This window comes from Platichthys flesus, chromosome 12 (genome assembly GCF_949316205.1).
Source record: "Platichthys flesus chromosome 12, fPlaFle2.1, whole genome shotgun sequence".
Classification (NCBI taxonomy): Eukaryota; Metazoa; Chordata; class Actinopteri; order Pleuronectiformes; family Pleuronectidae; genus Platichthys; species Platichthys flesus.
In genome coordinates this window covers 13,198,312-13,341,596 of record NC_084956.1, presented here as the reverse complement: position 1 = coordinate 13,341,596, position 143,285 = coordinate 13,198,312, and the positions used below count along the sequence as shown (strand labels likewise).

The window sequence follows — 143,285 nt, the reverse complement described above, 5'->3', positions numbered from 1 at the left end:
TTGCAGGATGAATAATGTGAGTGGTTGATTTAAGTTTCGTTTCGGCTGGTAGGATGTACAGAATGTGAAAGTGTGTGTGCAAATATGAAAACACACACCGGGATCATGGTCACTGCTGTATCACAGAGATGAAAACCAATGCGTTTGAAGGAAAGAATAAAACTGAAACTTGAAACCTCATTAAGCGTCTTGAATTATCAAACAATTGCAATTATTTGGCTCAACTGAAATAGGTACATTCAGATTTTTTTGGTTTATGAAGTAATGTTGCCTTAATAAAACATGATATCTGACTAAAGGAGATCCACTAAGTCTCCACCAGGGGGTGCTGACACTAGTATAATCACTTGTGGGAATTTAATTATGGACAGAAAACAACTGAGACTGTAAAAGAATCATTGAAACAGAACGTCCTATTGACTCTGAGAAGTGGAACCAGAGCCACTGCAGTTGTGGGCCTTCCCAGTGTTAATTAAAACCAATGACAAATAGCAGACTGACTCTGAAATGAGGGTTTGTGAAACTCGAGGAATCTTCATGTGCAACTTCGCTAAATGAAGAGAAGATCTCCACCTTTTCTCATTCTGAAAGCTGAAATTATCTTCTGAGGCAGATTTGCAGGAACATTTCAATAGAAAAAGAAAATATTTGAGGCGAACACCTCCACCAAGGCTCAACAGTCCCCTTAAGAATAACCACATTTAAATCTACTTAATCTAGTTTGATTTGGATCTGCACAAAATCGCCCACACTCATAAATATCAGTCCCTTAAACATGTCTTTTCATTAAGCTGCGTTAATTATTCCCTGAGAAATCGAGAGAAATTGAAAAGCGTAACTTCCAACCCCCCCGTTTGCTGTATATCCAGAAATAATAAGTTTAAAATAATATTTGAAGAAGCACCTGTGAACGTTTGACATTTTTTCTGTCAAAATAACTATGAAGATGAACAAATGGGTTCAGCAGTTATCAGAGAAGCTTCCGATTGATTTTCTGTCATTGGGTTTATCAGCCCCCCCTTTTTATCCCGTTAAAACAGTGAAAGCACAGATCTGCTGCACTTGCCAAACATTTATTGTTTTAAAAAGTGTATGAGGTTCACAAATACATTTTCTTTTTAAGAAGCAAAAAGTCCATCAAAGTGCAACCACATGCCGTCAACATCCACGTGTGGGCCTGTGCAGGGTTCACAGCAGCTGAGACCAGCGACTTCAGCCAAAGGCTCTGAAGCAGTGAGACCAGCCACAGCAGCCGGTCGCTGCAGTGACAAACTACAGTCTTGGGTTATAGTGGCACATGCGTGCACAACGCAGCGGCAGATTTAGGTGAAAAATTCATGTGTTCAAGAAAAGAAGAAAGTTAATTCAGTAACATTCAATTACTTTTTATAACAGACACTTTCATTGCAGAAATCTCTTGCATGTTTTCATGGCAAAGCTTATGACTGGTTCTGTAAATGTTCCACTCAAGAAAACTTGACATGTACGTCCACTGTAAAAGAGAACTACAGATTAATAACGATTCCAGATACATAAATCGGATGCTGTCCATATTCCTCTTTTGATTCACATTTTATTTGAAGCCAGGGTGAGATCGTCCAAACTCTTGTTGGGCATCTCTCTGATCAGACTGAGGGAATGGGAATCTGTTGCACTGAGGTGCTCTCAAAGTCTTGTAGTGCGTCCTGGTGAGTGTGGTAGTGCATGGCTACATACGACTTGGCAAAGGCAAAAGTCTGAGAGCTGACAGGCTGCAGGCTGGTGGGGGAGCTGGGCCCTGCAGAGGGACTGCTGTTGTATATGCTGTAGTAGGGCTCGATGCGGGTGTTGATGGGTGTGGAGGTGCTCGGCGGGCGGGGTTTGCGAGCACCTGTGGCTCTTGGACTACCGCCGCAGTCCCTGGAGTGACTGGGCCCACAGGCCTGGTCCACTAGCCTCCTCTGTGGCTTGGGAGACAGCACGTAGGCCGAGTTGGTTTCATGATGGGAGGATTTATTGCGATTGACTTCCAGGCTGCCCTTCCCCATCGCATGCAGACGAGTCTTTTGCTTGCAACAGAGAAAGCCCAGCGCCGCCCACTGGATACAGCACAGCACGCGGCGGCGGAGGCCCGCGCTGTTGCGTGAGTACACAAAGGGGTTGATGCCCGACTTGAGAAAAATTAGCACAAAGCCGCACAGTTCAAACTGGTAATGTGCAAAGCTGCTTTCTGGTGACAAAACATCCTGTGCCAGTGAAACCCCCATTGGCAAGCAGCACAACAGCACAGAGAACACTATAACAACACAGGTGACCACCGCCTTGGAGTCTTTGGCTGTGGCTGTGGCCAAGTTGACCGTAGACACCAGCTGACAGCAGGTGGCTCCTACGGCAGCACCAGGGACCAGAGGGTGGCCACTCCGGTTTGCGTACGAGTGTATCTGAACATTCTGCAGTTTGTTGTAAGTCTGGTTGCGGTACAGAGAGGGGCCTTGGACGGCACACTGCATGCTCTCGAAGCCTGCTGCAATGAGAGGCGGAGGGGGCGGAGGGCATGTGGCATCTACTGTGATGATGGGGCATTTCCTCACTTGAGCATTCTTCCTCAGGGTTTGCGCGATCATAAGATAGGATACAGACACCACGGCCACACAGAAGGCAAAGTCTGCCAGGTAGACATACAACACAACCCTCGCCTGTCCACCTCCCAGGCCGAAGTGGGGCAAGCAGGGCCCATCTCTGTGCGGGTACGCCCTCATGGTCAGGAGGGCAGCCATGGTGAAGCTGGAGGTCCACAGCAGGGCGGTGAGGACCAGCGTGCGGGGTAAGGAGGCGGTGCGGTTGGGCTGCTGCCCCAAAACCATGCGAAGCCTGTGCAGGGCGATGACAGCCACCGTCTCCAGGGACATGATGATGAAGCCCGAGCTGGTCAGGTGGAAGGCAAAGCAGAAGCTCCTCGACACGCCGTCCCCGCCGCCCGCGTCCAGGAAGAGCACCAGGGCAAACATGGGAGCCGTCACGCAGCAAATGAACAAGTCGCAGAAGGACAGGTTGAGGATCATGAAGTCGAAGTTGGTGCGGAACTTACGGAACGCCGGGTCGAAGAAGGACAGGAACACCACAAGGTTCCCGTAGGAGCCCAGGCAGAAGATGAAGACCAGGAGCAGGGAGCAGAAGGTCAGGGTGGCCGTGTGGATCACGGCCCAGCCGGACGGCATGTGGTGGCCCAGGGTGCCATTGACGGACTGATGTCTCGGCACATCCACCAGGTCTGACGGCGTGACAGTGGTGTTCATGGTATTGTTGGCGGTTTATAGGAGTCCCACAGTCATCGGCTTCAACACTATTCCTTTATGTGGAAGGAGAACATGATGATCAGAGGATCTGCTGCCTCCGTCACTGCTGCTGCTGCTGCTGCCACCTCGGCCGAGCGCTGCAAAGGATACAGAGTCGTACATTAGCTCTTACACCGTGCAGCAGATCGTAGCTGGTCATCTGGAGCAGTGACTTAACGTTGAGTGCAAGCCGGTGCATATTGAAAAATAAAGCCGAGGTACACAACACAGCTTCTGTAGCTATGCACCACCGCATCTGGCCAATTATGCCTGGTACCCACCTCCCCAGCCCCCTCCTCCTTCCTCCTGCAGAAAGCCACAGGAATCATGCACATCGCCGTGATTTCTAACCCATGCACACGATGTTTCCACGTGAAGGATGAAACGTACCTCCTGGGATCAGTCGTGTGTCCGTCATCGTGGTCAAAGCAGTGAGTGCTCGCACTGTGGTTTACGGGAAGCGGAGGGAGAAGCCCACATGCAGCAGCTCATCCAGAAACGCAGAGAGACAACATGTCTACCCACATGTCAGCGTCGTTCTCACAGCACAGCCTCGAACAGATGATAGCCTCATACTCGGTCTTTTTTTTTCTCTCCCTCTCTCGGCTGGCGGTGCGTCCGCTCGTCCACAGGAGCCGCTGGACCCGCACCGAGCAGGAGGAGGGTGAAGTCACCGCCTACGTGTGTGTGAGCGGCGGTTTGGCGCTAGAGCATCGGTGTGTGGCGGCTGACGCCTCCGCGAACACTCGGGATTAAAACGAGCGTTAAAAGGACATTTTGCCCTCGGTTCGTTCTTCACGGTAAAACGATGAGAAACAGACCATAATCACAGCGTCTCTGTCACACGTCACACGCCGCAGCCGATCAGTTGCCTCACCATGGCAACACGAGCCACTTCAGCCTCTCTCCATCAGTCTCGATATTTCAGTTCGATAAGGAATCGAACACAAGTTCTGATATTGTTACTGTAAAGGTGGTGAGATTTAATCTGCTGAAATACACAATTATTTGTTTCTATTTGTATTACTTAGTGGATAAGAACATAAAGGATCTGTTAAATACTTTATTCTGTAATATTTAACATGTTTACATGTACACTTATAAACATTTAATATATAAATACAAACATAAATATACGTGTATGTGTGTGCAAGTGAAAGTTTAATTTCAGATAGCTAGTTTAGCAATTGAACCTGTAACTTAATCAAATATTTTACAAATATATATATATTTACATGCATAAATGTAATATATTTGTAAAAAAAATATTTGTTGCGTATACAGTTTTACATGCATATATATATATGGAAATATATATATTAATTTAGCTTGCAAGCTTAGCAGAAATCTAATTGTTTTATTAATATACTACCGATTTATTTGTACTGTGCACATATGGGTAGATATGAGTTATTTACTACAGATACAATTTTTATGTTGAATAAAAGAAAACAAATGCAATTTTTGTTAGAAACAATTTATTGTCATTTCAGTCGATAAGCAAACAGTACATCTAAAAAAAAAGAAGAATTCGCTGCAGTTTTGGCACTACACTATACATCAGTGAGGTACTAAATGCTTCAATGCTGTGACTGATTTCAAGTCATCAGGGGAAAAGATAAGCAAACCAAAACTTTGCTGGGTTTTAGAAAAAGAAAAACGGTAAATGATAAGAGGGAAGAGGTCACAATTATGGACAGGCAGTTTGGTTATATATTCTTGCACCGAGATACATGAAATGCTAATCAAACTGTGCTCAGGTCCTCACAGCAAACGTGTCACACAGCACAGCAGCGGGGAGTTAGCCCTCTCCCTTCCTTTGCACGAGTAGATGAGAACTGACTCTTGAAGTTCCACCATCTACTTGCTCTCAGAAATGATTCCCACGAAAAAAGTTAGCACTTCAAAGAAAAAAAGGTCATATAAATAAATAAATATGTTTGTGCATATTTGCTATACAATGTTATATACATACATGATGCATATAATCATATATAGATCAAACAGCCACACAAACATTGTGTGTTGCAGGTTCATGTCTCACCTTAAGAGACCATTCCTCGATAGTCAGTTATCTGTAGCTGGCTACAAATGCTTCACTATTGAACGACAGTGTCCTACACTGGACATCGTGTTGGCTCAGAGTTGATTCTTGGGATAGGATCCTGAGAAATGTGTGGGACACCAACAGATGTCTTCAAGCATCCCATAAACACGCCGCACGCATATAAACCCGTGCACATGCACACAAACAAACCAAAAAAGGGGGGGGGGGGGAACTGCTGTACAGTAATGTTACAAACTGCAGGTCACTCATCCCTGCAATGATTGATCCTTAAATATTAAGTATAGTAGAAATGTAAAGGAGCTAGATACATAAATACACATCTTATCAATCATTCTGTGCGCCACAACTCAGTCGACTCGTGTGCCAGTCTTTACCCTGGGTGCCAGTGTCTTTGTCTTCCGTCAAGAACTGGAGCCGTGGTTCCCATGCAGGCTTGAGTCTGTACGGTCAGTCGTCCCACGCTGACACAAGTGAGACACAGGCAAACAGGTACATCTTTAGAAAGGTGGCTCCAGGAGTTGTCTCCTATCCTCTCTGGGATGATCCCTTCAGCAGTGTCATTCGATGGTCTTCAGTGATGATTCAGGTTTAATATCTTTTGGGTCTGCTGGTGAAAACGTTCGGTGAATTGTATTTCTGGAGAACGGCGTCACGTGTCTATGCTTTACCGGGCTTCAGGCATAGTAACAGGGGGAGACCAGCAGGTCAGTCAGAACGAGCAGCTGGTCGTCTGTGAACTGCTGCTTATGTTGCTGCCAGTTGTCATGGTGAGTCCGTCTGAAGTTTGACAGAGTTTTCTTCACAGTCATCTGCGGAACAAAAACACGCGTTATTGTCTAATTTCTTATTCAGCGACAACACGATAAGAGCGAGCCAACTGAAAATGAGGCCCACAGCAACAATATAAGGTGATTAATAGGTGACTCTACATACTTCAATGGGTTGTGTGTCATTGAGGTGAGCGCTGAGGTCCATCAGGAGCTGCGGCATCCAGGTGGGCACATCGTATGGGCTGGACAGAATACAAGCACTCAACCCGAGAACACCAGCATGGCGCCGCACCAGGTCTACACAAATTCAACAGGAGGGATCAAACTAAAATGAGACCACAGCATAGTGAAAGTATCATTGCATATTATTGAGTAGTTCATTCTAAATTTGTTCTTTACCAGCAGAGGGTATAGTGTCCACTATAGAGCCGAGCTCCCTCTTCCTCTTCTTGGGCAGGGAAGTCTTGCAGAGGGCCTCAAAATGTGCCTGCATGGCGGCGTCCATGGACAGGAAATTGCACTGAAGGAAGCCACTGAGTGTAGTAGCGGCCATTTCTCTCACCTGGGAAACAAAGGCAGATCAATGATTTGGGGAAATTGAAGTTCACAGTGAATGGCTTTATTATGTAATAAATAAAGGAAAAGTAACTGAAAAGCTAGGGCAACCACTTCCTAAAATACTGGTATAACTTCTGCATTTGCTCAAATCAAAGTCGGGTTATGTACTCGACTAAATGACAGGACATGACTGTATGAAGCTGTGCGTCTTCAGGTCTTGCCATAACAATCAAGGCCTTGTTTAAAACAAATGAATGGATTCAGTCGAAAGAAACCTGGGAGTGCTTATATTTTGAAACGGGTACAGGAAGTATACATTTATGTCTGTGACATATTCAACAGATAAACATTGCTCACAAAATAGACAATTATCTGTCAGTATTAATGTTTATCCGTTGAATTTATGTCACAAACATAAATGTTTGCAACACATCATTTACCCGTTTCAAAATGAAAGCAGCCCAGCTTCCCCGTTGACTGAATCCGTTTATTTGTTTAAAAAAGTGTGAGCTAAGATGGTTTGTAGCACATTTCATGGTTCTCTTCTCTGTTCAATACTTTAAATGGGTTTTATCCAGATCTTTGAGAAACATTCTCCAGTGGAAAGGCCTCGAAAATATAAATACGACCACTCACGCACATGGGTTACAGCCTTTTTTTTCTTAAAAGAAACCACATTCCTCATGAGTCAAGCTCGGTTTTGTGTGATCAAGCTTCCTCAGTGATATAATAAAAAGGGACTAGTGCATGCATTAGTTTTTGTGTATTTTTTTCAATCAAGTCATAATAATAATAAGTGAATATAGCCTATAAACTAGGCTTAGGTTAATTTCAGAGGCCAAACAAAAAATGGCTACTTCCATCCATCCCCCACTTCTCCTTTGTCTCCACTCCATCCCCTCTCTCTCTCATCCTCTTTCAATCTGAACGCTATTTCCATAGCAACAGATTACTGCAGCCTGTGGTTTCCATAGCAACAGCTCGAGGACTGGAGGGGTGGGGATGAGTGTAGAGCCAAGAGGAGAGTGCTGAATCACTACAGTGAAGCTGAGAGACAGTGAGAGTGCCTGCTAGCATAAACAAGTACTGGGCCATAGCTTGGTGATTATTATATAATCAGACTAACACGTGTTTGTTCATGTCTCCAACTGTTAACCAGTGACCGTTTGTGCCAGACCGATCGAATGTTTCATCTCCTAGCGTCAACATTTCTCATGGTTTCTAACATTGAGCTGGTGTGAATGAATGCTCGCAGTTTACCTCAAGCTGCTCGTCCTCCAGCAGTTGGATCACGAGCGACCGCACGTCGTTTACCGCTTTCTGGTCAGTCATGAAGGTGAACAGGTTGTAAAAGACCATGATCTGGAGGTATGTGAGCACCGTGTAGCGAGCGTGCCAGGAGCTGCTGCCAGCAATCTGCAACAGACATACCCCACATCAATAACAGACACTGAGCAGGAATTTGACAAATGGAATAAAACAAGGCCAGGATGAGCATTTATGTGATAATAAGGTAAAAATCAGAGTTTGTGAACATAAAGCCTATAGAAAGCCTTCTCTGCATATGTCATCAATCAACAGCTTCTGTTCAGATCAGTTCTTGATCAACCTTCCATAGAATGTTGGACATGTGTCTTTATATATTGATGTGAAATTACATTTGTTATCATATTGCTACCAGTAGGGCAAAAGAAGATGTGGCCTAATGGGAATTCTCTTAAGTACTCTTACAGTTTTATTGCCCAGAGAAAATTGTATGACACAAAACTTACATTAGATAATGACACAATATTTAACGTCACTGAATAATTTAAGAATGAATCATGAGCAGGTCACACTCTTTTTGATCTCCTATCTTTTTTCTTATGATCTCAAGGGTTGAAAGATGAGGTTGTGCCCACTCCCTTGATACAGGTGAGAAGTGGAATAACAGCCCCAGTGGCCAGATGACTCACCTCCTGCAGAGCATTGAGGACCATGGGGATCTGGTCCGGGTAGAGGAGTCCCTGAGACATCAGAGACAGGCAGGTCTTTGCATCCCTCTTCAGCTCATCGTAACTGTCATCATTCTCAACTGGAGCAATCTGGAGCAGAGGAAGCAGATGGGTGAATGTGTGGGCTAGCGTCATTGTTGAGGAAACAATCTAAAGCGGGTAGTGACCATTCTAGTTGCTATGAATGAATGATTGAATGAGTGTTTCACCTTGAAAAGCAGGGGAAGCAGCCGCAGCTGTTCTGGCACAGCAGTGGAGAAGGAGCGACCAGCACTTGCAATCAGCCACTTCAGCACTGCAGAAGTTTGAAGACAGGTGTATTTTATTTTCATCTTGTTTGAAATTATTTCCTGCTTAAAAGAAAATTCCCGATTCTAACTTGTAGAATTTGTGACAGTTGAGTCAACATTGATAGGTTCTCCACCCACCTGTCTTAAGAAGCTTGATGGCTTGCGTCCTCTCATCCTGCACCCCCACGTCGTTCTCCTCCATCACATGGTTCTGGATCTCCTCGTCACCCTCATTCAGGGGCTTCAGCTGCAACAAAATCCGCTCGGTGAAGTCAGAGATGCGCGGAGACGTGGTCGGCTGGGTGTGCGGCAGGTTCACATCAATCATGAAGATGTACGTGAGCACGCTGGAAGGAGACCAAACAAGAGAGCATAAGTTGAGAAACAAAAACCACAGAAATCATTGTATAAACCTAATGATATCAAATGATGCATACGCGCTCGCTCGGGGTGTAAAAGACAATAACTCACCTTCCGATTCGCTCTCGTACATTCTTGTAGACCTGTGTGAGTTTGGGCTCCAGGTATTGCAACAACCTGTGAAGGAGCTCGGGAACGCGCCACTCCTGCTGAGCCAGGCCTCCCTGCAGCACGTACAGACGGCTGGAAAGGAAAAAGACGCAAATAATCAGCGTAAGTCAGTCACCTCAAAATCTGATTCATGCAGCATCCTTTCAACTCACCAGGCATCCACAAAGGAGCCACCCTCGCCATTTACTGGAGACTCCATTAGCAACTCAAAGAGCCAGTAAAGTTTGCGTGGGTCTCTGCTCTCCTGTTAAGGCCAGAAGAGTCAAATGGAAGAAAGCATCATGGAGACATGTTAGGGAAATGGAAGGATAAAAACAAGATGAATATAAGGGGAAAATGAGGCTTACACAGGCTGTGGCGATGCAGGTCCCCCAGTCTGCGTAGGTTTCTATCGTGATGTTTGTGAGGGCCATACGGAGAAGTGGACACAAAACCTCCCAAAGATTCTCCACCTGTTAACACAGCAGACGTGTGCGTCCTGGTTTGTTTGTTCTTATCGAGGATTGAGGGTCCAGAATGACATTGTTCATCAGCTTGCAAAAGGAGAGTTTCGAATTCATACCTTTGTGTAGCTCCAGTGCTTGCAGCCTCTGATCAGCCCAGAGATGATCTCCGCAACACAACGCTGTTTGCTCTCGTGGGTGTCTGCCACCAGGCGCACCATGTGTGGCTTCAGCACTGGCAGAAAGGCATCGTTGAAGTTGCGGAACAATCCCTGGAAGGGCAGGAGAAGGGAAGATTGTTTATTTTATTTGGCTGACTTTAGTGTTTTTAGTTACAGAAGAGTTTTGTGGGGAAATCTTACCTTGAACAAACAGAACCTGCGAGGGCTGAACTTGTCCTTGCCCTTACGGTCCTCAAGGGAAAGAAACTCAATAAACTGGTTGATGAATACTGGGTCGGAGAAATGGTCAAAGATGATCTGCTCCCTCTGTTAAAAAGGACATACATTTTTTACTATTTATAGTTAATATTATTTTCTATTACTGAAGGTGTACATTTTTTCCTAGGCGGTGTGTATGATATTAATGCACAAACCTCTGTCATTTCATCTCTGGAGAGATTCTGTTTGGGTTGTTCCTTCATTGGTGCATACATCATTAATTTTCTAGAAAACAACAATGGACCAACAATATTTTAAGGCAAATCATGGACAAATAAAGGCAATGAAATCTAGTTATGTAAAAAACATTAAGTAAGGGATGAGAAATACAGGTGTTATTAAAATGAGGACCTTGGCCAGGAGTGGTATCCCCAGTGAGTCTTTTCCACAAACACAGTCTGATCCCAGTCCTTCTGTGTGCGTGGCAGACTGCTGCTGTTATACTGGAGCCACTGGTTGTCCGCACGGTCTCCTGCTACTTTATCACTGAGCTCTTTCACTCCACCTAGCAGAGATAAGTCAAGACTTTTTAGATCTAGAATTAAAAATGAGACACAAAAGTTCACGTTTATTCACAGAAACACAAGAGAAAACAAAGTTATGATGCTTACAAAGCTCAGAGGGGCTGACAGGGACTTTCTTGTGGGGTCTCTTTATTTGTTTCATGATCCCTGCTACGGCTGATATCGCCACCTAATGGAGAGAATAGGACATTTCAAGCAAAATGTCTAAAGGAAAGCCTGGAAGGCATCCTGACACCGTTTGATAGCACCGTTATAGTGTTTCATAGCACTACTACTGCATGCATTGTAAATTGTGAATGACAGACCTTGCGGACGTAGAGGGAGTCATGGTTGAGGCTTTTGACAAAGAACATAACGGCAGGTGGTGGGAGTTGTTGGTCGTCTCTCAGCAGCAATGACAAGAAGCCAATTGTAATGTGTTCAAACTTCCAAGGCCTGGAACAATAAACAAAGCAGGTGTTAGAGGATTATATATATACACACACATACAAATGGATGTACGTGTATTAACATTATTATTATAACATGATTATATTATTACAACAATTAATTAACTTACATGTTGCTGTTGCTGAGGCAGTCCAGCAGATCACCAATGAGGTGTTTGTATTTCCTTCAAAAAAGGTATGATTATTATTTCATATTTTTGTAAGATTTATATGCCAACAATTCTATTGGTGATGCTTTATTGGCATCAAATATCAAGAGTAGGAGTATTTATTTTGCTCACATTATTCTTGAATACACATAAACACATAATCTTGACTTGGCTGTGTCAACATTTTGACACATTTTGTTTTATGCATAATGTTGAAAAAAATAATATTAATAAGAGACTCAATACATAATTTCAGGTAAAGCCTTCAAAGTAGTTGTTCAAAAGGATGAATTAGTATTCAAGTGATCTTTTTGGTCTTTGGTGAGGTGATGAGTCTTTGCTTTGTTGCTGGTGTGAACTTACTCAACAGACTCTGAGTTCTTGAGTGCCTGCCTCTTTACACCCTCGGCCGTTTCTTCCTCTGAAGGGACGGGGTCCTCAGGAAGAGGATTTCCAGTGGTCATAATTTGTTTGGCCACAACACAGCTCTCAGCAGGGATCTAAAGGAATGGTAAAGATTAAATATACATATAAGAACTGATTGTAGAAGGAAACCTAAACCAAGCATCATTGGGAGAGTGTTATTGATACAAAAATATGTAACAATGCTTTTTATCATTTTTTTTATTAAATGTGTCCTTAACAGATATGTTAACTGTCCCTTTGGAATATTGAAAACAATTTCTTTAACTCTTTTTTAAGAAACAATTTGTATTTGTGAGGTTTGTATTGTCAGTGTCAGCCAAAACTTCTTACAGCAGAGAGTTGAAGTGCTTTTATGAAATTAATGCAACACCTATATGATTAATTATTGAGATATAGTATATCATATCATAAGAAGGAAGATATCACTATTGTCTTGGATTGTATTATCGTTTTGTGTATTTTTTGTGTGTGTTATTCTCACAGAGAAGTCCATGCCGATAGTCTCATACTGGCGATGGATTTTGTCTGCAAGGTCATCAAAGAGCCGCACAATGGAGGGCTTCTCCAGAGACATGGCTGTGCTAAGGCCAGAGCGCACGATGGCGGGCCACGTCAGCGTAATGCATTCCCAGTCGTGCAGGTTGGCCAGGCACACCCCGCTGTGATTCCCCAGAAGACAGTACAAGGCACCCTGGACACAAACAAAGGAAATATGAGAAAGTTAGAAATGTAAATTCCTTAATATGAAAATGTGAATCCTTATTTGAGGGTTGTTAATGGTAAAGAGTGAGGGTACTGTCATACTTTGAACTGTTGCTGTGTTACACTGCTGTTGTCCGGGTTGAGAAACTCAAGGACGTGGGGGATTTGATCTCTGCAGCAGAAGTTATAGGTTCCAAGTGCAGTGAACAAGACGTTCTGGGCTCTGCTGCGAACCTGGAAGCAAATAAAACATCTTTGTTCAGGTGAAAGTCAAATAGTCTTTTTAATCTATAATGTCTAACAACTAATCTGGGATTTAATGCGAAAGAAATGCACAGAAAGCATATGAATAAATAAATAGGGTTGACACACTGACAATGCCTTGATAAGATGTAGACAGATGTCCAGAAGAACTCACCTGACTGTAGGTGCTTGTGGAAAGCCTCAACAGATCTCTCATCAGCTCCTGGTGGATGCTCCTGTACTGACATCCTTCCACAGTCAGCTTTCTCAGCTGAAATAAACAATACAGAGTTTAAACCGTGAAATACATTGATATCCAACAATAAAACGTATCTATTAAAGACTTACCTCATGCTGGAGCATGACTCTGTCTATTAGCAGAGCTCTGATGTGCTGCTTTCTGCCGTGAAGCTGCAAATACAAAAAGCATTACACTTTCCGTTGTCGGTCAGCTTAAACATAAGTGATAACATCAGCATCATTGATGTGCATTATCTGAGCCCTCAGGGAGACACTGAAAGGTTTCTGAATCCCTCTGAAAAAAACTAATATAACAACATCAGAATGAAATGATAGATTTCTCACTCTGTTTTCCATTGATTTCTTCACAAGGTTGAAGCTCTTCCAGCGGGAGTCAAACTCGTGTTTTTGAGAACCTTTGAAGTGCAACAGGTCGCTGATAATCTGAAAGGTAACAGACAGAAATACTTAATCATCTTAGGTGATGAGATCTATACATCATCTAATGGCAATTTGATAAGTCTAAGAATTGAGGGATTCAAGAAACCAGATGTGGGTCCAATAAAATCTGTTAAAGACTGTGGCTGCACAAGTTCCCACAGCACAGAACTTATGCACAGCTCTCTACTATGGCTTTCCAAATAGCCATTATCATGCAAGTGTAGGTTTTGCTTAAAGGATTTGTAATACACTGGTATAAATCAGCAAATGCGGGTTAAGCTTGTGATAAAGAATAACAGTTTTTCTTATGAATTTTCTATATCGGATATTATGCTGCATTCACAAACAAATAGGTGGTATTGAAGTATACAGGTCATGAGTTTACTGCTTGCCCACCTTAATGATGGAGAAAAGTGACTTGGTGTCATCCTCAGAGTGCTCCAGGATGTATTCTGAAAGAAGAGGTGAGGAGTTAAAGTTGTTTAATAGATATCAAAAAACTCAGACAGTGTATAAATGAGCCAACACTTACTCAGCAGCTGTCTCATTACACTACAGATAGCATCTCTGTAGTTCTCTCTGGATGCATCTGCAGGTGGAGATAATATTACAGTGTAAGATTATACTATAAAAAACGCAATCATTACTCAGATCTATAGTGAGCCAAACCTTTATCATCCCACCGCAATATACGTACCATAATCAATTCCTGTGTAGAGGACGGTCTCTTCTAGATTCACCATGCTGTGGACCCTGGAGAGTCAAAGCAGGTTGGAAACCAGTTTAACTACTGAACATTTGAATTTATATCTGAAAACGAACGTTGTGGACATTCAAAGCAATGAAAATATAGTTACATTAATTAAAAGTGGGAATGTTTTCTTGTTTTAATTAGAATGTGCAAATCCATTGGAGCTCAAGCTATGTGGGTGTTTCTACAGAGTATACTTTATATACCCTGGTCCTTCTCTCCGTAAAACTCAGCATAACCACTGAGTATTTTCTCTAACGGTCACATTAACTAACTTATGTTAACCCTCACTGCCTTTATCTGGTGAGGACATAGTGTGTTAATGTGAATGCAGCTGCTCACAGTTCAGGGATGGGTTCTCCTTTCAGTGGAGGCATCAGAGTTCCAGCACCCAGTATGCAGTGCTGAATAATGGTCAGACTTTGTAGGACATCATCTCTGAAAATCAAAATACAAACAACTATGAAATATACACAATAAATACATTTCAGAGCCAAACAAAAAGTCTAGAGCTTGTGGCATCATTGAGAATCAAAAATCATATTTCTGAAAAAACTCAGAACAGCAGTCAGTTGTTCCTCCTCACCTGCTCATGTCCTGTTCTCCCTGTGCAAATCTCTGAAGGCGCTGAAGTTCCGGCTGGAGGATCAGGTCCAGTAAATAAAACGCAAAAGATGTCTCCTCAACACTGGGAACGTGCCACCGGATGTCCAATTTCCACAGGTCCCCAGGCCGACCCCAGTCCTACATGGGATAAAAACAATGGACAAAACTTTATAAGAAATACTGAGTTTTGTAGAAACAAATTGGCTTAAATGACAAATTGACAGATGATATCCACTATAAATGAGTGTCAGTAAAAAACGATCTGGCTCAGGTCACATTTGTATGTGGACATATACCCAATAGGAACGGAATATCTGAAAATTCAGATGGTTCGAAGAAAAAAGCATTGGCATTTCCAGTACTTACTGAAAAGCATTCACAATTTACTGTTTATTGTTTTTTACTAAACGTTATTCAAATTAATCATTCTTTACAAAACTGGATTTCTATTGACACCAGTCTATTAGGGTGTCTACTGGCTGAAAGAGAGGGAATGAGTTCTAAAGTGGCTAGCCATACACTACATCATTTAATTGAAAATGTATAAATATACGCATACAACATCAATAACAGAACACTTAAAAGACCGACGTTACCCATAATAGATTTCCAGGGGCCTACACTACAGCTGGAAACTGAGGAAACCAAAACTGGGATCCTCATCTCATTATCAAGGAAGTCACTTAGATTCTTTCGTACTTAAACTTCAACACAATTAAATACTCATCAATCAATCAATATTTGTACCTTGATGGGGAGGTAGTCCTTGATTGGTTGGTGGAAGCCTCCTGGGATGCTGCAGTACTCGGTGGGGTAGATGAGGACAGTAGATCGAAGGATGTGGTGAAGCAGGTTGCAGGCCAGAGTGTAGCCCTGCTTACACTTGAGGTGCAGTGTCAACTGCAAAATCTGGACCAGCTCAGACCGATAGGGCAGGATCTTTTCACCGTCAACACGGGACACCTTTATAGCATACAGCAAGAAGGGGAAGACATATTGTTTCAACACAGAACTCTAGATGGGAGGTATTGGCAAATATAGAAACGTAAAAGTTAGTGTTAGTTAATCATGGGTATTCTAAATCACCTCAGACAGAAGCTGAAGATTCCACAACAACTCCTTATCGAGCTCCTCCTCATTCAACACTTCCTCGTCTGTAATCCATACAAATTTCTGTCAGGCAAATGACTCACAAATACTCACAGAATAAAAACCCCTTCGAAAACCACCTCTTATAGAAATGCTTATTCTTGTGTGGCGATCACTTACTGACAGCGATTTGGTTTATGGCATTGCAGCAGTGTGGGACAAACATCTTGAGAGACTCTGCAGGGTGACACTGAAGACAGAAACACAGCGAGGATGAAGAGAGTAAACAAATACGCTACAAGTCGTTGATGCTTGGTGTCTAGATGAAAAGTCTGAGTGGACAAGACTGACCTTTGAAGCTGCTCTGCACATGTCAGCCACCATTCTCCCAGCTACACGGGTCTCAAAGATGTTGGTGGTTGCAAAGTTGAACACTTTTACCAGAGCCACCTGTTAAAATAATGTGACAAATTTGTAAACATGGACGTGTGTTTGAGAGAATGAACATGTGAAATGAGATAAGGGCGAGAAGCTGAATCTTAACCTTGAAGATGTCCAAAGAACACTGAGTGAGGATGGTACTAAAGGTGGAGGACAGGCCGAGTTCTACCAGACTCTCCAAGTGAGTCATTTTCTCCGTTTCTGTTTCCTCTCGAGTTTGTTCCAGAGTGCTGCTGTCGATCAGGGCAAAACATCTGTATAGATACAAAAAACAAGTTACCAAAAACAATATATAAATATAAAGATTTTCTTAAATTAAAATATCAAATAGAGAAACAACTTAATGCTGTAACTCCATTCATTTCCCAACAATGCACATCAATTACTAAACTGAAAACACAATTTGAAGTAAAAAAAAACAACTTATATCCATGTGTGTTCTAAAAAGCAGCTCTAACCAGTTATCCCAGTCCTTGAACAATCACACAGAACATTCTGATAGACCTAACGATATGGCTGAGCCCACGAGAATTTATCCTACTGTTCCCAATTTCTAATATACAACTGCATGAACACACTGTCTGATCTTTGTGTTTAGAAAAGAGCCGACGCCATGGCGCCTTTTTAGAGTGGCCGCATATTTACACTGTTATATCATAGGGATTTCCAAAAGGATATGGAGCCAGTCAGTGGGAAAAACACAATACATTTAAGTATTATGATTTAGTCGCGAGGATAGCACTCTGATGTTTAACCAGCACTTATGGAAAGCTTTGCAGTATCTTCCTATATTTTTTATGTAATAAAGACGGCAGCATCTGAGATGACAATGTAAATACACGCCCTTAGCCTACATGTACACTGCAGTTTCATACAGCTGCTGGGCACACTTACTCTGGCCCCTTCACACCTCCTCCCCTCAGACCAACGTGTACACAGATCTCAAACAGGGGCTCTCTGGAATTTAATTGATTCATAGTGACTGAAAACTTTATTCCCCGTCATTGGGTTCACAACTGCTGCAGATGAGTGAAGTGTCTCTTGATGCAGACAGTGTTTTTCATCAGAACTCCACGTACCTGTCCATGAACAGAAGCACAAAGTCTTCAAACTCAGCTGAGGCCGAGCACATCTCTCTTTCCACCTGAAAATCATGAGAAAGCAAGTGTGAAGTTATATGCACAGATCAGCAAATACAAAACTAATTAGGAGAAGGGGAGGAAAATAGCAGCTGATCACCTCTGTTAAGTCAGTTCTTTCATGTAGGGCAGATGAACAGTCCACCAAAGGCACAAGAGTCACAAATGTAGCAATAAACTGGAATGTGATCTGTAGGGATATGAATAATGTTAATGTATGATGCACAAATTTTAACCATTATATCGTCACCCAAAATACGGTGGGGATTGAAAAGTGGAGCACACCATGCACTTGCTGAAATCATTCGGGTCGACGCCAGGCAGAGCCCTCATGAGCAGGGGCAGCATGTGGGTGGGCCCCTCAGGAAAGCGCTGCCCACCTGACACCAGGCTCCGTGCCACACCAATCATGCAGCTCAGAGTGGCCGTCAGCTGGTGGGGCTCCGTTAGAGTCTCCAGGGCTGGGTATGTTCTATAGCAGAAACAGGGAACAATCAGCCATTTGTCTTAACTTCAAAAAGGTGCTTCTCTCAACGAAAGCAGAAAAACTAGCGACAGAGCTCCAGATTCTTTAGAAGCAGAACTTTGAAGAAGCTTGAGTGTAGACTTACCTCTCCAGCACAGGAGGAATGACTAGCTCAGGCCTCATTAGAGCCAGGTTTTGCAGGGCCTGGGCTGCATCTAGGCTGCCCGTCTTGCTGAACATGGCCAGCAGAACCGGCTGCATCATGCTCTCCACGAAGTTTGTGATATCCTCCTCTGTGAGCTTGTGGCTCTCTGGTATCGGTGTTAACCACGAGGGCTTTCTGTAGCGCTCTCTGTGCAGCCGACGTACTACACTGGCTGGGAGACGCTGGAGCAGCCTCATAAGCTTCATCTGTACATGAGGCCAGAGGGACAGAGAGACAGATACATGACAAAGGGGTGACAGACAGGTGGACAGTGTTCGTCCATTTAGTCTGGACAAATGGAGATGTAGAGTTTGTCGTATTGCAAATATGTGGAGACACACATGACATAAACATAAAACCACCGACCAGTTAACTGTGAATACAGCTTTGTATGAACATGTATCTGCAAATCCCCTCAGTGCAGTCCAATCTCTTCATTGACATTAAATCCGACAAAGAACACTCATTTTGTGAAAGTGACTAAATTAATATGGGCACCAATAGTCTGACTATTGACCTTATTCTGAATAAGAAATTGTGTTTATGGTGTTTACATGATTTGCTAATAGAATTTGCATAGAATATGTGGCCTAGGTGGTAGAGCGGGCGTTCTCCAACACGAAGGTTGCCAGTTCAAACCCCGCTCGTCCCCACCTGCATGCTGAAGTGTCCTTGGCAAGATACTGAACCCCTAAATGGCCCCTCATAAATGTTGAGTGTACTAAAAATGTAAGTCGCTTTGGAAAAAAACGTCAGCTAAATGACATGTAATTTGTAATATTCCCTTTTACATGGTACACAACAGTCTGATTGTGACTTGTATCAAAATATAATCAACTTTTTTACATTGGAATCCAGAGCATGTGTAATCAAGCAGTTGGTAACATTGTATGTTGATATCACAAAATGCTGTGAAAACTCCAAGTTATAGGTTTATTGTGATTAAGACGTATACATGCCTACATAATGCAACTAAAGTCAGAATACTCCACGTGTCTTCATTTAATTTTTACTTATCAAGAATATGGCATGAGCCTTCTTGTTTTCCCACAGTTCATTGGGAAATAACCACAGTTTCACTATTTACTCTCAGTCGATTGCAAAACATTGTTTACATGTAACAAAAACTGGATGATGAACATCTCGCGTGTTTTGAAGCAACAGCCGAGAATACACATAATTCCGACCCCCCCTGCCAAAAATAAAGGTTGGTGGATGTGGAGAGGTTGTTGCCTGTGGTATTACAAATCTAGTACAGGAGGTTCTGCATAACAGAAAGGCATGTGGCTTGGTTCCCAGTGACCTTTTAGTGTCACAGCCTCCTCACTCACATGCCACTTTTGGACTACATACTGATGTTAACCCAGACAGCCAACAAGATACAGGAAGCTTCCAGAAAGTCACTACGCCTTCGGTCATTGATAAATGCCGCTGCCATGTGTACTGTTAAGGCACTTTAACATGATGCTGGAATTATAGTTGGAACAAGCTTGGTTAATGATGTACTGGGCTCTATCTTTTTTTATTTTAGCTGTTGATGATAATTATCATGTTCCTCATACTCAAAATGTTTATATTTAAAATATTTATATACGAGAGAAAATCATTGTTTATGTTTTTTCATTTTAGCAGTCACACATCTGAAGTAGAAAAAGACTCACCAACCAGCGACCATGGTTTGATGGGTGGAAGAATGATGTAATACTGTTGAAAAGGCCACTGAGCTGTGCTTGGGTCTGCTTGCTGGGTCCTCCCTGAAAATGACAACAGATTTTACTTAGACAAACTTTCCAAAGTTTTATGAAATTATTTAAAAACATGTTTAATGAAAAATGAACTAACTAGGAGGGATGAGACCCAAAGCACCACATGGCCGATGTCGTAGGCATTAGTGACATAACGTGAAACCATCATCTGACTGGTCCCCACAGGGAGATTAAAGCTCCTCAAAATTCTTGTGAAAATCTAAAAAGAAAAAGGGGGAAAGTTATAGTCAATGTCTTAATAATAGATGATTTTTAAAAATGAGTATACAAGCACATGACATGTTATTGCTTAACAGTTAGAAGATCCTATTTATGTTTACCTGTAACACATACTGGTGTTGTCAAATGGCAAAGATCTAAACAGTCACAAACATGATGCAAGTCACTTCCGCATTACTGACCCTGGGCAAGTTAAACAAGGAAACATGATAGTTTGTGTCTCTGACAGGCAGCAATCATCATGAAATACACACCAAGAGCCGAAATCAGGAAGGTTAAGCCCCACATGAGAGCATGTGCCACAAACCTCAAAACAAGCAAGTATGAAATTGTGTCATACATACTGGAGAGGGGGGGTGTTCAGTAAAAGGAGGACAACAAACCTTGGGGATATAAGGGTCCCAATCAATGTAGCCAATGTTGTCATAAGCCAAGCGGGCAAACAGACTGACCAGATGCTGCAAAGAAGTAGGACAACATGTCACACAGTGAGCACAGCACAATGAAGTGTACTTCAAAATATGAACAAACATTTTTGGATCTACTCACCACTTCCCAGCTTGGTAGATTTTGCACAGAAGCCCATAAACTGATCATTTCATCAAACCACAACCTGTCGACGGATTATATGGTTAGAAAAGCTGATACAGTACATGTTTCAATTCACAGACATAATTTTTTTTTTTTTTTATCATCAACACTGGTCAGTGGGATTAAGTACACATGTTTATTACAAAAACATAATTTGTAATAATTCTTTGTTGCCTTGCTCAAAGTTTATGTTTAAAAAAAAAAACAAGAGTGGCTCTGAAAATAGGTGTTTGGTCAACAATCAGCAACAGCTCTAAAGCATTATGTAAGATGTGACATTTAACAGAGGCTCTGGCAGTGTTAAGGGCCCTCACTCGCCACAAGTCTATACTGCGGTGTAACGGTGTGGGAGAACACGAAAGCCAGACAATTGTGGTAATCAGAAAAATTGAATGATGATTTTGAAGTAGTAAAAGTACAGGGATTCAGTAAAGAAATCAATGTGTGTTAGGAACTGGTTTGCGTCAGGACCCATTTATATGCGACAGACACATTTAAACCTCGTCATTAATTACATATTTGATATATCTCGTGGAGTACTGGCTTGGATCTCAATCAGACGTAAGAGGGGATGACAAGTTTCTTACTTGAACCCCTTGTCATGCTGCTCTGGCGGCAAGGTCGTGGGGAGGAAGAGCTCAAAGTAGCTGATTGCTCTCTGCATGGTGACATCAAACGGACAGAGGAGTGGTCTCCATTCATCTAGCATCTCCTGAGTGGCAGACTCTGGAAAGTATCTGCATGAACAAAGAGAGGGAATTTCTTAATTTAACCAATGGCAACGGTAAGGAAAGAGGGTTATTAATATCATTCACCAGCAATATATATGGACGCTTGAGGCATCTCAACCAGCAGAGCAGCTTAGAGAGTGCTAAGAAAATGGACAAGCCTCTTAGGTCACATACAAATCACATTCTCAGGCCTCAGAACACTCAGATGTTCAAGACTAGTGACAACACTCACTGGGAGACTTTAAGAAAAACCTAAGTTAAGTTCATGTACAGTTAATAGGTGCTAAGACCTTGAATGATGTCTTTACACCAACAGTTTCCATTCTTCAAAACAGAAAACTGAAATAAAGATGAACCAGCAGCTTCTGAAAATTAAATGCTGATTGAAATGTTCCTCAGACAGGAGATAAGTCGATAACCAGGCACATTTTTAGCTGTTTGGGTAAATCCTGTGGTTCCACCATGCTCATGTTCCCACGGGAGGATTTCACGGTTCATTAAGTGCCTTGGTAAACCCTGCAGGTTATATCAGGTCACCTAGTCTCCTCAGTAATTCCACATCCACTGGAGGCCTTGATAAAACTGTTATGTCGCCTCCTGCATGGTTGCTGATCCACATATCACTCTCCCTTCTTGCCGTAACAGGAAACTCTCACATAAGACAGAATTAGATGAGATAATAGGATTATCTGCCTAAGTGTAGAGAGAGAGGACGAGTCCGAGTGCTAGCCAAATATATATGCATGCACCACAAGGGTGAGCAGAATCAGGGACCTGCTGGTGACAGCGGAGCATTGGAATGATTAAGCACAACACTAGGCTTGGTCACCCACTACAGCATCCAACATTTAAACAAGGGGTTTTTCCTTCATGTCGGTTTAGCTATATGCGACTCTGATTTTCCATGAATCTTTCTTCATGTCAGTAAATCAAGTTAGCAGAGGTGATATTGATAATATAAATGAAATGTCTGACTCCTATGGGACAGACATTGCGAGGGATTCAAAGACAATAAATTTGAAGATGTACTTACTGACGGGAGCTTTTCACAAGTGTTTTCAACACATTTTCCACAGAGCTGGAATAAAAGAAAAAACAAACAATGTCATAAACGTGTCCAAACAGTGGATATGTACTGATGTTAGAGTGACAGGTAAACAGCCCTCACACCAATGCAACTTGACTTTGATTGCATGCACACAAAAACTTCTTTACACACCTGACTGGTAAACAGTGGACAAGCAAACTTGAATGTAGTGAGGACATTGTAATAAAACTTTTTTAACAGCTTATAATCTGTTTTCTGATAATGGTGACTGATGTCCGTAGTGGTTGACCTTCCTGGATGACCTCATGCTAATATACAGATTTATATAACATTATTAGATCGTCTAGTTCTTCCTCCAATAAGGTTCCACTTAAAACTGAAGCACAGCTCACAGTGGTGGTTTCAGGTTTACTTCTTATGATTAAATGTCTAACACATAACAAACTCCTGAAATGTTTCACAACACATACAGACTGCAAACGCAGGACTATGGTGAAATAAAGCTTGAGACCAATATAACCACAGCTTTTGAGCTCTGACTCACAATCCCACCTCTCTGCTCACATGCAAGCTCAAGCCATGCCTAGTTGGAAATGCCCTGTCAATCCCACTCAACAACAACTGGTTATAGAGCTCCACATCATTCAAGTCTTTTTGTAGCCAACACACTCCACAAATACTCCAACAATGTATGAATCATGGGTGACACTCTGCAAGCCAAAATGGAGCTAAATATAACAACATACATATAAATGCACAGTTTTACTCCGATGATTCAACAGGAACCCCACAACACACAGGCCACAGACCAGGGTCAAACTCATGCACAGCGAAATCTAGCAACAACAACAAGAGCTAGTCAAACCCGAGTGTCCCTTAAAAAACTGCTCAGGGACTCGGAAAGAAGGAACCCCAGACAACACTCTATGACCTTTGTATCTGCATTGAAGTGAACCCTCACGTTCACCTAAACACATTCTGGGAAGGGAGGAACCGTGACAAGAGACAGCCCTCTCCTCCGTGACTCCTGAAAACGCTGTGTAGCGGTGCAGGGGTATTTAACATAAGCGCGAGCAAAGAGGAGGAATATGTAACAGCAAAAATTCCCCTGAACATGAGTCAAACAGATTATAGTTGAGAGATAATTAATGTAAATACTAATGCCACTGCTAAGCTTATGGAGTTATCAATGTTACATAATGTTTTATAAATATCATGAACTGTAGCGTCTGCTAAAATGTTTGTCATGATTTGTTTTCCTATATTGCCGCCATGTAATCCACTATAGCTGAAATACAGGGAAATACACCATGAAAGATTAGAATACCCCTGAAAAATATGAAAGAACCTACACTGTGTGTATTATCACTCGCTCATATTTGAAATGGGGGGTAGGAGAAGGGTAGAAACTCTGTTAGCTGCAGTGCGACAGTCTCCAGTATGAGTGAAATGTTAACATTGCTTCAGTCTCCATTTTTTCTTCTGTCACACGCTGCGTATGGGGTGTCCAGTTTTTGTTTTTCACATGCAATGTATAAAGAAAAAGAAAGTGCCTCAAACGATGATTTCAAAGTAAAAACACAAAGAGAAGTATTGTCCTTACCACCTCTGAACCAATTTTAGAATTATGTGTTTAGAGGATGAACGAGGCCGTGGGGAACTGAATGTGAAAGGAGACAAAGGCATAAAGAACACATTCAGCATGTGATAAAGTGCCAATCACCCAAAAAATCAAACATATGATGCATCAACTTATACAATTAATTAAGTTGTCAGACTTTGGTGTGCATTGTGGTGATTCTCTGACAGAAACGAGTCATCAATCAGCCAAAGCAGCTTGTATTCATCAGCTGTAATATAAACAAGATGTGCTAACCAGGCGTTTTTGTGATGAACATACAATGTTCCCATAGCACCATATTAGAGCACCTCGCACTGCTTGCTAAGACCATCGTAGGGAATATCCAAGGGTGTTGAAAAGACTGAACCAATATTGAAACCTCAGCTAAGAGTAAAGGTCACAGCAAACATTGTACCTTCTGAAAACCAGTTTTGAAGGTTGTGTGGCAAAAAACAAATTCCACTTCTCCAACCATCTTCCCACTTTTGCCAAAGCGATCAGATTTCCTTCATTCTTAAGAAACCCTGAAGAGTAACGTACAAGAACTGACTTGAACATTTTTTTAACCGTGATTTATAAATGTGACTGAAATATTCTGTTAACAGTTCTTTTGTAAAGTCAAACAAGTTATAATTTTAAAATGAAAAGACAGCTAATCCAGGTTCAAATGGAAGGGCCTTTGTGTGTTACACTCGATCTGGACAATGGGAAAAGCTCAGCAATGTACAGGTCAATATAGTGAGCACAACAAAGTATTGATCCATTGACCAATATCTAATTTAAATATGTTATAAGTACAGCAATACCAAAATGTTTGGTCTGGTTACTACAATATCTTTCCTCTGTAATTAATTTCACTATCTATATAGAAGTTGAATTGCAGGGGCAAAAAAATAAGATATTTAACAAGACCTTGATGGCTGCTGAAAGTGGTAAGCATAGGAAAAATAAATGAAAACATCTACATTTCCAAATGTGGCTACTAAATATTTGATACGTCACAAAAATCTGCAAATTTCTATGATTTCAACGTAGAGAAAACACACTCATTCCTGAAAGTATCAAATTTTTTTCCTGATTTCTATTTTAAGTGTAAATGGAAAACGTATAACAATAGAAAACAGCAACAACAACGAACAGAGGCATACTTGGGGAACCAGTTGAGGCCCAGATGCTCTGTTTTTGAGAAAAGAATCCGGTCGTGGAGCTCGTACAGTGGTCTCCATGGCAGCTCAAGGTCCTCCCTTGACAGCAGTTCCCTTTTCCTGTTAGTTGAAATTGAATTAACATAAAGATCATGGTTCATACAACTTAACACAATGTAAAAATGCAGAACTCAACGTATAGTCTGTGGTTGGTTTTCAGGATTTGTTTTAAAACCATGTACCGTTAATCTTGAGGAAACAATGGCCACTAAATAATATATTTATCTATGAAACTTTAAGTATGAAGAAGTTACATGTATACAAGGTGTTGCTTTAAACAGATGGGGCCCATTCTTACTTGAGGAGGTTGATAAGAAGCCGAGCAAGGCCCTGCATCATGCTGATCTCCAGTCCGGGGATCGTCACTAGCTCGTAGAGCAACTTGATAAACAATACATGGTCTTCTTTGCTGAACTTCCGTCCATACAGCCTCATGTACCTAAATAAGAAATACAGATTTAGGGATCATTGGTCCAGTTTAGACAGGTATTGTAAACAGTGAGAGCATGGACATGGACAACGCAAACTCAAGGTGTTTATATTTTTTCTCGTTCAAAAGAAAAGGCAGATTATAACTAACACTGACATCGAACGATACAGAGTGAGAGCACAAGTTTGTTTATTTTACACAAAGTTCTAAAAGCTTAATTGGGACCTTTGAAATTGCCCATTATAAAAGGTCTGTATTACTTTTCAAATGTCAAATTACCAGCGAACAGAATCTGGGTCACCCCCACAGTAAACTTTCCATCTCTCTGAGCCGGCACTGACTCACTCTTGGACAGGCCAGTGTGCCAGCATTGGGGACTGAAATGGATTAAAGACAGCCCGGCAACAGAGTACAACAAAATGAAACAGCACTCTGTCATATCCCACTGTATTTCTACAGGTGGCATGTGACATGTTACTAAATTACTCAAGCAGGAGGAATATAAAGGGGGTGAAACGTAATGATGGGACGTGTTGTGTTGGGTAAGACTTGGTTCATCAGATTGTCAGTCAACTTTGCAACAGTGCATATCAGGAGTGTGGGTGTGAATGTTTGTAAAGTGCACCAACCACACCAAGGCAATTTCCTGTATGTGCAAATATGCATGGCAATAAAAATAATTCTGATTCTGATCCTCTGAAACAACTCTTCATGCGTAACTGATTCGAACGCGTTTGTTTTTCTCTGGAGAGATCCCTTGAGGGTTGTCAGCTGGCCAGAACACGAGGCGAGCAGCAATGTCAATGACCTGCTGCTGCTGCGCCTCCTGGGTCAGGTCGTGTGGTTAACAGTCTGTGGCCGCTATTACGAAACTGTCACCGTCCCTAATCAGACACACTGGGTTGTTTGTAGCCTCACAACAACACATAAGCTACGGAGCAACACATGCTTTCCCCACCGACTGATGCGATCAGGGCATTCACCATACTGAGTTCAAGCTTCAAGTGTTGCCCAACATAGAACATGAGACAGACAGAGAGGTGTTTGTATGACTGGGGGATGATACAACAAAAAATAAAGATGCTAATGTCATGCTAGCACGACAGAGATTAGTGCTACTTACGTGGAAAGTTTCCTCGTCCAGAACAGCACCCCGGGCCATATCTCTCTGAGGAGAACCGCTCGGCTCAAGTTCCCTTTGATTTTGCTCAGAATCAAATTTGATTCCGCGTCGAGCCTGTCCGCGTAAGGCAGAAGTTTGTTGTAGGCGATGTCTTTTTGAGGAGTGAAACCCAGCGTGTCCACCTCAGCCTTCTTCATGTTGCCAACCCCAGCCGACTAGCCTCGCCGAGCTAGCGCAATACTCTCCACTGTTTGACTTCGCACAGAGCTCCCGGCGCAGGGTTGTTATGCTAGCGTGACAGCTAATATAGCAGCTAGCGACTTCCGAGCTAATGGCTGAACCGGGACCGTTGCTTTGGCCCGCGCACACACTCACACAGACACACACAAACACACACACGCTAAGTTAGGAGATTCACAACTTAGGTAACACGCTAGCTAGCCGCCTAGCTTAAGTTGAGTCAGCTTCTTTTGCCGGAAAACGCCAACATTATCGGCGTCATCTTTTCAGAAATGGTGACACTGACGGAAAATGCGGGTGTTTCGGGAGAAAGCGTCGACACTCGCACTTCTCTCCTTCGGCTAACGTTATCCTAACACTCCCCCCTGGTGATCCGCTAACGGGCTAGCTACAGTTAGCACCCTACTACGAAATCACAGTCATATCCCAAGGACTGTCGACGTCGACTGATCCGTCCAACTACGGCAAAGCAGACTGCAGACGACACCCATCTACCAGCCAGAACACACACACGTCACGTCCGGGTCCACTGGCCGGTAGGGGGGGGAACTCCATTCCCCAGCATGCTCCTCTCCATTCATGCTTTTTATAAATGTTTACCCTCTGGCCACTGAACAAGGAAGACTTGAAATCCACTTAGCACGTGCCCTCGGATGTCTGTTCCACTGCTGCTCGTTCAGGTCAAAATAACAACCAGATGTGGTGTCTATTACCCTGTGAAAACAACCCATGGGGTAATACAGACAACAAGCATTGATTGACCATATTCTGTGCAATATTAATTATGTCTGTGCAATACAAAGGTTCATGTAAATATGATCACACACATGCACCTATTTTTCAAGTTTTTACACTGTATATATTAGTTTTATTACATTCTTATTATTATCTTATTCATATAACCTTGCTGCAGTAATATTAGAAATTTCCCCACTGTGGTACTAATAACGGATTTTCTTATCTTATCGTATCTTATCTTGACACTTTAAAGGACTAACTGTACTTTGCACAATCCAGTCTCTAGAGTTCACTTACAAGATATTGCCCAATCCATCACCTGCTGCTTATAGAATTTTATTTTCGATTCCTATTTTTATCTTTTTATATTTATACTTGCACAAACACACCACAGCAAATTCCTTGTATGTGTCAACCTGCTTGGCAATAAAACCCAATTCTGATCTATCTCATCTCATCTTACAAAGGCAAATATATATGTGTCCAAAAATCCCAGCGGCGTTGCACTCCCAAGCGTCTCAGTCCGCAGATCACTTTTTTCTCCAAAAAGTGAGGCAAAATGCAGGTTTTAAATTCAATGAGGACATCTAGAGGGGAACATAGAAACAGCTCACCTTCAAAGTAAAAGTTCAGGAGGACGGAGATTTGATTTGATTAGTAATGAGGGACCCTTACTCCATTTGCTAGATGATGGGAACAATATGGCATTTATTTGATCACCGAATATAAACCAGAAGGTTTTGCATGAATTTTCAGAATTATATTAAATTAAATGTGTCCCACACTGTGATTCTTGTAAGGAGTCAGAAGCCAAGGTTGGAAACTACTGGGTTATTCTGTTTTTTAAAGCATGTTAAATCATCCAGTGTGTAAAATCCAAAAGAAAATTTATAAATAAATACATAATAAATAAATGACAAGTACATTTTCCCCACTTCCTAATTTTCTGCAAACTTTGGTAAGAATTTGAGCACGTTAAAGCCCTCAAAAAGCCAATTAATTTGCCTGAATAATAATAGTAATCCTTACAATCTCAATAGGACCTCACTGCCTGTCAGTGCTCGGGTCCTAATATTCATTTTAACGGTAACCGGCCGCCATCTTGTGGTTAAAGTCACAGCTACAAGAATTAAGAACATCATTCATGTGAGAGGAGAGAGGTCCCACTCTGAACGTATTCCAAGTGCCACTGCAGGAAAACACATTACAGTCCACCAAAAAGCCTCCACGTGTTGTTTCTGCAAGTAATTATACTGTTAAAAGTAATAGATACTTTTATGACCGCGTCATTGAGAGAAAAACATTGTTCTAGAATCAGCACATACTTAAAACACGTTTCATTTTGCATTGGAGCAGGACGTCGCTCTGTCATAGACGATCTAATGAAGCGGAAGCTGATGCGGTGTCCTAGCAACCTGAAGCACCTGAAACTTCGGCGTAGATAATCGCTCCTCATGTCATTAGCTAACCCGACACGCTGCAGCGCTGACTTAAAACTGCTTTAAAACTAAAGGCACTGATGCACACACTGAAGTTAAGACTCGTTTAATATGGAAGAGTAAGCGTCTAATTTGCTGGCGGCTTCACACGCCAATGCGTTCAAACAGCGGGGCATCAGAGACTGCTGCATGCCCCCGAACAGTGTGGGATCGAACGCAATTAAACAGTTTGGATCAGAGTTTGTACAGAAGCTAAGGATGCTGATCGAAAACCTCAGTCTGACTTGGGATGGACTCGGGTCACACCGGCAGCTCGCGTGTTGTCACTGTTACTGTGGGATACCAGTGCACCAAAAGGACATATTGGTTTACAGTCATACAGACACTGACCTCAAGGTTTGTCAATATTAACAGTTTGCATAAGTGGTTTTCGTAAGGATTCTATTGATTAGCTACAGGTTGATCAAGAGTCAAACCACAGTCACTTCTGTAAATGTACTGGCTTATTATACTATATATGTGCTGGTTAGAGTATTCATTTAAAATGCTATATAGAGCTCAACTCAACATTTTAAATAGTTATACAACTGGTATTAGTCTTACTATACTTTTTTATCTTATTTGTTATATGTTTTCAAGGTTGGGAAAGTACACATGTTAGTGTTGTATGTGTTTAATTGTAATCAGAGTCCTTTGTGGCCTCCAGCTTTGTTTGGTAGTAATGGTTGATACAAGGAGCCACAGACGCGTAGGCACAGACAGCATGAATTTGTTCTAATGTATCCTTGGTTTAAGAGGAGTCTGGTTGTTTATCCGCAGCCCCTGCTGCTTACTGGGCACCATGGTGAGATAGGCGCCATGGCTTTTGGAAAAGGAAGCAGAACTGTTCTCCTCTGCTCCGCCTCTGCTGATTATATCATCGTCTGGGATGTGGAGCACTGCCAGAAGAGAGTGAATGAGGGTAAGGGAATGGTTTGTCTGTTGTTCTCAACATTTGTATAATTGGATGTTGTTTTTACTATTCATATTAAACCATGCAGGATGGGCCAGAAATCCTGTATTTGCCAAAATGCCAAATCCTCATCATCCTAATCTTCATTATATTGCCAGACTACTTTAATTCCCTTATTAGTTGAGGAGCCATGATTACTTTCCTGAGTGAAAATATGAACAAGCCTGCCATCTAGTGAAATATTACCAGATAGGTTCCTCATGTCTATTATGACCATGAGGTTATTTTGCAGGTAAACATTGATCAGAATGAATTTCTTTGCAGGTAAAGTTGCAGCTGGAGTATTAATTGGGTCTTTACTTGGTGAAGTCGTCCATCTTTCCTTCTGTTTCTCTGATGAACGAGTGGCCGCATGTTCAGGGGGCACTGTGTATATCCTCAGCTCAAAGGTACGAGCTGATGCACATTTCCATAGTTTCCCTTAGTGAACACTAACACTTGCTGGATACATTTGAGCTCTTGGTTCAGCTCAATTTTGTGCTTAATTTATATTGCTCATATGGGTTACAAATATGTCACTTCAATTCTGTACTTTATTGTACTTTACTTGGATTTTGTGATCTGTTTGATGTGTTATTATCCCTCAATTGTCATTACTTCATCTTGCTCTTCCTCACCAGAGAAATGAAGTTATTTCTACCTTGACCGGCCACTTGGGACCTTTAACATCAGCCGAGTTTTGTCCCTGGAATAAAGACATTCTCATCACCACATCAGAAGACCGCACTTTTAAAGTACTCACATATGATTCTTACATGATAGAGTAAAAGTTATCACACATTTGCTCTAGTAATGTAACAAATACATATATTGCACACTGTAAATGAATTGTAATAATCATGAAGTCCTTTTTTTTGTAGGTGTGGGATTTAAGAACTGAAGCTGTTTGCTACCAGTCTTTTGTGCTTTCAGGTAAGATATAACTTTTTTGAACGTGAGCATTGTGCAATACGGCCTTAAACCCCTCATTAAATTTGTATAGTAGAATCACAAGTAGTTGAGGAATTTGAAATTGGGATTTGCTATTGTACAGTATAATATAGCTGAGTATCCAAATAGAGGTAACATCTTTAAGCATTTTAAAACTTGGAAGTTAGGCATACCTTTTTTAAATGGCATGTTTTATTGTAATGACTGCGGCCAATCCTTGCAGAATGATTGAAAATGTCATATCCTCTGTCAACTTAATTAAAACAATACTCTACAGCCTCTCCTCTGATCAGTTCATGCTTTGTAAAGGAGACCAGGCAGCTTATCACTGGTTCAACTGATGGACAGGTTAGTGACTGACACACATACACACACAAATCATAACAGCTCAAAATCACCACCAGAGACAGAGACACAACAAGCTACAGTATACAATACAACAAACTTGTATCTGTTGGATTTAGGTTTGGAGCTTTTCCCTCAATGACGACCACAAGTGTCACCTGGTGACCAAAATGGATCTTCAGAAGATGGAAAGAAGACATCACACGCACCAAGAGACTGTGAGACAGGAAGCAGGTGAAAGTCAGAGGGTGGAGTTGTTGTACAAGAAATTCATAAAGCATACTCTATGCTTCTTTCTAGCTACCTGTACAATTTACTTTTTATACATTTTCTTTTCAGTGGGTGCAGAGCAATCAGATGAAGATAACGTGGAAACTGCAAAGCCAGTCATCAATATGGCTTCATGTGGCTCATTTACTGACACTGGTAACGAGCAGCAAAGGTAAGTAAGCACTTTACATTTATTGACAACTCAACAGTGACAGATGTGCAATTTAAAAATATTCTCAGATAAGCAATTTTATTATCATTATGGCTAAGAACTTACTTCATTCAATAATCACATGAAATCATGAGTTCCAAAATATAGTTCATACAGTCAGCAAGTCTCAAGGGCACAACATTCATCAATATACCTTATTTCTGGACCTAATCGTGAGGAAGAGCTGTTTTACTTCATTTCTGCTAAGGAATGTTTAAGTGGAAGACATGGAACTGTCAGTCCTTGGACCATGATCTTGGCCTCCGTTCAGTTCTTATTTCCATAAGACAAAAACTGTCTGTGATTCAGGAAAATATTAGAAAAGCTAATTAAACAATCGCCTCGACAGAAAACAACAAACAGCCACACATTTCCTTCCATTAAAGCTTTAGAGATCTCATACTGTCACAAAAGTGTGGAAACACTTCTTGAACTAAAAAGCCACATAGTTATTGATAATTGCTGCACGTGTCCACACAGTCACAGAAAACATCAGAGAACCCTTCACTCATCACAGGAAACTTTGCAGCCTCGTAGAATAAACAGTTTCAGGCTGTTAAAACACTTGATGTTATAACAGGAAGCAGGCACTTAAAAAAGTGACGGACCGAACTGTGTGTATTTTGTGAACCAGCAGGGTGAGACAGACTTTCCTACCTTATTTCTCTCCGCAAAGCACGTGACGCCAGTGCACGATCTGTCGTCATCATAATCATCATATTTACTCTCGACCAAAACGACTTTTGAATGAAATTCATCAACTGCATTATGTCTGCAACCACTGCTCAGGTGCATTATAAACCTTACACATCCCACGGAATCTGCCTGTTTTTACTGTTTGCATGACATTTGCATTTACTCATTTGGTAGATGCTTTTATTCAAAGCAGGCTTCTACTGGGAGACAATATGTTGTTGCCATCCACACACAATGTTGAACAGTATCAGTTGGAATATATATAAAATGCTTCTGATGTTCAGTTCAATCCTTATTTTTAAAGCAATAATTTATTTTTAATTTCCGTGCATTGTCTCTAGGTCCATATTTAAGCCTCCATGCATATGATTCTGACTTTAGTGCCCCCCCACCCCCCAGTGGGAAATTAAAAATAAGATGCCTCTGCACACAGAAACATCACTGCAATGCAATGCAGTGAACACATAAAACTTCCCCACATAATGGCCATAGTTGTCACAATTATTTTTAAAGAAGCACAAACTCAGCATGAAAGTCATGATTTACTCAAATGTCCAACTTGGCTATTAGAACATATTCATGAGCATATTCATGTAGCTCGGTGCAGGAGGTGGATGAAAACCATCCATCAGACTTAAATTCCTCTCCTTTCTTCTCTGTGTGGTTGCAGTTTCCATCTTGCAGGGTGTGCATAGTTTAGTCTGCATGAAGTCAATGGAAACTTAAATAAAAACCCTTTAGTCCTATGGTGTGCATACCTTACCACTTTCATCTCCAGCTTCATTGTGTTTCCCCATACGATGTGATGAGTTAGGGGAAATCCATAAACACTGTTCTTTCCTTATGTTTCTGTGTGGGTGCCTGCAGGGACAACAGCTTTTTATGCATTGGAAGCTCTGATGGCCTTTATGTGGTAGACCTGGCTACTTCTGAACTCCTAACAGTGCTGTATTTCAAAGGTAGGCAGGTAGTAATGTGACAATGATATATCATTGCATCAAGTATGTCTGCTTGTTTTGTGCACCATCCCTTTTGCAGATATCATCTCAACATTTCAAGAGAAAAAACCTCTAAGAGATTCTTTTTTTGGAGGTATAACCTCCACTCTCTAACTTTTGTACTGAAATATCTCGAGTTGTCTTTGCTACCTTCTTTTAATCTTTCAGGTTAATAAGTTGATAACTTTCCTTCTGTAAAACACAGGATTCCTCTTGAGCCAATCTTATGTTGAAATATTGAAAAGAAACAACTTGGGTTAGCTATCAGGCTTATGAATTAATAGGTGACACATTTTCATTATAAGCTTTACGGAGATATGATTGATTTATTTATGTCTTGCAATGATATGTATATAATGACAGCTCACAATAAATGTGGGTTTTTGCATAACGGGCTAAACTTGAAATGAACTGGTATTTGAATGCAGACAAACTAATGTTCGTTCTTCTAGATGCCCCCAACCTGAGCATCGCGCTGGCGAGGTCGTGGTCAATCTCTACGGGACAGAATAACTCTGTGAGTCATTCTAAATATAGCTTGATAAATCAGATGGAGACATTTATACTAACCTCTATCATTACACTGGTCCATGTCTTGTGTTGCGATTCCCAGTAAATCCTTTCAATTCATGATGATACATGTAAATGTAACATAGAAATGACTACTGAATAAAAAAATCTAAAAAGATTTACCACAACAGACTTAAAACAGTCCCTATTTAGTTTTATTACTCATTCATTCTGACCTTCTTAATTTCTTCCTGTGCTTTGGCATTTTCCCAACACTTCTTTTTAGCTTTTAATGTTTACACAAGCCAAATAAAGACATTTTTACAAGTTTCCGCTGTGGTTAGCTTCCTGAAGGAAATTTATGTATTTCTGTTCCTACACAGAAGCCATTACATGTTGTAGTGCATTGTAAAACCCTGACTTAGTGTTATCCTTATTTTCCTTATTGGTCGTAAACAATATTTTACAGAATTTATTCAATTGTTTGTCTATGTTAATCCACTGTGGAATTACTTGTCCCACAGATGGTGTTCTTAGTGACCTCTCTGTTTACTCCAAGTGTGGCGCTGTTGGACTTGAATCTTAGTGACCTGGAGATGATCGGGGCTCGTGGTGAAGGCTTGTCAGTGTTCCCGAGGTAAACCTGGAAATTAAAGGCAAATATCTGTTGATGCTACAGTGTGGTGACCCTGAAAAAAAAGACTGTCAACTACAGTTTGTGTTTGCTTTCTTCAAAATAAAGACTTAAATAACAAATAAGCTCCACTGGTAAGGAAGTCAGTATCTTGCTAAAGAATCCTTTGGCCTAACCTTTTATACAAGTGGGGTTCTAAAAATAATCATATGCTGTAGCTCAGCTATTTGTACTGCAAATACTCATCTGTTACTCTTATATTTGTTTACTTTGTGGCAGTATTACAGTCCACAAAAGACACAAATAAGAGAAAACAACTGCTTCTCTGTAGCTCACATATCATTTGTTTCCAGCCTGGAACTGCTCTGCTCGCTGAACAATTTGACATATAAACATTTTTTTTTATATGTGTAAGCTTTTAAATCCACGTGAGATTTAATAAAGCTGTCCGTGCTGGATGCACTTCTTAATCTAGAAATCATACTTATTGCTCTCACAATAACAAGATTATATAAATGCCAAAAATTCTGCTCTGGGGGAAGGAATGAAATTCGTTAATCAATTCAATCTCCGTAAATGATTATTTAGCAAAAACTCCAGCAGCACCAATAAACGTTTTTGTGTGTTTCTGCTTTAACGTGTTTGTCATTCAGGAACTAAAGCTTGTTAACATTTTCTGTTAGAGAATTGATTTACCTCACTCTCAGACATTGGTCACCTGAATTCACCAGCAGCAGTAGGATAAAGGAGAGTGGCCTGTTTTTCAGTTGGCCTCTTGCCTGTGTCTTCCTCTGACTCGAACGTTTCCATATTAACGCGGCCTATAACAGCCATTCCCGCCATCTGGTTTTTCATGAGTCAACAATATCACGGTACTGAGAATTAGATGGACTAATAATCCATAACAGTGGAAAAAATGCTTCGCTCCTTCATTTCCAGTAACTATTTTTCCCCCCTGTTTCACCCCTCCCTTGTTTTCAGCTCTCCGCCGCTGCCTGACTCTCCTCTGAACGCTCAGTTTAGGAAGAAGGAACCCAGTCTTCCTAAAAAGAAAGGTCAGCATCCCTCTTGTCTTTGCAGCACAACACTTAAGAGCATTGTATTGCATTGTGGTGACATTCATACTTAGATTTCCTTCTAGCTTTTATTTGCCACGTAGGCAGGTACTCGGAATTATAATAGAACAAGCTTTTTTAGACTGGCAAAATCCCCAATTAGTTTAGTTTGTTGCAAGGTAGCTCCTTGCAGCAGTGGATTCCTGCGTAAAGTGAGACTATTTGCGGTTCCACGGTGTATCACTAGGATCTGGCAGCCTGAAACTATTCTGCTGGACACGTATTCTATACTGAGGTTAACATGTTGCTCTCACAGAGTTCGTTCTGAGAAAGCCAGCATTGAAGCTGGATTCCCCATAGCTGGAGGGAAGGGGTCCTGCCAGAGCCTCAATATGTAGGAGATCTTCACAGGAGTCGAGGAGTGCTGCGTGACTGAAATGTCAGACAAAAATACCACAAAGATTTTCAGACCGATGGTACTCACCATGCTGCCCTCACACATGCCCTCATGTCTTAAAGATATCTGCAGAGTTATATACAAATTACACCGTAAACCTCTGTGACTCCCGGAAAGGAAAATGTTCTTACATTGTTAGTCAGAGACAGGTCTGAAGGAGCTTTGTGAAAAGAGTTGTGCGTGAAGATAAGATATCTGTCGTCGTGTCACAACATATATTATGAAAAGTGAGGCAGGACTGCTGGCTTATCAAAATGAGGATAATCAGGTGCTATTACTTTTTGAATGATGTCCCAAGTCTGACGTGTGAGGTTCTGAATCTTGATGCATAGCTGGATGGAGCTGTCGGATTGGCAGTCAGGGGACCACTCAACCAGCAATTAGTCTTGGATGCTTGGTTGCATCTTCATCTTTTTCAGAGCTCCTTTGCTTGTTTTGTGGAGAGTGAGATGAGACGGGGAAGTGTTGACGTTTAGATTTGTCCATGTCAGTCCATGTGTTTTTTCAGGCCACAGAGAAATATGTTATTACACACAAGCATACAATTATGAGAACAGAAATGTACACTCATTTGGGCGGTATGTACCACCAGTCAGTTTGGCCTCACTCAACAGTATAAGATAATTATATGTAAATCCCAGTTGTCTCCCTGCAGAGGCAACTGTTAGTATTGATCGTCAGCTCTTAATCAGTGTTTCTTTTCACAAAGCCACCCGACCTCTTCTTCATCGCATAATCTTTACAAAATTTGAATAATTATGTGTGTTCTAGAAATTCTGGAATCCAGGCTAAATGTGCTTGCGAGACAAAGTGTAGAGAGCCAGCAAACTCTAGGCTGCAACCTGCAATTAACCCATAGAACCACTGTTGTTAATGCACTGCTCTAGGGATCATGCTAAGTATGACTCCAGTGCATCATTGAGCCCTGATTTTGCCCCACGCATAAAAATCCTGAACACTAAAATGATGGCAAGCTAATTTCTTAGCCTCTTTTATACAGATTTTAAATAAAAAGGTAATGTGTTTCATGCTTTTAACTGTTGCTCCATTAATCACTGTTTTATAGCAACTACAGTACCTTTTTGTTGAGTTCAACTAGTCACCTCTCCAGCTTGCCAGTATATTCTGCACATGTTGTATGATTTCAGCTGTCTGTCCTTTGTAACCATACCTTTTTGCTTCTTGTTCCTCCTCTTACTGTGTGCCCCACTTTACAAAGGTCAGTAAGTCAATAACTCACACCAGACACTCTGGTTCCTCTCAGAATAATACCTTAGTGTTATATATACTTGCTATGGTTTGTACATTTTTAAAAGCTTGAATTATTTGGTCTTTTTCTTGGACCACATTCCGTCAGCTGACTCAGAGGGAGGTCTGAGTTTTGCCGTCTCCCCGTCTCTAGGACAAGTCAGTCGTTTATTTCAGCATAAACTCCTGAGCCCTTTCCCTTCTAACATAGGCAGCCCAAGCTATAAAAAACACATCGCTGTCACCTCTTAAAATTACATAATCTAAAGAAGTGATAGATTTTTTACGAGTTGTCAGTCCGAACAGCCAAGTTACCACTCATGGTTTTTAGACACAGACCTTAACACAGCATGAAGGCTCATTGACTGCAGACCAAACCGTGTTGTCACCACAACTATTTGCTGTTGCATCAGACGCTTCACATCCTATCCTGTGTTAGGCTGAATTAAAGAATTTCTATATACTGAGACCTTACTTTGCAATAATGGCCAGGGCAGCCTATGTTAAGTCTCACATAATGAGTGCTGTTAAAGGAGCGCTCAGCAAGCTGCCGTGATCTTATGCAGATGTGACCCGACGTGGAGATTTGTTGGAAACTCTCACTTTGTTTCAAATAGCATCTCAAGTCTAGTCAGCACAAATTATGAGGTTTTTACTGCCCCATAAAACTAAATGACCATTATATATCAACAGGGGGTCAATAGGGTCGTTAAGTATCGTCAAGTGATTGCATCGCCAGGTAATTTGTATTCCTGGGCTCAAATTCTTAGTTTGGTACATAGAATCTGTTTTGGATCAAAAGCTACTTCCAGCACACATTTCCTCACACACGAAACAATGGACGAGGGTGCAACATGTGAGCAACCCAGTGGCACCAGAGTAGTGGGTGCTTTTTGATATAATACAATGTACCACTTTGACCTGAGTTAAGGTTCATTAAACCTCCTACATTTGCTCTGTAAACACCTGGTAAAATGAAGGATTCTTTCATGAAATAGCAAATTAAGTTGAACTGAGGAAGACGAGAAGAATATTTCTGATATCAAAGCAACAACTCATAAATAGTATGAACAGCGCTGAGCTTCACAGACAAAATGTACCCGTGAAGCTCAAAATCCAAGGAAACGGGAACAGACTGATCGTTCTGAGACATTACATAAAAAAATATGATTCAAGCCAAAACCAGAGAATATTGGTGCTGCTCATCAAAGTTTAAAGACTCTCTCAAATAAGAGTAGTTTGACCAGATCCAGATGTGTTTTCTTTTTGACTTTAATGGGTTCGCTTGTATTAGATTTCATTACTGTGTTTGGACCATGCTGACAATGAGTTGTGTTTTTAATACTGAAACACATTATTCACACCCAGGTGAACCTGTTCAGCTGTTAACATTAAAACTGACAACATGTGGTTTGTGTGTTGCTGACTTTTACCGTAAAAATGCTGCTGTTTATGTGTTGATGTTAAGATATATTAACCATAGCTTCACTTAAATAGTGGTAACTTCAAATGCCAGCTGTCATTCTAACATTCATACAGTTAACTTGTCCATGTTTAGTTGTAGTTTATAGTTTTGTTTGTCATTTATTTATTGGTGCAATTGATTAATCACATTTTCACAGGTCTGCCACACTTGATAAACTAAGTGTTGACTTGGAGTAAAGCCTGAGAACCAAAGCAGTATATTTGTCTCTGATGCAATCGAACTCTTAAATTGCCACTCGTGTTTGACAGGAGAGCAGCTTTTGGAAAGTCTCACACATTTTAATGGCTGTGGAAAAAGTGAGCTCATTGTAATATAGTAAAGGCCTTGACAGTGAACAGGGAGCAGAATGAAACATCCCACAGTTTGGGGCTGATGCACCTAATCCCCACAGCCCAGACTGGTCACTCAATAGTATTGGATCTTCTTTTCCTATTGCATAATTTATGAAATGCCAATACTGTATAATGACTAGTTCCATCCTAATTATTATTTTTTATCTTTCTTTGTCATTTATACTTGTGTACTTTGTTGTGGTCTGTCTTATTGACCATCATATCATTTTCACAAAGGAGGAACAAAGGATCAGCCTCTGGTTTACCACACAAAAGTGAAGTCGTCTGGATACACCACTACCCCACGGTTAGTTATTAACTTGTTGCTTCATGGAAAATTGAATTACAGTTAATTGATTTGTCTAAAATAGAATGAGGGTTAAAAGTAATTTGTCAAATTGAAAGGATTAATTGAACTTTGTTTTCCTTTTTTCATTTGTTAAGGGAGTACTTGTTGATTGTGTTGACCTGATAAACATAATTTACTTAACTCCTGTAATCCATAAGGCCTTTCAGCTGATTCAGCCACACTGAGCAAGAGATTTTGAGACACAATCTTTGCAGTCAGATTCCTCAACTACACACCTACACAGACACACACACACAGACACACACAGCAAACCACACCTCTATTATATTCACCCCAGAAGCTGACCAGTTGGGTTGAACAGACCTTGTTCCTTCATGCAACGATCCAAATTCAAAATCAAACAAACTGAAAAATGAAACATCACATGAAGGTGATTATCATTTTTTTTTGTAACTGCTTTTCAGAAGGAATATGTTCTCACCTAAAACAAATATTCAGAAGAATCCTTCCTCTTATAAGGCTAAAACAAATACGTAAGTTCTCCATCATTTAAAATACAATACTAAGAATTCAGTATATAAACCCAAAAATGTTTTTTTTTAGAGGTTTACTTCTCAGAGATTATCCAGCAGACAAGGCAGCACCTACGATACCACACAGTCATCTCAGTGTTACTGACAAACCAGTCAACTGCCTCCACTATTCAGGTGAGACAATGTGTATTTGTATGTATATATTTAAATAATTGGGCATTTCCCTCTCTCTCAAATATTTCTAATCAAACCAAGTAAAGATACATTTAACACTAAGGCCAAAGTAGTAGTAAAAAGAAGTATGAGTAGACAGTGACATAAGTTTGAGTATCTGATGTTTTACAGAGTAGATTTTTCAAAACCCTAATACAGATGACCTGATGGATCATCTTTGTAAAGTCTGAACTACTTCCAGGATACTATAACATGGACGCATTTTAGATTTATTTTGTATTTCTTTAAATGACGGTTAAGGACAGAGGGTGTCACATCATTGCATTCCATACCTGTATCTGTATATATGCTCTCCGTATGTGATATATGTGATGTATGTGATTTATGTATATATGTCAGTGATGTGTTAAGTGTACAAGCTACTGGATGATCTGAATTTCCCTCGGGATTAATAAAGTATCCATCTATCTATCTATCTATCTATCTATCTATCTAAATGTACAATATTTAGCAGCGGGAAAAGCTTCAAGTATTTCTACGAAAACCATTATATTTTGCACAGGTAAAACAGTCATTTATAAGCTATGATTGGCAATAAATGTTCAATCAAAATCACATTTTAATTAAGGATTAAAGTTATTTTTCATCTCTTACCGGTTATGTTTAAAAAATTCCATTTTTATTTTTGGTGTTATGATATATAAGCTATTTATAGAAATATCCTAATAAAACAATTCCGTTTCTCCTAGGTGACGGAAAACAGATCTTGTGTGGTCTTGGCGACAGCTCAGTGCTACTGTACAAGTCATCCCTCACCGGCGATCCAGCTGTCTACACAGGTGCATGAAGCCAACACGAGGATCCACACCTTACAAACCACAAGCGTACACAGTTTATACCAGAGTCACATCAGTGTTTCTGCCAGCTGCGAGGTTATGATTACAGACTCCAGAATAATCTAAATATTGAAATGACTCAGGTCATCACTATCAAAACTGGAGATAAAGAGGTTCCATTTCCCAGGTGTAGTTTGATTACATTCCAAAGCCAGGATTTGTTATCTTTGTTTATCAGTAAATCCAAGGTGATGGTAGAAAAATAAATATTTAATAAAAGGGTACATTGTTTTTCAAGACCAACAAGGATTGAACCATTTTAGACACTTTGTAATTCATCATTGCCCCAACAGACACTGATAAACTACAGTAAACCCTGATATTCACGCATAACATCGAGCATCTGTTTGAAACTTGAAGGCTTGCGTGCAGCAGAAACACAGTCTCCACAAGGGGGAGGCAGAGAGATAAAAGGACATGTTGAGGTGACCAGTAGGTCATTGTGGTCCTCTTCTCTTCAGACTGCCTGGGGTCTGAGCAGTACCATAAAGCAGATGATGAACTCACTCACTATTTCTCCAAGTTAACAACCCTGTGTCTCTGCATGCAGGCCATGATAAACCAGTGAGCAGCGTCAGCTGGAGCCTCAGCAGACAGTGCTGGTTGAGTGCGTCAGAAGACCGGTCAATTCGAATCTGGGCCAATGGCAGCAAAGAACCTGCTATTATCATGGTAAAAGCATTCACTTACTGAAACTTGAACAGGTATATAACATGTGTAGTTTGGTTTATGGACTACATTTACTCTCTAGCACCCTAATCTTAACAATCACTTTTACAGGTTTTACCTTGAGCCTTAACCCAACTTTCACTTACTCCTTATTCGAAGCCCAAATCCAAACCATAAAAACAGTGAAATGAGGACCAGTCATAGTGACCTCACAATTTAAAAATGTCCTCCCTCTGAAGGTCTAAATACTCATATTGGTTCAGAAGTAAAACAAAATAACCACAGACACATGCCGCATGCAATTTTCACTCTCACCCTTGTCTTCAAAGACAGCTGTGATAGCTGAAAGTAATTTTTCCTCCTGTAATTTAAGTTTTGTAAATGAGGCAATTATTCCATATGTCAGTAAAACTGTGGTTGCTACTGTATCGAAAGTTTTTGGCTTCCACAGTAAAATATCTCTGGTTTATGTTCTGCGATAAAGTTGCATACCCTAGTCAAAGATTTAGGGTGAAGGAGAGGCTGCAGCCTTTGATTAAATGTGGTGATGTAGTGCAGGTAAGAGATATGAACTCACTGGTGCACCTCAATAATTTTGATAAAAAGCTTGCTCAACTCACTTTTTCTTTCTCTAATAAAAATATACTCACGGAATACAAAAACAGGAAAAGCCAAATTAACAGAGGTGATAGATGTTGTGTTTCTTGGCTAGAACAGAGTGACTTTGTCATTCAAAGCATCTGTGGACACGAAGCATCCAATAGTGTGATTATACGCAGACCCTCCTCACTTGACTGTAGTGTTACATTTAATAGGACAGACAGAAATGTGTGAACAAGTGAAAACAACGGTCTGTCCTATAAAAACTGGGGTGTCCCAGTGGCTGATGCTAACCATCACACAGATTGTTTGGAGCTTCGCCGGGGCCTGCAGCTCATTGACTGCTTGGTATTCTTGTGAAACAACCTGGCAACAAGTGCAAGTCTTTTCAGGGACCAGAGTTCTGCCAGGGTGTCCCCGCAACCTCCAGAATGTCCAAAACTAAACCACATCGTGGTCCTTCAGATTTCTTATGATTGGTAGTTTTCTGATGTCGGATGGTTGGTGGAGTGGTATAACTCCAAACCTGGACAGAGTGAAATATCTGTTGTCAATTTTCTGACAGGACAGCCCATCTATTTGGTTTACCATGACAGACTCTAATTGTGACCTGCGGGGGTTAAGAAGAACCACCATGCACTGTGTCATATGAGGACGCCTCTTCTTCAGTTGACCTCAACTTTTGTCTCAGATTTTCTTTTTCTCTTCTGTATGAACTCAACGTTGAAGAGACAAGATGTTGCCCGTTGTAAAATAGAGTCGTGAATATCTGAATGGAGCAGACATTCAAAATCAAATTAAATAACGCTTACAAGTTAAGGTTTTAGGAGACGGCAAAGACAGCAGTGTGCGCAGAATATTACAATACGGTGCTCACTATTACAGCTTTGTATTGCTTATTGCCACAAGCAATATGGAGTTAGATGGGAAACAAGGAAATCTACTTGTTTAATGTTTTAGTTTTTTACATCATCAATTATATTCCCCGTTATTAAAATAGAAGAGCTACACACTAATAAAATATATTCTTATTAATTATCCTTCTTTATTTAACTAGATTAGCTTTCAAATTGTGTCTTCTCTCTTTCAGGGTAACAACTCGATCTCCAAGCCCATACGAGGTGCTCAGTTTTACTACCTCGACAAATTCCTGCTCTTTGCATCAGGACCCTCTCTGTACCTGTACCTGTATGACGTGGACACCACGCACGACAACATAAAGAGGTAATTACAAGTGATTGCTTCATATACGGAACAGTCGAGCATATAAAGTCAATAGTGATGCATGAGATAGCTTTGGATTCGCAAATCGTTTTTTCAGATGCAAGTAAATATAATATTAAATATAATATTACTTTATCAGTTCAATCATGCGCACATCCCCTTCTTCAAATTGGGCAAAATCATTCACTGTGACTCAAGAATTAACTGAAAAGAGAATAGAAGTCAATGCTCAACATCCCTGTGACCTCAAACAACTGGTTTTCAAAATAACTCAAGCAAGCGCATTTTAATTATGATGACATACACTTAATACCCTTTATTAAATTCCTTGCATTCTTCACTGCGTAGGTCATTTGAGTCTAGACAGAGACGGATGTAAACTGCAGCTCGACTGGTTGGCAGAGAATGACAGTAGCGAGATGGTTATACAGTTTGCTTTCTGATTTAAGACTCCTTAATGGGTTATTTGATATCGGCTTGATAAAGGTTTGTTTCTCTTCTTTAGTAATTCGTGCGAAGAGAGTTATGAATGGGAAACGCTTGAAATGTCAGCAGTCAGTAAAAAGAGCAGTGCTTCCTACTTCTCTCCTTCAGTCTCACTGCTCAGAGTGATGGGTGTGTGGAGAGATCGTTTTAAAATTCTGATTCTTTTGTTTCTTCTAGATATCAGCAGCGGAGTGCCGTCAAATTGGCCAAGTGCCTTACAACGACATCATCAACAGACATCACAGCCTTCTCTACAGTCAATGATTTCCTCTCTTGTATCCTTTTTTGCTTGTTGTTGTTGTTGTTGGTGTCTGGATTGGGTTGATGTTGCGGAGGGCAGAGTGAACCTATGCCTTCTGTACTTTTACTCAAAGCATCTGGTTGGACCACTTCCACGTCAACCACAGCAATCTGTCTGTGCTTCATAAAGTCTTACATGTACATGTTGCCCCGGGCCTTCCACTGCGGATTTTTACCTGTAAATCATTTAGCCGTCTTTAATTTTTCAGGAATGTCTACATTCCTGCCCCTTGTTAGGCTTTACAATGTAATTATTTTCAAATAAATCCGCTGAATTGGGCTGCGTTTGGATGAGTGAGATCCTGTCGGGAATTACTGTGCTGCTCTGTGCATGGCTAACCATCTTTTGTTGTGAAATTATAATTGTAGTTAAACAATATAGGATATTTATTTTCATTTCACTCACATAATATTTTCTTAAACTAGAGTCAGATGTTGTGAAAACAACATATGAAGAAAATCGACTTCAGACAATGTGCTGACAACTACTGACATTTAAAAGCTCCAGTATTCACTCTTGCATCACGGCAAAGAAGGATAGAGGCTGTCTGCAAAATAGCAAACAGATTGTTGTGTTCTATTTTATATCTGATGACAGAATAAAACCAAACTCATGTACTTAGCTGCCTGCCCAGCACAGCACTAGTTTCGAGCACTGGTCCTTGAAGAACGAGAGAAAGCCGACTCTCTTTGCAAAGCAGGATAGTATTGGAGGGAACTTCTCTTAACAGCTGTCTCAGATATCGTCCTGCTGTGTGGCTCGGATCGATCCATTCAGGTGTTTGACATGAACAGGAGCACAGTTGTCTCACAGCTGCCCGACGCCCACAACAGAGCGGCCCACTGCATTACACAGAACAAGGTGAGGCCGTTTAACATTTGCCTTTGAAAGATAGACTCCAATGGAAATTTTGCGTTTCTATTTAGGCAGTAACCATGTATTAATTATCTTTTTTTACATTTGTAGTGAGGTTATATACTTTTATTTTTAATGTGAAGCATATGTGAAGTGATATACAGTACAGGATTTGTGTTTTATATCTGGTCTCTATGCATAAATTATTCAGACAACAGAAATGATAAAGCACTAGAGTAGAGCAGAGTTTTGTTTCTGAATATAAATTGTTTTAATGTCTTTTTATTAATTTTGGATGTTGGAGAGATAGCTGTAAATTACAGTGTCTCGTATATTGAAGTATAATAATTTCATCATTATTCCTCTCTATGTGACTGAAACTGGTGAGAAAATGTGAAAGTCAAAGGTTTTATTTAACAGTGTGCAGCCTCAGCTCCACATGATGCATTATTCAAAACACAACAATTTCAGTGTCAGTCTTGAAATACAAAATGATTTAATGCTTTACATTTGTCATAGTTTCCTTCTTTCATGTTTGCTTAAACCATGGGCACTAATATCCTCAAAATTTGCTTTAAAAAATACATGAATTGCTATTAAAATTGTTTCCCTCAATTGTGGTTTGACAAGAACTTCTTGATAACCTTTGACCTTTGTGAACAAAGACACCTCCCTCCACTGGAACACTGAGTGGCCCTGCCCACATGGTGAAGAATTTTATTGGCTACTCTTTGGGAGGATATAAGTGTCAGTGTTAGTTTGTGGTGCGAATGCAGACGGTCATGGTTACAAAGTATGTCACGGTTACACCAACGTTTCCATCATTAGTATCATTCATCTTCCTGAGTGTTTGAATGTAAATCCTTGTTGCATATAGGATTAGGGCTGCCAGAGGAGAAGGCAGGAGGAGATTCCATCCTGGATGATGGCCTTGGAAATACGGTTCCATGATGCTGTTTGGGGTTTCACATGGCCTCATTCCCCAATGTGGGCTCAATTTGCTAACAATTTGACTGCTCGGGCCAATGTCCACATCCATTATAATGCTACGCAAGTGATGTAATATGCATCACTCCAAATTAAATCATAAATATTAGTGATGAATTCATGCATTCAAGTTTGGGGTTCTGCATATTTCATACTTTATGCGATGAGTAGCCGACTTTCCTGATGTGTAATCACAACAAAGCCGTTTATTTTGACCCAATTTTCAGATGCTTTTTTAACTTATTGGAAAACAGAACGGTGTGCATTTGAATGAGACACTGGTTTGCACCCAGTGACCTTGAGAATTTGACCTCATTCAATTCTGCATGTTGACCTGCGCATACTTGGCACATGCAGGTTGTCCACCTAATCCGCAGCCTGGATTAGCTGGACACACCACGGATAGTTGTATGGATTAAATGCATTAACCCATTCAGCTATGATGCACAGCTGACCATACCTCTGCCCAGAGGTGCCTGTTCTTTGTCACGCCAGCTATTGTGTTCTGTACGTTGTGGAAAGCCCGCTGCGTGTTGTTTCAGCTTGGCTCTTGCGTCAGCGCGGGTTCCTCCGCCCGGGCGCCTGAGGGCCTGTGGGTGCTGCAGGGTTAATTCCTACAGATCAGAGGGACTGCCCCTGCCGGGAGACTGCACACATAGCATCACTCTTCTCCCTCGCTCCCTTGGTTTCTTGTCCCGAGGCGGACCAAACATCAGGAGCTGCGGCATGTGAAGCAGCTTTTCCCACTTCAACTTTCCATCGCCCTCCTTGGGAAAATTCACCTGGAACTCATCAGAGCAGAGAACTTCTCGGAAAATGGAACTGGAAATGCCCTCTCAGACTGCCGTTCTCACACTCTTAATGGAAATCCAAACAAAAAACACCCCAACCACTGCCCTCTCACTCTCCCTCACAAGACCTGGAATTTACGTATAGATGTGCAGTGGAACCCTTTGTTTATATAAACCTAAAGCCGGTCTCAGTGTGCCACATAAAATATAGAAGATGACAAACAAAGGCGAATTGTGCTTCCATGTCGGTTTGATTTCCAGGCAAAATCTGCCAACACTGTCTGTAATGTTGGGCTAAGGTGATGCTACCTGAAATAATGGTAATTCTAGGTTTGCCAGGGTCAATTGCAAAGCAACATAATATTCCAGTTCTGGACTAAGACAACCCTTTTTCCATAAAGCATGTGTGCTGACTCTGCGTTTTTCCCCTATACATTTCACAGGGCTCCATGTTCAGCACACAGACACCAGACTCATACAACCTCTTTCTGACCAGTGCAGTCACAGATGGCGTGAAGATTTGGGACCTCCGCTCACTCAGGTTGGTATTGATTCTGTCTGTTCTGTTGGATTTGTAATGGGTACACCTTTAATGTGAAAATCAGGCAAAGGAAAGTGTGATTGATGTTTATTGAATCATCCCATGTATGGAAAAATGTATTGATACCGAATACCTTTACTTAGGCTTGGACGTTATAAAACTTGGCTGATAGTGCTATTTGAAATGATTGACATACAATACTGAAATCTCCTCCTCATTAAGACACAATGGCGTTTTGCCACTCCTGAATTCCACCTCTTTGATAAGTTAGCATCATTGTTATCATCAATCAAAGCCATAATTGCTTTTTATTCCACTGCTGTTCCTCACAGAGCTAAATGACCTTATATTCAAACTACACCAACTTCTTTTTTTTCTTAGACAAACATTCCTCATCTGATGAGTGAATCGGCTATTGCTCAGTTTCCAAAGTGCGTAGCTGAGAATATTTTTCTTTGGCCCTCAGTAGCACATATCCATATAAGGCGGATAATTCAAGTAGGCTCTCTTGGATTTCAAAATGTTCCTTTTGGCCCAGTAGGAGACGTTATTGAGTATTTCATTCTTTCATGTCAGTGACTGCTTCCACTCCTCATCCCGGGCTCCATCAAAACTGTGGCGCTATCTGATAAATATTTGTACCAGTTTTCCAGGTCAACTTCTGCTCCTGCGAGCTGTCATCAAGCGCCCCTCAGTAGAATCAGGTCTTCTGGGTTGAAATATGGTCTGTTCATTTTGTCGGCCTTGAGACAACCCCCATTTTTTTTATTTCCCTTTTTTGATAAAACGGATGTGTCTTTGTCCACTCGTACCAAACACAAAGAGTTACAGCTCCCCTGAATTACTGTTTCTCTGTATTTCTCTTCATGTGGTCCCTGCAACAACTGGAAGTAGTGAAAATAGTTATCTGGGTTTCATGATCATAAGAAACTCCTTATGATATAATACGGTAATATAACAATTGTTGAAACAATGTTTGGCGGGAGGGAAAGTTACGCAAGGCTCTCATGTGAGAGCACTTCTTGGTAATAAGATTATTTTATGCAGGTTTCACAAAGTCTTTTCTCAGGAAGAGCATGAAGAACATTTTATTAGACGTGGAAAACAAACTCCCAGAATGCTGATCGAGGACTGGTAGATGGAATAAAAATAAGTTACAGCAGAATCTCAGAAAAAGCAGAAGTTCCAGGAGCACGCTCATGGAAACACGTGTTTTTAAAATATAATGTCTGATGTTTTGGGCCTCACAAACACAAATCTTTTTTCCTCATTGTGTAGGACTATGGCAGAAGGTTCAGAAGAAAATAACTCTGAATTTCAGCGTATAAAACCAAAGCTTTTTGCATGTTACTTGTGATTTCGCTGAACTGACCCTTGACTGACTGAGATAAGTGAAAAACAATGTTACTTATCTCTTTTTTATCTATCGAAAACTTTTCATTGGGCTCAGTTATATTAAAAATAGAGAAATTTGACTGATTAAAATGACGTTGATGTTTGACACGAGACTGTCCGATCTTTTTGGTTTATTTCAAAGGAATTCCATGCTTAGCAGTCAGAGTCAATAATGGAGTTATTTTACACTGGCTACAGCTTTGAACATTGAGAATGTATTAATTAAGGACATCATAAAAAGACATGCAAAGTCAATGGAGTTGGGTTCTTACTAGGGTTGCAAAGGGGCGGAAAATGTCTGGTTAATTTCCAGAAACTTTCCACGGGAATATTAAGCTCTGGAATTTTGGGAATTTTGAAATTCCGCAAATTAAACTCTGCGCAAAAAAAAAACATAATTAAAAACTCTATTTTAAAGATGTATGCAGCACACGCTGCTAGTTGAATTTCAACCCTCCACTGTGCATTTCTCCATCACATGCACAGATAATTCCCAGCATCCTGCACACTACAGCAGGGCTATTGGGGCCTGCTTTAGTGTGCAGGACTAGTCAGGTAAGTTGCGATTATATTACAGGGGAAAATATATTAGCATGCTGATTGAGGATTGTTCTTCTGTCCATCTAGCCTATTGCATTAGTGTTTTTTTACAAGCTTTTTTTCTCATCCTATTCTTCAGAACAATTCCACATGTACTATCTCATGTGTGGAGACATTTCATCCCAGCCAATGTAGAAGGAAAGGCTGTGTGCATTTGCAAATACTGTGCAAAGACCTATGTTAAGAATGACACAGATGCAGAAGCATATAGTCAAGTGCCCAAAGTTTCCTTAGGGCTCAAATCAGCCTATGACAAAACAAAATGTGTATATTTATGTCTGTATATGACAAGGTAAACACAGTTAGTATTAATTACCCACACAATTTCCAGTTTATTCCAGTTTATTCCCGTATATTCCCGTTAATTCCCATGGAAAGTTTCCCACTTTGAATATTCCTGGAATTTTGCAACCCTAGTTCTTACTAGACACAACATTGACAGAGGGTCTTTGTTCAGACAGAATTGGGATTATTACCGTGTCTTTGTTCAAACTGAAGAATTCCCAGAAGGAAACCACAGTGGGAAGTGTACATTTGACTGAGTGGAAGTTTCTGAAACTTCATCCTAACTTTATTTTTGCCTTGTCACCAGAGAGTCCTCAGCGCCTTCCTCTTCAGACAGGAGCCCAAACATCCATGTCCATTCCTCAAAGATCGAATATGGATAATGGTTTTTGAGAGTTTTATTAAATATGCAAACCGCTGGATTGGTTAAAGTTTATTTTTCAACCCCAAACCCTTTACTTACCCCTTGCAGTTCCAAGTGATTTGCTTAAGTGGGTCAGGTTCCTGTTGAGGGGTCTACACACCAGCAGTTAAATAGAAGTCCAACCTAGTCACATGCAGTTTCTAAAGCTTGAGAGAACAGATGGTAATCTGTTTCTCTTTAGTGAGGCTTTATTCCCCTTAAAGCTCCTGGAATTTCCATCAACTGATAAATTTGCGTTGAGTAATACATTCTATGATGAACGCATCGTTAATGTATTCATATCAAATAGGACCATAAAATGCACATTTTCACCTGATTTGCACTGATGCTGCTGGCCTGGGTGAAATGTGTTGGCTCCAAGTAATGAGCTATGATTAGCCTTATGAATACCTTGAAGACGGACCCAGAATACCCAGGTGGAATCAGTAACCGCAAAGGTTCCCACTCAAGAGGATCAGACCCTCCAGTGCCGTCTGTGTTAGTCATTAGACAAATGCCGGATACTCATCACTCACTAAACATGGAGTGTGTGTGTGTGTGTGTGGGGGATTCAGCTCAGCGTCTCCTCTCCCTCAGTCCAACATTAGATCCACATTCTGACCTAGAAAAGCAGCAGAGTGTTTACTCTAACTGTTAATCTGCTTCTTATCAGTGCGATAGGGATACGATGTGTCAGTTTTGGAGCAGACCTGTCCAGATGTCCTGATGGGGGATTTGGAAACAGATGCGTCTCATCCGTTTTGTTATGCATCTAAATTATTAGAGGTCAGAATTGTCATGAGTACTTGTCACACTTCAGCCATGACCCCATGGCTTAAGTAAATCCTTAAAAGCAGGATAACCTTTTTTCTTTTTACATAATTAAGTGTACTTTTTTCAGTTTTCATAACGGGGTCAGCCTTAGAGTCAAGGTTATGGGGGCTTTATCGTTTATTTTAATGTCTACTTTTTCTGATTGGCCGCACCAGCTGTCAATCATCTTCAGCCTGTGTTTAAAAACGAGTGGAGAATCTCACCTGGGTCTTAATAATTGTTATGACCTCTGCGCGCCACACTCTCGGCTCTTGAGTTACACACAAGAGCACGGCCCCAATCTGCAGCCAGCATGTGTGGATGGATGATGTTGCTACGTCTGACTTCAGCTCCGTTGCAGACGCACTCACTCTTGTGAGGGCTGCATGGGCAGATAGGGCCGTCAGCTGACAGTGACAGTGCACTGGAAGAATGAGAGGAAGGCTTTCAACAAAATACAGTGATTTGATTTAGGGCAACACCGCAGGAAGGAAAAAAATCTCAGTCTCAAAAAGAATTCCACATTCATATAGTTTGGGTTTTATTGCCTAGCAGTTGTGTGAACGTGCTCCCATGTGTCCCCGTTGTTCCAGGGTATGTTTCACAAACTCCCCGGTACTGGGTATATCACATTTCTTTATGGTCACCAGTGAATATGACCTACTTTCGTCCAGCTTAATGACATTAGCATGTGAATGTCAAAAGACTGGCTCTCACCACATCCCTGTCAAAGCCCTGCCTCCCCAACATGCCAGCCTGTATAGAAACCCCAGCACACTGAGCAGTTGCTTCAGTGAGGACATTGTAAAGACATTACATGCCGTTGCAAACCCAAACGAAACAACACAGAAGCAGCTCGGGGGAACTATCCGTCATCCGCTAGCTGCTCTTTTCCTGTGTTTTGCTTGAGTCACGCTCAACTCCTCTTCCCTCGGCTGATTAAGAAATGTGAAGTCTGCAGGGTGGCATTCGGCTCCTTGGTTATTCCTGCGCCGTTCAGGTCACTAAACTATAAAACGTGACAGCACTCATGTGTGAAGCACCATTCATACTCACACTGAAGGAATATCAAACGTTGCTTTTTAGATCCCATTTTTAACAACGGTGACCTTTTCAACTTTACAGTCTTTCCTTGCCCTTAAGTCCTGGTTGAAATAGTTTTTAATGGCTGAAATTAGTTCTTTTAAACCATAAATATGTATGTGCTCTTAATATGAACATTGCAGTGACACAAACCAGAAATGATAATGATTCAATCCCACGGGGCTCGGTAAAACTGTTTGTTTTATGACATCATTTGTCAAATATTCAGTCTCTCCTTCACATCGTGTTGCCTTGAGTTTATTTACCTCATCATTCCTCTCTCACCGCTGTATGTTTCACCTCCTCAGATGTGTCCGCCGTTATGAGAACCACGTGAATCGCTGCCTTCCATGCTCCTCGGCCATCTCGCCATGTGGCCGCTTCATCGCGACAGGCTCCGAGGATAACTCTGTAAGTTGTAGTACTGTAGGGTTTTTCAAATATGAAGTGTGTGTTTCATTCTTCCTTGCATATGCCTCTCTGGTTATACTGTGTCTCAGACAATCAGGTTTTGTGTAAGAACAAGTTGCAAAGAAAAACATTTGAATGGGGGGACAAAGCAGTTAAGAGGTTGTCTGTCAGAGCCACCCACAGCATACATTTGTCTGTTTTACTGTCAATTTCACACCGTGCACCCCCACATACCAAGGGGTATTTGGTTTTATGAGTTTGAACCAGTAAAATTCACAAATCTGTAAAAAATTTGATAGTGAGTTTGGCATTTTTAAAAGCTGAGAAAAAACTAGTACTTAACCACGTTTATACTGTACGTGTATATCAGTGTCTGGTTAGTTTTTGTATAGTCTTTGCAAAAAAATCCACCGAACATATTACAGTTAAAGCATGGCCTAAAATACCACAACACAAAGGTGTCAGATACGTCCTGAATGGAACTTATGATCTTTTATATCTGCAGCCATTTGTGTAGTACGATTCACCAGAAGGATTTTAAGCAAAGTGTTCCGACTCTAGTACAACAACTGCAAATTATTATATACATATAATTGACACATGCTTTATATTGTTTACATCCTACTCGACCTTGTACATATGAAAGTCATCAGGGAAACAGTAGCATAACTCTATCAGTTTCACCTCCATCTAAGGTGAGGACTGTTTGCGCTCGGCTCACAGATTTTTTATTTGGACCTGAGCCTTTTTCCATAAAATTCAAATTCAACGTTCATGTCGAAGCAAGAACTGTTTAATTGCTTTTCCAGACGGTGCCTTATACTCGCTCTCAAGAACGTTTTCAGAAGCCTGCCTCCCTTTTTCCTAATCCATCTCCCTTCTCTTCTGCTGTGTGTCTGCCTGTAGAGAGCAGTGGAATAATATATGCATGCCACTGGTTATCATTAATTATGTGGACTCGAGCACGGAGCCCGACATTTGAGAGCATCTCTGTCGACCGCCGACGTTTCCAACGTTGCAGGAAACGGGGAGAGTGTATTCGGTAAAGGGCTGCAGCGTATTTATTTGTAGCTGCCTTGAGACTCTGATAAGCCAGACACATTTATACTTGTCTTAATATATCAAAAAGCAATCATGGAAAAGAAGAACCCCCATTCTCTGCAAAGACTCCCCAGATCATGTTACACATTTTCCAAAAAACACAAGGCCAAAAACTCTAAGCAGGGTATGATTTCACCGCAGTTAGATTTTAACCTGTTATACATTCACTCACAATATGTATAATTTCTCCCTACTTTGACCTCCGCTCCTAATATCCAACACAAATCTGCTTATTTAGAATTGTATCTTTATTAATCAAGACGCCTCCGCTCTGCGTTTCACTAGCCGTTGATATAAACCGATCCATCTGTGGATCCTTGTGATATTTGAGCATTCCTGAAAGAACTCTTCTCTGCCAAGTATCTTATGCCCCGTTAGGCACCTCACACGTCATGCGCCTCAGACAGAGAGACACTCTACCCGTGGACCGTTTGACAGAGCTCACGGACATAATACAAAACAGCTGCAGGAATCTGATGAGTGGCCGTCTGGTAGCAAACATCTTCATGTCTATTTTTATCTGTGCTCATGGCACCGGAGCAAAGAAAGAAGAAGCCCTTCAAATTGACTTATTGTGCTTAAGAGTTCAGATTGTGAGAAGTGTTGTTCCTGAGATGTCGACACAAGCACTTTGCAAATGTGTTGTGTGCAGCGAAGGCCAAAGTGTGAAATCGACACCTACTTAACACCCACAAATTGAGCTTATTAACAAGGCATTTACAACCTCTAATCAGAATATAACAGTAATCGGTCGGTTTGGATCGTTAATTATTCTTAATGACCAGTTTATTTTGAAGTGCTAAGTGTTAGAGTCTGTGACAAACCTCAATAAACAAGACCTTTTATTTAAATGAAACATTACAGTATTTTGCAAAGCATTTTGGCTCAGCTGCCGTCTAAATAGATGTGACTTGATTTGACTTGACTGTGTCTTTAGGATTTGCTTCCAACTGTGTTAAATGGTTTATGGTGGTGAATTATTTTGGTTTTGTTTCATATTTCACCCTTTGAATTATTTAGCAATTTCAACTTAAAACAAGAATGAAAAAAAAGTTTTTCTTGAGCACACAGTTGACCTCCAATCATTTGGGCATAATTCAGCAGTCGAGACGACAGATTCTGGCTCAGATCTTATGTGTCTGATTACTGAGATCAACATGACCCAAGTCTCACTGATAAGCCAATCTCTGAACATTAAATCAATTTAATCAGTGAGAAAACATTTACAGGGAGTGTATTGTTTTTATTATTCGACTATTTGATCTTCACTAGGTGGGTCCACTTAACACTATCTATGTTGGTCTATTGTATAATACATCTGTATATGACTGTGTAGAACAGCTCAGTTCTCCTTCTCATGTTCATGTTTGTCCATCTCGTTCATTTCAGGCCTACGTGTATGACATCCGAAGCAGCAGCGTCCTCCACAAACTCCAAAAACACTCAGACACGGTGCTCACTGTGACGTTTAACCCGGCCAAACCAGAGGTAAGAACCTTTCTCTACCTTCTCTTCGATCCGTCAGTCAAACTTTATTGAGAAAATACTCTTTAATATAAATTGAGAGGTGTATCACTTTTTAAAGCATAAATGCAAAAATCCAATGCCTGGCTATAGAGATTTTAAGCTTGTGTTTAAAGATTTCCAATATTCCGAGCTGCTCTCAGGTCCTTAGATAGAAAAACTGCCTCACCACAGGTTTCAGTCCTGCCCTTTGGAACAGCTGACCGACTCTTCTCTTGTCCTCGACCATTTATGCTCCATCTCCCTTTGTGTTAAATGAGGCATCGGTCAGATTTCTCTACATCTCTTTAAGCTGGTGACCAGAGATAATGCTTTGTGCAGATAGCTAATATCTTACTTTCATTTGTTTTTATTGATATAGCTGTATGATGACTTTCCAGATGTCGATCTATTAGTAACTTTGCATTAACACCATGAGGGACATGCCTTTTTACAACTTAGTCAATGTCTGTTTGACCCTCAGCTCTATGCCCGATCAAACATACACATCAATACTATGATCTCTGCACTAATATAAGGCCTGTGTAGCATTAGTGTAGCTGAGTCTTTTAATATTTACCTGCCAGATTTTGATTTGGGATGTTTTGTTCTGCATCTCAGTCAACACACTGACCTTAAGTAAGGCCATTGTTTTTATCTCGAAACTGCTTCACCTCTTCAATCAGATTTTCTGAGTTTTAAAGACGACTTGCCTGTTCCTTGAACTTTGAGAATTAAACAAAAATTGGAAAAACTTATTGTAATGTTTCCCAATATTGCATAAAGTCTTCATCCAGTTTGCATCATCTCTATTTGCCCAGCGCTCCAGGCGTTTGGAAAGAAGGAATGATATCCTCAGACTGAGGTCACATAGCAGGGCTTAGCTGGGTCGCTGGATTTTATGTCAGTAACTTCACAGAATTTCTTCTAGGGGCCGCGAAAGAATTCAGTGACGGAGCCAGAAATAATAAGAAGCTCAAGTCAGCACCTCATGTGTGGGATGAGTGCAGTTGTCCTGTCTCATGTGTCAGTCTGTGTTGTCTTATACTACACGTTGTACTGAAATGGCCAGCAACACAGATTGTTCTCATCCAAAAGTATCAGGCCCAAACAAAACTGCTGTTTGTATCTATAAACACGATTGAGACAAGTACATCTTTGTGAGAGTTCAGCCCCCTGAACCAAAATCATTTCCATTTACAATGAAATCAAAAATCCACAAAATCAGTCTGCAGGGTTTTACCAGTGGTGGTCAATAAATGGTTCAATCAGATAATGAGTAGCCCTCTTCTCTTCCGCACTTTAACCCTGGTCGGATCTATAGTGGCTCTCTTTGTGCACCGTGCTGATCCGCTCCACTGTCTGACTGATTGCCTGCAGGGTTATTCCAGCCTGTGATTGGCTGCACACTTCCAGAGTGGAAATAAAAAAGAGACATATGCAGGGCTGTGTTAGTTGACTTCAGAAGCTTCTTTCCACATTTTCTGTGGACTGTTTATCATTTTTACTGGATCCCTTCTAGTTGAATGGTTTGCAGTTTGTTGCATTCTGTGGCAACTGATACAAAAGTTGTTGTTGTGATCTCTTTATTGCAGGCCGTCCCAAAAATGAATTCAATCCAGATTTCAATGCTTGGCCTCATACTATCAGTTTAAACTGAAATTGAAATTCAGGGACTGAAGCCAAAAGCTCATTAATGGTCCACGACCTTTGTTTCTTTCGAATCTCCATCACATGAAACCAAAGTTTTCAGTGCAGTTTTTCCAGAATCTGTTCAGTGTCTCAACGAAGTCTCCAGAGGGTTTCAGAGCAACAATTCCCTGTTAGACGTGTTTTTATCAATTCCAGGAAATGATTTTCCTTTGGAGTCGTTTGAATTATCTTCAAAAGAAAAAAATATCATATTATAAAATATAGTATCACAACATCTGCCGGATGTCTCATGAGAATTCTTGTTGACTGTGTTCTGGCACATGTTTTAAATCTGCATGTCCGTCAGCTTGATGGCCATTTCCAGTGGTCTGCAGAGTTTGAAGACACACTTCATCAGTTCGAGCATGATCACTTCCCATCAATACTTCTGCACCTTCTGTTTTATTTGATACAACACCCGCTCAGAGCCATAAAAAAATCTAAAAATGTTGGCACCACAGACTAAAACCCAATCGTATCCTTAACCATCTGTGTCGGCTGGAAAGGTTAAAATATATGATCAAAATAATTAAATCTTCCACATGTAAATCTGGCTATTTGTATGTTCAAATTTGTAAAACAAATCTCTAGTATGTGAAAATCTCTCTTTCTTTAGAACCCGCTCTTTGTAATTTCTATGAGGTCCTCCTTTAATGACTCCTCCTCTCAGATGTGTGTCTCTGGCCGTCTCATACTACAGATACCTGCTAAGATTTGTCCAGATCGAAGTCATAAAATTCACAAATGTGTGAAAAAAGCTGAAGGGCTCCAGAGGGTCTGCAGCTAAAAAAAGAACGGACATGACGAGTCCACCCGCCTCGGAATCAGGATGTATACACGGGAACACTCTGATTCAAAGTAATGTAGATTTTGGCACGTACAGAACAGACTGAGTGGAAGCGATGATATCAGCGTTAAATGTATCTAGGTACATTACCTGCAGGGCCTTAACCTTCAGTGGTATTTGTATTTAGAAATCTTAATTTTACCGTCAGCACTAATTTGTCTAATTTATAATTTTTTTGATTTAGACACAGAAATTGGTGCTCATAAAATAAACTTGCTTTGTATTACTAACAAATTAGTAGTAATACCTGTAGATTCTTGAATTAGACTTATTGCTTATCACATAAACTGCTCTAGTTAAGCATTTTTATCAATTTGATTATAACTCAGCCAGGGTGAGATCCCCTTCTGCTAACCCAGAGAGGAGAGAGCTGCTCCTTATCATTCGTCCTCACTGTGGCCTATTCAATGATTCAGTAGAGTTCCCTGAGGGAGTCAGACCTCTGCAGTTCTAATCAAATTGAGATAAAACTATGAAAATGAAAAATTCACATCCTGTATTCAGTAGTTTCCACAAATTCATTTCAATTTAATCTCAGGAGCTTTCAGCCATATCAGCTTGCAGAGGCAGTCACATTGGATTAAGTCCAGAGTTGGAGGAAGTAATCAAACATTTTACTTCAGTGAAAATATAAGTAAATAGACCAAATTCCTTCTTGTTATTGATGACTTTTAAAAGATTTGAAAAACAGTGTGAACATGTGACACAATGCATTGTAAAAGTGATGTGGAGTAGAAGTTACAAATATTTGCTGGAATATTAGTAATATTAGTAAAAGTGAAAAGTACCTGAAAAGTACAGATAGATGAAGAATGTACTTAGTAAGTAAATTAACTTTGTAACCATCCACCACTGATGAAGTCATTGCCTGAGAGAGTTCACTTAACTGTCACGGAGACAGATCCGTTGACTTGCGAGCTCAGTAAAGGTTGTTCATCCACAGCACTTTTATGAATTTTTGTCCACGTTAGCTGAAAGTCAAGAATCAAAGTTACTTCTCCCTTCCTCAAAACTTTCCTGTGGAAAATAAGTGGGTGGCAGAGTGAGGCACTGTCACCTCAGACCAGAAGATTCCTGGTTCGGTCTGTCAGTGCAGAGTTTACATATTCTTCCTGTGTCTGCGGGGGGGGCTTTCTCCAGCTACTCCCGCTCCGTCACACTGTCTTAACTCATGTAGTTTTAGGTTACATCTTGGGGTTAACAACACACAGGGTTACGTCTCTGTGTGTTGACCTATCGTGCTGGCAGCCTGTCAGCTGAAGATCCCCTCATGAGCATCCTCCACAACTTTATCACCTGGATTGGATTAATGCAGCTGTAAAGATCTGTTGAGATCCTGCTGATGCATAGATGCAGATTTATAACGCGGCTTGATATGTGACATGCTGATACAACTCTCAGATGTTTACATAAAACCTGTCAGCCTGTTGAGGTAGTTTGATATTGGAAACAACAGTTTGCTCTCTGGCAAAACGTGATCATTTATAATCATTACAAGCTGCAGAGGAGTCGAGCTTTGTAAAACCCAGGTACACATTTAGACTAACGGCGATCCTCTCTAACATTACTGAGTGTGTAAGTTTAATCTTCGGTACATAATGAGTTGTGTAAAGCCGCTCTTCACATTAGCTGATGTGTTTCTTTCCAATTCCTCAGACAGTAGGTGCACTGCTGATATATTGAGTGCCTGGCTCCGCTGTGTGAGGCTGTTAATCATGAAGTGGCTGCGTTAATGTCTGTCTGGAAGGGATGCCCTCTTATTAATCTTTTTTTTTCCATTTTGTTTGTATCCACAACAGAGATGTGTGAATAAAGAAATGAGCCTAACGGAGCTCTAGGAAACGAGCAAGACTCTCAGATAACATTATGGAAACTTTGCTTAATTTCATTAGCCTGCGCTTACTTAGGCAAAAAGTGTTCCAACCTGTGCTCACCTTTTGGACCGGTGGGCCAGATGTTCTCCATATTTACTGCTGTGAGAAGCTTCCGATGCGAGGCACAGACAGATAGTGCTGTGCATATTTTCCACTCATTTTTCACTCATGTTTTCCACCCTAATACTTAAAAGCCCATCAAGCAGTCAGATCTAGCTCTGGGGTCCGTTCCCTGAGGTTTGGTCCTCTACTTTATTCTGAAATGAAAGATCCCGACTTTGACTGTCACTTCGCTTTTGCTTTCTTGAAAAAACTTCAGGGACTTCACATGGTATATTTCTGTTAACTCTGTTAAGCTCGCCTTTGTTGGCCCCAGATTTTGCAACCACATAAGTTGATTTGCAAATTTTAGAGGTTATTTACTCCTTAGTAACAAGGGGGATTGTGTCTCTGCTGTTTTCCAACACATGATGATTTTCGGTTTTCTCTTCTGCGAATTGTGGGAGGCAAACAAATGATTGTCCAATTTAATCAGAGCCTAAAACACAGTGTTTCATACTTTTCTGCAGATTTATAGTATTGAATATAAATGTAACAACCAGAATAATAAGATAACCTAATGAATGACTCTCTATGTGCTTTATAATAAATAGTCAAAACATACTAAATAGACATTAGAGAAAGATCTCTACATTAGTGTTTGAGTCATTGTACGATGTGTCAGACCCCATTAAATGTGACTTGGAGGCGCAGGAGACAGACAAATCATCCACTAATCACAAGGTTGTGGGTAAGTTACTGAACCCCAAACCGACCACATATGAACGTTCGTGCGGATGGTTGAACATAAACTGTAATGTGAAGTGCTTTCAGCGGCCATTAGGACTAGAAAAGTGTTATATAATTGCGGTCCTTTTACTGTGACTCATTGGAACTGAACTGTCTTAAAAGTTGTCCCTTTTGCCAGTGGGAGAATAGAGAGACATGAAGAGGAAGGTGCAGTGGGAGACTTTTACAATCCAGAAATGAAAACAGGTTTTGAAGAATCCTAAACCAGGTGTTCTTGGTTCATGCAAAGTTTTAAACATACTGACATGGAGTTTCAATTCAGCTGCGGGTCAAGAGTTTTATCGACTGTATGTCACTAGGATTCATTTGCCTCTAGAGTGGATAAAATGACAACAAGCTCAAATTTAAAGAAGAAAGAATTGTATTGTTTGCTTTGATTTCAAATTAAGATCTGTTTTAATTAAGTCTCAAAACTCAGCTTCAAAACCACAAAATAAAATGAACGCATTTAAAAAATAATGTCCATTTCAAAACAACCAAACAATCAATTAAAAGTGTTGTTTATTGAAAAATACAACCTAAAGTCATAGCCAGCTAGATTTCCTGTTTTTTAAAAAGTCAGTGTCTTTCTGTGAACGTACACTGAACCCTCCTCCACTGCACTCTGACTTATCTGGTCATATTTTAAAAGCGCACGTTTGTGTGTTTTGGAAGGGGACAAGAAAAGAAACTCAATCCAAATCATAACTCATAAAAATGAAACTCCTCATTTCCTCTTTGCCTGACACCAGAGAGCAAAGTGTCTCTCCTGTTACTGTAGTGGCCAGACAGCAAATACAGAGGTGGACTCTGCCGTCTGGTCCAGAAAGTCACATCCGAGTGAGACACAGACTGAGCTGAGACAGCCTCTCTGACATCCACTGTGTTCAGCACAGCTGGAACCGCACTGAACAGGAAGTGAGGACATAGGAAGGTTGCCCAGTTGCAAAGTTACAAGAGGCATCTTTACATATCACGTCCTTTCACATGTAGTAGACAACATATTTGACAGAAGGGCTGTGGTGTTGTTTTTTGCGTGTAGAGTGTGTCGATTAAATGCATTAAGGCGTTTATGATGTGCACATTTAAATATATAGATAAATAGCATGTATAATGTCTAATAGCTGGAAATGGCATCAGCTGAGGATTTATGATTTAACTTGTTATTCGCACAGCTGCAAAACTTCCATTACCAAAACTATAGGATGAGAATAATTAAGGATCACACAGTTTGTAGTGTATCCGTGACCATTAGCAATAGCCTCTGTTAGGAATGGGTGATATAAGATAAATAATTATTACAAGATTAAATTGATATAATCATTTAATATCGATAGTAATCACGATAAATGTCTCATTATTATAAGTTTAAAGACTGCTTATTGCTACTGAGTGAAGGTAGTGGATTTAAAATCTCCTGACAAACACTTGACAAACAGAAAATTATATTACAAATCTTAGGTGGATCAATTATGTGTTATAGCATTATATCTAAAATTCGATTGGATTATTATTGCTCTTGTTTTATTCCGCAGCACTATAGGTTATTTTACTGATAGATCTTATGTGGATCATTCTTCCCCCTCGACATGAACACCTCAGAACATCCTGTTGGCATGTGTGAGGTTTATTTCCACGAATCTTCACAGATGGACACTCTCTGTCGTCCAGAATGCCAAAATTTGGCTCAAATGTTCAACACAAATCGAAACCACATTGGATTCTTAATCGTCATATTTTATTCCCGAATTGTTCCTTTGAACTGTTGATTTGTGGTATCTTGTCTGTGCTGTTGAAGCACCACTCCGGACAATAACTTAGATTATGTAATGTGTGTGACGCACCGTGCAAATTCTCAACCTTGTCTACGATCCCAGAGTTACTTAAAATATTTTTAAATGAGACTTGAATATTCTCAACGTAAAAATTAATAAACTTTGAGATCTTAAAAGAAGATGCAGCCCATAGTTTTCATCTATTTCTTTAAGATAAGATGTGCCTTTAGTGATCGTTCGTAGAGGAAAATTCTAAACTGACACTGCAGCACAAAAGATTAGCAGCGCAGCGAGAAAATGTAATGAAAACAAGAATAAGAACAGAATCTTGAAATTAAATAAAAATAAAATATACTGAATACATTATAAGGGTGTTTTTATAAATGTGCAATATAAAGACAAACGTTGTGTGAGTGTGCAATTGGTCCAAATTCTTTTGTTATGTACAATACATGCAAGCTGTGTCGTTTATTGACTTTGATTTGAGTTCAAACCTACACACTATCTCTTCAATGTTTTAAAATAACCAACATAGACACTTGGAAAAGTTATTACAGGCCTCTTAAGGTTTTGGTGACTGGAAAATGTCTTGTTGCCTTGGGGAATTCACCACTGACCTTTGCACCAGTATATTTACTGGACTTGAACTGCTTAAATTTCAAGAAAAACTGGAATCATGGAGTGGGTGTGTCAGAGAACATCTGACATTGCAAATAAATCTTCAAAAGAAGATCAAACCTGTGAAAACTGCATTTCTTAGAAGTGAGATGTTGAGGAAAGTCTAATAACTCACGTTTGATGGCCCAGCACGACCCCTTCTACATTTCTACAGTGAATTAGCTCGCAACACGCTCTGACTTCTGACCCTGAAGCTTGCCCAAAACCGTCGCTCCTCATCAGCTCAGCTCCCTTCAGCCTCAGTGAACAAAGATGGATGACTGCAGAGATGGAATGTGTTGGATTTCAGATGTTTGTTGCACGTGTATGAGTTTTGTGAACACTTCTTCTAGACAAATCTAGGGTTTGGTTTCGATCTCCAAACTGCGTGTTTACATGGAGGAGGGTGGTTACACAGTCTAATGGCTTTGATTGGCAGTTGATAAAGAGAGTTTTGGTTGCTAATGGAACTGCTCTCTGACCCTCTTTAAGTTTTAAATAGCTACTTTAGCAGCCCAGGGTCAGGGACCAGACAGCTTGGCTATTGTTCAGTGAGGTCTCTGAGCAGAAGGTCATGGTGAAAGACGACTCCTTGAAGATGGAGGAGCTCGTGAAATGAGCTGTCAAAAATCTTTGTTCCGTGGGAGTCTCAAACATTTTTATACACATCAGTACAACAAATGGATGTTATATATTTACTTGGCCGCCCTCTCAGACTCGTCTCCTCTATGGGCTCCATATGCACACCTGGGAATCTGGGGAGGTTGCAGGGGTCACCCATCAAAGACATTTCAAATCAACCCCAGTTTAGAAATTGCAATGTTTGAGTCATCTTCAGAACTCAGCTATTGTGACTCCTCTTCCCAGAATAGGCATCTGTTTACTGGTAAAATATGATTCCTCCTGCATGAAACAGCTTTAGTACATGGGAAAAATCTTGGGCTATTGTTATATCAAATGTGGTTTTTATCACCGCTTGGCAAATCGTTGTTTCCCAGGATTCCCACTGTTAGTACCCTTCAAAGATATATTCCATCTTTTAACGCTGACCCCAAAAGTATCTGAATTCACCATAGATGACATTGATACTCTGTTGGCCATGCGCCCAAACGTTCCTGAAGTGGTATGAAATAGATTTTAAAGGTTTGTTACTCAGTCTTTTCTTAAATGTTACTGCTTGAAAATGGAGCCGTTTCTGAGCAGTTGTCTGGAATTATGATTGTTCCATCATATTATGTCCTCTATTTGAGTAGCTATTTATCCTAAGCCTCATTCTGAACCCCTAGTTTAGTTTTTTTTATCGCTGTTGCCGCAGATTGATTGTTGAGCTAAAGCCTTGTCATTCTCGTCTGCTCTACCGACTGATAAAAAGATGGAATAATCCTTGCCTTTAAAATAAATATAGCTAGAACTTGTCTGTGTCCTCACCCACATGTTAGCTAGAGTGTGCTGTATGTTTGTCTGCACATGTGTTCGCCTAAATGGGTGTGCACCGAGTGTGTGGGTCGATGTTAGTTTTATTGATGTGGGGGCGCCTTATTAATCTGCTGCTTCCCGATGTTGAAGATGAATGTTTCTAGTGATAAATGGAGCGTATGGAAAATCCAGAATTTCAGTATAGGAAACAAAGTGTGGGTCTTGACAATGCAGCTTCTTTCTCTAGAAAGAGTGAGTTCTGACCCAATGCCTTTGAAATGTCATCAAAAAGAGTAAGAGCTGAAAGTAATGCCAAGTATGTTTCTGTCTTTCCCAGCTGCTGACTGGGACCCTGGATGGGAAGCTGAGACTGTTTCAGCCCAGTTGTGGGGCCAGTCTGTCTCATGACACCAGTGCTGCTGTGCATGGTATCCCCTACATGACTGGGTAATTACAGAAGGCTGCTGCAAGGACCATGCAGGTTTGGTTAAAGTCGGTCCAACCCCCTGGCTTGGATTTCACAGGGAAAGGAGACACACAGGACACACAGGACCTTTGTTTGTTTGCTATTTGACCAATATTAAAAAAATAGGTACAACTTTAAAAAGTCTTAAAAAAAGAGCGCCCCTCCCCCCCCTTTTCAGCTCGCTCATCTTTGTTCAACTTCCAGTGTGTGCATCATCTGAACACTTTTGACTGGGATCCGAAGGGATGTCAGTGTTTTGATTAAGTACCTTTTCACCAATTTCATTCAGCCACATTATCGTGATGAAACATTTAGTCAATTGCAGATGAATACACTTAATGTATGGTCACGAATCAGATTTAGTTTGTTCAGTATGTGGAACATATTGTACTTCTATATCACTGCATGTGAACAGTACTTAGCAGATCGGCACACAACGCAATGACATCAACTGGGTGCAACCATTTAGGCTGCCAGACACACAGACGTTACTACTGTTCACACTGACACACCCGTCCTCGTTGTTTGAGCTCTACTGTAAGTCCTCTCTGTCTTCTCTGCAAAATGTCCCCTAACTGAAAAAGAAAAAAATCAAATATAAATATTGACACTGTGAAATGAAAGATTTACATTTTAAAGTAAATCTTCATGAGTAAAGCATGAATAAACAACTGCTTCCTTCTTACAAGCATGTGATGTGTATTTTGCAGGTATTACAGATCTACCATTATTTGTTCTTTTTGTACTTTTCATACGTATGGTGACGATATTGTTATGTTTGCATGATAAATTAATTCAAGAGGCTTTGGAATCTGACTTAAACACTAAAAGTCAGTCAGTAAAACAAAGTCATGCACGAGACAGAATGTCAACTCCGAATCCATCTCACTGGTTTCAGTGTGGAACGATGGCAAATCTCCTCAGACAGTTGATAAAATGGAAGAAAGGATGGACTTTGGAAACACCTCAGTTATCATACGATACAGAAAGTGAATTCTGGTATTTTTGTTCTCTATCATTCCTTGGATTGTTTGGAATTCAATGTCAGAAAGAGATTTGCGTCATAACTTCCATTACTGATACTGGAACAAACTCTCCCAGTCGACTGTAATATTTTCTAATGATTTGTATTAGAGGGCCTGCTTTTCCTGTTTGATTTTATTTATGATCCTTTGATGCATGGCCTTATTTTAAAATGCAAGAATTACATAAAATTAATGCAAACATACATTTCCCATTTTGATGGTTCTTTTTTCCCATTGAAATCAATTGAAAGTTTATATTTAGGACTCCTATATGGAATAATTTGTCTGCACATATTCTTTCTTCTTCTTAATCTGGAAAATTGTAACATTGCTCCTAAAATGATAGAGCTCAAAGGGTTTATTGTGTTATACAGTAGATTGGAATATGTTAACAATACAATACAATACTTACACACTTACTGTTCCCTGTTTTCTATTGGACAATTTCTTAACACTTAAAATATTTAATATGTTGTCGTACGCTCATTATTAAGTTGTTCAATTTCATAAACATATCACAAAGGTTTGAAAAATGTGTTAATCCTCTGTTCTGTTATAACCAACAGTTAAATACTCAGAGAGGCTCAAGGAAAACTCTGCCTAAGAAGAATGGAATGAAATTTCAAGCACCGCTCATTTCCTGGCCTCGAGAAAAGATACTGGTGCGTGCTTAGTTGATGCATTATTTGATGCTGACGGGGATGATGATTCATCCTGATAGGCCCCCCCCGTCTTAACTCCCTCAGACAGAGGTGAATTTTCAGAAGACTCGTTTCTGCCCTTGTCCCCCGTCCAATATCCAATAATCTGTGTTTGATTTAGCGTGTCATTTTGGACTGCATGATACCAAGGCAGGCTGCCCGTGAAAGTTGTTCTCTCTGCAGCACCAGCTGCGACTGGCTCGGATGAAATATGCCGTTGAGGTTGCACAATTTCAGCTGCCAGGTTTCCTATCACAAAAACTGATGTTATATTAAAGAAAGCATGGTTGAGGATGGGATGGTACCTTTTCTTTTGACATTATTTAGTACTGAATGTGTGCGTGGGAATGTGCCTAGTACAAGTTGGCGAAGTTGAACCTGCCCTGTCATGGTGAGCTTTAGTGTTCCTGCAAGTGGCCCAGACTTTTTTTTCTGTCCTCTGGAAAAATCTATGAAGCTGTGTTATCTCTTGATTTTAAGGAGCTGGAATGTGTGTCAGGAGTCGGTATCTTCTCCCGAGTGAATTAACCTGTGAGCTCACGATCACAGAGCAGAGCGATATGTTGCCGTTCACACACATTCCTTGACTGTGTGAGGTAGTTGTGGGGGCACTCCCTGCATTGATCTCACCAGAAAAGTATGACGTGTTTATACTGAGAAGGATTTCAAGAGTAGCCACACCCGTGCATCATAATACAATCTGCTCCCAAGTTTGATCTCTCCCATTCATTTATCATTGGATATGACAGAGAGAAGACCACGTCTCCAACTTCTAATGGAGCTAGGACGCTGGAAGTGGGATGACAGCACTGAATCATCACTGAAGCATCATCCACAACAACTCAAATAAGTTCAGTGTTGGTCTGCAGCATTGCCTGTTGGATCTGCTGGTTGACTTGCTTCACAGTCCCTCACCATGTACTTTATATTAAGAAAACCAAGGTATAAATCTTGATCCCTGTGTTGTTTAACGATCCCCCGAAGACCTCTGAGGATCTTTACTCTTTTGTTTTGATAAACTCAGTGCAGCTCAAAGTCCAGGGAGGGGATATTTGTGCACAAGTCAAAAACCACTGTCATAAAGCTGTGACTCATGCAAGTCTTACGCTTTTTCTGAATCTTTAATCTCCCATGAATTATTTTACAAGAAATCAGTGGCCAGCATAATGGAGGGATGATCTTTGACATGAGTGATGCTCATTTCTGGGCTGGCCCAATTGTATCTGTGGTTTAGCTCCTGTGATCCACATGAGGATATCTTTTAACAGGGTATCAGCACGGTAATGACCTGTCATGAAAGACATTTGGCATCAGGGGAAAAATGGGCAATGGTTGCTCGTCTGTCAACAGAAGCAACATCTGGGACTCACGCAGCAGCAGTCCTTAAGACAAGGGTGGGACTGTCTTCTGCCTTCTCTCGTCGTGATTGACAGGTAGGGTGAACCTGACCCACAGGAGGACAGAGACCTAATGAAAACACCACTGAAAACAAATGCTGGATTCTACACATGTTGTGGTAACAATTGGACTTAATGAATGACTCTCAGAGACCACGTTTAATTTGGCTTGATCAGGTTTTTTATTTGGATCTGCTCCAAATTGAACCCTAATAAGATTTGTTCTGATCCCCTTTCTACATTTCGTGTGACATTTATCCAACTGACAGTGTCATTTATACGAAACATGCACTTCTTGTATAGCTGTAGTCCACCAACCAGACGGTCCGTTGTTCGATGCCCGGCTCCTCCAGTCCCCATTCCCAAAGTGTCCTCAGGTATGATACAGGGATAGCAATAGTGCTGCATATAGTAGCACTGAATGTATATTTGAATTGGGTGAATGTGACTTGTAATGTAAAGTGTGTTGAGGGGATAAGAAGACTAGAAAAGTGCAATATCAATTCAGACAAACTGAATTACCTCGGTTTTGACCAAATTCAACACTCAACCACATAATGCAGCACTTAATATAATAATAATATTATTTTATCTTTTGATACTTAAAGTCCATCTTTATCAAAACACTGCATAGAGCCTTTCACCAATTGCTCCAGCTCCAGCGGCAGTTTGCATGGAAACTAGTGGCAGTTCGCAGGAGCGGCAATAGATACTAAATCCAAACAGAGAAAAATAAAACCCACCAGCAGAAAGTGAAACTTCATCAACAGAAATCTGTCAAAGTAGCGCCCAACATAAATATTTGAAAAGCACTGTGCAAAAACACCACTCTCCAAAATTAGCCAGAAGCTGTACATTAATCCTGACCTGTGACAGGGAGATAAAAAAAACTGTTAATATGACCACACTACTCCATAAGTGTCTGCCTGTGGAACATTTCCCCTCTTATCACGCAAACGGTCATGTTACCATTCTCATGCATTTATTCGTAAATATTTAAAAAAGGGTTTTTAATGTCTCGGAGGAACGTCACAGGTGTTAGACGTCCTGCTTCTCCCTGCTGACAAGCTTGACTGAACTTGCACGCATCCCAGTGTCCAGTAACTCTTTTGAATACAGTACGCTAACTGTGGAGGATGAACATGCATGGTAAGCTGCAGAGCGCCTAGTAAGTACTTTGTGAAATATCCAGATGGAGCCAGACAAGGGAAGTCAGTGTCTTTGTACTTGACTCTGTCCCGAGCTGTCCTGGGCTGCTGTGTGCAGACGACGACGGAAATACAGATTAGCAGCAGATGGTGTCATCCAGGGTTCAAGGCATAAACATGCGAGTTCTTAACACTCCGATAAATCAACGCGAAGCCCTCGCGGAGTCAGCAGGACAAATGGGGAAAACATGAGTGCTGAGGACGCAAGGTGCCAGACCGCTGAATGAGACTTGACATCACTTCAAATAGCAACCTGTCAGAGAACAATCCGGAGCTTTAAATGTTTCTGTTTACTCCATTAATCCTTAACTCTCGTCCCTTTTTTTTATTTTTTTGCTGCAGAAAAAGGGTTATTCAGGTTTTCATTTGGGCCTTTATGAGATAAACCACTTAAAGTGCACAGTCAAGGTAAAGTTCACGGAGCTAACACACTTACTCAGCCCCATTAAGCCAAGGTGCGAGGGTGCGATTGGCTGATAGTTTGGCATCTGAGCGTAAACCATCAAGTCTCTGCACATTTCTCAGCACCATTAACTCGCCCCGATGACCTAAACGCAGGGAGATAGCATTTCAGCATCAGCCTCCACTATTAGCAAATCCCTTTGTTTTCATGACTCAATTCATTTGCTCGTGGTTTGATGTTTTTCTCTCTCATCTGGGAATTAACCGCACATTTGGATGTGATTGATGCAGATGTTCTAATATTAGATTAGGGCTGTTTTTGTGTGAAAGGGAGCCTATTTTCTTAATCTTAAATTTCGTTTCCAAAGAACGAAAGAGCCTTGAAGAGACTGATGTTATCAGAGTCGTGCTCAGGGTTTAGTGTGCTGGCACTGTTTCAATATCAGTTATATAAAAGACCTAATAAATCATCTGTGGTTCCGTACTTGAACTTGGTTTTCAGGTTGTGCGGTTGCAAACTAACCGTGGCTATCACCTGCCTGACTATCTCAGATTTTGCGGCATAGCTTCAGGTCGCGGCACGACTTCATTTCATGGTGCGCCAGGTTTTCATTCCTTCGATCGAACTCCAATTCAGCAGGTAGGAAAACGTCTAACGATTTAACTCAACGATGACAGTCGCAGGGACGTAGACAAATGTTGTCCTCTCATCGCGGCGGCATCATTGCTAATTTACACTGAGTGCTTGAAACTTCGCGGCCCACAGACAGAAGCGGGGGGCCATCGATAAAACCTGGACTCAATAACGAGCAGGAAATTCTCCTCTGGAACATTTGGAATTCTTTAAAATATCATGCTGACTGCCCCTATGTCCAATGTGTTTTCAATGATTGTGCTTTTGTATCAGCGTCCAACAATCTCTCCACAACTTGACAATACAATTCGTTTTTTTTTTTAACTCTGCCAACAGCAAAGAATCGCTCGACCTTTGAAGGATGAGTCCTTGTGGAATCCTATATTTTTTTCTTTTTGCCAACAAAACCCACAAAAGCACAACAAAGAACTGATTCTCCTTGATATCCTTCCTCTGTGGCATGAGGCTCTTAAAACTATTAAAACTATATCAATGAGCCATCTCAGTGTGTTATTTTTAAACACTCCCACATGCAAACCGCTGCTGTCACAACAAATATAAAATATGTAACAGTGCACAGCAGATGAAAGTCCCTAACAAATGCTTTATTTACTCCTGTTTCTTTGACATTTGTTTATAGCCCAGCTGCTTTGGTATTTTCCTACATATTTAAAAAAAAAAAAAGGGTTTTGGTCTTTTCATGAGAGTTCTTCACAAGAGGAAACATTCTGTATAGAAATAACACTTTCATGTAACTGTCCTACGGTTTAAGAACAGACAAAAATATGATATTGGCTTCATGAAATGTGTTAATTTAGTTAAATAAAAAAATTATGGAAAACGTGTTTTGAGTGCATTAGTGCGGCTGTTGAATAGAAATACACAGTAAAGACAATCTGCAGCTTGACAGCTTTCTCACTGTGCTTGTGTTTTCTACTGTGTCTGGTAGGTTTGTTTTCAGTGGTCATTTGTCAGCAGGATTACACAAAAAGCAGAACTTGGTGGAGGGATTGGATTTAGTCCAGTAGCCAGGGAGAGACGCCATTAAATTCTGGTTTTTGATCCAGTTTTTTTTGTTTTTTTTCATTTCCTTGTGAGATAGAGGTTTAAGAAATAATGAACAAAGGGATGAAGGAAAATATGTGAAGACAATGTCCTTGGCTTTACACCACCCAGCACATTCAGTGAGCTAATCAGACACCAGTGCCTCTACCTGCTGGGAAAAAAGGAATTGGAAGAGGAAAAAAAATATATAAAGAATTGTAGATGCTAGAAGAGAAGCTCAAAGAAACATAGAGGAGAGAAGGAAAATATCAAAGGTTTAAGTTGAAATCAAGTCATCTAATCCAGCTGAGGCAAACAAAATATTGTTGTCATTACAAAATTATTACTGTAAGTCCCAATTGTAAAATTGTGATTTGATGTAACTCTTTATTTATTTTTAAATAAATATAGAATTTTTGTATTTATATGTAAATGTACAGGGAAATCTTAACGGCTCAATATAACTTTTATTTTTATCATTGTTTTTGTTTAAGTACATTTTGAGTGATTAAAAATTCCCCCAAAAATATAACGTGAGAATTATATATTTTATTGAGATTTTAAAACATCATATGGGCAATTTGCTGCTTAGAAATTGTTTTCAAAATTGAAATGCTTAAAGTAAAATTTATCCGTAATTAATAATGGAAAAGAGTTTAAAATAAGTTGAAAAATAAAAGTCATGTTATCGAAAGTGTGCACTTTAATATAGGAAAGTGCCTTGAAGAGAACTTTAATAATAATAATTACAACACATTATTTATATTTATTTTTTCACAGCACTCAAGGTCACCTTACAAGGCAGATACAAAACAGTTAAAAAAAATGATGTACCAAAAAGACCAATAAAATGAACAGTGAATACAAATTATTCCAAAATGGAAAACAATCCAAGTGAATGTGCCAGTTTAAAAAGATGTGTTTTGATACAGGATCACAACCGAATCACAACATTGCAGGATGACTTTGTGTAGTCTGTTGAGCTTCGGCAATGCTGCAGCACCTTCTGTGCCCAGGGACCCAAGGCCAGAGCTCCTCCTTCTCCTCCTCCTCCTCCTCCTCCTCCTCCTCCTCCTCCTCCTCTCCACTACACTGAAGAAATCCCACTCTCACTAAATGCAATTGTGAGAAGGGGAAATTGTCCTAGTGTGATTTCCCCATCCGTTGACACAAATCTAGGTAAGTATGAGTCAAAGTGAATTAAGGAAAACTAGTATCGTCTCTGCTTTCTTTGATTGGATACAGTTTGCCACGTGTATTCGAAGTTTCTTGTGTGTATTTCAGAGCTGCTACTTGGGGACATTTTACTTTGTCTTCAAATCCAGCAGCTGGCTATAAATCTCAACTTACTAAACCGACTGAGGAACGATTGCATCACTTTGACGAGCAGCATTTGCCCCTCGCTCAACATGAGCAACCGGGACGTAATCAATAGTGTTCTCACAGCCTGCCATCCTCCAACAGTCCTGCAGGCAACAAAGGAAGTAAACAAGATTCATCCCTCCTCTTAGAATATTGGCTAATCACTAACAAAAAGTTGGCAGGCCCACGGTTTGAGCCGTATCATTTGATAGTACCCCTTGCGAAAGTATGAACCTCTGAGAGGAAAGCAAGTCAAACATTGGTTATCTCATTTGGCTGCAATGCCTGGTGGAAGCCAAGATATGTGAGCCACTTTTATATGAAAAGTAGAATTAGATGCTTCAAAGGCAAACATGAGGTATCCAGGAGAAAGAATACTCTCTTTAGCAAGTTATTCTTCCTAATTGCTACATACTAGACAACGTGTATCATCACATAATATTTACGATGTATAAAGAATGCCGACTTTGCTGATTCCAGTGCTAGTTTGCAGAATAATCCTCGAGGGTCTCGTGATATGAGTCCCAGCTTGCAGAAATCGTATGGGACGGCTGTTGGACGGGATCGTTATGTCAGACTCTCTTTCAGAAAAGGGAAAGTCACACTGGAAGTCCCGCTGTGCTGCGTTTTAATGATTAATGGTGTGTGCGGATCAGCCTGAATGTTTTCCACAGTTTTCTTGCTCCCCTGTTGACTTCTCAATTGCCTCACAAAACCTTTTCAACAATTCATGGAGCTCTGTTCGGTAAAAAAAAAAAAAGGAGGCCTGCTGAGTGGCTCAGATGTTTGTTGTAAATTACAACCTGTAACAATCCATCTCAGAGGGAGAGGAAGTGCTTTGTGTGTGCTGGTAAAGATCCGGACATTCTGGTGATTTGGGAAGTGGAGGGATATGAATTATGAATGTAACGTTTTATGCCTCCTGCCAGAGCTTGAGACTGAAGTTTATGGCAATGACATCAGATGAGCCAGTGAAAACACACGTTTGGTTATTTTGTTATGAAATGTAAAGTGGGTCCAAACACAAAAAATATTTATTTTGCGTGTTAAAAAACAGTTTCTGCACAAATCAATACATCAGATACAAACACAGATATCTGTCTTCAGGTCAAGTGAAAAAAGCATGGTTGGAAAAACAAACCCCAAAAAGTCTGTTAGGATTAAATGAAACTGATCTGCGTTTGTTGATCAAAACAGTTGAAAATTTTGATTGCAACAAGTTGAAGAGATCTTTTTTCTGAACAATTCACTTCAGCCATGCTAGCAGCTCTGTGGTCATCCTGAAACACAGCAGTGTTTTTAGTGAAAATACTAACATTCAGTGGTTGTTGAGTTGTTTAAGACCACAATTATCAATCCTCTACACAAAAAGTCAGATATTTCCCAAGAATAATGTATGCTTGCAACTAAAATTGATTTTTTCAAGGTTATTGCCCACGCACAATACTGACATATTTTTTTACAGAATCAATACCAACGTGGAGGGTAGTGACAATGTCAGAGTTCCACCTCCTAAGTGGGGACAGCCCAGAGACTGTGTGTATGAAGATTGACAAAACATGACACCCAAGAGTGAAGCCAAGGTCACTCAAAATCCCCCTGGTGGCTGGTTTCAGTATAGGTCATAAACCCCACTGCTCCCCTGTTGGGGCTGTCATTCACGTGTGGATGTATTAGTGATAATTGTTCTGTTAAGTTTGGTTTTAATAAGTTTTATGATGTAATGAAAATGAGATGTAACAATACAATTGACAGCTGAGACTGACCCACTTTTGGCTGATTGTCTGTATCGGCCCCATTCCATTCATTTCTGCATAGTGGGAGGAAGTTTTGATTTTGAGCAGCAAGGATTCAAAATCAGATGAGTAACGACTGTAGTTAGTGGAGAGGTAAGTAAGAGAGGACGAGCACCGCTGCAGATGTTTGAGCACATTCTGTACATTTCAGTGCAGCTGTCATGCAAACAGAGCCGTCATTCCATTTGGGAAATTGTGCAATTATACTTTACAACGCCAGCCTTTCTAGCCAGATTTGTTCCATTTGAATTACTCAGCTTTTGGCCTGATCGACTTAAATGGGCTTTTTGAAATCAATACTAACTGAAAAAGACAATTTGTACAAAAAAATCTGCATTTCCACCATTCCCCTAACGAGAGGCTGTGAGATTTGCATGTTACATTTGTCACTCTCTCCAGCTCTCAGAACTTGAAACATCTCTCGTGCCAGGTTTCCTTTTTGGATTGTGGTCCTGAGTCACACTGAACCCTTTTTTTCTTTTGTTGAAAAAAACAAAAAACACATAAGCCTCCATGGTGAAGTCACAGCCTGGAAAATTGAACTGGAAACTCCAACTGTTTATCAACCTACTTGACATCCATCACCTTCACCTCATGGCTCCTCCACGTTGCTGCTGTTTGTAGCATTAACAGTCTTCTGTGGAACTCTTGTTGCTGTGTACCAGGTATACATTCCAACGTGGTGCCGTCCAAATGACCCCGAAATTTCCAGCAGTATCTTTAAAATGACAGAAACCTGAAGTGGGAAAATTGTCTCTTCTGTATTTTTTTTGCATTATATTGGAGCACTGCATTCTTGACTGCATGTCGGACATGCGTTTGTTGACTTTTAACAATACATCACACTATCACACCCGTTGGCTTCTACTTCCTCTCCAATAGCTCAATATTTTCAATTCCTCTGGCGAAGCCTCAGTCCTCAGGATTATTGTTTATCATGTATAAGTGTAAATGTTATGGGTTAAAGCGGGTCAATGTAGATTGTAGAAAAGAGGCACATTAGTGACAGTATATGCATTCTTAATGATGATAATTGTATTAATATATATAATGATGTATATATATTTGAAATATATGATATATATAAAACTATACAGTTGATCTTCGGATTCAGCTTCAACAGTTCTTTTATACCTTGGGTGATTAATGATTTACAAGAAACAGATTCAGATGTATTAAAACTCATCTTGAGAAATTGCAGCTGACATTTGCATTACCACATTTAGTGAGAGCAAGTCTGTGGACCATTTCAACTTTTTCCATCCCTGACAGTTTAAATCCGATGTCCCTGGAAAGCTTTTGTCGTCGTTATATTGTTGTGTCTGACTAGCCGTCCACTACTGTTTCTAATTCCTATCGGGTTAGTAAGTCCGTGTTGTAGAAAGGAAATCGGCCCATTTGGTTGGAAACTGTACGCCCCCCCCCCCCCCCACACACACACACACACACACTTTTATTCCTCTAAATGGAATGCACGTTTCCAATTGACGCAAACCATCCCTGAGACGTATTCCTATTGGTACACAGAGGCCTACCCACATCCAGCCCTGGGATCCCTCTGCAGGGCTCCAGCAATAAGACGGTGTATCAGCTTCTCTTTCCCTGGCACTGCAGTTTGAGAAGCCTTGGCAGACACCTGACAATCTCCAGACGCAGGACACTGCCTGCCAGCAGAGGGGAAGCATCCAAAGTGTCTAATGTACCAGAGGTCATTTTCATGTTCTTTCTTTGTCACACACTACAGACAGAACTGGGATCCTAGGTTACTAAGGTTTTTTAGTTACAACTTTGTTTCAGTCAAAATAGTTTGTCATATTGTGCATCTCTGCTTTATGCCTGTAAAGTCTTATCTTGTTTTCAAAGGGGGTAAACCACACATTTCTCGGTATTAACTATAATTCTGCTGTCCTTGAACATAAACAACGCAGATGAAGATCTCTCACTGCTGCTGCAACTTTTTAACTTCCTTTTTGGTTGATTCATCAGCATTAACTTCTTCCATCCAGTAAAAAGCTCTCAGCCCACCCCCTCCGCCACCTCCCCCCACCTAGTGAAAGTGAATCAGCCCCAGACACAGATTTGCGGGGGATGGGGTGGGGTGCTGGGGGGTGGAGGGACAGACAGGGAGGGGATGGTGGGCATCACGGTCACAAACAGATAGGAGGGGAGGAGGGGTCGCGCTCCCCACCTCCACCCCCTCAGTGCACGCACGGATCAGAGCATTGCGCCATCGGAAGATAATTATGTAATCTGTCCCTCATAAAGAGCGATCACGAACTGGTCGTACCTCCAGCAAGAGACGTTTGATTGACAGGCTCTCCGCGAGCCTCCATATAAGAGGAGGGAGGCGCGTGCCTCAGCCACTGTTGCGCCTGGAGTCCTGCAGACTGTGGATGTAGTGAACCAAAGTGGACTTTACGCGTTTTTCGCACGAGGTTTTTTCAAAGGGAGAGACCACTTTTCATCCGTTCGATCTTCGGCTCAGGTCACCGCAGATCTGAACTTGATCTTGAAAACGAAAACAAATATTGTCGGATATCTGACTGATTAATAAAAGCTCTTTTCGTCAGGTAAGTCCCGACGACGAGGCGCAGCAGCCTATTTATAGTTGCACTCTTTCTATGTGGAGAAATGGTCAAGCTGTGGTATGGTACCAGGCAAAGTTAACGTTAAGTGTAAAAAAAATGTTTTTGTTCCTTAGCAGTCAGTGTACAAAAGACACTGTAGGCTATGTGGTGTGTGTTTTCTTTGCCGATTTTTGTTCTATTCTATCTATTATATAATATCATCCGGTGTCACTGTTTCACTGCGACGCAACATTTGAAAAGGACGAAGAGTGATTTTCACCGCCATAAAAAAAACATTTCTTCTCTGTAATCTCTGTTTTAAAGGAAACATGATACTCAGGAGAAGTCTCTTCTTGCTGCTCTTATCATTTAACTTCCTCCATGCATTGCCTGAAGGTAAGTGGCAATCTTTTAAAATCTGCAATAAGCTGCAATGCATATTAATAACTAGTTGTCATACTATTATTAATGGTTATTGATTATGTTTATTTATGAAAGTACCTCAATACTAAGTCTTCCTTACTTTAGATGCAATCCTCCATTTCAAGATGAAACTGAAAACTTAACATGCTTCCATTTGTTTGCAATTGTTTTCATTGTCTTACAATAGTGATGCTAAAAGGTTTGTGAATTCTTTTTTGCCTCTAAAATAAATGCTATTTGCATTTCCTCGTGTCTAACTTTATAGATGGTGAGCAGGAGGACGAGACATCCTTCGACTTGTTTGAAATTAGCCAGATCTCGCGCAAAACTCTGGGGGCCAAACAGTTCCGGGGCCAAAACTCAGACGTCCCTGCCTACCGCTTCATTCGCTTCGACCACATCCCCCCCGTGAGCGCCCCCATATTAAAACAAATACTACAACAGATACAAAACAACGAGGGCTTTGTGTTCGTGGCCAGCATACGCCAGGACCGGGCCTCGAGGGGCACCCTGATGGCCTTGGAGGGCCCTGATGGCCGGCGCCAGTTCGAGATCGTGTCCAACGGACGGGCCAACACTCTGGACCTGGTGTACTGGGTGGACGGTTCTCAGAACGTGGTATCGTTCGAGGACGTAGACCTGTCAGACTCGCAGTGGAAGAATATCACACTTCACGTTCACGGGGAAAACGCCAACCTGTATGTGGGCTGCAGCCTGATAGACAGCTTCATCCTGGATGAGCCGTTCTACGAGCACCTGCGGGCTGAGGGAAGCCGCATGTATGTTGCGAAGGGATCCATCAGAGAGAACCACTTCAGGGTGAGAACAGAGCTGTGGCACTTTTGGGGCTGATAATAGTGGCTGATCTGAAAGAACAGTTTCCAGTAGAAGGAATGGACTCCCTCTTCAAAGTGTGGCTCAGTGTTTCCCTTGTCTTTCTGTGGCAAAGCCTCCAAATTTAGACTCTTAATTGGCTCTTTGCGTGCAAACACGAGTGTGAATGTCACTGTATATGGAAACATTGTATATAAACTCTAAATGCAGTGACCGAGTCACCTCTTTCCTTCCCAAACAGGGCCTTCTGCAGAACGTGCGTTTCATCTTTGACACCCCAGTGGAAGACGTACTCCTGACAAGAGACTGCGAAGCCACTAAGCAAGGTGAGAGTTTCTATCTTTAATCCTCAGCTCAGTTGGAGCCATTGTTTTGTTCTTTTATTTTTGGTACTTCCATAATCCTCACGATGAGTCAATATGATGACATTTGAAAAGTGTGTTTTAGCCCGATACTTTTCAGATGTGATTGGGAAACTTGCTCACATTTGACGCTCCGAGGCACGGCATCTGTATCTGCTCTTTGTAAAGTATCAGCCGCAGCAACTTTCCAGACCAAACAGTTTAGCGCTCTTTAGCCGACTTCCCTTTTGTGTGAATGTGGGTCAAATAGCTCGAGGATTTAATACGTGGAAAAGATCTCCCACCATTACTTCATATTTACGGAAACGGCCGTGTCGATGCAGTGGCTTGAGGTCGAGTGGTGTGCGTGGTGAACAAAAGGAGATACAGATGCTTACATTTATTTCCTTTGGCAGTGGAATCAGGATAATACCCTGGGAAAGAAAATAGAGAGCAGTGAGCTTCCACTTCCAGCTGCACACACACACACACAAACACATGCACAGACACACACACACACACACACACGCACACACACACACACACACACACACACACACACACACACACACACACACACACACACACACAAACACACACACACAGTGAAGTCATATATTGGCTGATTGGATTGCTCTTCTCAGCTTAGTCTTTGCTCTCGTGAGGAATGGTATCTCATGAGCCCTCAGGGGAGCTCATGCGAAGAGCGGGTGCAACTAAAACAATATTTAAAACAAAGATAACTCGGTAAATATGTATCTGCACTGTCTCAAGAGGCACCAGATCTGGAAACGGTGTATTGGTTTTGCTGTGACAAAGCAAATCCACATGCAGTTTGTGGGTTGTTGCCTCTCCCTGTTGCCACAAGCAGTGTTGAATTCCAGCTGACTGAGTGTTTTTTGTTTTAACCAATGTCAGCACGACATGGACCTTTTCAGCACGCCGCCTGGTACCAGTCAATGTTCTGCACTGGGAGCAGTTTCAATGCCAAAAGTCACTCATAAACCCACATGTCCCACAGATAAAAGTAAAAAACCTGTCGGGTTGGACATCAATGAGCAGGGTTAAACTAATTCTGTCTATACTTAAAAAAAAAAAAAAAATCCTTTCCTCTATCTGTTAGAAATAGAGAGTGTCTATCAGGGAGAAAAGAATGTCTGAAAGCTTTCACAGACGAGCTAGCACGTGTCCGCACACGCACACAGCATGAAGCCCTCCTGAGATCTGAATGACTCCAGCAGACTGAAGGGGAAAGAAAACACAGCAGTGGCTGCAGCGGGACGTGATCGGGCAGTTTGGGTGACTTCTTGATTTGGAGCCTTCTGCGCTGCAATTAATCCTCACTGATTTACACAAGATCCAGACACAGATATGCTCTGGGACTTGGCTGAGGGACAGACATACCATGGAGCTTTGATGTGTTTGCTCTCAGTAGCACACATTCACACAGATCATCTGGGAGGATAATTTTAGGGGGTAAGCTGAGGGAATATAGAGAATAGATGCTCATGGTTTCATGTGGTTTAATGCAAACTCCAGTGCACCAACGATGGCCTGTCCCACTCTGTGATTTGTGTTCTCGCCTGTCTGAGTCGTGCAAAGTTCAAAAACGACTCTGGGCTGAACGTCCTGCTCAGAATCGTGCAAAGAAGACTCAGCATTTATTTAGCCTCATTACGCCCTCAAACAAACCTGCAGTTGGACGATTGCATTTCCTTACACATTAGGCACTTAAGGACAAGAAATTCTTTCTTTCTGCCGCATGGTATTTTCATACACTCTGGTGTTGACCTTTCCAACGAGAGCATCTCAGGTGCCTGCGCTAATGACCAGCTGTAAGGCCTGCACCATTGGCTTCACGGGCTCCTTGTAAATCCATCTGTGGGGCCACTCCAGTCTGTTAAGTTCATATTGGAAGTGTCCACTTATCTAAAAGTTCATGGAGATTTATGACAGCGGTGTGGTTTTCTCATCATACGAAGAACACCCAGATCTCTGCCTCTGGAGCTCTGCGGTGCCACCCCCTCCCACAGTCTACAGTCATCTGTTCTGGAGATTTACTGTCGCCTTTTCAAACAAATACTTATTTTCTCGACTCAAACGCTGCTGACTGAACATCTGTTTGTGGGGAAGACAATAAACACCGTAATCACAACATTTTTGTGCTCTTTTGGCCGAATACAGCAAAACAGGAAATTGAATTGTTCCCTCGTCAGGGTCCTTGAGTTTCGCTCATCGCATCTTTCAAACGTGTTTTCCATCACCAGTCTCTGTTGTTCATTCGTTTTGTTTGCTTGCTCATTCAACCTGATCTCTTGTCCCCCCCCCCCCCCCCCCTTGCCAGATGACGCTAACATTGTGAGCGAGAGCGCAGAAATTCTGGACGTGAGCCCTTCCATCACAACAAACATAATAGGTCAGAAGACGGACGAGATGGGCGCAGATATGTGCGAACGCTCTTGCGAGGAACTGAGCACCATGTTCCAGGAGCTACAAGGCCTCCGTCATGTCGTCAGTAACCTTATTGATGGCCTGCAAAAAGTGGTAAGTCGAGGACATGACAAATGTGTTAACCTTGAACACAGTTTAAATCAACTTAACCCTGACTTGTATTTGTTTAAGACAAGCCTGGTCCGTCACACTTCACACACCAGTTTGTTGCTAATGTGAAATCACTACAATCTGTCTTTGTGTGAAGGAAGGAACATTTCTTTTGAGAGAATATTTACATTTTAGGAAAATATAATTTAAATTCCTCTGTGTGGTGGCCAGGAGGTAAGAGGATTGAATTAGGTTACTAGGTAGCCTACATCCAATTGAAAGCAAAAATTAAGTGGCCGCAAGATTGTTTATAGAACCCGGCTGACTCCTACTATCTGTGGCAGCGTGAGTCAGACAGATTTTATGACATGTTACATGTGGATATAGGAAGTGTTCCCCTGGCAGCGGTAGGGTCCAGTCTAATGTCTGGTTGTGTTTAAACAGCCCATGTGTTTCCTCTGGGAGCCTCCCAGCAATAAGAACGTCTGGGCATGAACCTTGGGGGAAAAAAAACGGCTGGGATGAGAAGGGTCCCTGAGGCTCTTCCAGACCGAGTGGTGTCTTAAATTCTGGTGCTGCACACTGCTGCCTCCTTTTTCCACGAGGAAGACACGCGCACACACACACACACACACACACACACACACACACACACACACACACACACACACACACACACAAAACTTTGGCAGTACTTTATCTTCTGAGAGTTCCCAAGTGTTCAGGAGTCCAGCCAGAAATCTCTTGGTCTCCAATTGGGTTGGAGGTTACAGTTTTCAGAACTAACTTCTCAGTGGGGTATTTTCCTAAAACTAAACAAAAAAAAGCTTGAGAAAAGAGTTGAGAACCACATTTTAAAAGCAACATTTTTATATATTTTCATTTTTACAGTGGAATGGCTTTTTGGTGTGGGTGTTTAAAATGTAAACAGACAATTTTTCAATCCCCCCACACACAGTGGCTGCAAGTGGAATACCATATATAAGGTCTCAAAGACTGGATCACAACATGTCTACCACTATCATCCTGTTTTCACCGGGATGCTGAAGGCAACACCCAGTTGTATTTATAAGAGGCAGGTTGTGTTTACTGATCTAGTTGAAATAATACCAGCTGAATTTCAGTTTAGAAACATCTCATCTGCTGGGGCTCTTTCCACAGTCTGACCGGCCAATTGTGACTACTGGGACAAATCCCGGACCTGGAAAAAGAAAAAATATAATTTTTTTACCAGCCATGTTAGTCTCTTTAATGCCCCCCCCACCCCCCCCCCCACCCCTCTGTGCTAGTGTATGTCAAGTCCATTCTTCACTGTTTCCAATAATTACCAGAGAAAACAAAATCACTATCCTTTGTGCCATAAAATGAGCCTTTGCATTTCTATTGGAAGGCTCTCTTTCCTCATGAGACCTCACTGAACTTGAGAGGGACGTAAGTTAGTAGGAGTGATTCATTGTAAGGGAGACAGGATTTTACATTTGGCCCTCAATTCGCATGATATGCATGAACGTGATTGTGTTTAGATGTAATGTTCTATTTGAGTGAGCCACTCCACTTGTGCTGGAGCAGGATGAACTTTTCCTCTCTCCACCTGGTGGAAAATAACCCCACACATGACCTCCTAAAGGAATCATCTTGTCAGCAGGTGTGAGCCCTTCACAAGCTGCAGCTGAATGCCATGTACCTGCAGCACGAGTGTGTCCTAATCACCTCTGACTGATCTCCTGTCCAACTGCAAATCCCTATTTTCTTTTGTTGTGTGCTCAGACAGAGGAGAACACACTCATGAAGGAGGCCCTTGGGAGGATTAAGAACCCTAAAGAGAAAAACATGTGCTGGCAGGACGGCCGGCTGTTTGACGATGGAGAAGATTGGGTTGTGGACAGCTGCACCAAATGCACTTGCCAGGTATTGCCAAGTCAGGAGGAAAAATTTGCAGGTTCACAGTGGATATGCAGTGCCGCTGATGTATCTCTTATATTTACTGATGGCAGGAGTCCAAGATCGTGTGTCACCAAATAACCTGCCCCCCAGTGGCCTGTGCCACCCCCTCGTTTATCGACGAGGAGTGCTGCCCCGTGTGTCTGCGTAAGTAGTTGGACCGTCCTATGAGTCAATCCACCCTGCATATAAACACAATCATAACCCCACATGCAGTTTTATGTATGCATGCTAGTTTAAATTAACAGAGAAATGTGTCGTAAAAATAATATTCCACACACATAAAATTTTAATACTGCTGAATTTGGAGCTGCCCGTTTTTCTTCTTGGTGAAAAATACGTATTTATTGGTGGCAGTATGAGACACTCACAGATGCTACTGTGGGTTTTTCAGATGAGGTCATGTGATAAACAGATGGACATTAAGATTACAGCCAATGCAGTTTTTTCCAATACTTCTTTTATAATTCTGTTTATTTCCCCTGTCTTGTGCAATAAAGCAGCAAAATATTTTCTCAAGTGCTTTAACTTCTTTTAGCTAAATACAGTGAGGATGGATGGTCCCCCTGGTCAGAGTGGACCGAGTGCACGGTCACCTGCGGGACAGGAACTCAGCAGAGGGGTCGGTCATGTGATGCAACCAGCAACCCCTGCACTGGACCTTCCATCCAGACCCGCAAGTGCAGCCTGAGCAGATGTGACAGTCGTGGTGAGGATACAATTGAAACAGTATTCCTTTTTGTCTATCTAAATAGCCGACACTTACCTAAATGGTACTTAGTAGAGTGTGTACCTCCGCCAAGAACCAACAGTCCCCTTATGAAACCACATTGAAATTCAAGAGGTCTGGATTTTCATGTGGATCTGCAACTACTTGCACACACTCATAAATATCGGTTCCCCAAACATGACCGATTTGAGTTTTTCCATCAAGTTCCATGAATTATTATGTGAGAAATCAAACAAAATGTTGAAAAACTTCCATTCCCTCAATTTTTACGAAAGCAGAAACAAATTCCTGATTCCTCCCCCTGATTTACATCGACACAGTTTAATGGGTTCGTCCCTGACACATAACTACACTGACAAATCCTTAGCTCCTGGGAGGAGGTAATCAATGGATTATGTTTAAGACAGTTAAACGACTTCCAATGGGCCCCCATTGGAAAAGGCATCCTTCTGAGTGAGGCTGAATCCAAGAGCAGGGTGTGCCCACTTAAAGTTAATTCCAAAAAAGACTGTGAGGGTTTTTCACAGTGCAATGACTCACCCATAGAACATTTTTAAAAGAGCAATGAACTTGATCATTTTATGAGGAGGAGACATCTCTGGATCGGAGAAGTGTTTGGTGAACAGTGGGGTAAGCATGTGTTATTGCTTGCAGCTTACATTTCACTGCATGTGTGTGAGTGACTGAATCATTTTAACCACTGGAGGATCGATTACCCACGATGACATAAATACTGGCAGCGGCATCTTAGAACATCTTTGAAACTGAGCACTCATCACCAACATCACATCATGTTTATTCGAGAAAACGTGGTGGTCCTTTTTTTTTGGGGGGGGGGGGCTTTTGCGAATTATAAATGTCTGTAACTATTTGACTGAATGAAAGTCTCGATAATACGTGACATGTGTTTGGATGCCCCCTGCCTGATTTATTCGATGTACCAGTTCGCCAGGACGGAGGATGGAGTTTGTGGTCGCCGTGGTCGTCCTGCTCGGTGACCTGCGGAGAGGGACAGATCACCAGGATACGACACTGCAACGCCCCCATGCCGCAGCTGGGGGGCAAAGACTGCGAAGGAAGTGGACGTGAGACCCAGCGCTGCACCGCCGAGCCGTGTCCCGGTGAGTAATTCACCTCGTGGGGGGGGGACACCCGACGGCAGCGTTTCCATTACAGCAGCTAGCGTCCATGTCGAATACCCAGATTTCCTCATGCCTCATGGCTCCCTTGAGGCGACACTCCCCATGTGTTTGGGCCTCCTGTCTGTCTTTCAGGAAATGTTGACCCTAAATCAGCTCAGTATGTTTTCTCTGTTACTATCGAGTTCCAGGCTTCTGACTGTGGCTGCTTTTCAGATTGTGGACCTTGAATTTCGACTTGATTTTATTTAGAAAAAGAATGGGTGGAAATATCCGTGCAATGACGTCGACTTCTGTGCCTCTGCCTCTTTTTAGTGGACGGTGGTTGGGGTCCTTGGTCTCCATGGGCAACCTGTTCAGCCACATGTGGTGGGGGGGTCAGAAGCCGGACACGTGAGTGCAACAGCCCTCAGCCTCAGTACGGTGGCAAGAAGTGTATCGGGGAGGCGGACGACAGTGACAGCTGTATCAAAAAAGAATGTCCTATTGGTGAGCACCAGTCACTTTATTTACACAGTCACTTCACAGCAAATCTTTAGTTGAAATCCTTCTCCATCCTGATAGCCATCAATGAATTAAAAAAGGAATAAGGCCGGTGTCTGTGGCCTTCGCAGCCACTCACCACTAAAGTAGAGATTCGAAATTGGTCGCATAAATCATTCCTCTTCCTTTTTTTCCAGGTTTACAAACCCTAGCCTAGATAATAACCATCATAAATTAAAGTTGAATCATTTAGCGACACACAACTGATTAGTCCAGCATTGTTTAAATCCTTGTCGCTTGCTTGTATCCATTCTCGTCTTCTAAATCTCTTGCAGATGGCTGTCTGTCTAACCCATGCTTTGGGGGAGTGGACTGCAACAGCTCTCCAGATGGATCCTGGGAATGTGGCCCGTGCCCTGTTGGTTTGCGTGGAAATGGCACCCACTGTGAAGACATTAACGAGGTAAAAGCTCCTCATTGTTTCTTGGTGCATTAACCAGACCCGTGTTCATGCGTTCATCCATGTTATTATTTGTTTTGCGATGTACTGATGTTCTTCTTTCCCTCCTCCAGTGTGACATGGTGCCTGATGTTTGCTTCAAGATGAGTGGATCGCGACGCTGCATCAACACCAACCCGGGTTTCCACTGCCTTCCCTGTCCAAAGCGATACAAGGGCAACCAGCCCTTTGGTATAGGCGTGGAGTCTGCCAACAAGAACAAACAGGTGAGTTGAAGCTACTCTTAGTCTGTGTCAAATTATGGATTGGACGCCATTCAAACCCGGAACATAACGTTTGAACAAGCGCGAACCGAACGCTGTAAGGGTGAAGGAGATGATGTTGACCTTTAGCCCCAGGCAGATTTTCAAAAGCAGTTATGTGGATTTTTCTGTGTCAGATCCGAATTTATGAATGATGGAGGCAGCAGCTCTGGTGATTTATAAGCCTCGTTCTTGCAGTGAGCGTCTGCACAGTGCCAGAGGGGAGGCCCTGGCCATATATTAATGTGACCCAGGGTAAGCAGAAGGAGAATCGGGCAACCTGCTAAGAACAAACACCTGTTGTACCTCTCTGGTATTCTCATTGCAAGATCAGAGATGGATTAAACAGCTCTTTATGCTGTATTTTTTTTGTATAAATGTTAAAAAGATCCGGGCTTTTATTCTAGATACTACTTCATATTTCCCATTTCCACTCCTGCCCTAAATTTTATCCATGTGGTATATATCACATTACCAAAGTCAAACATACAAATTTTCTCCCATGTGATTACTAAATCCTCACAGTCCTGACAAAGCAAGCTTTGCCACCCTGACTGCACTTGCATAACGTCTCTAATGGAGAAGTCTGAAACTCTTTGGCTTCCGCAGCTGCGTGTCTCTGACCTGACGCCCTGATCCCTCTAATTGATTTAAGGAGCACGGGAATTGTCTCATCGCTGGCATTAAGGGGCTCCGCTTCACAGTTTTGATCAAAGGTCTGGTCCTGCTGTCACTTGCTGCTCCATGAGCTCATGGAGTGGCATCAAAACTGGAGTTACTCTTCATCCTCTGGTAATGAGTGGCAGCTGTGAATACCTTGTGCTGCAGCACAGGGCGTAGTGGGACGTATGTGGGATTTCGTGAAATCAGCAGTGCCCAGAAGTGCTACACAGTTTGGCTTTGCTCGAAATCTCTCGCTTAATCCTTTACTTCATTTTGGAGAAGACCTCAGTTTGGAGTTGCCTTCTAGAAGGACTTTTTTTTCACTGAGGAAAATCTTTATTTCGATTTCATGCAATTCACATTCAGTGCCCTTGAACTGCTCTTATTCAGTTCCACCTGCCCTTTATTTCCTTTAGGTATGTGAGCCAGAGAACCCATGCAAGGACAAGACCCACAACTGTCACAGATTTGCCGAGTGCATCTACATCAGCCACTTCAATGACCCCATGTACAAGTGTGAATGTCGGACCGGTTACGCTGGAGATGGCTTCATTTGTGGGGAGGACTCAGATTTGGACGGCTGGCCCAATCAGAACCTTGTGTGTGGTGCCAACGCCACTTATCACTGCAAGAAGGTATTTCATTGATATCCATCATTTTATTTTATGTAGCCTAACCCCTAACCTGTACTCAGTCTAAACAATTATATATCTGAAGACTTCTGAATGTAACGTTGCTGTTTCAGGACAACTGCCCCAGCCTTCCCAACTCGGGACAAGAAGACTTTGACAAAGATGGTCAAGGAGATGCTTGTGACAAGGATGATGACAACGATGGAATAATTGATGAGAGGGTACAAGAATCATATGGACATACTTTCTATTCAATGTTCAGATTCTTTTTAATCAAAGAATTTCCTAACTTGTTTGTGCTTTCCCCCACAGGACAACTGTGCCCTGCTTTTCAATCCTCGCCAGTTTGACTTTGACAAGGATGAAGTTGGTGACCGGTGCGACAACTGTCCCTATGAACACAACCCCGCTCAAATAGACACGGACCACAATGGAGAAGGGGATGCCTGCGCAGTGGACATTGATGGAGATGGTAAAATAGATAGTAAAAACTACTTTTATATAAATTCTTGTGAAAATCCTCTAACGTACTGCCTTTTTTCCAGAAATTCTGAATGAGAACGACAACTGCCCCTATGTGTACAACGTTGAACAGAAGGACACTGACATGGATGGAGTTGGTGACCAGTGTGACAACTGTCCAATGCTGCACAACCCCGACCAGGTACTGTCTCACACATATAAGAACAAATCCAATCTAAGACTAAACAAAATAGGCTTGCGTTAACACAGTTTACATCAACGTTTATCCACCAGACTGATGTGGACAGTGACCTGGTTGGAGATCAGTGTGACAACAACCAGGACATCGATGAAGATGGTCATCAGAACAACCTGGATAACTGTCCCTACGTGGCCAACGCCAACCAGGCCGACCATGACAAAGACGGAAAAGGAGACGCGTGTGACTATGACGATGATAATGACGATATCCCTGACGACAAGGACAACTGCAGACTAACACCGAACACAGACCAGCTGGACTCTGATGGTGAGGATATCATATTTAATGTTGCAGTAGCAGTTGATGTTACATAGAAACTACAGATTATTTGTGTTAACATTTGTCAAAGGTATCTAACTTCAGACTAGCCAAAAAATAACTGTCATAAGGACACAAAAATAGTTGCACCACAATGTTTACTCAGTAGCTTTGGAAGCTTTGGAATGTTTTGTTAGCTTCTTTAGCAGATTTCAGACATAGTATGCTCATATTCAGGATCACAATTTAAATTGTCTTATTACTTAAGAGTTTACACACACAAAACAAAAACACCCCTTTCCTCAGGCTGTCCATTGCTGCAGCTCCTCTTTCAGCCTCTGTCTGAAACATTTGGTTTTAGTTGTTGTCTCTTTAAGGACCCCCTTCCAATAAAGCCCAGTCTGCTCTGATTGGCCAGCTGGCTCCCTCTGGATATTCTGTGGTGGAGTTGATCTCTCTTTACCACAGATCTGGGTCTTTTTAACTTTCTAGAAGTTCTTTGCACTCAATGATTGTGAGTTCATTCTTGACCTCGCCAGCAGCAGTAGACAAAATAACTACCTTCAATCTCATATCAAGATCAATCTTATTTTCCTAATTTGAAAGTAGCTGGAAATGGATAATCCATAGCTTTGTATAAGGCATAGTATAACTTAGCAGTTAGCTTCACTGCTGCGGGTGTGAAATGTGGTGGCTGTCACAAAGACTCAGCGACTGTGTTGGCTTGTGTGAAGTCATTCTCGACGAGCCCTAGGAGTAAGCAGGCCCTGCCGTGAAGATTTTGTTTCCTTTAGGCTTCATTAGAGAGTAATCCACAGTGTCCTGTTTGAGCAGGGTTACCTGGAGTTTGTACAGTTGTAAGTAGAAATGCACAGTCTTCACAACTCATTAAGGATTGTTAGAATCAGTTTTGCTTGTCGTGCAACAAGAAATGATGACAGAAGCAAACTACCTCCGCACAGTGGCCTACATCAGCCGCTGGCGTCCGCTCTAATGCGAGCTCTTGGCCTGCAGCTCGGCTCTAATCGACTTCAGGCTTCAGAGAGTTACAAGTATCAGTGGAAGTTGTCAGAGCATGAGAAGATGGCTGATTTGGCTTCATAAACTTGGCCAAGATATTACAACCAGTTTTCTGGGACGAATGGCAATTTTTTTTCAATTCATTTTTAATATTCTAACTGCTGGGGGAGTATTATTACACTCACGTTAGCTGACTTCCAAATTTTCCAACCTGGGGAAAAATGCATTCATGTCTAATTTAAATTAGGTCAGACCTCCTTATTCACTGTTGTTTTTTGTTTTATTTTACAGGCGATGGAAGAGGGGACGCATGCAAAGATGACTTTGATAACGACAGCATCCCAGATTTTCTTGATGTGTGTCCAGAGAACAATGCCATTACTGCCACAGACTTTAGGAAGTTCCAGATGGTCCACCTGGATCCTAAGGGAACAACTCAGATAGATCCCAACTGGGTGGTGAGACACCAGGGCAAAGAGCTGGTCCAGACGGCCAACTCTGACCCAGGCATTGCAGTAGGTGAGAAGCACTCGTGTTTTCTCTCCAACCTTTTCTTTTTTAATTTACTTCTATGAGACCCCATTGAACAGAGTCCCAACCGTATAGGTTTCATTCACTCCATTGCAGGTTTTGATGAGTTCAACGCTGTGGACTTCAGTGGAACGATGTACGTAAACACAGACAGAGATGATGACTACGCAGGCTTTGTGTTTGGCTACCAGTCGAGTGGGCGCTTTTACGTGGTCATGTGGAAGCAGATCACACAGACTTACTGGGAGGACAAGCCTTCCAAGGCCTTTGGCATCTCTGGTGTTTCACTCAAAGTTGTCAACTCGACCACTGGCACTGGAGAAAACCTCAGGAATGCTCTGTGGCACACGGGCAACACTCCCGGACAGGTGGGCTGCAGTCGAAACACTATTTGTTCTGTTTTAGAAGCTGTAGAAGTGTTCATGTTAAACGCTGTTTGAACTATTTCACGCAGGTGCGTACTCTGTGGCATGACCCCAAAAACATTGGCTGGAAGGATTACACAGCCTACAGGTGGCATCTGATCCACAGACCAAAGACTGGGTTTATAAGGTAAGAAACTAATTTGACCCGAATGTGTTGACAACCTGTTGTTTTTCTGTTTTAATGACTTGCAGGACATCAAAGACATATAGTATTCTTGTAATTTTATGTAGTCTGTTATACATCTTGAATGTAGTATTTATATCACAGGTCTGACACACAGTGAAAAACACCATAGACACACTTGTCTGTATGTAAAGGGGATATATATACGTGTTTGGAGATGGAGGCTCTAATGGCCAGTTGCTTCCTTCCTGTATGGAATTTCCTGGTTCTCCACACGCCTGCATCGGCTTTATCCGGCTTCCTGCCACAGGCGAAAGACATGCAGATTAGGGTTCATTTTGGTCTTTAAATTGCCCTTGGGTGTAAACGTGTATGAACAAATATGTCTGCTATGCAGTACCCTGTCGACCTTTCCTTGGTGAATCCCACCCTCTTGCCCGATGCCAGCTCCCCCCCTGTGACCCCGCAAAGGATAAGCATTGTCGATAATTGATGACGGATGATCTCAACACATAAATAAGTCCATGTTTGTCCCGTGTTTTGCAGGGTCGTGGTCTACGAAGGTAAACAGATCATGGCTGACTCAGGACCAGTTTATGACAAGACGTTCGCCGGGGGAAGGTTAGGCTTGTTTGTCTTCTCGCAGGAGCTGGTGTTCTTCTCCGACCTCAAGTATGAGTGCAGAGGTTAGTACAAACACTTCCACCACTTTGAAAGTCACAACCACAAATGTTCCTGACATCTCCTGTATGTACATGTATGAGTGTGTGTGTGTGTGTGAAATTAAAAGGATTTTCCATTTCATCACGTGCATTACGGGAATTCTTGCTCAATCTAGTCAAGACCCAATTTTTCAACCACAACCTCAGGGGACAATAGCAGCCATCACCATGTTTAGATTGTGTAAAAACAATGGTGTAGTTAGTTTGGATTTGTTTGACTGCAGCTTTTCAAGTTGAGATAAATTATTTCCAAAAGGGAAAATGCACTGAATTCTTTTGATATGACTGTACGATGAAAATATTCTAAATTACTCAACTCTCTCATTAGGAATATCGGCTTATATTACATGATCACAAGGTAATTGTGTGTCTGTTTGCTGTATGTTTGTGTATGTAATGCAAGCAAAGAAACTGGAGGGGGAGGGGTTCTCCATGTTTGAGTGATGTGTGTCAAGTCTTTAAATGTTCAACATCTTTTCCAAACCTCAGATAAGCCGGAGTTGCCGACAATGTTCACAAGGTAATAATAAGAGTAGGTTTACACTTTGTGTGTCGGCTAAAGCAAAAAAAGAACAACAAAAAAAGAGTCACGCTACGTTTCTGCTTGTCAGCTTGCCCACGCACACATCACCACAGATGCATTTTGAAAGGCCTTGTGTGAGGGTCCCATGACTTTCCACGTCTCTGCAAACGCCGCACGCTTTTTGATGCGCACCGTGCACATGTTCTCGCTACACTTTGGCACTATTGACTGCGTGAAACTCTCTTTTCTTTTACGATAATAGATGTTTGATCTAACAGAAGCTGTCTCCTCAATCTTATTGCAGATAACTGAACAAAGCCAAGAACAAAACAACAAAAGACGAACAGAAGAAGGTTAAAAGAAGAGAATCTCCCAAAGCAAACTTGACACACGCCATCGCCGAATCCATCTCAACATAAATGAAACTTTCCGTGCGTTTCCATGTGACTTGATGCATTCGCTGGAGAGGAAACCAGGGCAACGGTTTCTGTTTTCCTGGTGACATATAAACTTTTCCCAAGCTGGAAAAGACAAACTTGAGCGGAGAAGTTTTTAAAGGAAAGAGGCTCTGCAGAATATTTTAGTATAGCTAGTGTAACGACATATGTCTACATGTTTAAAGGACTAATTGTACAACCACTTACATAATGTATGACCTTTCCAACCATTTCTTTCTTTCTACAATATGTAAGCGACTCACTTCTTCTATGCTTCATACGTTTACATTCAGACGAGGCTCATTCGTGGCTTCTGACAAACATAAACTGTACCCAAAGCCTGATCATTTAGCTGTCCATTACTCTTTCTCTTCATGCTTTTCATCCTGAATGTTTTTTTTTTCCTACTGGAGAACTTGAGTTAACAATCTAAATAAGCCATTTTAGTAAGTGCCAAAGATGTTTATACTTAGTCTGTATAATAATTCCTTTTGTAAATTATTTATGCCCTGCTCGTTTTGTTCTCTTGTTTCCATTTATGCTTGTAAATAATTATTTATTTGTTTACACTGACACAACACATCGACTAACACAAACATCAACACATTATAGTATTGCAAGTTTTTTTCTCTCTCTTTTTTTTGCTGTTGTCATGCACTTCCTTCCACTTGTTAGTTTTTCAAATCTTTAAGACAAACTGCAGCCTAAAGGACAAACATCAGCGGCTTTTCTAAATAATCACACTCATAAACACAGCGTGTGTTTGTGTGTGTGATCGTGGCCGCCAGAGAAAGTTCTCTCTCCTGGGATGTGTATGTTGAAGAAAAACCGCCACTGTGTTTATTGCTGTAGCCGCGCAGACAGGGCCTCATTGTCTTTGACGTTATGCATCACTTTGGTACACGTGGAAATTTTTTCTGGTCTCGTACTATAGGATCTTATAAACAATAACAATGGCTGCAGATTGGGCTACTGCCACTGCTGCAGGCACCCTTTTCTTTCATAGTATTATTCTTTATTATCTGTAAAACAGTGACAAAGAAAGAAAAAGTAGAATATATCAAGGTCATAGAATCAGTTTGAAAGGTATGGGTTCAAAAGAATTGCAGTTTAAGTGCCTCTTACCCAGTAAACCAACAGCTGTGTGGGCAGTTACAGTCACGATGTGTGATGGAGGGATGAAGATGAAACGCAGTGAAAACATTTTATTACTTTTATTTTCATATAGTCGTAAGTGTCAGTCAGGGATGTTGTGAAACGTGTGGTGACTGTGTGGTGTGGGATCGAGGACGTGTTTGTGTGCGACCTCGTTGACGAAAAAGTCTATCAGTTTCATTTTCTTCAGTCTTGTTCTCTTTGTTGAAAGTTTGCAATGCACAAAATGTAAATGTTTGTTTTGTATTCTGGGCTTGTTCGATTTACGTTTTCTACGAACATTAGTGTAAGATTGTTCTGTTTCATAAATAAATCACTTGTACACTGTTTGGTTGATTATGTATATGTGGTATCCCATTATACACATCTACTGCCATATAATGCTTTTTAACCAACATTGCTCATACAACATAAAACACTAGTTAAAATACATTTTAAAGGAATTGGCTGGTGCAACAAAAAAAAAAAACATCAGACTGTCTCCTTATACTTTCTGAATTTCCTCACACATTCATTTTGATTTCTAAAAAATTTAATTTTAAAAACCTGCCACGGAATTTGTATTACATTTTTTAAAGGCTTGTTAATTACCAGAAACGGGTGGATGCTGTCGTTGCTAGGAAATAAGAAACGACAATGTCCATCTTTATATATGGTCTATGGTTTTATATATATAGATATATATATATATAACTTTAGACCTTAGAGATTTAACCTTTAACCTTAGACCATATATAAAGATGGACAATGCGTCTCTACTTCCTCCCGCTTTCCTGAAATGAAGCCAAAAAGTCTTGGCTATGAAAGCGTATATTCCGTGCATTTTGGGCCAGAGTCTGTTTAGTAGCGATCAGTTACGCTTGACACTTTACCAATCGTGAGTCAGTCTCAACTGTCAATCATGATGTTTCACCATGTTTTTAGGACATCAAATAACTAATACAAAATCACAAAGATGAGCGCTTGAACATACATGCATTATAACTACTAGCTAAACAGACAGATACCATCTTTGACAAAAATGTATTAGACTTTTTTGTTCGGTCTATTCCTCATTGAGGAGGTACAGTTTACGACCTATACTGTGGCAATCAAGACAATTTAGCTTCACTTTTGAGCTTCTATTGTCCCTCTTTATATACACTCCGTTCCCTACAAACCTTGAAAATTTGATGATGTAGTTGAGTGTGTAGTATCTTATGGTTTTTGAGGGACTTAAAGTTTTGCTGTGTGGTTTTGCATCAAACCATCTGTCTCACAGCACAGAAACCAGGGACTGAAGGAATTTTTTAGCAAACGATGGCAAAGCCAGGAAAAAAATGCACCATTAGGAAAAAAATGGGGAAGTCAAGAGGTTGCTGTCGTAGCTCTGTGGCAGAGATATTTGGGTTAAGGGTCTGGTAACAGTCCAGGTGGCACACACCAAAGATCGGCTATGTGGGTCTGGCGCCGGTGGCTGGTCTTGAGCCCAGAGCACGTTCCAGGGTGGTTCGACCGGTTTGCCAAAGGATGTCAATGTGTCAGACGGTACAGCTGCGTTTTCTGCTGAGGTGAGTTTTCAGAAACCACCAGGATGGATATCCTCGAAGAAACTGGCTGCAACTCGCTGAAAGAACATCAAGAAAAGTTTGCTTTCCCCGAGAAGATGAGCGGTTTGGATTCATCGTCAGCAGATGAATTAAAGATCAGATGGTTTTGTGCTGATGTGCTTTTATCTGGAGGTACAACTGTGGGCTTTGGCACCAGGTTGTCATTTTTAGCAGCACATGGAGACCCACAAAGCAGCGGCAAGAGAGGGAAGCCTCTTGTTCAAATACAAGTTTGAAAAGGAGAATTGCTCTGTGTGTGGTGTTCCCCTTCAGTCACACTGGTGTGAAATACCAGCCTGTCCAATGCTGGGATAATGTAACGATAGACAATATTATACTCACAGACTCTCTCCACTACAACTCCACATCACTCGTTATGCTTTTCACAGCTTTTCAAAAGTATGACAGCTTATAGAGAATATGAAGAAACCTTTTCTAAGGCCCAACAGTCCCCTTAAAATCTTTTAAGCTGCACCAGATTTAACACACTCATTTTAGTTCCCTTAACATGCCAGATTTTTTTGAGATTGTCAAACAAAACAACGCTCTTGAAAAGTTAAGGAAAGGAACAACTATCTTGAATTTGCCCCATTGTCTGGGTTTTGCACTAAACTTTCTTCCCTGACCCATATCGTATCATTTCAACAAGTTTCGTGAAAATCTGCTCAGAAAGAAACACAAAATCTCACAGTGTTAAAGAAAGAAAAAAAAAAAAACTTGTACCAGACTATTTTTAAAGCTTTTCTTTATTGGCCCAAGTCACTTCCTTCCACTTACTTTAGTGGAAATCTCTTGGTCATTTTTTTGTATAATTCTCCTGACAAACAAAACATCCTTGGAGGAGGTGATTAACTTTGTTTATAAAAACAAGATGGAGGATTAAACTTCTTCTTCATTTTCCTTCTCTACACATATATTTTGTGTCACAGGAAGAGTTTAACATTTTTGGAAAATCCCTTCTTCGTCTCTACAGTTTGCAGCATCAACCAGACGTTCGCACGAAGCCTGGAAACAGGAACCTGGATCTGTCCAACGGTATCAAAACCCACCTTTCAAATCAGAAAATCCGCCGGCACTCAAACCTCCGCCACCCAGGCTGCTGCCCTCGCGGGAAAACACTTTTGATAAAAGACCAATTGTAACTTTGACTCCACAGTAACATGCCTTTTTTTTCTCTGCCTCCCTGAACAGAAATCAGCTTTCATCCTTCCCACCGGCTCCTTCAGGGAGTGAGCTCACAGTGTGTTGTGGCTGAACAAGTGACTGAGGGGCTGCCAAGGGCAAGGGTGCAAGGAAAGAAGTGGGCCTATCGTTTGAAATAAAGCAAGTCATTTATTTCAGGGCACAATTTCCGCTTAGTCATCGGGAAAACATCCACGGCCCCTTCTCTCTGCCAACCATGGGGGCGCACACTCGTTTCACCCAGAGAACGGAGGTGCAAGAAGTGCTGGACTGTGAGCGGAGCGGAGGTCGTGCAGCACCGGGGCTCCGCGCTGTCTCCAGCCGGGCTCTTTGATATGATCCGTGGGTTTGAGATGCTTCACTTCAGATGTTTTAAATGACTGGCATCAGGGACTGGTGAGGGGGCAAGGACTCCAAAAGAAGAAACGTTCAAGTGGAAAGCAGGAAAAGAGAAAAGGATTTTTCCCATGGTGCAGTAATTATGGGTTTTGCTGAAAACATTTGCTGAAATCCAGGCTAAAAGAGGCACTCGACTTCAGGGATGTATATTCAAGAAAAACTAACTGGAACTGCATTTTCTTTTTCTTTTTTTCCCCTTCACAGATCCACAAGACCGCTCAGGGTGACAGAGCGAGGCTTGTTTCCACTTAGGCCTTGATGGCACCGGTGTGAAACTGAGAACAGATGCATTGAGTCTCATTAAATCAGGTTGTGAAGTGTTGGCCTGGCAGTAACCTTGCACAAAATAAAGCCAGACACTGCAGTGACCTGCGACTCCCGCCTTCCCTTTTCGATTTGAGATAAATCATTGGTTTTATTGGTATCATCCAAATAGGAAGAACATCCAAGCACAACAGTGATGGCTGTGCTCGGAGATACCAATAGGCAGCCGCTGGTTTAATGTTGTGTTTCCAATGACCTGATATATTCTCAAATCCCCTGTCGTTTGAGTCAAGCTGAGCGGTGAGTCAGTCTGAACCCGAGCGAGAGAGGCGTCCTTGAGCGAGACGCAGCCTCCACCTGTTGTAGCAGTCAACGGCGCAGTTCGCCCAGAGGTCAGAGTCAAACCGAACCATTCTGACGTGAGAAATGAGTCGACGTTCCCAAAGATCACACCGTTTGCCAACACACGCGGCCGAGCGCTAACGTCGGAATGACAACTTCGGTGCTAATCAGACGTTTTATGCACTTGCTCGGTGGGAGAGTGTCAGAGCTTTTGGCTCAAGTAAACACTCTAACACAATCCAGACACCACGTTACACTGCACCTGCACCTGAAACAACACTGGAGCCGGATCAGCCCAATGTGTGTTGTTGGGTCGTCACAAAGATCTGCCTGTTTCCTGCGTGAAGCTGGAAAACACAATCACCAGCGATCAGTGAGTTTAACCAGTTCCTCTTTATTGAACTCTGTCGGTTTGTAATCAGTATAAGCACTAAATAGGGTTTGTAACATAATAAAATATTGTGATACAGTAATTTTGCATCAGATTTGATGACATCTGACTACATAGAAAAGAGCATATCAACATATTTGATAATACTATGGAAGATTCTCTAATTCTAACCTTTCTCTCACTCTCCAGGATTTATCCAGGATGATATAACATACACATATGTGCCTTACAGTGTGTTTAAAAGCATTAAATGAGCTAAATAGGCAGGGCAGCGTCCACTGACTACAATGCTACACGCCCCCCCTCCCTCCCTTCTGTTTTTTCACCAGTGGAAACAAGTGATCACTCCGTATCCTTTTACATCTCTGATGGGTTTTTCAGCCATGTTGCGCTCTGCTGTAATGGAACATCCACTCATGAAAATACACATGGCGAGCTGTTTGAAGATATCAGCCATTCTCGCCTCTCTCTTTCTCTTTTTTGTCCTTCTCTCGTTCCCCCCATTACAGCCCTAACGGAAAATCTGCCACGGTTTTCCCTTCTTTATGCCAAATAATGGATTTTGACAAATCTGGAAAGGGCTGATAAAAATATGTTGATATACATTTGACATTTTTCTTCCAATTTTATTATTTTTCTTTATCCATTTTGAACTCACCTATCAGTTTGAAGAAAATAGTTAATATCACTATGATGAGAATGTGTGGGGGTTCAGGGCCATCCTGATCAATGCTCACAGTTTGTTCTCTCATTCCCGAGCATTCAAATCCCAATTTTGGGAAGAAGAGACAGGGTTGAAGAAGAGGAAATTTAATTGCGTATCCATGGTGTGTTTTAATCTTCTTCACCCTGGCGATGCAATTCATAAAATACCATCACTCCGCCCAGTGCTTTTTGACCCAGTGCTTTTGGACCCTCGGTTCAGGCCTCATTCATGGGCCCTGCAGCTCTGATTTCATAGTAAGTTACTTTGCTCTGCTCTTGAAAGAGCTCTTAAAGGAAATGGACGAAAACTGGTAGCATGATCAATTTACTCTTTGTCTTAACAAAATCATTTACGGTTATATACATTTACTTTTTTCTCGGCAGAGTGTTCACTTGTCAATGTCAGCAGTGCCGGCTTTTCTGAGTGTTGAGTGATTGAATGAAAATCTGCGAAAATTAAGAATTATGGGGTTTTGGTGAAGCTTTCAAATGATTCATCCTAAAGAATATGTGGTGAACTGCACTGCAGCTGTGGCAGGCATACATCGCCTCCAAATTATATAATGTATATGTATATTCTGGCTGTAAAGGACATTTTTTCATATATATGTTAACAATCTTCCGACTTCTGTGAGAGGCTTTTTGGCTGCACACATGTCCAGGAGCACAGCTGTTGGCACCGTCTGAAACGCGGCAGTGTCAGAATGTGCATGCGATGGAAATCTTTCGAGGCAATCATTACCCTACCAAACAGTTGGAATAGTCTTCACAAGCTATTTGGAAAAAAAATGCGAGGACCTTTTTTATGCTTGTCGGAGCAGTAAAAACCGGCCTGATAACTTCAGTCGTTTCTAAGAATGCTGACACGGGACTGTGGGAACTCGCTCTCTGAGTCTCATGGTCCTGCAAACCTTCAGGTCGTAAACTAATCATTACGTGGTTCTGAATGAAGCCACAGTAAAGTACGTTACTATCAAGTTACGTAACTGTATTATTACTACTACTGTATTATTAATGTTTTTAATCACTGTATTTTATTTTTGTCTGGGAAGGTTAAATGTAGGTTCTCAAGCTTTTTTTCATTGGATTTGATTTTGGTGTTGACCCGATCGGGGGGTTGGAGCCGTGGTATTGTGGTCCTGCTCATACAAGCGCTCAGACAATGGTGAGTCACCCCAGTTTATATAGAATCAAATAACCAATAATAAGTAAACCTACCAACAAAAAGAAACTTGGACAAAACGTGTGATAGGAACTACCTACAGTGACAGAAACCGTACAAAAATGTATTTGATGTGTTTTTGACTTACTTTGGTCCATGTCCCGTCCACTAACATGGAGGAGGCGATGTTGATGGCCTCTACTATCAGTATACCAAGCCACCAGGGAGCCAATGAGATGCTTTTGATTCACTTTCATCCATCTCTATGTGGAGTCTACTGTTTCATGTATCAAAAGTAAAGGTAGGCCTGTTCTAATCTGCAAAGTAGTAACTGTAGCATCAGGTAAATGCAGTGGAGTAAAAGTGTGAATGATCATAAAGAAGAAATAATACAAATAATACAAACTTCTTAAATTTTACGACCGCAGCATCACATTCTACAAAAAGTCATCGGCTTGATTACAGCTGATGAGCCATTGGAAATATTAATATATTCCCGATTGGTTGCGTTAAACAAACTGCACAAACTATCTCTACCTCACATGTGCTGCGACCGGCATCCTGAGCTCTGCACATGTGACCTCACGCTGAACGTCTCTCTCATTCCTCGGCGTTCAAATCCCAATTCTGACATCTGTCAGAGGAGGCAGGGTTGAAGAAGAGGACATGTAATGCTCAACCCTGCTGTGTTTTTATCATCCTCCCCTCGGTGATGGCGTTACATCAAACACCTCCACTCGGCCCGGTGCTTTTTGGCCCTCGGTCCGGGCCTCATGCGTGGGCCCTGGAGAGCAGCGGAGCAGGTGTCTCCGGGAAACCGCCCGGTGTTTCTCTGACAGTCGCTGCTGCGTTGCCGTCTCGTGTGATGGACGAGGCTACATCGCTCGGAGGAACATGGCCCTGCGTACATCAGGATCTCATTACTGGCTTATTGCAGATATACACTATGTCAAACAAAGTTTAGACTTCGGGCCTTGCTGTCACTTTTTCTGATTTCCACTTTTTTCCTACATGTCCAAGAGCACGTCGCGTTCAGAAAATCTGAGCACATCCTCTCCTGTCAGGACAATCCAACATGCAGTCATGCAAACTTACCTAATCTGATTTGGCAACCTATTTACTGAAGCCTGAGTTCTTCCTGATTTATTTGCTACATTTGCACAAATGTAGTCATTCACAGTTTCCCAGGATTCTAACCCATGCAGCTGAATGTGATGTCGAGTGAAATCACTCAGGCTCATGGAGCGGATCCATTAAGTCTCCTTTCCCCAGCTTTTACTTCGTTCGCTGAAAAAAGAAAGTTTCATACCAAAATGACTTCAATTGGTAACACGCAAATGAATCACGTTATTTCAAATTCTACTCAATATAGCATTGACATGATGTATCTTTAAGCTAGACAAACTCAAGTTATCTGTCTGCAACCATTGGAAGTTGGTCCAACAATTTCCTTTTTCCTGTTAATATTTCTTTCCAGCCATTGTATTACAATAAGTAAATTCATTTACTACCACACGATTGGCCCACGTCAGTGGGCCAATTACTGGCCCTCAAAGATGATTACTGGCCCACATCTTTGCATATCTCTGAGGAGATATGCAAAGATGAAGAATTAATGTTAATTTGATTCTGGAAAAAAAGCCAGTCCCAGTCTAGTGACGCAGAATGGCTCATAAATCACAACAATTCCACTTTAATCCTCGGTGCATTCTTCAGACGGCATCAAACAGTTCCTCCAAACCGTCCCTGTGTTTCTGAGCCAGACGTCTGCGTTTCCCTGGCTGCACGCTGGGAGCTTCAGGCAGCTGCATCAACCTGACTGGAAGAGAGACACTGCCAGCTACAGACACTGATTTTTATGAGAACAAATATTTAAATTTGGCAAATAAATGAAAGAACAAGCACCTTTCAAATTAAAAGGATGTTCTACGTTCATAATAGGGCGATAAGAGAGAGGTTTAAAGGATTAAAGCGGATGTTATGGTACCGAGCTTTCCCACGTGTCAACGATTGTCCAGCTCTATTACATCTGGTCTCCAGTTTGATCTGGCGAGGACACTTTTTTCAAATCGTTTTTATGGCCTCCCTGCTTGATTTAATGGCGGACAATAAATAGGAGTGTAGGAGAAAGTCATGCAACAAATATCAAGAGCTGCACTCAAACTCACGACAGCGCTCTCACATGGTCTCCGGTTGCTGGCTCCACCGCTGCACGGCCCTAGAAGGGCAACGCTAACAGTGACACATAACTCATTTAATGGAAGCTGACATTTCTTGGAAAGGGGAAACTTCTTGTGGGGTGTCCCTGCAACACATTTTTGAATCCAGCAACCTCAAATCAACTGCACTTTTCCACTGGAGAGTGAATGGGAATGAGACGCCCTCCTTCCTGGCGACCCGTGGTTTGTCTCTTCAGCTTAACAACCACTTTCAAGGCGCATGTTTTCACTGTGATTTACATTTTCCATTTAAAGTTGTTTTTTCTCGTTCAGGTCTCATGCATAGCTGACGGGCTTTGGAGTGGAGCGTACAGCCGAGGCAGCTCTCAGAGTGCATTTATGAGGCAGATGATCATTTCTGCTCATTTTTATTTCACACATATATATTTCTTGGTTACATCGAAGCTGCAAACTTGTTTATGACGGTGCAGTAACACATCTCCTTAAAGAAATACAAAGGTTTTGCCACATGCCTTTAAAGTCCCTCCCTCCTGTGTTTTCTTCTTGTTTTCACTTCACTCAGAGTTCGACCTTCACTTAGCAGAATGATGCAGCTTTCACACAAAGAGTTTGACTTTAAATCTGAGTTTAACACGTGCACGAGCATGACTCATCATCGAAGAACCAATTGTAGACCGAAATGCCACTTACACTAGTGTGACAGGAAAACTCTAAACCTGCAGCTCACTGAGGCTGAGGAGGGAGTTTTAAATGAAGAAGATAACATCTTGCACCAGATCTCATTAAAAAAGGGAATCATGAGTAGATGCGATATTCGTCATTTATAAAAAAGTTGGTTCAACTTTGTGTTGAAGGATTGTCACCGCTCTGAAGGACATTGTGTTTCCACTCCTGTTTTTTGTTATTTGGCTGGTATGTACGGTGTGGATGTATGTTCGAAAGCAGCATCACACAAAAACCAGGAATGATGGGAGGATGTGGGAGGTGTCCAGGAAGAACCCATTAAACTTTGGTGCAAATCTAGTTCAGGGGGCAGATCCAGGATTTATTTTGACTTTCTTTTTCACATTGTGATGTGTTTTCATAATGTTGGGCCTTGGTGGAGTAATGTATTCTGAGTGCCATTCTGATCATAGTTTATTGACTTTGATGATTCATATGAAACAAAATGAATATACTGCACTGATTATTTCCATGTCTTTTGGTGTCATACTTTTATTTTATAGTCATGAAATTACCACTTGAGCTACTTCACTTTGCAGAAACTGCATCATCTGTCCTTTAAGATAGTTACAGCTCTGTGATTTGTATTAAAAGTATTTCAGCTAACAGTGTAAACATGCTGTTGTGTAGCTACAAAGTGTCACACACACAAACACAACTCTTTATCTTGGGTATTTGAACACAAACAGCTTCCTGGGCTGCTCCAGCGTCTGTTTGGACCACTTCAGACAGACACTTCCTCTCCTCAAGGTTAGTTGGCCGTAAAGGACACGACGGCTGAAGCATTGTGGGACTAACACAAATAAGAGAGAGAGAGAGAGAGAGAGAAAGAGAACTTGGGAACATTTCTCAGTGACCCACACAAGGTGGAACAGTCATGTGACCCCTGTCAACCTCCTGTGTGGGGTCCCTGGTTTGCAAAGAAAAATAATCTAAAACAGTGTAGGTTACTGTTAAAATAGATACCACATCATAACATGTTATGTAATGTTGTGAGCACACGCGATAAAATGAATCTCTTATTTATGGTTCATGCAAGTGGTGGTGGTATTTCCTCATCTGAAGGGGCAGCTGTGTTCAGTGCATCTGTATCTCCCTCTAGTGGTGGCATAGGCAACTTTTCTGAGATGTAGACTTCTGGATCATGTTTGAAATCACAAGATAAAATGTTAAGTGTTTTTTTTTTCCAGTGTAGCATCATCTAAAAAAAAGATGAAAGTTTACATTCTACATTGGTCTATAGAATAAAAAAAAGGTCAACAGAGGTTGATTATTACTTGATTTTACAGTTCATCAGCTGCACACATTTATTTTTACTTTATTTACGTTTATTATTAACACCTATTAATCAACTGTTCCTAGAAAAAAAAGATTTTAAGCACATGCGATTTTCCGGCTGCAGGTGGCGCTGCCCACCAAGATTGTCAGCGCACCCCTGATGAGTTATTCCACTGTATAATTATGTCGTCATCACATATATTCGGTTTCAAAAATAAAAAACAAAGTGACATGTTAAATAATGATAACATTATATGTGCGTCTTAAGGAAGTAAGACGCACATATAATGATAAGTACGTCTTTCTTCCTTTGGCCAAATATGGGCAACGCAAAGAGAAAGAACAATACTAGAGGTCTCACTGAGTAAGTAAACGACAGCATGCATCTTCGGACATTTTTTTTATATATCCCCTGCATTATTCATCCTGAGGTGAAACATGTCCTGTATCCAGATGAGACCGATCACTAGTCAATGATCTTTTCCCATCACATCTGTCACCATGGCAACAGATCGGCCCCTGCTGCCTCCCAGATGTTGACGATCTTCGCCGCCGACTCCTGTCCACAGTTTCAAGAAGGAAATGGCACAGACGTCTCCATCCCCGGCTCCAGGCCTGGTCTCAGGTGGGTTCGGTGCTCTGGGGCGTGTTTGGCTGAAGTTCCCTGAGTGTGACTGGTCAACGTGGTCTCATGCAGCAGCATCAACAGCAGCACCTGTACAGAGCACGACAGAGATGAGAAGAGCAGAGAGGAGCTGACATGCAGAGAAGAGTCAAGTGAACTCTGGTACTTGTGCGTAATCAGGGCTGTGAGTGTGTGTGTGAGAGAGAGAGAAAGAGAGAGAGGACGCTCTGATAGAGGTGAGAGTCACATCTTTTTTTCCCCCCTGTTTGTCAGAAAGAAGTTGACATATGACTCAGCGTGTCGAAATAATCCCTGTCATCTTTCAGCTGCATTCTTGTGATAGTGCTACTTCAGGTTTTAAATGGGATCGGACACTGAACTCTTTCTGACAGAACTTCAGCAGATGTATGTGCTGATTGATGATGACACACTAACCCTGTGTGTAAAATATGCCCTGCAAGAAACATGCTTTTACCCTACGATATGGGTGTGTTTGTATAAATACAGTACTTGATTATAACCAAATGTACAGTACAGAAGAAATCAAACACAGTTTTTAAGTCAAATATGAACAGCAACAATATACACATCTTCACTGCACTGTTTATTCTTTAAAATAAAATTTGTCTGATATGTGCAAATTGGCAAATGTCTATGAAAGGCCCAATGGATGAATTGATCGGGCTACAAGCCTATGATGTGTGTTGTCGCAGTGAGGCGTGTGACATGAGAAGGCTTGTTGTGTTCCAATGCTTAGAGCTGTGCAACGTTCACAGAAAGATTGGCCCCCTGCAGCTGCTGAAGTCCATGTTCTTGTGCCACCTGTTCATTTTCTACGTTTTCCTTGCGTCGGGCCTCATCGTCAACCTGTTGCAGATCTGCACTCTACCTCTGTGGCTCTGATACTAGAGCCGCTTTCAGACCTGCACTGACGCCCAGATATTTCCCTGCAATTTTCCAGAGGGGCTGTATTTAAGAACACAAATGCCTGGGTCACTGATCTGGACATTTTTCAGAACTTTTCCTGCCAACCCCCTAGTACAATGTCCGAGGGAGGGGGTTTGTTGATGACTTAAAAAATAACACATTCAAAAATGTGACATGTAACAAAGAAATACATATCTCAGGATGAGGAAGAGGTGTCATTAATGGATACCAACAAAGATTTCAACTTGAAAAGTTGTCAGTCTGTACGGTTTAGTTGAAAGGGTTCCATTGGCAAAGAAATTATAGAAAATAATCTGAGTGATGCTTCATCTAAATTGTATGAATTGTTGCTCTGTATGTCCTGCACCAGATGGGTTAAAAGCAGAGGTTAAATTTCCCTACAATTGCATGAGTGTGCCTGTGCATGTCTGTGCATGTGTTTGGGATAAATAAATGTATCTTAATGTTTTTCACAGTAGCCCAGACTGGACAAACTAAACACTTTTTGAGTGTTAATGACAACTGGGGGTTTCCAAAGGTTATTTATTGGTGTTTGGAAGGAGAGTGTGAGGTGAGGGGTTTTCAGCTGCAACATGCAACTTCAACACTAGTTGTCACTAAATTCAACACACTGAACCTTTAAGGATTAAGGGCCACCGCCGCTGTCCAAAATAAGATGTTCTTTCAACCAGACTTCTGACATCACGTCCTGCGTCTGCAGGCTCTACCATGACCCCACCCCTCATCTCAATGTTCCAGACATTTTCTTGTTGTCGTGAACACGTCTGATCCGGACAATCTCTTTCTGTGTTCTTCATATGTAAAAGGAAATCTTAAATATGTCCCATCCCATTTTTCCAGAGTTCTAGTCTGATAATAAATGGCACTGTATCGAGTTGTCTGATGCTGTTGTGTTTGTTTTGCTGCTCAGGGTAAGAGAAAGAAAAATCCTTCAGACATTTTTTATTCTTCTTTTCTTTACTATTTCAATTTCTACATTTTCCGGAGTTCAAAGGCGTTGGCCAAGAAGGAGCTGGCTTATGTTCCAGTGATTGGTTGGTTGTGGTACTTCATGGAGATGGTTTTCTGTAAGAGGAAATGGGAGGAGGACAGAAGGACGATGGCGCAGAGTCTACAGAACCTGTGGGATTACCCAGAAAAGTTTTGGGTAGGTTTCAGCCTGTGGAAAATATTGGAAAAATGATAATGGCGTAGAGTTGTAGTGATGCCACAGCGATGTTTTTCTTTTAATAACTCCACTGATGAACGCTCTCTCCCCGGGGCTCTAGTTCTTGCTGAGTCGACTCCGAGAATCTGTAAAAACCCCAGCCTGACAGCAGCTTGCTGGTCCAGCAAGTACATACTTGCTTAAAAGCACAAATACAAACAGGGTTCTCTTGTTTTTATGCTCTTGACCTCAACTTGGATAATCATGATAGTGGATTGAGGTGAGCAGCTTCCTTTAGGTTCCCTGTAAATCAGAAGGTTAAAAATGCATTTAACTCTTTGATTGACATTTTTCTGGTTGAATAAAGCATATTCTACTTAAAAAAAGAATAATACTGGTTCCTTGAGGTCCAGAGAGGCGGTGGTCTAGCGGCAGAAACTTGGACTATGGGCAGAGAAGGTCTCTGGTTCGTCTCTGGCTCAACTCCACGGAGAGACAACACAAGACAAACCTGGATTGATCTGTCCAAAAATCCAAGAGTCTCCCTACCCTGTCTAGTGCCCCTGAGCAAGGCACCTGACTCCCCCAACATCTGCTCCCCGAGTGCCGTACATGGTCGCTCACTGCTCTGTGTGTCCTGCACCAGATGGGTCAAAAATTTAAAAGAGATTAAATTTCCCTACCAGCATGAGTGTGCCTTTGCATGTCTGTGCATGTGTTTGGGACTAATAAATGCATCTTAATCTTAATCTTAAGAAGTTGTAGTGTGTCCTTTTGTCCTTATTGGTCCTAATTGTGCAAAACGTCATTTCTGAGGTCCTGGTTTAGATTAGAGAGAAGATGTGAATTGTTGTTGGGTGAGGGTGAAGCGTGAGTTGGTCATGGTTAAAGTCAGGGATCAGGATTTGGTTAGGACACCCACAATGAATGGAATACAGTGTTCTAACAAGGATGGCTGTGCTATCTCTGTCTGTGTGTGTGTACTTGTACTTTCGAGCAGAGACTTTATGGAGTGAGGACACTTTGGCAGGACCTCACGTTTTCAAAGGGCTGTTAAAGGGTTAACACTTGGTTTAAGGGTTAGAAAATGGAGTGGAATAGGGAACTAATTATGCCAATCAATGTCTTCACTAAGATAGAAGTACAAGAATGTGTGCGTTTAGAAGCAGTAGTGAGGGAGATCAGGCCCGTTTCTAATTTGTAATTAACCTCACTTGAGTAACAAGAACCGCTCCTCACCAGTAAACTGAAGGCTTTCACTTGTCATTCACTAAAAATGGCGACTAAAAAGCTGGTGTTTGTATTTGCACATTAACAAGTGATGAATAACATACTGTGTATTAGAGGTGTTGACATCAGGACTAAAGACGAGGAGAGTCACAGACTAAGGGACACCTTGATCTGGTTTTAATAAATACATGTACTGGCACATAACATAGATTCTCCACGTGGAGACGCAGCTAATGTACCAGGCATCTGGTATTGAAAGTAAACACAGAGGTAAAGCGAGCACGTGCTTCCGTTTGTCTCCTCCCTCCCTCACTGCTCATATCTCCAGTTAGCATCTCAGAGAGGAAGCAGCAGAGCTCCAGATATCTGCGGCTCTCCTGTGACCTTTGACCTTTGCTCATTAAACCTGTAAAACTGCACAAGGTCACACTGGACTTGAAGCTACAGAGACCCCTGATTGTGGTGTTCAAACGCTCCTCACCTGCAGTTCCCAGTGAGCTGTTCATCTCAGCTGTTCACTGCGAAGATGTTGTTCCTCAACCGAAATGCCTCGGCTCATTCAGGCCTGATGATGTCACTTTGTTGTTGATGTTTCTGACATTGCAAATCACAAAGCCGTGAAGAAGACATAATTTCATATCTTTGTTGATTTATTATCCTCTGTCACCAACATGCGCTGTCCCGTTCCTCCAGCCCTCTCCTGGTACCTGGACATTTCAGTAACTGCCTAATGGAAGAAACCTTTGTGTCGTTTTTGTTGGTTTGAAATCACCTAAGCCTCTAAGAGAATTGCCTACAATGCAGGGACATATTATGTTGTTATCCTCCAATAACAAACATTTTGAGTGAATAAAATTCTCAAGGTTTTATATTAAAGGCTAATTATCTAAATTGTCATGTGTCTTATTAAATCATGGTGCAATAAAAACAGATACTAAAAGGATACATGTGTTTTTCACCTATTGCATTTTTATTCAGCCTCATCAATCCTCCAGTTACATAATATTATTATTATTCTGCTCCACTGCAGCCTGAAAGCTTTAGGATGTTAACATCCAGGTAAAAATATATTTATTTTTATGGTCAGCTGCTCCAAACTATATTCAAGTAGTATTACAGTTATGTACAGCTTACCAAGGTATATATTGACCTAATGCTAGGTCAATAATGGCCCTCAGCTTATTTATCTGTTTAAAAGATCTGTGTGCGCCGGTATCTCTCACCTCTAGCTGTGTTGGTGTTTACACAGGAAAACTATTTGTTTCGGTTTCAGCCTGTGGACATTCCTTCCCTGACACTTCTATGGTATTATTGACTTGTCTCTGCATTTATCCATCTGCAGAATGACTGTCAGCAACATTACAGGGAGTTTCCCCGACACCATAACCAGCCCTTCACACCGACCCTGGACCTGGATCAACTGGCTGTTCTGGTCCTAATTGCTCCTCCACCCTCTGGGCCTGCTACCCGTTCAACTCATTAATTTAGCAACCAGGGAATTATTATCACTGCTCTGCTCAAAGGCAAAACTGTAACAGTGAGGTGATGTAAAGTGTGTCAGTATAAATTCATGTCAATCAGCACCAAGTTTCCCACTTAGTACTCAATATATGTTGGTCATCTTCAATAAGTCTTATTACAGTGTTGTTAATGAAAGGATTATGGTCCAAATACTCTTTACAGCATTTTATCTTTAGATAAATAACCAGGGTATCTAAAGTCTTTCCTTGAAAGGTCTTTCAAGTGATCCAAAAATCCTTAAAAACTATATTATAATATAAAGCCACAAGTTAGAACTTCCAAATGTCAAATCTATATCACTGAGGATCAGCTGTCCTATTTAGTAAATTCCCAGTATTGAGGGCCCGAGCACTGACAGGCACTAACAGACAGTGAGGCCCTATTGAAATTGTAAGGATTGTTATATCTCAGGCAAATGAATTGGATTTTTGAGGGCTTTAACATGCTCAAATTCTTACCAAGATTTGCAGAAAATTAGAAAGTGGTGAAAATGTACGTATTCTGGAGGAATGACCCCCAGAACTATTCACATTGACCGATCTTCACAAAAATCGATACACAGATGTATCATGACCTGACAGCTCTATGTGGCAATATTTCCTCGGTCATTATTTTTTTCAGGCAGAATGCATGCAACGCTTTAAAATGTATGTGCTCGGGCCCGCTCAGTGCTGCATGGCAGTCCTAGTAATTTAAGTTTTTTTTTTTATTTTAATTAAAAAAATATTTCCTGGGCAAAAGTGTACTGTGTGGGATTCATTAAATTTAATTTTGTTTGAAATTTTCTTTTTTTCCCCCCATTTTTTCAGTTTAGCCTTTTTTGCAATCTTTTCTTGTTTCCTGTATTTTGCACGTTTTATTTTTTTGTAGGAACCTTAAGCTTAAGGACTCTTTTGTTTTGCTACTGAACTTTCTGAAAATTAGTTTTATTCAGAAAAAGCTCTGACCTTGAAGAATTAACAATGAAAAGCACTGTATTACGTAACAGACCCTGTGTTAGCAACTTAAATAACATTTTAATTGTTCTATTTCTGGATCTTTTCCTTCAAAGCTTCAGTTTTTCTTTATGCTGAAGTTGAAAGATCCTGAAACTGAACAGTGCCATGCAGCCTGTGTCCCTCAAACAATGAAAACATTTCAGGATAATGGTTTCACTTTTTTTTACCTCATCCTTGTAAAATTGTCATGTGTGAAGAAAAGTAATCGTTTCACTTATAAAAACAAATTGGTTTATTAATATTGTTTGTACATAGCAAACACTTTAAGAGCAGCAGAGGACCAGAAGTTGTGTGTCGTCGTCTTATGTTTGGTTGTGTGGAAGTTGTGTGTTCAGCAGCAGGGAGGGAGAGCAGGCCCTGTGTCTCCTCTTTGTCGGCTACGCTCCAGTCGCATGAACAGGTCTTCATCAGTGACCAGTGGACTTGAACATTAATCCGACTTGACGTTTACTCCTCAGCAATAGGCAAAGAAAAAATACACGTAATAAAATAAAATCCTTCCTTAGACCCCCCCACTCCTCGCCAGAACGACGACTGATAAATTAAATCTGACTATTTGGATGGTGCTCATTTCTTCCTTCCGTCCTCCTCTGCCTCACCGGGCGACTGAAAAATGATTCCCCCCCTCCTCATCTCAACTGCCCCCTCAGGTAAACAGTTTAAAAGTGCCATAGATTTGACCCCCCCCACACACACACATATCTGTTTAAAAAAAAAAAAAAGGTATTCATCAATGCCTTTTCAGAGGTCTCTTTACCAGTGAGAACAACAAACGTGGTAATAATTACTTTAACTTTACAATATTGTTTATACAAGAATTAAAGCCAATTCTATTCTTACAGTATGTACATTCCCCCCCCAGCCCCCCACAGTCCATGGGTGCATAAAGACACAACAACCCTATATTCCATAGGTCCAGTCGTCCTCTGAAATGATTTTATATTACTTCCTCAGTTTAGCTCCATGTGCCTTTAGCCGTTACTTGCGCTTCCCGAAAGTCCAGTTCCTTTTTCTGTTGCTGACAGCATGTACAGTAGTGCTTTAATGTGTAAACTTGAAGGCCACGGAGCAGGTGTCACTCTTCATCTGTACAAACCTGTAACAGACAAGGGGCAGCAGCTGTAATGTCACTCGGTTCATGTGATGTTTAAGTCATGGCGGCGTTACAGCGGGTGTCACCGAAGTGTCTTACCTTGACAAACGGGTGGTCGAGCAGCATGCTGGCTGTCCAGCGGCGTTTGGGTTCGCTCTCCAGACAGTGGCCGAGATAGTCCTTCCCCTCTGTGCTCAGCTTCTCCGGGATGGGGGGTTTATGGCCCATGCCCACTTTGTACATGATCTGGAAGTTGTGCTCGTACTCGTGCCAGGGTCTCTGCAGGTCGGGATTAAAGTAAGAGCATGAGTCACTTCCCGGTTGTTTCTGCCTCTAAGTTCATTATATATGTGGCATACATTTAGAAATAAGTTTCATGAAATTTTACTCAACTGAATTAAAACAGAAATGCCTCTACAAGGGTCTCTTTTTTAAATTTAACAATAAATCTAGAATTAGATGACAAATTACCACAAGAACATAATCTGTCTTGTCTCTGACAGCAGAACAACAAGTAAGCCTGAGTGAAACTCTTGTGTTTGAAAACCTCCTAAAGCACAGAAGTCTTTTCTATCCCCCGTTACCTTTCCGGTCACCATCTCAATGAGGACGCAGCCCAGACTCCAGATGTCGGCTGCTCGCCCATGACCTTCACCCTTTGCTCGTGTGATGACTTCAGGTGCCATGTAAGCTGATGAAAAGAAAGCCAATCTTTAAAGACAGTGGAACTTAAGAAGCACCAATGTTGATGCTGCATATGACAGAATCTTTATAGGACATTTGTAGAATAATAATGACACGAACCATTATGCATGAAAAGATCTACGTATTCAATTCACCATTTTGACAAAAAGAACAGTATATGAGGATTCACGTTTTAATATTATACAAAATAAAAAAAAGTACTTAGCATGTGAGACAGCATCTATTCATGAATGACAATAAAAGGATTATATTCTATATGGTTGGAAATAAAAGTATTAAACCACAGTGACCCCTGCTGGTAGGTTATGACCACTAGAGGGGAGCTGAGAGTTCATAGCTCCATGAGGCCAACTTTATTGTTGAGACCAGGTTCCACAATAGATATACATAAATATATATATATATATATATATAAATATATAAAATATATATATATATACTGTATATATCACTTTTCCATAGATAGTACTATAAATATGCCAGATTTTATTCGCAACAATAAATGTTTTATTTCTTTAGAAATATACTAAAATGTCAGTTAACGACCAATCTTACTAAGACAAAGAAAGTGAAAAGAAATCATTGGATCATGTCCCAACCCAAAATCCATGTACATGAGTTTTGGAGTAATCCTGCTAATGGACAGACCAAAAAAAAGAAAAGTAATTTTACCTGCAGTTCCCAGGGTGCTGTTCACCTCCCCAGGCATAGTGTGAGTGTTGTTCCTCAACTTCACTGAGCAGCCAAAGTCACCCAGCTTAATGAGACCAGACGACGTCAGGAAGATGTTGGCTCCTGATATAAAAAGAACACATTAAACCAATCACTAGGGAAATTAAATCCATTGAGAATATTCTGCACCCCTGATAAGAAAAAATGCGACACTGACCCTTGATATCACGGTGGACGATGCCGTGTTCATGCAGGACGTTGATGGCTGTAGTGATCTGTTTACTGTAGAGCCTGATGACGTGTTCCTGCAGCCCCAGTCTGGACACCTCCTCCAGGGTGCCCTCGTCACAGTACTCCATGAAGATGTACATCTCCTCCTGTGGGGGAACGTGAAACATTTATACAAACTGCCTCGGTGTGGACCATGCGAGGCATGAACTGACATTAACACACGTCTCTTACCCGGTGGAGCTCAACCCCAAAGTATCGCACAAGGTTTGGATGTTTAATGCCCTCAAATATTTTCAGCTCATCTGCAGTCTCCTTGATAGTTTTGTGATCATTGGGCTGGAACCGGATCTGGTTGAAAAATGAATACACACATGTATATATTTATTATTACATATATTTACTTTATTTTGAAAACCACTGAGCTGATCTTGCTGGAGTACATACCTCCTTCATGGCCATTAGTTCTCCAGTGTCAACATTGATGCAAGTGTACACCTTCCCATACTGGCCCTCACCTGTTGGCACACACATGATCACGTCATCAGTGGGAGTTAAATCACCCACATTACAGAACATGCAGTCACGAGCTGGTCGTACCTATCTTGTTGCCCCTCTGCCACTTGAAGGTCACCTTCCTGAGCCCGACGTGCATGACGTTGTCGTAGGACTTGGGCGTGTGACACACCTGGCCGATTATGTTGCGCTGCTTCATCACGGCGTAGCGCTTATCTTCGAACTTGCGAATGGAGCGACGCACTGCCTCCATGGGGCTTTGTCGTGCGGCTGTGTCTAAGACGGGAGAGAGAATGATAAGTGAGTCAGACGACTGCTAAAAGTGTGAACTTCTCTTAACATGCTGATCACTACCTTTGGACTGGTTGATGAAGGTGCGGAGCTCCCAGCTTCGGCGAGCGGCGCTGTTGGGATCTCCCTTCGGATATGAGGGTTCTGGTGGGAGAAAAATCATGGGAGCTGTTCACCTCTTCAGGCAGAGGAACATTCACAACGGGAATCAAACCATGCTGATTCATTGAGTGCACCCACCTTCTCTGTCCTCTGTGGGGCTGGAGTGGCGGCTCAGAGATTTGAAATGCAACTCTGCTGCAACTGACGACAGACGGTCATTCTCGTGGTAACTGGATCCCCTGTAAACACGAAAGAAACTGATGCAACTCTGTGGTTTGAACAGAAACGTCTGATTTAGAGGATATGTGCCACTCTGAGGGTTTCTCTGTTAATGGCCATGTTAAAGATCAGCAATGAGTTAAATCTCCTCTGCCAGGACTGCACTTTATTTTTATGCTCTTTATAAAATGTCATGCACAAAAAGCAGCTTAATTTAATGAGACCCTCTATCTGAAAAGATTTAGATTCTTAACCTTGAGATGCATTTGGGGAAAATGTTCACAGACTTAAGTGTTTCAAATTAAAATGACATATATTGTAAATTATACATTAATACATTATCCAAACAATCGACCATGAAATAAATGATGTTCAGAAAAGGCAGATTTGAGGTTTAAAGACAACAGATCTGTCCTTTCAAGCAAGACAAAGATTTAGCTTGCACCCACAGTTGAGCATGCATCAGAGACGTTCACGTTTGAAGGTGACATCCCTTGAGTGCATGGTCTGATTGAAAAAAGCAAACACAAAACGCGCCAGAAAATCTAATGTTCAGTGAATCATCAGAATTAAAGCAAGGCTGATGTTAAAAGCACTAAGAAGCAGAATGTCACAGGCCACTTGTTCAATGAGGTTGTGGTTTCCCACCCCCCACCCCACCATTTTCACACCATGCACAACAAATTCACTTGACCTGTAATAAGAAGAGCGTGGAGACCTTTTCATGATTTGGTGACATTTTGAAATTTCAAAAGGGTATTCCAGGTAAATTTTGAGGTTACTCTGACATTTTTAAGTCTTCTGTATCCAACATCAGTTCCATGCTGTTATTTAGATGCATCTTTCAGTGGATCTTTTCAACTTTATACTATAGGGTTTAACAATCATATCTGAATAACCATGCTGTAATTGCAGCATCAGTGCATTTTAATTCTTCAAGAAGAGTGTTAAGGGCAATGCCCATTGGAATTATACAATTTAAAGTCCTCTAAAACTACTTAAGACTGATGCAGGATTGATACTTATCATGTTGCACAGGAGCCTGGAAATGCTCAGTTTCAAATGGCAGAGTGACTTTGTGGAAATAGAAGTTAATCCAATATCTGTCTCAATATCCAAATTTATAATATTTGTTTAGATGCAATCAGGAGGCTAAAAGAAGGAAATCCATAATCTGCCAGTGAAACATAAATTAAAGCTACAAATCATGTACGTTAACATATACATCCATCTGTTCCAAGAGCTAGCATAAGGACCGTGTTTCATTCTTCCCATCTTTTTGGGTGCAAAGTTCAAAGTTAAACCGACATCAAAGGTTTGAAAATAAGGTAAAATGCTTTTTGGCTCATGCTTATTACAAAAAAAAGTTGAATGATCCTCAGAAATGTTGTTTTAATAAAATCATAAAATGAAGCATATTTTCCTTTTTAAAGGAAACATTAGTGGTGGGGGTTGTTTTGTATCAGGGGCTGTGATTTGACAACAGTTTCCACCGGGTGACTTGGGGGCGAGGCTACCTGACGTCACTGGGGGTGCTGCCTGCTGCTTTGATGTGGCTGTGTTCCCCCGGGCACTGAGGGACCGGGCGGGGGCCGTTGGGGAACAGCTGGTTCCGGAGATCGCAGGGAAGACTTCGAGAGCTGTGTGGTGAGAAGGACAAACTGAGGAGCGCCGCCTGGGGAGGTGAGGTGGCTTGTGTGGGATGTGCTTACAAATGTTTGTGCATGTGACTGGGTGGCTGGTTGAAGGATTGACAGACGCACACAAACACACACACACTCGCTCGCTCTCACTCACTCAATCAATCAATAAAAAAACATTTGACAAACACAGACACACAAAGAGGCTCACATGACACACAAGCTTAACAACTACAGCAAGGAAATGGTGCACAATCAGCCATGCAGGAAAGAGTATTAAAAGTAAAACGCGGTGTTATAAGAAGCTGTCGTCACTTACCTGAACCCTTCAGCATTAGGGATGAACAGATTGGGGTTTGGTGGGTCGCTATGGCAACGAGGTACTTTGACGGGACGAGGACTATTCCTGGGAGCTGAAGAAGAAGAAAAAACAGCCATTGCTTAATTTAGTCAAGCCACCTACCAAAGCAAACCTGGAACAGACTGTACATTGATGGACTGAACCTCGTGGCTACAGACGGTTCGCTTGCTATCAGCAGGCGACGTTACTCACGGAGCACTTCTTAAAACTGACAGATGTTAAATGCTTCACGCGAGTAAAAGGGAACAAGGCAGGAAGGGGGAAATATATTTAATATATATATTTAACGCAAAAAGGAAAATGTCTTTTGTTGCTTTTATATTTTGAGGGTGACTGTATCTAATGGCTCAATTATTCCACTTTAGATCTGTATAATGAAACTGATGGAGCCCTCTCATTTTGTCCGTATTTGTGTATTCTGAAACCGTACAGATACGGGCGAGACGGAGCATTACCAGTAGTAGCAATTGGGAAGAAAGGAAGACGTTTGAATAATTGTGAGAGACTTTGCGACAACAGACAGCTACTGTATATGATGTTAGCATGCTGCTTGACCACAGGGACACACAGCCTGGAACCTCTTTTCGTACGTTAAGGGAGCATGAAGGACCCTTAAGTCAAAATGTGACCATTAGTCTTGTCAAGAGATATTTCTGAAAAATAATATTCTTTCTAAATATGATTTTAAGTTTAGTTATAACTCAAACTTCAAATAACTGTTTTCTATTCTTTGGGAAACGGTTTTTTATTATTATTTCATAGCTGTTGTGTCTGTTTTGTGTAACAGCCTGTCCCCCTGACAACCATTTTATAAACCCACGACAGAATGTAAACACAGAAATACATGCTAACCTCCGGATGTAGAAGTCACACACAGTTCACACTACAGAGGACCGGCTTACCAATGTACAGTCCCGTGACCGGGCTGTGAGGTTTTCCAATCACATGTCCAATACATTCATTCATCAAAGCTTGTAGATTCTGCAGAGAAAAAGATGAATCCACAGTCAATAGATAATAAACAAATCAGGTGCACACTATACCTGTGTGCATTTATAGACTAAATAGAAGAAAACGGGACATTTTACCAGGAAGTCATCCTCGGGTAACGCTGATATGAAGGCAGGTTCAATGGCCTGAAGAAAATCAAAACCCTGAGTCGCCCACCTGTAGGAGCAACATGGCAGTCGATTAGTGAGTCCCAGAGCTTTCAAGTACTGGAGGCTTTTATCACACAAACAAAACGTTTTAACTATTATAGAGATATTTTATATAGTTTCTTTCAAAGTCTACAGTTTGTTGACTTACTTGTCCAAAACTACTAGGAGGTTTACCGGTCCGTGAGGTAAATGACTAACCAGAGGGCTTGAACCGCAAAAGCATCCCTGTGCATCATACTGAAATTATAACGTGCCTCACTAACTGTAGTGCTTAGCTGAGTAGAATGTAAGGCCTTACCTGGGCTTGGTGCCCCGGCCGCTCTCGCATTTGGTCAGGACATAGGTCATCCATTTACGGGCAAAAGCTATATAGCGCTCCCCGATCCTCTGCCTGAATTCCCCTGACATCAGGCGCACCACTTCCTTGTGGTACTGTAAATAACAAAAAAATAGGAAAACAGGTAAAATATTGAGGATAACTCCTGCAGCTTCCTCTCATCTAAGGACTTTGCAATTAATTCGGTGTTGATGCAACTTCTTTGCCCTATGTACAACATTACCCATAATCACACAGATACCACAAAGAGTACATGATCCTAATGTAATGAAAATGTTTCTCTTGTGCCACAAGCCCTGACCAGGACAGATCTACTTCAAAGGGGTAAATGAGGCGTTTAGAATCTATTGCACACTCGTCTGTAAAAATGTCTTACAGTATCTTACATTCCAGGTCTCTAAAAGCATACAGGCTCTTACCTCAAAGGCAAAATTGTAGCCCTGTATCATTGCCTCCCTGTAGTACTGATGCAGAGTGGCTGACTCAGACTCCTCCACCTCTGCCTCAAACTCTGTGGTGAACATGTACTCCACTCGGTCAATGGCAGTGTTGATCTTAATGCATAGCTGTAGTGCCTCATCCTGTGGCCGGACAGAGAGGGGGGGGTTGGGGGGGGAGATAGGAGAGAGTGCAAAGAGCAAAGATTAGATTGACTTATTATTTGGTAATAAAAAAAAGGTTTTGTTGAAACTCTCAAAATCGAAATGAGAAATAGCATGTGGTATTGATACTCGCAATACAGAGTTGTGATAGATGTTCAAAGTTTAGACACCATCCTTTTTGAGTAGGATCTCTAAAATCTGGCCCAATTGTGGCTGTGGGCTTTTTTTTTACCATTTGATGTTAATAGAGTGGAAATTTAGAGTAACTGAGCAGGTATGGGGGAAAAACAGATTTGAAAGTAGGACACAAATATGCACCAGTCTCGACAACAACATAAACCAGAGTTTTAACTGGTTCGAAATCATCGCTTGTGGTTGGGCAAGTACCTTGAGCTCCTCCAGAGCACTGGCAATAAGAGGCTGGCTCGATGTCTGCTCCCGACTAAGAGTGAGCACATCCTCCATGGACTGCTGGAAGGCCTTTCGCTGGGCCACCAGGTGAGCAGACTGCATTACTATCAAGAGCATATTCTCCACCTGAGAGGAGTGGGATGCTTGTATTTAATCAGACAAAAACATACCAACAAAATCACACATACAAGCGCACACACACACAAACCTTCATGGCACTTAAAGTGTCAACTGTTTCAATCTGGGGGACCACTTTCAGCAACTCTCCGTCCCACTGAGCCCAGTCACAATCGGCAATGGAGTCCCCAGTTCTGTGTTTACTCATGAGGAGGTAGGCCTCATCATCAGCGATCTCCTCCGGCTCCTTGGAGCAGTCTTTACCGGCAGCGGCGTTGAGAAGCTGCAGGATGAGTGGCCGCTGATCCATCAAGCCACAGGGGACAAAAACCTGCAGCTCTTCCAAACCTGGAATCTGAACCTGGACATAATAGAAGGAGGTTAAATAAAACACAAACGACCCGAGGACAGAAAAGAAAGAACACAAATGTACAAAATTACCCAAAAAGCAAACACACCTTGACATAGTTCCTCTTCTTCAGCGCCTCGAGGAGACAACGCACCCCGTTGGTGATACTGAAATCGGCTGCGACTTCCAAGTCCTGTGGAGAGGGAAGCAGACAAAGTGGTTTGTCAGAACAAACAGTCCCAGTTCTTCAGTGAGCAGGGAGAAACAGGGTCATTGATAAATTGCCAAGTCCTATGTTGTTGTGGCTTGCTGTTTCAAGGGAGTGAAAAATTCCTTTCTGTTGTCTCTCACCTTGCGAAGCATTTTGGCAAAGCCTAGAGCCTTGGACGCTCGCTCCCTGGCCTCGTGAAACAGCTCTTTAAGTGATCGACTAGTCTCAATAACCGACCGCCTGGAAAAATCAAAACAATCCAAGTTTAAAAGTTATCCCCTTGGCAAAAAAATTGTGATACTGACTGAGCAGAAAGAAATCTAATCTCCATCTATTGCCCTCACCTGATTTCATCTGAGGCCGTGCTGTCATCTGCATTTTCCCAGAATTCATTACCACTTTTCTGCAGACCTGCATCGAGGAACTCCCCGGTGGATTTTAGCAACATCCCAGCGATGTCACTGCCAAGAAAGGAACAGTCCTTCAGCTGATATAAATGACTAAATAGGTTTTAAGCTATAAACGGTGTTGTATCGCTGTGATTTGCAAGTAAGTAAGATGTCTTTAACAGGAATGTGGGGGTCCACTCACCAGAATAACTTCCCAGACTGGGCCTCCCCTCCGCGGATATAGGGAGTGATGACCTTGGTGAAGTTCCACTCCTCCTCCAACAGGTTCTTTAAGCTGTGAGAGGCCTGAGGGAGCTGCTGCAACATCTGGATCCAGCTGTGCATGTAGTCGAAGTAAACCTACATAAACAGGGACAGATGTTCCATTTTAATAATGCATTCACAAGTGTTTCTCTACGACGGTTACAGATCTTTTAAGGCCAGCGGCATGTAGAGGAGGGAAGAGGATTGGGACTCTTACCATTAGCATCTTGTGAAGGTCTTCTTCAAACTCATCAATATTGGCATTGGTCTGTAAGCCCTGAGCATCGGCGACCACACCGCGCAGCATGAACTGATAATACTGCTTCATCAGGAGACCACCTTTAAGAACCTCCTTACACTCACGCACCAACTGCACAGCACAAATAACACATAAAACACAGACTTTAGCACTTAAATGACAACCAACAAGCATATCAGTCTTTAAGGATAATTCTGTGAAATTGTAACAGTATTTAACTCAATATTTCGTCTTTAAGACAAAATTGAATAAGCTAGAATCATATGATAATAAATACAGAGGAGATTCACAGCTTCTAAAAGACTTAACAATATTTATTGTCAGTCAATTAGTGTCAATATAGAAAGTATTCATATAGCCTATTTGTGCCAGATGACTGATCATTTATCTTCATATGAGAAAAATAAGAAAGCATGAATTGTTAGAAGTAAAAAGCATCGGAGAGAAGTGTGACTCAAAACAACTATAGACCCTAAAGGAAGTGTCTCAGCAGCCGCTTGCCTGTTTGATACTGAGCAGTGAAGGCTCTCCAGCAGGTCTCTGTTCAAGTCGCAGTTTAAGGCATTCGTGAATGACGTTGAGGAGAACTCTGCACAGCACAAGGAACGCAGGCCGGAAAGACGGGAGGTCCATGTCCAGCAAATCCTCCCAGGACACCTGGTCTGCTCGGAGCTCCGGGTGAGCAGCACCACTGCAGGACATGTGGCGTGACAGCTCAGGCAGGTAGTCGCTGTATAGCATGGGGTCTGGGAATTCTGCAAACTGCCGGAGGAACATAGGTCGAGGTGGGTTAATTCAGCAGGTTTCAATGTGGTTACATTATCAGAGTCAACATTTGGGCTTTAGAATAAATTCAAAGTTGGTCTCGCCATTTAATAAATCTAATTTATACTCGGTTTTCAGGGCTTGATCCATCATGGCTGCACTGTCTCAGACAGGGATCAGCAAAGTAAATGTATATTTTTCTGGGCTCTATAACATTTACCAGATATAAAGCTTTGGATCTGGTCAATGATATAGAGGTAGAACTAGTGCCTCCTCCTTTTTCCTTCATACGAGTGTTCACAGTCCCTGTTTGCAAGAGGAGGAAAGAGTCTGTCTGAACGTCCATATCCGGATCCAATCCCTTATCAAAGCTCATTTTCAAAACCTTGGCTCCATCATAATAGATTCTAAAACAATAATTTCCTCTTAACTGCACCTTCTTTATAACTTTTTCACTGAGGCAGGACACACGTACGTGCACACACCCACACACACCCTTCCTCAGTACAAAAGGGATCAGGTTTCCTTGAGTTGCATCCCTTCCATTAAGGCATGAGCTCAGATGACACTCGGGTGGGTTTGATCTTCTCGTCAAAGTCTCATTCAAGTAACTCAGCTTACAGCCAGTGTTCATTTGTCATAAATAAGGCTGAGCCTCAGGTTTCCAGAACATTGTGGCATACTAGTAGCATAGTGATAGTGGGACATATGGCATCAGAACTAAGTGAATGTCATATTATTATCCTAAGCAAAGTGGGACGTTGCCAGACTTAAGGTTTCCTAATGGGGCAGTGCATGGAACTCAAACACTCTGCAGAAACTGGATCAGTTGAATCCATAGAACGATGGACCACTCTAAGTGACCACATCATCATTAAGATCAAAACCTCAATCTTAGTTAAATTATTTAACATAATAATAATAATAATAATAATACCAATAAATGCTAGACTCAGATCAGCAGAAGTACTTTTTTAAGGCTGTCTTGTAGTGTTCTCAGAGGACAAGCTGCTTGAGGTGGGATAATAAATTTAAAAAAATCCCAGAATAAATGTACTGATAAATCCAGGCTTGATATTTATGGCAGTAACAAAAGGGTGTAATACAGGAGAGAAAGTGATTTATCAAGAAGGTGACTTTGGGAAATTTTTAAATTGGGGATGATTTGCCGACTTTGGCGATGAATTGATTACACCACGACCGCCTCATTCATCAGAAGGGATTAATACAGATTCATAACGACCCCAAACACATCAAAGCTTTGAAAGAACCAAAAGGAGACCATCACCCAAGATGTCACGCTTCCTGTTATGCACTTTCCTTTACAGTCACCTAACTTAAACCCTAAAAAAAAATGTAAGGCAGCACCTAAAGACTGAGAAAGTTTATGATATGTTTATTTTTCAAAGACTGACCTCATTTAAATGGTTATGCTGATATTATTTGTAACATTCAAAGTATTCCAACTAGTGCATTTTGGACCTCTGTTAAGCTGATTTATGTTCTGCTTAAGGCAATAATATTTAGGTAACCACTGAGTGTGCAGCTAGCAGATATTGCAGTCTCACCTCGAGTGCAGGCATGTGGCGAAGCAGCGCCGCTCTGGACCGCTGAAGAGAGCGGTCCATCAATTTGTGCAGTCTGAGGATCAGTTTACGCAGTCCCATCTGTTTCAGAGCTTTATCCACAAACGGTCTGTAGATGGCTGTGGGGCAGAACACTCCCCCTCCCACTGTTGCTTCTGCACCTCCGACAGTAGCGGTTGGTAGAAACTCGTCTTCTGACAACAAGCGGGCAAATTTAGGAGTCAGGGAGGGAGACAACTCTCCATCTGCTACATGTCCAAATTCCCCCTCCTCCTCAGCATCCCTGTCCTCCCCTTCACTCTCTGCTGTAAAAGTGGCTGTGGAGTCATTCTCCTCATCTCTCTCATTGTCTTCTTCTTCATTACCACGGGAGCAGCGAGGTGAAGGGATCTCAAAGACAGGCCACCCGATACGGGATAGATCGTGGAGGCCCAGCACAGTGGCCATTACGCGCAGCTTCTGGTTGAGGTCCTGGGTGATATTGAGCCACAGACAGAGCGCCTGCACCCTGCCCTGGAAGTCTCGTGCTGCATACTTTTCATAGTCCCTCTGCAGGGCCTGCAAAGAGGGGTACAAAGCTTCCAGAGACTCCAGCAACTCCATCACCCGCTTGACCTGCTCAAAAGCCAGCCGCTGGCGCTGAAGGTGTTCCCTGCAATCAGCACCAGAGCCCAGAGGCTCGGCTGCATTCAATGCAGTCGAGGGACATGCACTAAAGCCCCAGGGATCTACTCCACAGTGGTTGGTCTCTGCTACACCAGGCTCTGTCTCCCCCCCACTGCTGAGACAGTCCCCCTGGATTGTTTGAGACCCAGACCACTGGGCCCCTCTCAGGCTATCATAGTTGACCTTAAAGTGCTGCACCTCATTGATGATGTCAGGGATGGCCTGGCGGGCAGTAAAAAGAAATAGGTCCTGATCACCGGTGGAGCGGCGTGCATGCCAAGCCTGCAGCTCCAACCAAATGACCTCGTTGTTGTGACCCATGAAGGCCATGTTCTCCAGACCCCTCTGCTCCTTCTCCTTCCTCTTGGAGGACATAGACGTGAGCTTTAGCAGCAGGCGCAGAGTTTCAAAGAACTTGAGGCGGTCGGCAGGGCAGTCAGTCCTGGAGGTCTGTCGGTGGGTCCGGGCAATATGGGGCATAGACACTGGCAGTTTGCCACTGCTGCAGCCTAAGCTCAAGTAATGCTTCCTTGGATCCATGTTGAGGGCACTGAAGGGGCTGGACTTTGAGAGTGGATCCAGCATGAAGGAGCCTTCAAATGTCTTCTTGTGGTCTCTCTCTGTGGAGCGAAGGGTGGCCCTCTGCTTCTTGCCGTGCTTGTAGCTGTGCTCCTCTGGGGCTTCCACTGGCCTGGGACCCTCTTTCAGAACAGGTGGGGTAATTTCGACTGAAGCGAACACAGAAAACACAATACATGTAAAAACTTAGTTTAAAGCATGGATATTTCAGTGAAACCAAGTCATTAATTTAATTTACCCTTGTTGGGAGATCGTCCAGAAGTCTTTGCTTGGCTGTTCCTCTGATGTTTGCCAGACATGCGTTTCATCTGACGGGGGGTACGAGGAGGTGATGTGCCATACATAGCTTCCTCTTCCTCACTAGGAGAGTCCTGGAATTCATCCATCTCAGAGTTTTTTTGGGATGCATCTTGCACTGGCTTGGACTGCCTGTCAACGTTAAATGACATTCAGGCAAACACCGACAAAACAAACTATCTCTATATACAATAATCACTGTTACCAGGAAGTGATGTTAACCAAGCCAAAGAAAGTTTCAGTCATATCATACAACAACACTCATTACGTGTGTACAAGGTTAAACAATGCTCGGTTGTTTGTACCCAAAACAGACTGTGGAGCAAACCTCCCGTAACATCTAAGCAAACAAGTTGCCAAACTGCAACTAGACCGAACGTCTGCTGCAACATACAACACACTGACGAGCTGTCTGTCCTTTGGAGTCTGACTGGCTGCCTCCCAAAACGTACAGCAGAAATGCTATGTGCATGACCACAGCCGTCCAGACGCGGGATAATAAGCTGTGGGCACCCCCCTCTCAGTCTAGGTAAACATGACGGCTCAACTGGAGAGGAGAAATAGTAACCCTCATCAACTCTGTCTGCTAAGTCCTCAACCATACTGCCCAAGTCAGGCACTCACCCAAAGTGTGTAGAACGTGTTAGACTGTAAGCAAAAGCAGAGCCCGTCAAAACAACATAACTTTCAAGTGATTATAGTAAATCTTATCGTCATTCTGACGGTTTTTCCAATTATGAAAAGCCATATAGTAAAATATGTTACATGAAAAGAAAACACTTAGATCCGTTCCTTTTGGTAGGAAAGGAAAAAAGAAAACATAAAGAATGCAGACGGCACGCTTTTCTGGATTACAATGTCACAGCTTTATTCCTTAATGCCTTTCTGAGGGTTTTTTAATAGGATTAGAGGGAAAGGTTGGAAGGCCTGACCCCACCAACAAAAACAATGGAAGAAAGGAGAAGGGACTTCCATATGCTGGTCACCATGTGTCCCCCATCGATCATCTGACTGAAAGGCATTCCCCAACACGCGCCTGTTAGTGTCCGTGCAGACGGAGTTGAAAGGGGAAAAGCTGTATCACTTTCACTGGGCGACTATGTGTGAGTGTTACGGGGGGGTGGTTAATCTGGAAATCACTTGCCTAAGCTTTTCAAGGAGCCACACATAGAAAGAGAAAGTCCAGACATCTAATGCATTTCTTCTGTCTCTCCGTCTCCATACACACACGGTCAAGTGGGAGCAGCTGCAGCAACAACATACTTAGTCAGACAGACACCTGCTGCAAACCCTGCAAATCCTGCAACTTTACATGCAATAATATTCCTGATGCACTCTAAAATCTTCATGAACGAACAAACACACTGCGAGAGGAACGTCAGCAGCACACCCATTTTAGCCCTGACGTCTTGCAATTACAGAAGAACTCTTGCACAGCAGAACACTGGTGCCTTTATGTGTGTATTGTATAGGAAATAGTGAAGGGGCTTGTTCTGCAGGAGCAGCACACCACAGTGATCTTTTCAGTATGCGGGCACAAGAAGGCACAGTGAGTGCTACAATATAAGGCATTGGCACGGTGGAAAGAGACAAATCCCCTGCGCAAACGCAATGAGGATATCAAGAGAGGTAACAGGAAGCGGCGTGAGGCGAGCAGAGAGAGTGCATGCCATCTACCTCCCACTGCGTCCATCGCAAATATGATCAGACTGTGCACGCGTTTGTAAACATTCCAAAGCGTGCATGGGTGTGTGGTGTCAGAGGACCGAAATAGTCAGTGCGTGTGAGAGAGAGTTGCGCAGAGTTTTTAAAAAGACTCTTCCTTATGGAGAACTGCATGACTAGATCGCTCAGGAATGACAAACGGAACCTATGACGCCATCAATGCCAGTCAGTTTGTTTGGTTGCTATGAGACGCTGCAGTTAAAGGCCGTGCAAAATTCCTCTTCCGATTTCCTTGCTCTTCCTCCAGGACTAACTTGCAGGAAGTTAGCCTCCGTGCCCCTGCAGTTAACCATCGACACACTATGGTCCTCAAGCTGTCCCTGCCTGACTGCCACTAGTGAATTATCACTGCAGATGGTGTCTGGCTGCTCTCAATGGCTCATCTGATGGCTCACTGGGGCTCAAATAAAGGCCAGAGGAATGCAAGAGCCCCTGGGCAGAAACACTGAGTGCATAATAAACAGCACAGAATCAGGACTCTTTTTCAGCAATGATACCAAGAGCTGCCACAGTCGGGGGGGGGGGGGGGCTGACCTTTGACACCAACCATCCACACCATTGTACGAGAAGGGGGCGCCCTATTGTATAGCTGCGACACGTGGCCCGTGAGGCCCACGGTTGAATAGCACACAGCTGGTAAGTGAGCACACTTGCTTACAATGTCCAGAATAAAGGGGGATTTTTTTTTTGCGAGGGGGGAAAAAGGAGGAAAAGTTGGCCGGGGGTTTTCGAAGAGCACCGTTTCCATTAAATAGGTTGTGCTGGCATAACTGGTGCTTGGTCGGCTAAATGAAGATCCTCATTTACCTCCCCCTGACACAGACTGTAAACAGGATGTGTCTGCTGCCTGGTAATGTCAGCCCAAGGTTAACTGCTGAGGCAAAGAGAACGTAAAAAGCCTGAGCGTGCGCATGTTCACAAATTTCAGAGAAAAATGTGGTTGATTTGTGCAGTAATATGCACGTCTGATGCAGGCAGAGCTGGTGCAGCGTTCAGAGTTTCTGCCATAGGCTTACACAATCCAGACACAATGAACTCGACATACTTGACCACACCCTCCTATGGAGCAGCATGACACTGCCAGGAGTGGACCTCCCAGTCCCTCGTGCAGAGCATACTTTACAAGCACCACAGAGGCGTTTGCTCCTGCAGGATAGAGCACGATACTATGCAAATACAGAATGCATTTCTAAAAACACTGCTGTGCTCGCACATTACCCAACATCCAGGAAAATCCTCCATCTGAGACACATTATTGCACTAGTATAGGCTTATGACATTAACAACTGCAAGTCCCGGGGTTAACATGTATCTAAATGCAGACCGTGCGTACTGTGGGCAGCAACATGAGATTAATGGTGTGATGACACATTTTTCTCCTTATGCCAAATTGTATCATAAATGCATCGCAGGCAGCAGTCTGCTCCACCTTCGAGATGTAATCTGAAACTGGGGACAGCCGTAAGCAACACCTTTGTCGCTACAAGCGCTTTAGGGTCTTCTGTAGACCAACAATGATCAAGTTATCCCTTCCCTCTCTACTAGATATTATCTGACACAGTACTACTTCGTAATATTAAGTATCAGAGATTTATATCTTACAAAGATTCTATTGTTTGAAGGAAATAACAGATTAGAGTGACAGAATGTGAGCGCAGCATTCAGTTCTCTGAAGCAGGTGTGTGCAGAGACAGGATGCAGATAGGAAATGCTAGAGGGCGGTCCATCTGTATTCTGCAGCCTGTGCTCCTGGCAAATGCAGGCATTAATGAGCTGGACAACCATGAGCGTCTCTGCGGCCCCAGGCAGCAATGCACTGTGCACAGCCCACATCCTGAAATCCCTGGAATGCTCATCAGCCACAGTGTCTTCAGACTGACTTTGAAAAGGAGACACTGTTGACAAAAGGACCTCTGTGCTCGCAAGAGATAGCGATAGCCTTCGATTGCCCGGGCAAGCGCATAACTCCTCTTTCTCAAAATAGTTTGAACTAGCTCACATTTAGGCACAGAGGCCAAATGAGGTGGGAGGAAAGCCAATGCACTTAGAAAAAAACAAAAGATAACTCGTTTCTGCATGTTTGAAGTCTGTTTTTTCAGTTGCAATTGTGCAAATATCTATAGATGTTGTAACTGCAACAAGATATATATATGAGTTTTGTATAGTTTACTTTCACCCCAAACTTTGGCTGCCTACTGCTCAAGAAAGTGAAACAAAAAACATAAAAATCAAAGCCAGCATGTGACCCCTGTCATGCTTCCAGTAACAGCATGGTTAAAGTCTCAGGGTTTTTCTTTATGTGACAAAAACATCACTTTGCTGCAATTACATTACATGGGCCAGCATTGCACAATCATGCGAGCTTGTGTTTGTGTGTGTGTGTGTGTACCTCGGACTGAGGCCTCAAGGGTGCAAGGGAATAACAACCGGCTGGTGCCAGAATCATTAGTGAAGAGAGCAGACCGAGGTGAAAAAAACAAAGATATTTGCTCAGAACCAGGATTATCTCAGATGACAGAGCTGATCCGACGTGATAAATGCCCTGAAAGTCACTCGCCCTGCAGACAAACAACTGCAAGTGAGGAAAAGGAGGAGGAGGAGGAGGGGGGGGAGACATAACACAGGATTCCTGAGGGTCTGTCGCCGGCGGTCAGGGACAAACACTGCAGCATTTCGGCAGAGAGACGTGCAGAAGAAGAGGAAAACGTTCAGTGAGCGTCTCTTTGTGTGCATTCCACCCCGTGACACGGCAGACATGTACAAGCAGCTTCTGCACACAAACACCCACAGAGAAAGATCTGCTGCTGCTGCACATGTGTCCCACTCTGCAACAGATTGCCATAAGAGTTATTAAAATCCACATAACATGCATCACAAAGTGTGTGAAGAACCAACCGAGCAGGGACACCGGGCACAGATCATGATTCAGCAGAGGAGTATGGCAGCAGCGCCGAGTTGAGCTGGAGGATTAACAACAACACAGCAGCGACATGCTAGCTGGAGTTAGCGAAGTTTGTGCGTCGCTCCATTGATGAAATGCATGACCCGACAACCGCGAACACACAACAACACACCTCCGGGTCCACCTCGCGACCCCACAATGCAACACTCCCCTCGCCCCGGGGCTCGTCGGTGTCTCGCAGTGAACTTGTCGGTGAACAATAAACTGACAAGCGGCAGCGGCGGCTAACCGGAGATGCTAGCTAGCTTGTTGCCTGCTGACATGTTTGCAGTGCCCGGGCGGCTCATTGTTGTCCGTAGTGTTACCTTATCATTTGGCGGCCATTCTGCGCCTTTTTCTCGAGAGCAATGCGAGGCGCGGCCGAGGCGCCTGTAGCCGCGGCGGAGTGCGTGAGAAAGTGTCGCTTCCCAAAAAAAAAAAAAAAAAGTTTGCAACTCCACTGTTGCAAATGCACAAACTGCACGCGCGTCGCTATTTGGCAGGAAGTGGATTTGTGAGGGATGCGCGGAGCCGACTGCGCTGTCACGCTCGGCTCACTATTTGGCAAGCGCGGGGTCCTGATGGTGGAGTGTGTGTTCGGGTGGATTCGCATACCTGCTGGGCTTGTTTCGATCCGGAGGCTCCATTGCAAAGCGGCGGCTCCTCGTTCCTAGCCGTGCATGGACTAAACCATGTCCGGGCGGCTTCGCGCACACTTTGCACCGGGGAATGTTTGCAAGAGACGCGGATCAGTGTCTCTTTGGAGCACTTTCTATCCGCCGGCACAGCGGACTCTCGCTGGTGCGTATGCCGTCGCCATCTTTCCAACGCTCATTGAGGAGGAGTGCCACAGTCTTGCATTACTACGGCAACTCGGATAGGTCATCCGCGGTCATAATTGTGCAAGGCCCCCCGTGCAATTTTTTTTCTTTTTCTAAACACTAATTTAATGACTCAGTCATCATATGGTCTCATTATGACTGGATTGTCATGAAAATGGCTCTTCTCCACCAGTGTGTGTTGCTGCACTGCTAGGGCCCGAGTTGACACGATGGCAGGGGCCACTTCAAGTCAAATAAACTTTATTGTCACCAGGGGGGGGTTAAAGGTTTTGAGCCAAAAAGCTGCAGCAGCCGAAGAACAGAACATTGTGCAACAAACAACAAGGAACAGTACACAAGGATTTAACATGTAAGACCCAGAATAATAAAGCAGATTAAAAGTGAGTGAAATATGGCACCTGCCCTACTAAACACTTAAAATGATAAAACACTAAAGGATATAACGCTTAAAAGATGAAGAACAAAAACTTTAAAATCTAGAAAGAATCAAATAGTTTAAAATGTGCCAGACAAAGTGCAAAGGTTATTTAGATGCCGAATCCAGATGTTTGTTTGTTGAGTAGTGTGATGAACGTTGGGATGAATGAAAGCTCCAATTTTGAATTTTTGCAGTATTTCTGAACTGTAACATGAGTCTGGTTTAGCTCAATTCATTTTTAAAACAACAAAACCAGCCAAAATCATGATCGACATTCTTTTGATAGATAAGTGATATCATGTTATTAAAAAGGCCCACATTTTTTCTGTTGAAATGTGAGTTGATCTGATGCTTTCATATTATGGGACTCTGGAGGCCCCTGGTGGTCTTGCACTCTGGGACAGTTGCCCACTTGGTCATTAAACCTTCTCACGTCTTTGTTAATTACATTTTTTATTCATTTTAGTTCACGTATTTGTGGAGATGCTGAAATTTGCTTCAAAATAAAATTTCACAAAAATGGCAAAAAAATAAAGAAACAATTGAATAAATGCTGTCATGGCAAATCTTTTAACACCAGGATATTTCATGGACTCCAATACTCAGCTGAATTATGAGCTTGAGACTAAGTACTTCATAAATGGGTAGTATCTTTTGGGATATGGATCAAAGAAGTCAGAACAATGACCTTTTATCTAATTTTAGATGCAGCAACAAACATTTTTGGAAACATCCTACACAATCATCATTACAAAATCAATACTCTAAAGGAGTGGACCATGAGTGTATAAAAACAAACCATATTCGGGTAATTAACAGCCCACAATAAATTAAGAAAAGAACGCAATAAATACGGTTTAAGAGGACCACTAACATGGGGGCAGACAGTAGGAGCTACAGATCTTAAAATACTTTAAGAACTGCACAGTCTCTCCCACATCTGTAATATAAGAAACTTAATGAATGTTATGAGCATTTTAAAAAAGTTTAATTAAATCCTAATAACAATTAATATAATAACGTGGAATGTAGTTAGTAAAAAAATACTGATTATAATAATAATATATATGTCTTAGAGTTAGTAGCCTATAAGAAATGCTTGAACATAAGTGGTGAAAAAATGTATTTGTGCAAAAATATTAAGAGATCTTCGCCTAGTGAACTTCTGTAACAGTAATAGTCTATTATGCAATATAATATAATATGCGAAAAATAATTTGTTGTGACTGCCACGAGTACAGTAAAAATACCGACAGAAGTATGGACACAATTCATACCAACATTTGTAAAGAAAGCAACCAGTATCGTTTGAACACAAACTAAAAACAATATAATAATATCACATCAAAATGTATTCTACTTAATTTGTAGTGACTTTTGCCACCAGTACAGTAACAATATTCACAGAGGTAGACATAGTTATGTAAAAGTATATATTTAGGCGTCATGTGCAGCCTTGTGGAAAGACCAGTTCTCCCTGTAGCCTCCATGATGTGTAATCGTCCTGTGTATCGGGGCGTTGTGGCCTCCTCTTCACATTGTTTAGTAACCAGTCAAAAGGTGACAACGACCCGCTGACGTGTGACGTGTTTAAGCGGAAACTAATAGAAAGCAAAACACTCTGAACCTGGGAGGAGAGGAAGAGCATGCTCTGACGTCATCGGGCCTCTGTCGCCGCCACATCACTTGCTGCCTTCATGTAAAGCTCGGAAATAGGAGAACTATCGATCCCGGAACCTGAAACTTGAGTTTTTCCCCCTACTGAAAACCGAAAGATAAAAAAAGTCAGTGGTACTTTTTAAATGAATGAAACCGAAAATGGGTTTTAGTAATGTTTATTTATAGTTGTATGGCTCCTTTCAAAAATAAGTTAACAGGTGCTTTGGAAATAAAAAAATTGATTTTGTGGGCAAGCATTACATTACATATAATTTAGCTGACGCTTTTATCCAAAGCAATAAGTGATCTTAAGCAGACGATCACAATAGTAAGAAAGCACACATACAGAAATAACAACTGTTAGAGAGGAGAATTGTTTTTATTTGTTCATGAGATATAGTCAATACTTATGAGTAGACATATATCAGTGCTTTAAGTAGAGAATCAGCTTTTCCAGTCATAACACTGTCATGACACTTACTGGCCAATAACGGTCACACTGAACATATGTCAATTGCAAATAATTGTTTATAACTCATTTAGATAGATACTTTATTGTGCATCCAGCAGCACACAAAACAGTCAAACACAAGATCAAAGGAATAATACAAAGTATAAATTTGTCAAGAATAAGTTCACTGCATTGAGACGAGAGTCTAGCCACCAGAACTACTACACATCTGTCACTGTAAAGAAGTATGTGCCAAAGGATATATTGACAACACAAATATTTGAGGTATTAAGTAGTTGAGAGACACACGTAACTGAGTCAGAGTATTAAAGCCAAATATACATTATTTACAGATTTTAATATAAATAACTGAAGCTATACAAAGTTGTGCATTAAAACTAACAGCCTGCAAAATTATGGTACAGCAGATGTAAGTGTATTTAAAAAAAAATATTGAAAACATTGTAAAAGTTCCTCTTAAAAGACAAGACTAGACTTTTAAGAAACATAAAATCAAATGAAGATACACATAGGCAGTAATGGTGACAGATTAATGACCTGGTAAAAGGTTCATTTATGCATTTTTTTAGTGTTAATCATGTTTTTTTTTGTATTATACTGTAGCCTATCACTTTTTTTAAATATATTTTATATATATGCTTGCACAAAACACACCTAATAGAGTCCGTTGTATGTTTTAACGTCTTTATATACAGTGTATTATGTAAACCTCTGTAGATACAGCGTATGGTGTAACCGACTGGGCAGGACTCTGCTAACGCTTCCCTCTTTTGTCCCCAGGCTGTGACTTTTCCGACTGCACTTGAACTCGTCAGAAGCCACAGCAGGTTGCGCGGAGGGTGGGGAGTCTTCGGAGGATCTTTGTCTCCAACAACATCTCTCTCCGTCTGTCAAAACCGAACTAAAACCTTATTCCATCCGTAGATCCACTTGCACCCGGGACGCGGCCAGGCGACACACCTCTTGGGGGAGAAAATGCTTCAGTCTTTCACCAGCAATTCCTGCGTGCGTCTGATCCAGAGCCACAAATCGACATGGTACTTTGCCTCCCTGGTCCTCGGCTATGTGCTCTACCTGGTGTTCGGCGCCGTCGTCTTCTCGTCGGTGGAGCTGCCCTCCGAGGACCTGCTGCGGCAGGAGCTGCGCGCCCTGAAGAAGCAGTTCCTCCGGGAGAACGACTGCCTCTCCGAGGAGCGGCTGGAGCGCTTCCTGCAGAGAGCCCTGGAAGCGAGCAATTACGGGGTCTCCATCCTCAACAATGCCTCGGACAACTGGAACTGGGACTTCACCTCCGCGCTGTTCTTCGCCAGCACCGTGCTGTCCACCACAGGTAAGAGGGTAAGAGGTGGGATCCTGTGTTTTCATCTGTCAACATTTCATTGTTTAAAGCTAAACATGGGGTCTTGCAGCCTGACAGGGCCACCCCCAGGCCACTCGAATGTAAGGAGGCCTCCGGAGCGTCACCAGCGCGTAGTGGAAACAAAACCCGTGTCCCCAGTATGTGACAGATGCAGGGTGGATTCACCATATTTCACAAAGGTCATGTTACATGTTATTTCCTACATAATATTCACAACCTAGACAACGATTTCAGTTCATGAAGCTGGTTGGAGCTTCATCCTCAGATAAACACAGAAGTCAAGTTTAGTGGCATGTTATCCTTTGAAGCAAAGCTACGTCTTGTATTTACATTCACAAATTGCTTGACTAGAGCCGGACCGATATAGATTCCTAGGGGCTGATGCCGATATTACTGAGTCAAAAAACTCCTATAACGATATATCCGCTGTATTTCTGGGCAGCACGGAAAAAAATTATATAAGATTAAATGTTCATATAATTTCTGTATGAGCAGAAACTTACAATCATCTATCAGTTATGAGTTATACCAACTCTATGTGCTTACACAATGAATAACCATTATGTTGATATATATATATACACATTAAATTGCTAATAATGAAATATATATTGTGATAATCACTGATACCATTTTATTGCCCAGGCCTTATCAGCTATAACATATATACACAATGGGTAATGCTTCCTCAGATCAAACCCTTATGACAAGGAAGTGTAACTATGGCTTGATATTCAACTTTTTAATCTCAAGCTTTACTATAAAAGAGATCATTATAAATAAAAGAAAAACAAAAATTTGATTTGTTGAACAGAATGTCAACATAAACATACATTGTTTATTCTATGAAATGAAAGTTTGTGTGAAGGGCTCATATGGGCCAAGTCACTCAATATGTGTCAAGCTCTACTATCATTGTTAAGCTTAGGGGCATTTACCCTTTGTCTTACGGTAATTCGCTCACAAAACCTATAGGTTTTTCCACCTCATTGAGTAGTCTAAACACAGCTTTACACGCCAACTCAGTTATTATCTGTAAACAGGCCTCTTGTAGTGTATACATTTCTATATTCCAGACAGAAGCAGGTAAGCAGGCCTATAGAGCACATAAACCTTGGATCACCGTCTCCCCACCAATAAGTTCTAATTCATATTTGGTCTGTGGACATCTAGACAGTTATGCCTGACTCCGCACAGAGTTATCTAGCGTTGCAAAAGGGTGGGACCTTAGCCTTGATACCTATAGAACTTAAGTCCGACCTCATGGCAGCACTTATCTGAGAGGTTTCAACATACGTGATTGTGCAGATACACCTTAAAGCCTTAAAGCTGTCAGGCTGCTTGTTAAAGTCTCATCAAGATTTCATTGATGGTGGATAAACAGAAACTTGACAGACATCCAGATCAAATAGAGCCTCTTCTAATCTCTAACTATTATTGTCGGATATTTAATAACACTATTGTTTCAACACATATTACCAGACACCACAATGGCTTTAACTCTAATTCTCACCAGAGGCCAAAAAGGGGCAGGACCCAGTTTACAGTCATGCGTTCATTTTATTCCCCACAGATTTAGCTGTGTTGAGAAGTAGAAGCTGAACTTGTTTGGTATTTTTAGTGACACCTTTTTTTGCAAGAGAAACCTAAAGTCATTTCCTCATTTGCACACGTATGTCGGTGAGCGGTGGTATTTTTGACACTGATGTGAGGTTCACTTCATGAGCACACGTCAGGCTTTTGTCATCAGCATGACATAACGTCTCGACTGATCTCAGTGATTGTCCTTCACCTGCATCTGCTGGATCTTAGCCTGTAGCTTGTTTCGGTGACTTTAAATGGAGGTGTCTGTTCCTTTTGTCTGTTTCAGGGCATCACTTTAAATATATGGTAACAATGATATGAACTCAATATTTTTACAGCGCTAGATAAGAGCATATTCTAGAACAAAAATATACGAATAGAAGTGTTACAGTAGAGAAAACTGTTAAACTAAATAGGACACTATGGAATGATTCATACAGTCTGTAAGATCGGAGCTAAAATATACTTTATCAAATAGTTTAGAACGTTAGTGGATGGGACATGGACTAAACTGAAAAGTCAAAATACAAGTAAAATACATTTGTATCAAAGAGGATATCTGCCATTTATTGGTCGGCATCTTGATAGCGCTGCTCCATTCCACGATCACTACTGCACAGACTAGTTGAAGGAAGTGGAGATGCATTGTCTATATTTATATCTAGACATGTGCTCTAATAAGACTTTTGTTTCTGTACAGGATATGGTCACACGGCGCCTCTGTCGGATGGCGGGAAGGCCTTCTGCATCATCTACTCAATAATTGGCATCCCCTTCACCCTCCTCTTCCTCACCGCCGTGGTGCAAAGGATCATGGTGTTCAGCACGCGGAGGCCGATCACATACATCCACACGCGCTGGGGCCTGTCAAAGCCACTGGTGGCCATTGTTCATGCTACCCTGCTCGCAACGCTGGCCGTCTCTTGCTTCTTCCTCATCCCCGCCGCCATCTTTTCGGCGCTGGAGGAGAACTGGAACTTCCTGGAGTCCTTCTACTTCTGCTTCATTTCGCTGAGCACCATCGGCCTGGGAGACTACGTACCAGGAGAGGCTTCTAATCAAAGGTTCAGGGAGCTCTATAAAGTGGGCATCACTGGTAAGTCCTAATGAGTCTTTGCATTTCCACAGCTAGGTGGCAGCAGCTGTAAGGTTTATTTGCATCCTTATTGAGGTATCTGCAATTGTACTAAACAACGGATTGGACAATGGATTTGAAGAGGGGAACAAGGAAGTGATAATCTTAGTTTGTGTTTCAAATCAGTTCCACACCTGTCATAAAATCTGATACTTCCTCTTTCAAAGAGGATGTTAATGCTCCATTGGTTTGCTATGGTAGAGCAGCACTTTCTTTCTTATTGAGCTATAAAGCAATACAGCATTGAAACCTTTTAAATTCTCAGACTTTAATGTTGAAATGAGTGGCTGATGTGAGGATATTATGTCTAGCAGGCTCTACAATGGTGAACTTTGACCTATGTTGTGACATAAGCAGCTGGGTGTGGTTAGATCAGGTTAAATAATGTGTCATGCCACATGCAATATAGTATAAAACTAATTTTATTTTCCTTATTACTTACACTGATCAAGTCAAGCCGAATCGATTTACTAAACAAAAGGCAAGAAGACAACAATCAGACGTTGAATAAAAAAGTTAAATAAGAAAAACACATAAATAGGAGTCTTAAAAGCCAGAGATTAAGAATGGGTTTTCTGGTGAGTTTAAGTAGAGTCTAGAGTTAGTGAGGGCCTGATGTGAAAGGGCAGACTCCTCCACAGTAAAGGGTCAACTACTGCAAAGGCCTGATCTTATTTAGGCTTCAACCTGTTGGACATTATTTAACCCAACCCTGATTTAGAACCATTCTCCTTTTTCAGATCTAGCTTGTAATATACATGTTAGTATAGTAGTCTTAACTCAGCTTGACTGAAAACAAAAGACTTTGGTGTTAGAGAGGCAATGAAGGATGCAGTTTCATAAATCATGCCCTGAAAGATATACAAGTAGTTTGATTTTAAAATAGGCTGCTGTTACAAAACACACAACCCAATAACTAAAAATTCAACACCGCTCCTTCAAACTGATCAATACATTATAAATAATCAAAAACCTCTAGAAATGCTTAAGTGTCATGAGCTGGGATTGTTCTACCCTGTGGATGTAAGTCTGATGTTTTCTGCTGACGAAGCCACAGTCCAGAACTGTCCTGCAGGTTTTTAAAGCCACATTACCCAGTAAGATAAAACAACGGTATCTGCACAGTGCAAGATACAAACTGGGCCACGGCCTAAAGCGCAGCAGACAGACACCGATTACTCTGTTTTCTGGGTGACCTGCACAACCTATGTCAGCCGCCGGGCTAATGGGGACTTGAATTAAAAACAAACCCACAGAACGTGGAGCATTACGCCAGCAAACTGCAACTGCATGTGTGATGTGGGCGTGTTGTCCACACAAGTCACAGACACGTCATTCCTGTGGCACAATGCGTCGGTCTGTGGTGGGAGAGGCGGCTGGGACAGAATGTGTTTTGTACAAAATGACAGGCACTTTTGAATAACCTTCTCTGTGAAAAACTGCATGTTCATACCGGTAGTGGCACCACTGTCATATGCAAAAACTGTGCCATTTGCTGAGGTGTGGATTTAGGTAATAAGCACTCATTGCTTATGTGATTTCCCCTGTTTTCTCTTTAAACAAATAAGGGATCTATTAAAACCTGTTTTAAGACTCTGCATGTCCCCGAAGGTGCTGTACAACCTCACGATTTGTATAAATGGTAATAGAGAAGCTGTATTATGGCTTAGAAGACAAAGACAAGTGGAATTCACTTTCATCTGAAATGTTTCCTCTGTGTGACCATTCATTCAAGCACACGCACTGTTCATGTTAAGATAGTTAGCTAGCCACTGCCCTCTTGTGTCAGTGCACGTAAACAACAGAGCTACAGAGAAAAAAAATGTATAAATGGGATTTATTGTCAGAGTAATGGCAAACTGTTAAAAATGCTATTCTCTGCAGCTACTTAATCATCTTTTGTGGTATTTCTCTCATTCCCTGTGCGTTTTTGTCTCGTCAGTGTACCTGATCCTGGGTCTGATCGTCATGCTGGTGGTGCTGGAGACCTTCTGCGAGCTGCAGCAGCTGAAGCAGCTGAGGAAGATCTTCTACCTGAAGAAGGAGAAGCCGCAGGACCGCCTCGCCATTTTGGAGCACGACCACCTTTCCTTCACCACAGTGTCCGACCGAGCCGCGGTCCACTTCGAAGGCAAAAACCAGCCGTTTGTGAGCGTCCCCACTCTGGTCTCTCCCAACGACGATCCCATGATTCAGTAAAGACAGAGCAAACATCTATGGAAGTATTAGATTAAAACAAGTTGGAGTGACGTTCGCAAAACTAGATAGAATCAGTAGATCATAGGTCTCAGCTGTAGACATTCTGCAAAGCTCAGCCCTGCAAATTTTAGCCGTGAAACTAGCTCATGATGATTCACAATAAGGAAACAATCTCCTTTTACCACAATACTGACGATAAAGCGCTATGCAGCAGAAACCCGAATTTAAGTACATTAGAGATAAAACAATATTTAACAGTTACTCTGAAGGCAAACAATTGAAGACTCACCTTCTGCTGTATTTATGACTCACAGGAGCTAAGCGCTTTTATGAGCTTGATTATTTATTGCATATCTAGGGACATTTTAGAAAGTAATTGGTCTTTTAAATCTAGATGAATGATAGGACAATTATCTGCAGTCCGTCATGAAACGAGTACATAAATGTGTGTGTATGTTATGGTGACTTAACGTGGACTGTACATTATCAGGTTAAAGAGGTGAAGAATATAATGGCATCTTGAAGGAGCACACCTAAAGATGAGCCAAAGTGCAAACACAACATAAAACCAGTAGATACATTGACTGACATGAGATTTTTTTAAATAGTTTTTTACGGTGAAACTTTGACATGAAAGCTTTTAATCTACCATGTTGCGTTTTCTGTCCGAGTTTGTTGGTGGAGAATCTCTGAAAGACCCCAATTGTTTTCTTTTCATTTGGCTCCTGTCGATATTTAAGAGAATTTGAGAGTGTCAGGGGCCCGATGCTCCATGGCGTAATGTGGCTTCCATTGTTGACTAAAACAAAGGCTGCAGCCGATCCTGAACAGAAGCATCTGAAAGAACAGAGCGGAGCTTTGCAGTCGTGTGTTCTGTAAGATACTTTGGCTCATCTTTAAAGGTTTGTTAACTGTTGCACTCCACGTCGTCACATTTCATTGTGATGGGGCAAATATTTGTCTGCGTCTATGTTTTTTTCCACACGTTGCAGTGCTATTTCAAAGTGTGGCGACAAGCACTATAATTTATTGATTTGTCTGAAAGGTTTAATGTCTGCTGGAATGTGAGGATACAAAAAGGGAAGGGAGGTTGTAACCCATTTTTAAAAAGGGAACCACAGAGTGCTGGCTGGCCCATTGTATTTTACTGTCAATAAACAGTGCACAGTTTGCACATGCACTTGAACCAGGCAGCGGTTCAGGAGAAAAAATTAATACGATTTACTTGGATTTCTCTAAAAGGAATGGGACACGGTCCTAAAGAGATATTTTTAATGGAAAAAGATGATTTTACCTCTGTTGTAGATGATCTGTAAAAGGCTTTGTGATTTCTCTTTCAAAGAAAAGAGCAAGACACTGAACAGAAACTATTTTACTGTATTTACGTCATTTAAATGTCCAAATGTATATTTTAAGATATGGGACGAGGAAGGTTTACAAAACTTTGTTAACGATTTATGAAGGTAATTATGTACTTAAAAATCAGCACATTAGTGGGAACTTGAAACTGTAAATTGAAGCAGCAAGAGTTATCTCCCTATTTCTGATTATTCCATAATTGGTGGATATCCAGTTACACTTGTTTTTATGACAGGGACATTGAACTCCTGTGTCTTTTTTAAAAGTATGTTCAGCGGGAGGCAAAAGGTACTAGTTTAGTAGCATTATCCATCCCCGACATGCATTTGTTATCCGTTTTAACAATGTGTCTGTTTCCTGCCGATTTGCTGACCTCATCTCTCTCATTGCTGCATCGCTACATCGACACACAGTCGCAGTGTTTTATAAAAAGTCTTGAATGTAGTGTTTCTTGATGCCGTTTTTTTTGCTACGTGGAGATTCTAGGCCTGACCAGAGTGCAGCATTACCTCTTGCTGCTCCGCTGGCTCTTGTTAGTTTAGTGATAACGTGTTTATATATGAAACCGTGCGTGTACAGGTGAGCTGCAGCTGCAAATATGAGCTTCTGACTATGTCACTCATCTGTGATAATGTATTTTATAGATCAGTGGGATCGTCTTGTTTCTTGACACCAGTCTGGGCCTTCATGTAAACTGTGAAGCGGTGACGCCGTTCATATTGTCTACCGAGAAAAAGGGAATAACTTTAAAAGAGTCTGGGCTTCTCTCATTTATACGATGTTTCTGTAGACACATTGTAGATGTCAATGCTTTTAACCCCTTCAGCTTCTGTCTCCGTGTTTGGCAGTTTGTCATCATGTAGTTGCTGCGAGCTTTCAGGTAGCGTAGTTCTTTTTTTAGGGAGTGAACATTGTGTCCAGGATAACAATTAGAAGTATATGCTGACATTATGTGTTTGTGCTGACAAAACTGACATGTAATTTGGAATAGTTGAGTGTCACGGTACAGATATTATACAGGAATGTACCTGAGGATTTCTGTAAAGAGGTGAATTCATAAACTGTCCAATTTCAGTGTGTCTTGAATAAAGTGTTGGTTTATAACTACTTTGTTTGACTTCTTATTTCATCCATAGCTACTACAGTGCAGAAGCTCCCTACCAAAACACAATGTTGGTAGTATCAAACATTTTTCTGAGGTAAAAGTACAGTCTAATAGACATATATGTATTCAAGTCAAACATCAACTTTTTCTACTTGACTATAGTTTAGTAAGTACATGATTTTGAATTTATATGTTAAGTATTAAAAGTACAAACACTTGAGTGAAGCTTATTCCTAATGCAACGGTCTACTGCATCCATATGGTGGAGTCTTAAGTCTCTTCTGAATCAACATATTCACGATAAGAGTGTTATTTAAATGAATACAGGCGAGGGTGAGAGCTGTGGATGGTCTTCAGGCTTTCGTGCAAACAGAAAACACTTCAGTGAACTGGAAAGAAGAGCAGAATTAATGGAAATGAATGTGATTATCTCCGAGATCTTATGTAGCTTTAAAAAAGAAAAAGAAAGAATCAAATTGTTGGTACTCGAATACACGTATAATACAATTTTTTCTCATTCATCCAGCCTTTGAATATGAGCTGGAGGAGTATGTCAAGCACATCTTCTTCACAGAAGGGCAGTAATTGCAGTTGGTGAACAAGAGGCTTCCAATTTTCTTATCTGAGCATAGATGGCAATGATTTGCACATCATACTCATATGTGGCACTTATTAAAGAAGAAAGGACGATGCCACTTGTTTATTACGTTTTTTTATTCGAACATGAGATAAATAAATTACATTTTCAGAGTATGTACTGTAGATACCCTAGACTGTCGCACAAAGAAACAGCAATAACCAAGAAGGAAGAAACCCTCTACACTATTTTTTTATTTTTCCTGAGCAGTCTGTGTTTATTGAATTCCTATCCGCTGCCTTCATCCCAGTACCATAGAGTATATTGTATATTTATAGGTAAAGGAAAAAGTAAATCTATCTGGGTATGTTTAGTAAGCTTGCCCCTCGCCTCACAACTTTAAAAGAACAAAAAAGAAATATCCTTAGCAGTTCTTTTTTTAAATTTTATTCACCTGCTGTATTCTTAATGAACAGAAGTATAATTATACCTCTGACGTGCAGACATCGCTCACCGCAGAGCTGCCGAGCCGACCGCGTTGTCAAGTTAAACTGCCTGAAGAACGATGAGGCTCCTCCTCAACAGAAAGAGGAGCCGCTCCCGGCAGAAGTATTTATTGGCTGCACATTGTGAGAACACACGTATCTGCGGGCGCACACTAATTGGTAATAACTGTTGAGAAAGTCTGCCGGTTTGATGTTGTACATATATGATTGTATTCAGAATCAGCACCTAATGGCAGCCGGGTCTGTTCATTTGCATAATGTGGTTTAACCAGATCACACTGTACTCAGACCACAGAGCGTGCTTTATATGAAAACTGCTGCTAAATAGAACACACTGCAGATTCAAGTGCTTTAATTTGTAACTTTCCTTATTGTGTATTGCCTAATTAACTCTGATCAGAGCCTCTTTATTGTCACCTTTGTATTAAATAATAATATCAAATAGCTTATCTTTAAATATCTATTGTCTGTCATCATTTAGACTTCTTCTGAAATATCTTTCTTTTCTCATCTTAAATCAAATTCCTTATGTTTTCGGTTATGATGTTAATGACCCCGTTCCAAAATGTCTCATATTTGCTTCATTCCTCAGTTATTATTGATTAATGTCTTTTGATTCTATCTAAAATATGAGATTGCAACCTTTGTGCCTTATTGTCATTTGCGTTGTGTCTGCTGTCGTTTCCAAGTTAACCTCCCTTGTGCTGTTTTAATTTGTTGTAAAAGTTAAGAACCCCCTCGAAAAGGAGAGAATGCATCTCAAACTCCCGAAATCAAAATAGTGTGGGCCCAGATTTGGCCCACATTTCCATGCTTATATCCGGCCCATGCACGCGTTGACTGACGACACCTGGGCGATCTTCAGCTGCCATTCCAACGTTTGCCAAAAGAGGCCACATTTGTTTTGGGATATTCAGGCCCACATGAGATATTCTACATGTGGGCCACTTTAGGCTCACATCCAATTTGTCCGAGCCACTAGGCCAGAATGCAGCATCAATATATGTAAGACTTTTCCTCATAAAAATCTGTTGTGGCCTGCTGGTGGTTGTTACAGTTTCCTCTGTAATAAAACTGTAATCGTTCAAAACAGATTTGAATGAGTTTCCATGTTTTATGTAAAAAGACAATCAGTACTGAATATAAAAACCGGCCAAATCAAATGTGCTGCGAGGGCTGATCTTTCAGCACAATGAGTTTACATCTGCTGATCCAGAGAGACTCAA

General features: G+C 41.6%; 8 protein-coding genes across 13 annotated transcripts in view; 5 read left to right on the top strand and 3 right to left on the bottom strand.

Moving 5' to 3' along the window:
- Positions 1-180, top strand: part of erlec1 (endoplasmic reticulum lectin 1) — a 5,599-nt gene extending 5,419 nt beyond the window's left edge. For both annotated transcript variants that reach the window (XM_062401217.1, XM_062401216.1), the window contains exon 14: positions 1-180. This exon is cut by the window's left edge and continues 720 nt beyond it. The gene's annotated coding sequence lies outside the window, so the exon portion shown is untranslated.
- An 877-nt stretch (positions 181-1,057) lies between these two features.
- On the bottom strand, positions 1,058-3,991 carry gpr75 (G protein-coupled receptor 75). The gene is made up of 2 exons (XM_062401287.1): positions 3,705-3,991; positions 1,058-3,412 (listed from the first exon to the last, which is right to left on the bottom strand). The coding sequence occupies exon 2, from the start codon at positions 3,273-3,275 to the stop codon at positions 1,626-1,628; it is 1,650 nt and encodes a 549-aa protein (XP_062257271.1). The 5' UTR covers positions 3,276-3,412; positions 3,705-3,991; the 3' UTR covers positions 1,058-1,625.
- A 784-nt stretch (positions 3,992-4,775) lies between these two features.
- On the bottom strand, positions 4,776-27,724 carry psme4a (proteasome activator subunit 4a). 2 transcript variants are annotated; one of them, XM_062400581.1, is made up of 47 exons: positions 27,014-27,724; positions 25,759-25,899; positions 25,404-25,520; positions 24,238-24,294; positions 22,620-22,664; positions 21,443-21,592; positions 20,814-20,877; positions 20,648-20,722; positions 20,122-20,244; positions 19,941-20,033; positions 18,220-18,485; positions 17,894-18,080; positions 17,709-17,798; positions 17,549-17,613; positions 16,573-16,723; positions 16,380-16,478; positions 16,209-16,278; positions 16,026-16,093; positions 15,687-15,902; positions 14,920-15,077; positions 14,676-14,771; positions 14,280-14,335; positions 14,115-14,171; positions 13,979-14,034; positions 13,487-13,585; positions 13,250-13,312; positions 13,077-13,172; positions 12,761-12,892; positions 12,438-12,647; positions 11,894-12,030; positions 11,492-11,545; positions 11,238-11,367; positions 11,020-11,101; positions 10,760-10,913; positions 10,564-10,633; positions 10,331-10,456; positions 10,088-10,240; positions 9,873-9,977; positions 9,678-9,769; positions 9,466-9,597; positions 9,133-9,341; positions 8,914-8,999; positions 8,666-8,794; positions 7,971-8,126; positions 6,552-6,714; positions 6,316-6,449; positions 4,776-6,191 (listed from the first exon to the last, which is right to left on the bottom strand). In XM_062400581.1, the coding sequence occupies exons 1-47, from the start codon at positions 27,208-27,210 to the stop codon at positions 6,057-6,059; spliced, it is 5,544 nt and encodes a 1,847-aa protein (XP_062256565.1). In that variant the 5' UTR covers positions 27,211-27,724; the 3' UTR covers positions 4,776-6,056. The 2 variants fall into 2 exon arrangements, with proteins under 2 accessions (XP_062256565.1, XP_062256566.1); XM_062400582.1 differs by lacking the exon at positions 24,238-24,294.
- A 1,964-nt stretch (positions 27,725-29,688) lies between these two features.
- wdr27 (WD repeat domain 27) lies at positions 29,689-65,759 on the top strand. Its single transcript, XM_062401394.1, has 24 exons — positions 29,689-29,826; positions 30,250-30,391; positions 30,707-30,831; positions 31,063-31,176; positions 31,303-31,354; positions 31,650-31,720; positions 31,837-31,951; positions 32,057-32,159; positions 33,762-33,853; positions 34,345-34,409; positions 34,927-35,039; positions 36,018-36,091; positions 39,852-39,921; positions 40,389-40,457; positions 40,528-40,631; positions 41,381-41,470; positions 42,078-42,199; positions 43,887-44,020; positions 44,684-44,781; positions 45,547-45,668; positions 47,884-47,981; positions 52,869-52,971; positions 55,462-55,560; positions 65,002-65,759. The coding sequence occupies exons 1-24, from the start codon at positions 29,689-29,691 to the stop codon at positions 65,113-65,115; spliced, it is 2,427 nt and encodes an 808-aa protein (XP_062257378.1). The 3' UTR covers positions 65,116-65,759.
- Positions 65,760-77,006: 11,247 nt separating this feature from the next.
- thbs2a (thrombospondin 2a) lies at positions 77,007-94,001 on the top strand. 2 transcript variants are annotated; one of them, XM_062401441.1, is made up of 23 exons: positions 77,007-77,269; positions 77,591-77,662; positions 77,955-78,508; positions 78,765-78,849; positions 81,209-81,408; positions 83,173-83,313; positions 83,400-83,493; positions 83,885-84,055; positions 85,021-85,197; positions 85,531-85,704; positions 86,034-86,161; positions 86,272-86,424; positions 87,540-87,758; positions 87,869-87,976; positions 88,068-88,227; positions 88,301-88,419; positions 88,512-88,746; positions 90,049-90,276; positions 90,385-90,656; positions 90,743-90,840; positions 91,384-91,523; positions 92,049-92,079; positions 92,387-94,001. In XM_062401441.1, exons 2-23 carry the CDS (start codon positions 77,596-77,598, stop codon positions 92,388-92,390), a joined length of 3,558 nt encoding a protein of 1,185 aa, XP_062257425.1. In that variant the 5' UTR covers positions 77,007-77,269; positions 77,591-77,595; the 3' UTR covers positions 92,391-94,001. The 2 variants fall into 2 exon arrangements, with proteins under 2 accessions (XP_062257425.1, XP_062257426.1); XM_062401442.1 differs by lacking the exon at positions 92,049-92,079.
- Positions 94,002-104,422: 10,421 nt separating this feature from the next.
- On the top strand, positions 104,423-109,374 carry agpat4 (1-acylglycerol-3-phosphate O-acyltransferase 4 (lysophosphatidic acid acyltransferase, delta)). Its single transcript, XM_062401544.1, is given in 6 exon segments — positions 104,423-104,514; positions 104,587-104,666; positions 105,272-105,410; positions 106,450-106,609; positions 108,327-108,412; positions 109,182-109,374. Coding segments are annotated over 6 exon segments (750 nt in total).
- A 1,192-nt stretch (positions 109,375-110,566) lies between these two features.
- On the bottom strand, positions 110,567-129,683 carry map3k4 (mitogen-activated protein kinase kinase kinase 4). 3 transcript variants are annotated; one of them, XM_062401042.1, is made up of 27 exons: positions 129,459-129,683; positions 124,119-124,309; positions 122,618-124,029; positions 120,786-121,046; positions 120,243-120,395; positions 119,964-120,121; positions 119,717-119,833; positions 119,513-119,612; positions 119,271-119,354; positions 118,904-119,173; positions 118,672-118,821; positions 118,102-118,263; positions 117,644-117,777; positions 117,274-117,352; positions 117,088-117,166; positions 116,144-116,237; positions 115,702-115,824; positions 114,104-114,204; positions 113,927-114,007; positions 113,657-113,848; positions 113,504-113,574; positions 113,291-113,407; positions 113,046-113,205; positions 112,829-112,951; positions 112,036-112,142; positions 111,551-111,730; positions 110,567-111,454 (listed from the first exon to the last, which is right to left on the bottom strand). In XM_062401042.1, the coding sequence occupies exons 1-27, from the start codon at positions 129,488-129,490 to the stop codon at positions 111,434-111,436; spliced, it is 4,752 nt and encodes a 1,583-aa protein (XP_062257026.1). In that variant the 5' UTR covers positions 129,491-129,683; the 3' UTR covers positions 110,567-111,433. The 3 variants fall into 3 exon arrangements, with proteins under 3 accessions (XP_062257026.1, XP_062257028.1, XP_062257029.1); XM_062401044.1 differs by lacking the exon at positions 129,459-129,683 and adding an exon at positions 129,170-129,310; XM_062401045.1 differs by lacking the exon at positions 115,702-115,824 and having other exon boundaries at positions 129,459-129,682.
- Positions 129,684-133,026: 3,343 nt separating this feature from the next.
- Positions 133,027-140,978, top strand: kcnk1b (potassium channel, subfamily K, member 1b). Its single transcript, XM_062401624.1, has 3 exons — positions 133,027-133,564; positions 135,879-136,274; positions 138,256-140,978. The coding sequence occupies exons 1-3, from the start codon at positions 133,210-133,212 to the stop codon at positions 138,510-138,512; spliced, it is 1,008 nt and encodes a 335-aa protein (XP_062257608.1). The 5' UTR covers positions 133,027-133,209; the 3' UTR covers positions 138,513-140,978.
- The last annotated feature ends 2,307 nt before the right edge of the window (positions 140,979-143,285 follow it).

What these genes read in the sequence shown, in the direction of transcription:
- gpr75 (XM_062401287.1), bottom strand. Translation starts at nt 3,275, where the DNA reads ATGAACACCACTGTCACGCCGTCAGACCTGGTGGATGTGCCGAGACAT.
- psme4a (XM_062400581.1), bottom strand. Translation starts at nt 27,210, where the DNA reads ATGAAGAAGGCTGAGGTGGACACGCTGGGTTTCACTCCTCAAAAAGAC. An exon ending in ATTCCTCCTGTGCTGGAGAG is followed by an intron (nt 18,081 to 18,219) that starts GTAAGTCTACAC and finishes TTTCTGCTATAG; the next exon opens with AACATACCCAGCCCTGGAGA. An exon ending in TGTCAGCCCCTCTGAGCTTT is followed by an intron (nt 10,914 to 11,019) that starts GTAAGCATCATA and finishes TATCTCTGCTAG; the next exon opens with GTGGAGTGAAAGAGCTCAGT.
- wdr27 (XM_062401394.1), top strand. Translation starts at nt 29,689, where the DNA reads ATGCTGATCGAAAACCTCAGTCTGACTTGGGATGGACTCGGGTCACAC. An exon ending in ACTGGTAACGAGCAGCAAAG is followed by an intron (nt 32,160 to 33,761) that starts GTAAGTAAGCAC and finishes GGGTGCCTGCAG; the next exon opens with GGACAACAGCTTTTTATGCA. An exon ending in AGTCAATGATTTCCTCTCTT is followed by an intron (nt 44,782 to 45,546) that starts GTATCCTTTTTT and finishes CAGCTGTCTCAG; the next exon opens with ATATCGTCCTGCTGTGTGGC.
- thbs2a (XM_062401441.1), top strand. Translation starts at nt 77,596, where the DNA reads ATGATACTCAGGAGAAGTCTCTTCTTGCTGCTCTTATCATTTAACTTC. An exon ending in CTGCCAACAAGAACAAACAG is followed by an intron (nt 86,425 to 87,539) that starts GTGAGTTGAAGC and finishes TATTTCCTTTAG; the next exon opens with GTATGTGAGCCAGAGAACCC. An exon ending in ATGGAATAATTGATGAGAGG is followed by an intron (nt 87,977 to 88,067) that starts GTACAAGAATCA and finishes TTTCCCCCACAG; the next exon opens with GACAACTGTGCCCTGCTTTT.
- map3k4 (XM_062401042.1), bottom strand. Translation starts at nt 129,490, where the DNA reads ATGGAGCCTCCGGATCGAAACAAGCCCAGCAG. An exon ending in GGTCACGGGACTGTACATTG is followed by an intron (nt 116,238 to 117,087) that starts GTAAGCCGGTCC and finishes CTTCTTCTTCAG; the next exon opens with CTCCCAGGAATAGTCCTCGT. An exon ending in AGCACCCCCAGTGACGTCAG is followed by an intron (nt 114,205 to 115,701) that starts GTAGCCTCGCCC and finishes TCGTGTTTACAG; the next exon opens with GGGATCCAGTTACCACGAGA.
- kcnk1b (XM_062401624.1), top strand. Translation starts at nt 133,210, where the DNA reads ATGCTTCAGTCTTTCACCAGCAATTCCTGCGTGCGTCTGATCCAGAGC. An exon ending in CACCGTGCTGTCCACCACAG is followed by an intron (nt 133,565 to 135,878) that starts GTAAGAGGGTAA and finishes GTTTCTGTACAG; the next exon opens with GATATGGTCACACGGCGCCT. An exon ending in CTATAAAGTGGGCATCACTG is followed by an intron (nt 136,275 to 138,255) that starts GTAAGTCCTAAT and finishes TTGTCTCGTCAG; the next exon opens with TGTACCTGATCCTGGGTCTG.